Genomic DNA, 144179 nt, shown 5'->3' with positions numbered 1-144179 from the left:
CTCTCTCTCTCTCTCTCTTTCAAATCCCTTACTACAAGTGTACCTCAAAATACTAATTCTGTAAGCTTCATTCAGACCAGCATAGTCAGATTATTCCAAACAAAAACAAACACAAAACCGTTTCCTTTTTCAAAAGTTTTTATTTTCTTGTTTCTCATATTCCAACAAACTCCTGATTTCACCAAAAAAATAGATGACAATGGATTTCATACCAATGGAAATAGTTAGATACACACCCTGTCCAATATACATTTAAGTAATTATATATATATATATATATATCCGGTCTTTTATCCCACACAAAAATGTTAACACCAAAATGTTTAATGGAGAAACAAATACAATATAAAACAAAGAAATCTTTGTTAAAAATGTTGAGTGCAAGTAACCATCAAATGCAAACCCCTCAAGATAAACCCATACTGTTTTGTTCACCACAGCAATGAACACAGAACACAGCAAAGCTAAAAATCAATTCAACAGTGTAAGACCCTTCTTTGTATGCTGTAACATTATTATTCTGAAAACTTAATAATAAGTAAATGCAATGAAATTAATACTGTATTTACATTCACCTCCCCCCCCTCCCCCACCCAAAGCCCCACACTGTCTTGCCTCTTCTAACACACACACACACACACACACACACACACACACACATTAACACACCGAGACTGACATGGACAGAAAGATGAACAAAAAAATAAATATAATTTTTTTTTGGTGCTATATTCTTGAATCTAATGCACTTCACTTCACTCTAAATGTTTCTTTTTGCTTCTTTCCTAAAGCCATCACATAGCTAGCTAACATGTTCAAAATTAATACGAACAACGCTTAAAATGAAACACATTCAGATGAATAGATTCGAGGGAAGGGTGACAAAATGTCACATGTTGTTCGTAACCAATACAAATAGTGAAGCACACACACACACACACACACACACAGAGTGAGTGACAGACAGACAGAGACGACAGAGTAATCAAATGAATAAAAGATGAGGGGACACATATGTCACTTCCTAACATTATGACCATTTTAAAACAAACTTTGCCTGAATGTGTTCAGAAAATATAGGTGTTGTTTGTTTGGTGGGGGGTTTTTTGTTGTTGTTTTTTAAACCTCTTAAAGATCTCTCAATCCAGACCAAACATGAAGAACAGATGCTAAAAAAAACCCAAACAAACAAACAAAAAACCCCCAAATACTCCAGACAAGACTCCGTACACTCTGGACGTGACTAGACCAAACAAGAATTCAAGATGCCATCCATCACACCACAGCCCATCCAATCTTAGACTCTTTTCATGCTCACCAGACTCCAATGGGTCCAGGTAAATGACTTCCACAGTTTAATGCCCTAGCACATTACCACAATCATAGTGCATATTCAAGAGCAAACATGAGCAGTGCCAATTTGCACAGTTGTGCACACTCGTTTTGTTGCTGTAAACAACTAGTTTTGTTGTAGACAATAACACAACGAATTATGTCACAGAGTATTCCTTATCAAAGAAATCACAAACATTACCTGTTGACTGTCGATTGTGTCTAAGAGTATTCCTTACCAAAGAAATAACATACATTACCTACTGACTGCCAATCAATAGGCAAACACGCCGGTTTTCATTTGACTGTGATAGGTTGCTGGTCTGTCCAATGACCAACACATGACCAGAAGTAGAACCATCATACATACTGCACAGACTGCCATGCAAACAGTGTCAGATATTTTCAATTCCATTCATATTTTACACATAGGCATTTTAGACATGTCAACAAGTTCATGGATATAAGCAATCAAAACAGAAAATGCTCCTATTACATTGAATAACATGCTAACCATCAAGTTTTGCATAACAGTTGCATGGTAAAAAGAACATGCACACAGATTGTCACGGTGCATTCTGTATGAGTGTAGTGAATGATGTCACAACACACCGCCAAAAACAGATAGGGCTCCAAGTGTACGTACGTACTTGAGAGAGAGAGAGAGAGAGACAGAGAGAGAGAGAGTTTGCACATGTGCACATGCATACACATGAATGTCTACTGCAAGTACATTTGCCTTGCATTTGCTTTTGTCAATATTTTTTATTCACCCTAAACACAAATAATTAAACACTTGTGGCTCAAACAAAATAACATCAAATACAAATGAAAGGACAAAGTAAGGTAGTGATAGCCAACGCAAACAAACTCATTGGACACACACACACACACACACACACACACACACCAGAGTAAACCAAAGAAAACTCAATCCATGTTTCTTAATCACAAACAAATGAATGTGGAACCATGCACAACATTAATTACATTAATTATCACAAGTCACCCGATACCAAAAATCTATCACCTTCAGGAGATCGTGTGGCTGGTAAAGAAACAAATAACAGTAATCAAAGTAACTGCAGTATTATGCAAATTTTTTGGGGGGGGAGGGTGTGTGTGTGTGCGGAGCAGGGCGGGGGCGGAGGGAGGGAGGGTTAAACTGACAACATTTTTTCTAGATAGCAATAAGTATCAAGATATCTTCAATCCAGCACACATGCCTTGACTCCCATTCTGTACAAACTGATACATTGCTATTTTTCTTTTCTTGTTTTTTTTCTTTCTTTCTTTCTTCTGTCTCCTCTGACTGCTCCTCTTTTCTATGTGGTGGACAACGACTGACAACTTCAGTGATGAGATTACCCACATCTTGGTGTTCTGACAATAGGGATTATCCACAACTGCTTTATCATGCCAAGTCTGCTGTTCCTGAGACTTATGAAACAGGAGAACCTTTGCAGGAATGAAAACAAAACAAAACCAACAATAGTATCAGTATCAGTTTCTCAAGGAGGCGTCACAGCGTTCGGTCAAATCCATATACGCTACACCACATCTGCCAAGCAGATGCCTGACCAGCAGCGTAACCCAACGCGCTTAATCAGGCCTCAAGAAAAAAAATAATAATAAATTTAAAAAAATAAAATAAAATAAAATGAAATAAATAATAATAATAATGTAATAAAATATATATATATAAATAAATAAATAAAATAACAAAAAAATAAAATAAAATAAATACATGAAAAATAATAGATAAATACATAAAAATACTACTACCACTACTACTAATAATAATAATAAAATAATTTTTTTTTAAACTATGATACAGAAAACCAAAATTCACACTGACAATCATCCAATAAAATGTGCAGTGCATTGCAAAGTCACTGTTTTCGGCTTGAAATATTCATTGTTTGAATTTTGATGCAGTGGGAGGCTTCAAGATCAAATCAAATCAAAATATGGTGCTTAGAGCCTTGCTGACCACTGAGGCCATCTCAAGGCTATCGCCACACTAATACCTACAGGCTTCAAGATACTGATGCCAGAGAGAAAACTGCAGCTGCACCCAACTAATACTTATGTTTGAGATTTACTATGTTTTTTGTTATTGTTTTTAAATATGAGTTTTGAATCTACGCATACTGATAATATTCAAATTCAGAGATTAAATGGTTGAGGTTGAAAATGCACTCTGGGTGCATTCTAGTAACTTTTGAAGTTAGTTATCTCCTAGGTAAAATTACGGCTGATAACATTGTGATATTTACAGATTTATTCAGAATGTTTTCCCAAAGAAGGCAGGGGGAGAAATACAGAAACAGCCTGAATGAGTGAGTGTAGTGAATGTGTGGATGGATATGTATGTGTGTGTTTGTGTGTGCATGCGCACGTGCACGAATGCATGCATGTGTTTGGGTGTATGTGTGAGTGTGTGTGTGGGCACGCATGTGTCTGTGTGTGTTTGAGAATGAGAGAGAGAGAGAGAGAGTGTGTGTGTGTGTGTGTGTGTGTGTGCATCTGAGTGTGTAAATATGGTGGTGGTGTGTGTGTGTGTGTGTGTGTGTGTGTGTGTGTGCGCGCGCGTGCGCGCGCATGTGTGTGTGTGTGTGTGCACGTGTGTATGAGAGAGAGACAGAGACAGAGTGAAAGACAAAGACAGAGTAAGAGAGAGAGAGTGAAAGTGTTCATGCATGTAGATCAGCAGTAAGGTGTGTGTGGTGTGGTGGGAGAGGTAGGAGTCGTGAACCAGACAAAATGACCTGTACTGCTGACCCATCATCCACACAGACTGCAACATACCCCCACGCCCCACCCACCTCCTTCAATGTAAAAAATGCAAGTGAAGAGAACTGTGAGCAACTGTTGACTTCACAATAGACATAGACTTAGTTAATAAATACATGTAATTTCTAACATACAAAGAGACTTCCCCCTCCCCTCCCCCCTTCCCCAGAGACAATTATCTTAAATTTACATGACTCTCAAATCACACACATATATAATACTGGATTAAAGACAGAAAAAAAGCATTTTGACACCAAGCTATTGCAATTATTTGTTATCAAAATAACACTCCAAAAGATCAAGGTGAAATGAAATAAATCAATAAATAAACAATGAAGTTTGTATATCACTGTCACAATCAAATCATGTTGTTAAAACATTATTTGATCATGACCGTGATTTAGAAAAGAACTTGACTGATGAAAAAAAAAAATCAATTTTTCATCTATTTAAAGTAACTGCCATTCACTTTATGAAAGGAATACATTTTATGCAGCATTAAAAGAATCTTGAAGGAACAAAGTTTGAGCAACAGCAAGATACCATCACAAAGAGACTGAATACTATGAACTCCATGTACCACGGCACCCATTCAACTTTAAATTGTTCAAAATTCACTCAATCAGTAAACTGCTAACTTTTCTTTTTCTCATTAGAAACTGATTTTGAAACAACGAAAATATTTCCAACAAAAATGAAATCAGTCCTACAGTTTACTTTGAAATGAATTTTCCTATGATGTGATAAAGAAAACAATGGATGCAAAACGAACTTTTGGTGAATAAAATGAAAGGTTTCATAAAGATGGTACGTATCTCTCTTTTTCAGTGTGTGCGTGGGTGTGTGGGTGTGATGTGTATTTGTGTACAAGGATATTAATTTTTTTCTCCCACATGCATGCAAAAACTCAAATATATTTTTTTCATGCATATTGAAATGGTTGAAGGGATACATTGTCAACATCTCTCTCTCTCTCTCTCTCTCTCTCTCTCTATATATATATATATATATACACACAACACAAATACCAGTGTCATATGAGGCTGACGTAATCAGAGACAAGGTACAGTAACCAGCACAACCAGCACTAAGCCAATCACTGACATGCGACAACACACACTTTTAACAGGAGAGGAGACAGAGAGCATCAAAAGCTAAGATTAATTTCAGTTTGGACAATTTCTATCCTTGTTGCATACCATGCAGGTCATACTTAAACCATCATCCTTTGGGAAACAACAGTCAATGCTGAAGAGAAGGCGTGCGCTGTCACCGTTCTCTTTATGGATTTCAAACGTATTTATGTGTACTCAAATGCAAACATTTTTATCGTCAAAAAACTGGTGGAACAAATTATGCACTGCAGCATGGACATTTTTATCGTCCAAAACTGCTGGAACAAATTATGCACTGCAGCATAAACATTTTCATGGTCCAAAACTGGAACAAATTATGCACTGCAGCATGACTGAACATTTTTACAGTCCAAAACTGGTGGAACAAATTATGCACTGCAGCACTTTGTAAGCAAGGAAATTATGGCTGTTTCAATGTTTCTAAAATAAAGCAGAAGCTGCTTTCAAGTTGGTGAAACACCTTCAGCACAAAACAGAGGAGTGTCTTAAAATTCATCTGCACAAAAAAAAAACAAAAAAAAAAAAACAACTAAAGCCTTGAGTTCTCACATTCTGACACACTAAAATCACAGTATCAACCAGAGAAGCAAGACAGCGCGATCAAGCAGTCAGAGAAAAACGACTGCAATCATATTCATGATAAATCAAGAAACATTTCAGATTATTAGAAAAAACAAAACAAAACGACGACAACGTCTTATGGATACCTGAAGGAAGGGGAGGAGAGAGTTCAGGGAGGATGGGGAAGGGGTGGGGAAAGGATGGGGAAGAGATGGGGAATGGGTGGGGAATGGGTGGGGAATGGGTGGGGAAGGGGTGGGGAATGGGTGGGGAAGGGGTGGGGAAGGGGTGGGGAAGGGGTGGGGAAGGGATGGGGAAAGGATGGGGAAGGGGTGGGGAAGGGGTGGGGAAGGGATGGGGAAAGGATGGGGAAGGGGTGGGGAATGGGTGGGGAAGGGGTGGGGAAAGGGTGGGGAAGGGATGGGGAAGGGGTGGGGAATGGGTGGGGAAGGGGTGGGGAAGGGATGGGGAGGGGTGGGGAGGGGGGTGGGGAGGGGGTGGGGAATGGGTGGGGAAGGGGTGGGGAAGGGGGGAAGGGGTGGGGAGGGGGTGGGGAGGGGAGGGGAAGGGGTGGGGAAGGGATGGGGAAGGGGTGGGGAAGGGATGGGGAAGGGGTGGGGAAGGGGAGGGGGGTGGGGAAGGGGTGGGGAAGGGGTGGGGAAGGGGTGGTAGGGTAGGGGACAAGGGGGAGGGAGGGAGGCACGTAGGGGCAGACAGGGGGAACAGAGGAATGAAGACTGGGGGGGACAGAGAAATGTCTGACGACTAATTTACAAGTTAACTAGATACCAGTCACAACTACTTTGCTTTTCTGCATACCAGTCAATCCACATGGTCACGATGGGGGCAAGCTTCCTCACTGCCTGAAGCATGAATTCACTTACAGGCCATAGACTGAGAAAAGGTTGTGAATTCCATTCATTCTTCTCCTCAGCTCTCTGGAATTAGCTAATAACTATAACACCTGTACAGATCGCAATAATTATTCTTCTCGATCTCAGCGACCAGTAAACGGGCGTCATTTTCATTTTTCATTTACTAAGCAATATAACCACAACATTTTTTAAGTACCTTTGAAGATCACAGTTCCTCATTTCAAACCCACTGATTTGATGGGAACAAACGTCTCGTGTCATGGAATAAGAAAATCAGTAACTGAAGAGAAGATGAAGCATCTGAACAGCATCTGACAAAGAAAATCAGTGTTGATGATCGTCACTAAAGTGGAGCAGGTTTGTGGTGATTGTGCAGGGTGGTGTGAAAAGTGAAGGTGGGAGACAGAGGGAGGAGGGGGCTGGGGACGGGGCGTGGGGGCTGGGGGGGGGGGGGGGTGGCAGGCTGTGGCATGATGGGAAGTGAAGGGAGAGGAGAGAGAGCGTTCAGAGCTAAAAAAAAAGGGTACCAGCTCTGGTGAGGAAAAAAAATGGAATAAAAAAAGAAAAGAAAATGTTTCCACTGCTAAATTTCATAAACTGTTGGGTTTTTTTCTCCCTCTCTCTCTCTTTTTTTTTTTTTTTTTTTTTTTTTGCATGCAGCTTCAAAGCTTAATACCTACGCTGCTTAAACTTTACTGAGTGAGAAAATAATGATGATGAGATGTCCAGTAGCATGATTTTTTTTGTGCACAATTCCGTTGATAACTAACAACTGCACAAGAATATGAAACACTATGAAAAACTGTGTTCAGTGAAAAGAGTTTTACATAAATCTGTTGATAACTATTGCACATGCATAGAACTGTAACTACTTTTATACACAATTCTATTGGTGACTATTGCACAGGCATGTGATATTCTAAAAAGAACGGCGTACTCAATGATCAGTCTGCCTTGTACAAGTTACAAGGAAGACAATGTGCCACTGTGTGACTGTCTACAATACTACATGTTTTGACTTCATTCCAAATTCCTTCCAGACACACTTCAGCTCACTCTTTGGTAAACACAGAAACAGAAGACGATGACAGTTTCAATGAAACTGAGAAAGCAGAATCATACCAACAACAGCTTAATAACAAACAAAATTTGAAGCCTAAATCTGAGAGAGAAAAAAATCTCTCTCTCTCACTCTGTGTCTCTCTAAAAACAAATAAATGGACAGAGACACAATGTGAAAGACCACCAACACCACCAACACCCCCTCCCCTCCCCTCCCCTGCCCCACCCCACTCCTCCATCATCAACAGTTACACCACCCTTCAGTCTTTCCACCACTCGTTATCAGACTCCATCCATCACAGATGACCACCACCTAACCAGTATCCCTGAGGCAGTGTACGGTTACAGCTGTGGGTTATATCTCCTTCACAATCTTTATCGCCCACCACGTATTCCCCCCCCCACACACACATCTTGATAGGTAGCACACTCACCCCACCCACCCCCACCAGCCCCATATACCCCAGGGGGCACCAGAACCCTTCATGCATGTCCTTCCCTTCTCTCCCACCACATGTCAGCTCATACTGACAGTTTCATCATCAAAGTGACAGGGCTTCCGAGGAAACGAGAGACTTGACCCTTGACTTAAGATATAGCTTGAGGCTGAGGGGGGGGGGGGGAGGGGGGGAGGGAAGAGAGAGGGAGAGGTGGTGCAGTGAAGGGAAGGGGAGACAAGAGCAGGAGCAGAGTGGGGGTGGGGGTGGGAAGGCTTGGGGTGGGGGAGGAGGGGAAAGGTGTTTCTTTGTTTTTCGCTGGGTTTTTTTTGGGGGGGACGGGGGGGTGGGGATTGGGGTGGGGGGGGGTGAGGAGTGTATGGGGTACAAGGACAGAGGGTGGGAGGATGGGGGTGAGAGATGAAAGGGAATGAAGGGTGGGGGTGGTGGTGGGAGGGGTGGGGGGCCAGGTTGGAGACAGGACAGGGAACAAACATTAAAGAAGCATGAACGCATTCACACACAAAAAAACCCAACTAAACTGACCGACTAAATGCATGTCTCAGAGCATAAGAAAGAAACAGTACTACCATAACTGCCCATTACAAAAAATAATAAAATAAAATAAAATAAAATGTGCAACCCTTTTTGCCAATGTGAAGTTAATAAACCAAACAACCCTGTATCATAATACAAGCAAACAACCCCCCCCCCCAAAAAAAAACCCAACAAAAACCCCAACCCAAAATCCCACACATGAAGATCAATCATTACTGTAAACATCCACAAACCAATCCCTGCTTATGTGTACAATATACATGAAAACTTAAGTACAAGCAATACATTTTCCTCAGCAAATGTAGGGCCTCTTTCCAGTCCCCAGGTTGTTGTTTTTACTCTCCCATGGTTTGTGTTAGTTTGTGGTTAGTGTTAGCAGGCAAACAATCATGAGGGGCAATAAAAATTGTTCCATGGATTAAGGATTCATGAAGATACAATATGTTGCTGACTTTTGAAAAACAAAACAAACAAAAACTCCTCTGTCTTTTATCCATTCCATTTCTCTCTTCTTTCCGCAGACAAAACGACATGCAATAACCCCTGAAAAATTCTCTTTTCTTCTTCTCTGTAATCCAAATATATCCATTCCATTTCTCTCTTCTTTCTGCAGACAAAACAACATGCAATAACCCTGAAAAAGTCATATTTTTTCTCTATAACCCAAATTAATTTCCTGACACACAGTTACCCATCTATTGCCTACCACTGGTCAGAAACCAAGCTGTAAGAGCTTTACAAACATGGAGTTACTTGCAAAACAGGCTGCTTAGCTGGGTAGAACTGACAGGGAGTTCACATCCATGAAATAAAACAGTTTCAGTTTCAGTAGCTCAAGGAGGCGTCACTGCGTTCGGACAAAACCATATACGCTACACCACATCTGCCAAGCAGATGCCTGACCAGCAGCGTAACCCAACGCGCTTAGTCAGGCCTTGGAGAAAGGCAGGTTCCACCGAGATTTGAACTCGGATCGCTGGATTCAGAGTCCAGAGTGCTAACCATTACACCATGGAACCACGATAAAAAGGAATGCCAACAGCACCCGGTGTTCCCAGGCGGCCACCCATCCAAGTACTAACCGGGCCCGACGTTGCTTAACTTCGGTGATCGGACGAGAACCGGTGTTTTCAACGTGGTATGGCCGTTGGCGAAATAAAACAAAGGCACTTAACACCTCAGACTGTGTCTGTGGCTCCCGTCTCCTCATTTGTGAGTCATGCCTTTCAATAATAAGTAATGGCTGGAGGAGGGAGGAGGGTTATAGCACATACACACAACAGCATTTTTTAACTCACTCCAGACGAATAGTTTTCTCCCTTGCTTTTCCCCACAGACGACCCATTTGTTTGGGTTAGGAAAAAAATCACAAACAATACAAAACATAAAGTAACTGAATGACACTCACTGTATTTGACCCACTGACCCCTCTCCTCACATCGTATGAACGCCCATCCCCCTCCCTCTTCACTGCTCTCAGAAGCTGAGTCACTATCAGTACCTTCTTGCTGGTAGCTTTCTTCACTGCAGATACTTTATTCAATGTCTTCATCATCCTTGTCGATGTCGAAACCTTCAGTCTGAAGCATTTCAATCACTTCAGCAGCAGTAAAAGCCACTGTATGATCTAGTTTGCTCCAAAAAATTCCACTTGTATTGCCTGCGACGCCATTTTCGATGCGTATGCAGATTAGCTTGTCGTATGGGGTCCTGAACTCGCTGTGGAGTGTGTTGTTACCGAATCTCATGAAGAAACTTTCCATTTGACCCTTGACACGTTCACAATGCCCGATGTAGCTGCGATTATTATGCTACCCTATGAAGAAACATTTTTAATTGTCGAAACCGCTATAGCGTTCCATCATCCAGAGTGCGTTGATCAAAGCCACATCATCTGTCAAGAGGTTTTGACTTTACAATTTGGAACTAAAGCATTATGTTTCGAAACTTCTTTGACAAGCCTTAATGATGCTGTCACACTTCAGTCAACTATGACACATTCAACATATTATTTCACTAATCATAACCCCCTCTCTAACACACCAAGACAACTATGATTAATAAAATATGTGCATTAATTGTCAACTCCCTCTGTGGCAATAAATGAATGTGGAAGATATGAGAAGCAACTGTGCAACATAACAGCTGAATAATGAACGACAATTCTGCTCAGCACAAATACTCATGTAAATGACTATCCACTAGAGACTGAAAGTAACCATTGTGCAACTCAGAACACACAAAAATACTGATGCAAATGACTGAACACTACCCACTGAACAAACCCACTGTGCATGCAAGCACAAATACTGCCATGAACGTAGGGTGAAATTGTGTTTACAAATGCAAACACTGAATTCAATACCCCCTGTCTTCTACACAATAAATAAACTTGTGCTTATGGGGCACAAATACTGAGGTAAATGGCTGTTTAGCAGTAACTTAAGGATCTACTATATCTGCAAGGGCAGCACTGATATGTGTTGTACTTTATTGTATTGTACTGTATTGTATTGTACTGTATTGTATTGTATTGTATTGTACTGTATTGTATTATATTGTACTGTATTGTTGGCCCCAACAGCCGCCACCATCCCCTGTCCACACTGCATCAGAACCTTCCGGGCGCAGATTGACCTGACCAGTCATCTGCACACCCACAGAGCCCAACCCACCCACCCCCAGGATGACTAGATGGTCCTCGTCGATCCCGACGGACGAACCACTGTATTGTACTGTATCACCCTTTCTTTCAACAGATTACTCTGTATGAAACCAGGCTGTGAGAGCATGCCACTACAGTGCAACACCACCCCTTCTTTTTTTTCTGTCTGCCAAGTGCATTAGTTTTGGTATCAAAGTGGTCTTTTTCAATTTTTTTTTTCTTTCACAGAATTTTGTCAGGGACAACTCGCTTGTTGCCTTGGGCTCCTTCATGTACACATGGGACCTCAGTTTATTGTGTCACCTGAATGACTAGTGTCCAGACCACCACTCCAGGTCCAGTGGAAGGGGGTGGCAGTTCTGGTGAGTGTGGGGGTTTTGATCACTTCACATTCACCCACTTCCTTGGCGGACGTGTTACCACAAGACCAACCATTCTAATGCCGATCAAAGATGGGGGGAAAAAAAAAGAAAAAAAAGAAAGAAAAGAATCAACCCCTTGACTGTTACAGACAAGCATGCCAAACAGTGGAATATGGTTCCCTCACTGGGACAAGCTGGGTCAACGAATTACAAGTACTTGTCGAGCACTGATCTTTATCGATGCTTCTTCCACGAAGGGTAATGACACTTACCTGACCCCCAAAAAACAATTCCACTAATTCTTCTAATAGAAAACAGGTGAAGTATAGCTATTTGTCTTTTAATGCAAAGGATAGTTGTTGTTGCCCTTTAAAGCTGACACAGTGTAGTTGTTGCCCTTTAAAGCAAGACACAGTGTAGTTGCTGCCCTTTAACTCACTCCATGCCAAGAGTTTTTGCCCTTGCCAATCCCTGAAAACCCAGGGTTTGTATAGGATGGGGAAAAAATTGTAAAAAAAACAAACACCCAGACAATTGATATTTAGTATATGTATGCAAGGAATGTTGTTCCATATGTGTGCAAAAAATCAAAGTATTTACTCACCATCTTGATGTTGATCGCGGTATACATATTTTGTGTATTTTTTAGCATTTTTGCACCCATCAGAAAGGTACACCAAGTGCCCTTGAACATGTTCCACATCACATTCTAACACTATTTGAGGAACTAAAGACCTAGTGCATGCAATGAAGTATGAACAGGTGGTGAAGAAAGTTGAAATTCACACATACAAAAAAAAATATTGTCTCTACATAATGAAAAAAAAAGGAGTTCACTGTACACAAAAGCCTGATGTAGTATCACCGACAATAGTCTTGTCTTGAGTGGAAGAGCTCATGGCAGGTGATGCTGAGTCCTGGGAGGGAAAAAGGAAAAATTGTCAGTCCAATCACTGGTGAAAACACTTGCAAAATCGTCCGTTTCCTCAGTGGTTTCGTCGTCTGTGTCTGTCTCATCTGTTGGCACATGTTCCTCACTTTCCTCTCCATTGTAAACACTCTCTTCAGCGGCCAAATCTATTTCTAGTTCATCGGGATCTGGTCCAAATTCACTGTCCGAAGAATCAACATTATCTCCTTCGACATCAGAGCCTTCAGTTTGGATCATTTCCAAAGCATCTTCGATGCTGAGTAACATTTCACCTCTCCGACCGTGTCGAACACTTTGCCGTGACGCCATCTTGTCAAACAACTTACAAAGCTGACAGGGGGCACGCTTTGTTATCAACTGCGGTTGAGCTTATCGCGACACCCACGCAGCGTGTGTGAATGAAAAGCTGACCAGAGGTGACGTAAGATATCACATCTGCTTTTGATTTTCGCATCCGACGCGTCACTCCAACAGCACGACTTTTTAAATCCAAGTCCGCATATGCGGACATTGGCATCCAACGCTTTCTCCGATGATGTCCGCATATGCGGACAATGGCAGCGAGTGAGTTAAAGCAGACAGTGCAGTTGTTGCCCTTTAAAGCAGACACAGTGCAGTTGTTGCCCTTTAAAGTGCTGCCCAGACAGACAGGACACACCAGAAGTTCAACAGTCATGTGGTTACTAGCGGCAGCTCCACCACAAAAACACTGCCACGTTGACTAGAACCAACGGGTGATCATGGTACTACAAATTGAACATGTGCAGAAACCAACGTAATAAATACACATTTTAAATGTGCACATGACAACAACAACAACGACAAAAAACAAAACAAAAAAAACACACACACAAAAAAACCCACATGTTAATGAGCAAAATACATTCAAATATGTATGCATAGATTAGATTTCAACCGTGTACACCAATGCCCCCCACAAGGTAAAAAAACTAGACACAGGCAAATAACAGTCACCCACATCTCACTCCACCCTTTCACCCTGTCTCATCTTAGCACGTGTACCCTTTGCAAAACTGCTAAACTCTGTTTACAAATTACACCAAGCATGGGAAAAAAACGAAAAAAAACAAACAAACAAAAAAACCCATTAATGATGAAAAAAATAACCTGATCCCAAACTCCATGATTATATCATTTCAAACCACACACACACACACACACACACATACACACACACGCACACACATACTGACACACAACCAGGAAGCATAATTCTAACAGATTTCTCCCACAAGGACAGAGAACGGAGGATAAAATATCACTCTGAGTTTGGGTGGCCCACATCCAAACAAAAAAAAAAAAAAAGAAAAAAAAAAACAACCCAAAAAACCAACAGAAAACAAAACGGAGGCGAGCATGTGAGGGCAAAGGGCAGAGGTGATGGGTAGGTGTCACGCCCTTTTCACTGCTTGGCAGCTTCTGAGGTGAAGCCCTGCGGGTTCCGAGACTGCCAGCGCCACGTGTCAGCACCTGGTTGACACAGGATGCAACCGTTGTGAGGCTGCTGTTCTCCACAGCACATTCACCTTCTCTGAATACACCACATGTGCATGTGGTGACGCACATGCAGGCACACACACGCAAACACAAATACATGCAGTCTCTCTCTCTGTCTTTCTCTCACACAAGCAGGCACACACAAGCGCACACGCGTGTGCGCGCACGCACACGCACACACACACACACTGTATGCAAACTCTCTCTCTCTCTCTCTCTCTCTCTCTCTCTCTCTCACACACACACACACACACAAACACACACTATATATACACACACTGTATGTAATCTCTCTCTCTCTCTCTCTCTCACACACACACACACACAAACACACACTGTATATACACACACTGTATGTAATCTCTCTCTCTCTCTCTCTCTCTCTCTCTCTCTCTCTCACACACACACACACACACACACACAGGTACACATGCACCACATACACCTCTTGTCCAGAGAAAGATGAAAGTACACATTAATTCTGCAAACATTCTGAACAAATGAAGGAGGAAGAGCTGGGATTCTTGTGCTTGTGTAGCCGAGCCCTCCGGTCACAATCATCATCATACCCTTCATGAGGAAAGGTGGCAGAATGGTTAAGATGCTTATCTACCAACACTGTGTCCATGAGGGTCTGGATTCGAACCCAGGTTTTGCCCTTTCTCCCTGGTTTGACTGGAAAATCAATCAAACTGAGTGTCTAGTCATTCAGGAACCGAGGACGGGCGCAATAGCAGAGTGGTTAAAGCGTTGGACTGTCAATCTGAGGGTCCCGGGTTCGAATCACGGTGACGGCATCTGGTGGGTAAAGGGTGGAGATTTTTACAATCTCCCAGGTCAAACATATGTGCATACCTGCTAGTGCCTGAACCCCCTTCGTGTGTATATGCAAGCAGAAGATCAAATACGCACGTTAAAGATCCTGTAATCCATGTCAGCGTTCGGTGGGTTATGGAAACAAGAACATACCCAGCATGCACACCCCCGAAAACGGAGTATGGCTGCCTACATGGCGGGGTAAAAACGGTCATACACGTAAAAGCCCACTCGTGTGCATTTGAGTGAACGCAGAAGAAGAAGAAGGAACCGAGGTCCTGCATGCAGCACACACTTGGCACACTGAAAAAATGAATCCATGGCAGCATCAAGTGCAGTGATGGCCTAGAGGTAACGCGTCCGTCTAGGAAGCGAGAGAATCTGAGCGCGCTGGTTCCAATCACGGCTCAGCCGCCGATATTTTCTCCCCTTCCACTAGACCTGGAGTGGTGGTCTGGACGCCAGTCATTCGGATGAGACGATAAACCGAGGTCCCGTGTGCAGCATGCCCTTAGCGCACGTAAAAGAACCCACGGCAACAAAAGTGTTGTTCCTGGCAAAATTATGTAGAAAAATCCACTTCGATAGGAAAAACAAATAAAACTGCACGCAGGAAAAAATACAAAAGAAAATGGGTGGCGCTGCAGTGTAGCGACGCGCTCTCCCTGGGGAGAGCAGCCCGAATTTCACACAGATAAATCTGTTGTGATAAAAAGAAATACAAACACAAATACAAATACAAATTAATGTTGATCTCAGGCAATATTCTGAGAAGAAAAAATCTACTCCGACAGGTACACAAGCACTCAGGGCCTGACATGCTCACTGAAGTACACTGCTGTCAGGCATCTGCCTAGTAGATGTTAGTGTAGCATATATGGAATTGTCTGAACGAAACTGAAAGCGAACCATCACACCCCTGCATCTCACTGACATGACATGGACATCTGCAGTAATCAGAAAGAAGGAGTGCTACATACTCAAGCAACCAGCAATCGCTTGTCCTTGGAAGTCCACTTGGTGCATCTCAAAGAGAAGCCCTTCACTAGACCTGATGGAAAAAGAGTGCGAGAAAGACCACCTTGCAAGTCCACTTGGTGCATCTCAAAGAGAAGCCCTTCCCTAGACCAGAGCGAGAGCAGGTGCAGAACGGCTGAAGAAGAACTAACGCAGAATGGCCAAACCACTTTTGGTAGGAAAACATATACACTTGCAGGCAGAAGAAAAAAAAAAAAGAAAAAAAAAAAGCCAGGTGGCGCTTTACTGTAGCAATGTGCTGACCTTGGGACAGCAGCCTGAATTTCACACAGAGAAACCTGTTGCTATGAAAGAGTAGTACAGTACAATACTGTACAATACAAATACATTACGATACAATACGATATGGTATGATACGATATGGTACAATACAATACAACCCAATATCATACAGCACAGTGCAGCACAGTACAGCACAGTACAGCACAGTACAACACAACACAATGCAGTACAGGAGCGATATAATACAATTCGATACAATACAATACAACCCAACATCATACAGCACAGTACAGTACAGTACAGTACAGTACAACACAACACAATGCAGTACAGGAGCGATATGGTACAATACAATTCGATACAATACAATACAACCCAACATCATACAGCACAGTGCAGCAAAGTACAGCACAGTACAGTACAGTACAACACAACACAATGCAGTACAGGAGCGATATGGTACAATACAATTCGATACAATACAACCCAATATCATACAGCACAGTGCAGTACAGTACAGTACAGTACAGTACAGTACAGTACAATACCACACAGCACAATGCAATACAGGAGCAACACCAATGGGTGACTTACACATCTCATCCAGGCCTTTCTTGGCGGTCCAGTTGAGCTCTCTGGAAGCCAGACTGGGATCACTGTACACTGACGCCACGTCGCCCACCCGTCTGTCAGCCATCTCATAGGGCACCTGCAAGCACAAGCATACGTGCGCACACACACACATGCACACATACACACGTGCACACACACAAACAGACACACATGCACACAGACACGCCAACATTTACTTTCAGGGAAGAAGTCCAAAAACCTTCATATGTATATGTACATCTATTATATACATGCACTGGAGAAAAAATATGCCCACTGGACACTATGAAAAAAAAAATATATATATACATATATTAAAATATCAAAAATAAAATATTTTGGGAGAAAAAAAAAACAACAAAAACATGTGCTGTTATGTGAAATAAGTCAGCACCTATCCACAACCGTGATTTTTACCTTCCCCCAAAAGCAGACCAATCTATCTAGAGTCAAAACGTGATGATGAATCTTATGACACAGCTGTATTTCTGCCACAAGTGAGAATGAAAACGTTTTCAGAATTTTCAGCATCGGGTTTGCATTGAGGTCTTTTCCGACTCTGGCACTGATGACTGGCAGAAAGGTGCTACAAATCGAATGCAGCAAAATGAAGCAGTTCAGCCACCCCGTGACCTACAGAGAGGCCAGGACCATCATCCACAACCGTTACCAGAACCAGTGGAAGAGAAGGCTGGGTGCAAACAGTGGTGTCGATCCAATCCACCAGCTCCAGAGACACCAGCAGACAGTCCTCTTCAGACTGAGAACCGGCCACTGCCGACTACTGAGTCACCTTCACCGTATGAAGATCGCCCACACTGATGAGTGTCCATGTGGCACTGGACCCCAGACCCCTGAACACATCCTCCAACACTGCCCAACCCATGAAGCTCTACGGCGTCAAACCTGGCCAGGGGGCACGGAGCTACAGGCGCAGCTTTGGGGAGACCGCCACGACCTGGAGAAGACCGTGGGCTACATCGTGGCGACGGGGGTGACCGTCTGACGCAGCCAAAACATCGAACGCAGAAGAAGAAGAAGAAGAATGCTGCGCTTTACTTTTCATCACATCCGAACTCTCACTCCTGTTCCTTTTGCCTTACTGTTTCATGTACGCTAAATCTACTTTCAATTACAGCCCATGATGGATTGGTCTGTACTGAATTTTCCCAAGAGTTCAGTACAGTCTACAATCTTAAACAGTAAATGTATTGATGTGAAAAAAAATCTTAATCTGAAAGTAAAATATGATATATAATAAGAAACAGTTATTTCACCATAATGAAGAAATATAATACTAAACTAATAAAAAAAAAATTTTTTCAAAGGGACTTATATGTTTCTTACCTTCTGCCCTGTTGCCTTCTCAAATGCTTTGACCATGTCTAACACGGAGTAGCCACGGCCAGTCCCTAGATTGTACACCTGCAAAAGTGCAACAATAAAAACTCAATAAAATCCCTTCAGTGATTGTACAGTCACAATTTCCCCCCCAAACCTCCACCTCCACACCAAGGAATGGTGTGAATACTGTTGAAAAGTAAATCAATCACAATGTCTGCCCTCGTGTTCTTACGTTCATCAACAACTGGGGACACTGACAGGTATGTGTTCTTTCTCTAATTTAATGTCTTGTCACCTGTCAATGATACTGGACGTGTATTGTGTGTGTGCTTCGGCATGTATGCGTGTGTGTGTGTGTGTGTGTATGGCTGTGTGTATGTGCGTGTGTATGTGAGTGAGTGTGTATGTGTATGTGTGTGTGTGTGTGAGTGAGTGTGTATGTGTGTGTGTGTGGAATAAAAGGGGAACATACAATACAGGATTATTTAGAACAGTGCAATAAACATCCCATATATATCAAAATACAGCAGTTGTGTGCTGTTGTAATATACACAGGTATGCGTGTATGTGTGAGCAAGAAAATAAACATGCACGTATCTTTTTGTTTTCCTTCTAACAAACTGGTGATACCTTTTTGACTTCCAGTGTTTTCTCACAAGTTCCCGCAAACCAGTATCCTTTTTCTTTCTTCTTTTTTTTTCCACCTTTGTTTTTCATCAGTGTATGTGTGCACATGTGTGCACATGTGTGTGTGTGTGTGTGTGTGTGTGCGTGTGTGCGTGTGTATGTGTGTGTGCACAGCAATAGAAAGGAATACACAGACCAGTGTATGCAGAACATCATAAAAGAATGCTGATTCTGTCCATGTGTGCTAACCACCACAACAAAACTAACTTAATAATCTTGTAGCTACTGAATGAAAATGCAGTGTGAGACCGTACTGAAGCACACACACACACACACACACACAAATGGACAGAAAAAAATTGTAGCTGCAGCCTAAACTTGGACTGAGAAAACAACAACAAAATAGCACCTCAATTTCACTGACCATGTTGATACACAAAAACACTGCAGCAGAAAAGAAAAGAAACTGGTCCTCACAAATAGAAAGAAGACAAATGTTCCAAAAACACTTCAAGGCTGGTCTGATAGTTGTATTTACAGCATTTGACTGAATCGGTTCAATCAGTGAGTTCCAATGTCTGACTTTTTTTTTTTTTTAACTTTAAATTTTTTTTAGTACAATGATGATACCTTCAGTCCGCACTGCTCAAACACTTTCCCCACAGCTGCTACATGTCCCTTTGCCAGATCCACAACATGAATGTAGTCACGAACACCTGTTAACAGCACACACACACACACACACACACAGATTATTTATTTTCCTTTGTATATAAGACACACGTCTTTGCTTTTCAGAGAAGAAAACTGACAAAGTGTTGGAAGAAAGCATAATGAAGTGTTTTTCGGGTGTGTATGTGTACTGAATTGTTTGTGCTGGTAATGATTCATAACTTTTCTATGGCACAATATCCAGTACTAATGCTGCTCAAAGTGCCTTAGATCATCGAGCCAGATATAAACATAACATAAAACATTACAACAACTCAATCCACTGCGTTCACAGAATGAATAAAAAAGCATGATCCACCAAACAATAAAAATATCAAGTAAATAATGCTTAGATTAAAAAGAAATGCATTCCTTAAAAACACATTTTTTAGACTACACATACTTAAGTGGAGTGATGGCCTAGAGGTAACGCGTCCGCCTAGGAAGCGAGAGAATCTGAGCACACTGGTTTGAATCATGGCTCAGCCGCTGATATTTTCTCCCCCTCCACTAGACCTGGAGTGGTGGTCTGGACGCTAGTCATTCGGATGAGACGATAAACCGAGGTCCCGTGTACAGCATGCACTTACCGCATGTAAAAGAACCCACGGCAACAAAAGGGTTGTTCCTGGCAAAATTCTGTAGAAAAATCCACTTTGATAGAAAAAAACAAATAAAACTACACACAGGAAAAAACACCAAAAAAATGGGTGGCGTTGTAGTGTAGTGACGCGCTCTCCCTGAGGAGAGCAGCCTGAATTTAACACAGAGAAATCTGTTGTGATAAAAAGAGAAATACAAATACATGTGTGTGTGCATTCATATCTTTGGGAGGTCTCTCTACTGATTAAAGTGAATTGAAGGAACAGATGTGAGTTGAACAGATCAGTTCAGCTTTCTCTGTCACATGCAGTCACTCAACTGTGAAGCCATTTTCCAGGCCTGTTTCTCATTATTCCATCAATCAGGTGTGTTATTCCGTTTAAAATGAACCAAAGCGGTCCATCATATAAAACACTGAAAACATCAACTTTTCAAAACACCATACTGTCTTTTATGCAAAGGAAGAGAGAAGAAAAGAAAAACAAGAGAGGCAAGGCCTTCAAGACTCACTTGCGATAAATTAAGTCCCTTAGCATTAATTACAGAATCATTTCCCTTCTTTACTATCTGCACCAAAACGTTTGCAAAATAAATAAAAATTCCATGCTTAGCAAAAGAAGTTCCTGTTTGAACAAAAAATGATAATAATGACTCCTCTTGTTGTTGTGTCAGAACAAGAGGTCAAAGTGCCAAGTTTAGAGAATACAAAAAATATAAATATAACAGTAAATGCAGTTTCCATATAATTAGGCTTCTTTTTTTATTTTTTTGTGCCTATCCCAGAGGTGCAATATTGTTTTAAACAAGATGACTGGAAAGAACTGAATTTTTCCTATTTTTATGCCAAATTTGGTGTCAACTGACAAAGTATTTGCAGAGAAAATGTCAATGTTAAAGTTTACCACGGACACACAGACACACAGACACACGGACACACACACACCACACACACACACACACACACACACAGACAACCGAACACTGGGTTAAAACACAGACTCACTTTGTTTACACAAGTGAGTCAAAAAAAAAGACTGAAAAAATAAACCACAACAAGAACTTACAAAAACACAACAACAACATCAAATTCATCATTGAAGGGAACCACTGCTGGCGGAAGGAGGCAACCTGTCATCATCTGCATCACATTTCATTGCTTACCCAATGAAAAGTATAAACACCTGATGCCAATCCCATGTGCAACATGTAATCGTATGTATATAAGACGTGATGTAACAGCTGTGTTTTCATGTTTTACATTTATTTGCTTATTTATTATCATTGCTGTCTTTTTTTCTTTTTTTTCTTTTCTTTTTTTTTTAAATTATTATTATCATTACTCCTACCTTTTTCTATATTATAATTATTATTTATTTATTTATGTAAGCTTATCTATTATTTATTCACCTTTTTTTTTTTCTCAAGGCCTGACTAAGCGCGTTGGGTTACGCAGCTGGTCAGGCATCTACTTGGCAGATGTGGTGTAGTGTATATGGATTTGTCCGAACGCAGTGCGCCTCCTTGAGCTACTGAAACTGAAACTGATGTAAAAGCTGTGTTTTCCAATAATAGCAACATATAATTCTCTTTGTCTTTCTCTATCTTTTTCTGGTCATGATTTTCAACTCTTCCACTGCCATAAGTGACTTCAGTTGACATCAAGGGGTTGAGGGGACCATTTTTCACATGGCAACAAAGCTTGACAGCTGCACCCAACTTTCCCATGCAATAGGAAATTGACTAACCTTCCCCCATTGACTGAGTGTGAAGTTAATAAGTACACTGTGTTGTTTTGACACCAGCTGAATCTCTGTGACTGAGAGCGTTGAGTCTTTAAGTGTTTGGCACTGGCGAGAGTTTTCCCGCAAAGAAACTTGGCAGCGAAAGATTTAAAAATCGTAAGACATTTCACCTGCAGAGCCTAGGGTAATGTCTCAACCATGACTCTCACCCTCCGAACAACGCAACCTTCACTGAACCAAGACCCAAGCACTGAACAACTTAAGGGCATCAGCCAATAGAACGTTAAACTCAAACTCTACTACCGCAAACAAACAAAAAAATCTTATTTTTTTCTCAAGCACCAAAACACGCCACACTGTGTAATAATAATTATAACAATGGATACTTGTTGAGCGCTTTCCTCCCTTAAAGGGAGCTCAAAGCGCTTTACAACAAACACGAAACACATGCACACACACACACGCAATAACTTACAAAAGGAAGTAGAAAGAAAAATAAAGATTTGATGCACAAAAGTATAAAACAGATTCAAAGGCTACGCCTATTACATTTCTTAATCACACACACACACACACATACTCACACACACACAAACATACACTCACACACACACACACACACTCTCTCTCTCTCTCACACATACACACACACACACACACACACACTCTTTCTCTCTCTCTCACACACATACACACTCACACACACACACACACACACACACTCTCTCTCTCTCTCTCTCTCTCTCTCACACACACACACACACACACACACACTCACACACACACAAACATACACTCACACACACTCACACACGCAGACACACACACAGAGTCTGCATGTAAACAGAAGCGAGTGTCGCACCTGTTCCATCAGGGGTGTCGTAGTCCGAGCCGTAGACCTTGAGGGAGGGCCTCCTGCCCACAGCCACCTGGCTGATGTAGGGCATCAGGTTGTTGGGCACCCCCTGAGGGTCCTCCCCGATGGTGCCCGAGGCGTGGGCACCCACAGGGTTGAAGTAGCGCAGGATCACCATGTTCCACTTCTGCACAGGCAGCAAGGCACAGTACCGGTAAATGTTTCAGTTTCAAGGAGGTGTGTACCAAGTGTGTGGACTGATCTATGTGAGCTCCACCACACCTGCTGTTATTTTATCTTATTTTGTTTTGTTTTGTTTTCTTTTTTTTTAAGATTTCATTTCATTTCAATTCATTTCTTTTTTTCTTTTCTTTTTTTTTTTTAAAGGAAATTTTCTTCCTAAAATTACGTTTAAGTAACATACTTACTGTGACCCACTAGTGCAGACTCCGGCAGGGGTCTGATTCCTGTCCTGTGCAAACTACTACCCGCCTATGTGGAGAAAACGAAAGTAGCTACGGCCGATAACCTCCCCAAAGTAGGTTACCTCCCCTCTGCATCCCTGACTAGCGCCCTCTTTTTCCAGCAGCCATCTTGACTCCTGCTCCTGTGCTCTGCATACGGATAAGTTTTTTTTTCGTATTTTCTGTCTGTCTATCGATTCTTTGGCGCTCTCGTTTTGTGTCTGATGATGAATCAAAACAGGGCACAAGATTATTTTTGATAAAAAGCAGATGCCTGATCTTTGCATAAACCAAACAGGCTGATCAGGCCTCGAGAGGCTTACTCAAGGTTTGTGTAAAACATAAACATATGATGAGTCATTCAGACTCCACACTTCAGGCTTGATTATGTCCTCGAAGGATGAGCACCCAGTGGCAGCCATCAGTCAGCTCTACCAAAGTAGGCAGCCTGTTGTGCAAATGACCCCATGTTTGTCAAGTGCCGAGAGCTTCCGACTGAGGACAGGCGCGAAATAATTATTCATATCATCATCTCATGAAATAGGGGAAACTTCCTTGCAAGCACATAAACACACACACACACACACACAAAAAGCACAAAGATATACCTCCATGTGCCCTCCTCACTCCTCCATCACCTGCCCCTCCCAGACAATTGCACACACACCACACTTGCTGGCAAATATGCACGCACACACACACATACTCCCCCCCCCCCCACCCCCCCACCCCCCCCGACCCCCTTCCACCAAACACACACACATTCTCATGCACAATGATATACTGGTATTGTGATATGTATGTTGAATATTTTTGTTGTGCCTGATATTTTTGTGTGGGCTCATATACAAATTACTGCCAGAGTGTTTGGTTTGATGCAATGTCTTTGCAGGGTTATGATTGTTAAGTTTGTTGGTTTAGTGTTAAAATGCATGCTTCACACGTAAATTGTTGCACTTAACAACGCAAATCACCATGTTTTACATGGAAAGGGGCTATATAAATTAAATCATTATCATCATAATCATATGTACCTGAACAAAGCCTGCTCAAATTTGTTTATTCTGTCATGTTTTGTTTTCAGGAGATTTTTTTTGCTTTTTAAAAAAAATTTTAATCTTTTTTTTATTATTATTTTTTGGGGGTGGTGGTGTTTTAGAAAAATAACTTTCTTGCACAATGTCCTTAAAGACATCAACAACACAGAGTTTTCTGGGGGAAAAAAAAAGAAAGAAAAAAACAACCGCTGCCTGTTAAAAATAAAAGCCTGTTTTTACCTTGTTGGCGGCACTGAGGTCCTTGAGCATCTGTTCGATCATGAACTTGCTCTTTCCGTATGGGTTGGTACAGCTCCCAACTGGGTGGTCCTCTGTCAGGGGAAGGAACTGTGGGGCGCCATACACAGTGGCGGAACTTGAGAAGACGATGTTGTACACCCCGTTTGCCTCCATCACCTGTTGACCAGTGACAAAACATCACTGTCAGTTATACCAGAAGTCAAGGGGCACTCCTGAACACCACGAATGCGACTCAGCAGTAGTGCAGGGTCTTCTCTGGTGTTTGGCCTGCTGGTGACCTAACATCGATGGTTCCCTGTGGACTGCTTTTACTTCTCCCCCCCCCCCCCCCCCCCCCCCCCCCCCCCCCCAAACTTTTGTCTTTGTTTTCTCATTTGTACAAATTTTCAGACCAGGAAACGAAAGGAAAGAAAGAAGCAGTTGTATGCACTGACGATGACGACTGGAAGAGAGGGCTTACCTCCAGCAGGTTGGTGGTGCCCCCTACATTGTTCCTGTAATACAGGAGCGGCACTTCGCACGACTCCCCCACCGCCTTCAGCCCCGCGTAGTGAATCACCGCCGATATCTGGTGCTGTCGACACAAAACCAGCAGAAAACTTTGAGCCTGTTGTGTTGTGTTGTGTTGTGTTGTGTTGTGTTTAATTGTATTGCATTGTATTGTATTGTACTGTATTGTACTGTACTGTGTTGCGTTGCGCTGCACTGTGTTTTGTTGTGTTGTGTTGTATTGTATTGTATTGTATTGTATTGTATTGTACTGTATTGTATTGTATTGTATTGCATTGTATTGTGTTGTATTGTATTGTATTGCATTGTATTTAATTGTATTGCATTGTATTGTATTGATTGTATTGTATTGTACTGTATTGTATTGTACTGTACCATGTAACACTCAGTTTATATCATAGATTGACATAAGCTTAGAGCTGGGCCAACAGCAAAGTGAGAGCTGTATGATCAATGGTTTCTCCATTGCGGTGGGAAGTTATTTACAGCTTTAGTCTTTTGTGAAGGACTATGACTCTCAAACTAGGAGGCAAGATTGCACTGGCTCTTAGTGCTGCAGCCTTGGGGGGCTAGTTGGCCTTTGGGTACCATCCCAACGCCGACTGTCCTAAAAGCCTCTTGACCGAGAGAGTGGGGATGTAACTTGGGCAAGACACTCTCCACCATACTCAAATTCTAGCCCAGACAGTTGGAACAGCAGTTGCCTCCTCTGCTGTTCTGATGGTCATAGTCAGACATGACTATCCTACATGTGGTGTGGTGTGGTGAGGTGTGGTGAGGTGTGGTGTGGTGTGGTGTGGTGTGGTGTACTGTACTGCACTGCACTGCACTACACTGCACTGCATTGCACTGCATTGCATTATGCTTTTATCACAACAGACATCTCTGAGCTGCTCTCCACAGGGAGGTCACATCACTACGTTGCACCACCACCCTTTTTCTCTGCCTGCAAGTGTATTTGTTTTCATATCAGAGCGGATTTTGCTAAAGAATTTTGCCAGGGACGACCCTTTTGTTGCCATGGGTTCTTGTACATGTGCTGAAAGCATGCTACACACAGGACCTCTGTTTATCATCTCATCCAAATGACTGGGGAGTGTGGGACTGGATTCCACGCACTCAGACTCTCTTGCCTTGTAAACAATCAAAAGGTATGAACATGTTATGATTCTACACGTCGCCTTGAAAAACAATCCAAAGAGAATTAGATACATAATGATTCTGCACATGTTTCTTTGCAAACACCAGAAGGGTTTAGACACGTAATGATTCTGCAGGAGAGCGCATCAAGTTAACACAGACGTTAAAGGACACAGAAATCAGCTGAAGTGTTGGCTCTACTTTGGTGGCTTGTGGCGATGCAAGTAAAGGGCGATTTTCCCTCCTAACTTTCTCCCTTTTCTGTGGGGTCATAAACCAGCATAGATCTTGTTTATGAAAACAACTATCCTGGTAAATCATATCTACATTTTCATGCAAGATTCTCATTATTTGTCATTATAGATTCTCATTATTTGTCATTAATACAATACATAACAGAAATGCCTTTTTCATCAAATGATACGGCATAATTCTGTGAGCAAAAGAAAATAAAACAACAATGCTATTTCAAGGTGTAAATAATACATAATCACAAGTGTCAAAACCCCTTCATTTTGAAAGGATGTGAATCAATGTCAACCATTTTAGTTAGACTAGCAAAAACATTTTTAAAAATAATTTTAAAAACCCCAAAAAATTTCAAGTATTTCAATCACATGCTATAAAGTGATACCTTTTTGAAGATGTCTTCCAAGGCTGGTTTGTTCAGGAGATCAGTGGTGTAAGATGTAATCTCCTTGCCGACAATCTTTTCCACTCTCCGGATACTCTCTGCAACACGAATGTCATGATGCTTGAGAAACCAGACTGCAGTTATCTTTTTCTTTTACATCACAGTGGTCTTTTTCTTCTTTAAATATTGTACTGCAAAATATAACTTGAATTTAAAATGTTATCCAAGTTGATTCAATCATAGACATTTGGTCCAAACAGCCATAATGTAATTCTATCAACCCCCACTTACACAACAACAATAACAGAGGTTTTTCTTTGTTTGTTTTTTTATTTTTTTGGTTTTTTTTTCAATTTAGATTTGATACCACTTCTTGAAATTTGCCCTTTTCCATTTCATACCAGTTCAGCTTCAACATCGCTGAGTATGATTAAAGTTCCTGAGGATTCCTGTACATTTTTCCAGGTCAAACTCAAAGTTTCGCCTATATCAGAGACTGACTTAAGCTTACAAAGTTTGGCCAGCAGCAACACAAAAGCTGTGTGATCAATAGTTGTATTCTTCAATAGTTTCTCCATTACAATCTTAATCTTTCCTGAAGGACAAAGACTCTCAAACTAGGAGGCAAGATTGCGCCGGTTGCTAGTGCTGCAGCCTTGGGGCCAGGGAACCATCCTAAAAACCCTCTTGGCAGAGAGAGTGGGGATATTCTTCTTCTTCTTCTGCGTTCACTCGTATGCACACGAGTTGGCTTTTACGTGTATGACCGTTTTTACCCCGCCATGTAGGCAGCCATACTCTGTTTTCGGGGGTGTGCATGCTGGGTATGTTCTTGTTTCCATAACCCACCGAACGCTGACATGGATTACAGGATCTTTAATGTGCGTATTTGATGTTCTGCTTGCATATACACACGAAGGGGGTTCAGGCACTAGCAGGTCTGCACATATGTTGACCTGGGAGATCGTAAAAATCTCCACCCTTTACCCACCAGGCGCCGTCACCGTGATTCGAACCCGGGACCCTCAGATTGACAGTCCAACGCTTTAACCACTCGGCTATTGCGCCCGTCAAGTGGGGATATAAACTGGGCAAGGCATTATCCACTACAATACTATTCGAGGCTAGATTCGTCAGGACAGCAGGTGCGTCCTTTACCATCCTGATGGTCTTAGTCGGACACCACAGACTATCATATATACATACATACATTTTTTTTTTTTTTTGATTGACTAATTCAGCTCTGCAGTTTTGATGTTAATTACAGTGCCATGAAACCATTTCTTTTCTTTTTCTTTTTTTTTTTTCATTATTCATTACACTTTATTAACTGGAGATTGTAAAAACAACTATTTTTCCAAACCATAAATACGTTTACTTGAATTGTGTGAGGTAAAAACAGGGCTAGTGCAATGCTAAAGAAACACCGATTTTTTTTCTTGATACAGATAATATGAGTTTGTCTTTTGCATTGTCTCATGCTGTGTCATATCCACTCTCATCACAAATGGCATTATTAGCATGTGCACACACGCACACACACGCACACACACACATACACACACACACACACACACACATGCACGCACACACACACACGCACACACACACACACACACACACACACACACACACACACACACATTCCACAATTCAGAATAAATAAAAGCATTTTCTTGACCAAGCATGCACACAAAAATGCAGCTGCATAATGTTTTACTATTTATAAATATCACCACTGCTGTCAACTGAACAGATTAAATGTAACACATTCTGCATGATTTCTCTCTCATTTTTTCCAACCAGGACTGGGAAACACTGCCTTTGTACTGCACAATTTCCTCATTTCTGTTACCCATGCTTGTGCAGATCATGTTTGTCAATGAAATCAATGAAAAAGCTGGCTTCGATTCGCTCTCATTATACATTTAACAGAACTGGGCAACATTTTCCTGGTTCTTTATTTTTATGCTTCTTTACTGATCTTGTTCTTACCCATGCTTGCGTTGACCAGATTGTCGATGACAACGATGTCATAGCCGGCCTCAATGAGTTCGATGACGGAGTGACTGCCAATGAAGCCGGCGCCCCCTGTCACCAGAATGGTCTTTCCCAGTGTCATCTTTCTTCTTCGTGCCTGATACCACTGCAAAAGACGAAACAACTGAATCATCAGTTGGGGGGTTTTGGAAGTGGTGTTCTGCATATGCTGAATCAGAACAAGCATGACTGAACATAACCAAAGCAGCTCTGTAGCAGTGTAGGGTCTCCTCTGGTGGGTGACCTAACACTGATAGTTTCCTGTGGACTGCCAGTGCTGCAATGGCAGCAGAAGAACCCAGTCTGTGGATATGTATGGATGGGAGACTGGGAATAAGTGGTGTAGGAGTGATGCCACTAAACAACGCAGATAATGGGGCAGTTAAAAAATATTTTTTTAAAGGATAAAAAAAATTTTTTTTAATTTTCAAGGATCTATACCAGACTCATGAATGCACTGTTTCATACCATGGACCCACAACTTTGGAAGGATCAGAATATAAATATCTCTGCCAATCAGTCACCAGATAGACGTGATGGTGGAGGTGGTCAACACAAAACAGGGGGCACTCTCTTAGTCTGGCTCTGCCACTAAGAGAGTCGATTGTCACCAGCTGGGAGATGAGAAGGTGGTGTCCCACACATGCTGAAATCTAACAACAGGCAACAACAAACTGACTCAGCGGCGTCTCCTCTGGTGAGCAACCTGACACCAGAGTGATCTGCTGGAACTGTCAGATTGGGCACAGGTGCAGCTGTGTAGTGGGGATCGAGATTGGGAAGCATGAAAATAATGCCGCAGTGAGGACAAGGGAAACAGGAGGGCATCCCCCCACCCCCAACCCCCCACTCCTCTCTAATCAGTGGTGTACACATCTTTAACTCACTCAGTACGGCCAGCCCTCTTTTCTCCTCTACACAGACCCCTCAGATGTCCAGTGGGTGTCTGAATGACCCAACCTTTAGCTTCCGTCGTCAGAATTGTGGTATTCTTTGTCAACATTCACCTCTTCAGTGTAAGAGCCTTCCGTTTGCAATATTTTGATGATGGTAATTGGGGTGAAACGCTGTTAACGTCGTCTCTTTCGCCGTTCATATGGAGAGAGTTAACTCTCAACATTATGTTATTCCTGTTTCTACTGACATCAAGACTGAAGACACATGTATCATGTTTACTTTTTCGCTACTTTTTTAAAATTTTTTATAACATTTCTTTTCAGAATACTCTTTCAGTCTTTTGTTTCTCTTAGTCTTAGCATATTTTCACATCTGTTTTAATGTGTTCTTCTTGGGGTCATGTTCATGTCCCTGATTTCCAAAGCACAGAAACATAATGCTGAAAATCTAAAGTCAGCTAGCCTTCCATTCATGTTTGGAAGTCAGTATAATAAGGTCATTGTTGTCCAGCAACTGAATGCTATTTGTTTATCCTGATCAGAAATTATCTATCAGCCTGTTTCAAAATCCGTCACCAGTTTCACAGCTGTGTGTGAAAATGCTGGTGCCAGGCTGTTTGCATTTTACAATAAAATATTTTCCTCTGATGACATGGACTGAAACATAAGAAAGGGACCACACATAGTACAATGTAAGCGTAGAACTGCAGACTGAAAGAAGGAAAAGGGACCGCACATAATACAGCCTTGTGTGTGTGTGTGTGTGTGTGTGTGTAAGTAGTAGTAGTAGTCTTCAGTTTAACGTCTTCCACTTTAAGTGATATTAGACGGGGGAAAAAAAAGGGTTGGGGAGGGGGCAGGGGGGGGGGGGTGGAGGGCGGAGCGTGGGGGTGGGAACGGTGTTGGGCAGAGGGTGATGAATGATGAGTGTGTGCGCATATGTGTGTGTGGGGGGGGGGGGGGGGGGGGAAGATACAGAGCATTGGAAAAAATAAGACATTAAAAGGGGAGACATAGGCACAACATAGAAGGAAACGCTAACATCAAACAACTGTAACAATTATAACAAATGTCCAATTGGACTATGCAGCAAACCTTCTGCAATAGCAGATAACATCTTGAAATTGTCAAAAATACATTCAAAAGAATTTTCCGAGAAGTTTGGTAAAAACGATTTCAGAATCTGACATTCAAAGAGTATGTGTGTGTGTGTGTGTGTGTGTGTGTGTGTGTGTGTGTGTGTGTGTTGAACTGCATTCCACTGTTGTTGTACAGTCACGTGATCTTGTGGCAAAGACAGCTAGACAGGCTGAGTGAGGTAAACTGATATACATCCGTATGTCTGCTAAACGCTGCATTGGGATATTGTTGTGCTTTGTGACAGTACTGGATCTGTGTACATGCTGAATCTCCTCCTGCCCCTACACTCATGGAAAAGCAGGGTTTTCCTGTACTGACCGCAAGCAGAAATCTGTACTGCGGTAGGTAGGGTTTTTTTGGGTTTTTTTTCCTCTTCTTTCAAGATTCAAGGATTTTATTGATGAAAACAAAATCTAAAATGCTTTCATTTGTCTCAATGACAAGGTCAGAAATATAAATATGCAAGTTTCTCTGTCAGATGTGTAAGTGCAAGTGTACATAAAAGCATAAAAGAGAGAGAGAGAGAGACAGAGAGAGAGAGAGAGAAAGTGTGTGTGTGTGTGTGTGTGTGTGTGTGTGTGTGTGTGTGTGTGTGTACATGTGTGACGTGTGTGTGTGTGTGTGTGTGTGTGTTTGTGTGTGTGTGTGTATGTGCTGTGTTTTCACACTGAAGATACACATTGTAACACTGGTCACAAATGCTTCTGCTAGTATCACTACTCATTTGCCTCATACGTTCTTCTGTATTTATAAGCTGGAAGCTTTACAACTAAACCAGTGATTCTGTTCGCTGTGTTTTCAACCTGTTTCCCTCTCTCTCTCTCACCTTCCTAACATCCTATGTACGTCAATCATCTTGGAAGTCAACAAAGACACTCCTTTAGGATTTTCCATCCTCCTATTTTTCTCTTATACACACATCCGCCTTCCTCCTTCCCCTGTCAGTCCCCCTCCCACACCACACCCTCTCCCCCCACCCCCCTTTTTTTTGTAGGCCTGTTTGGATGAGTTGTTTTTGTTGTTTTTTGTTTTGTTTTGTTTTAAAAAAATACTGAAGAGTTTTTTAAACACTCTTTGTTTTTCCTTTACTTCTTTTTCTGTCTTTGACGTCTTTTCACTTTGAGTGATATTAGACGTGTCATGTGTGTGTATATGTTTGTGTGTGGGAGGTGAGGGTGGGGGTGGGGGGTGGGGTGAAAGTTAAAGGATGATATACACAGAAAAAGAATAAACTAGAACAGAGGAATCAACAATCCATAAATATCGAAGTCTGACAGCAATTAACAAAAATAACAAAAATGAAAATAAACGTATGTAGATCGCATAACAGAAATACTCCTGTTGGACTGAGTAACATGGATTCAGCAATTCTGAATAAAACTAAATGGTTGGAAATGACGAACTTTACGTGACTTTGGAAGTAAAACTGACAATCATTTGAAACTGAAATGAAATATGGTTTTGTGTGATCTCCCTACCAAATACACTACTCTGTTGTTCACTTTCTGCGTTTGTGCATGTGTGTGTGTGTGTGTGTGTGTGTGTGTGTGTGTCTGTCTGTCTGTCTGTCTGTCTGTCTGTCTGTGTGAGTATGTGTATCTGATACAGATAGAATGTCATTGTGATGGTGAAGTGAGTGAGTGAGTGAGTGTGTGTGTCTGTGTGTGTGTGTGTGTGTGTGTGTGTTTCTGCATGTGCATGTTATTATCATACCACCTGTGTTCATGCGTATTCACACTCATCAGTAGAAGTATTCAACCACTAACAAGTGATCACATCCAAGAGCACATCTACATGTACACACACACACACACACACACACACACACACACACACACACAACCACAGAAATGTGCCCAGTGCCTGAGCAACAAAAATACACATACCCTTTTCACCACACGAACATAAGGTGAGAGCAAAACCACAGGCAGTATCTTCGTGCACAGGGCTGCCACCCTTATCATGATTTCTGCAACTCCCATCATGGTTAAACGATACCTTCCCACACCGACTGTCTTACACTCTGCCGTCTTGACTGACAAACAAGCTAACTCAACCACGACTGGACTGCCACGCAACCAAACGCCACTGACAAAACTTTTAAAAGATCCTGAGACTAAATTTTGCACAACCGGCTTTTATACCGGTCGGCAGGACAAAGGTAGCCAAAGCCACACCCAAACAATCCACACTCAAATACATGCATATCAACGCACCCCATTTAAAGTGACGTCAAAACCGTCAGAGCGAAAAGAGCTTTGTGCCCCCAACTGAATGAAATTTCTCAGCATTAAACGTTGCACGAACTGAAATGTAAATAGAGTGTTTATGAGTGGTAACCTTAGATGAGAAAAGAGAGTGAAAAGGAATGTGTACGTTTATGGGTGGGGCTGAATGTGTGCTGCATGCAGAAGAGTGTGCTGCATGGAGAAGAGTTGAATGTAAATGGGGGTGGTAGGGGGTGAGTGGGAGAGGGCAGTGGGACCGAGAGGGAGGGAGGGAGGGGACAGGGAGGTTGCTGGAGAGGGAAGGAGGGAGAGGGAAAAATGCGCACATACTGAACTTTACATATGTTTTGTTCTCATTTTGTTTTGGTGAGAATTTTTAGTATTAATCTTTAGTCTTTACAACTGTCATTTACTATGCTCTTAAAAACTGTCTCACATTGTAATAAGTAAACTAGGTTTGAAACACATTATTAAGAAACCATAAAGTTTTTATGATTGTAAATTGGTCTTTGGCATTTGTACAATTTTGTCAATATAATATTATTCCATTCAATACGTATTTCCCTAATATAGAATACATCCAAAATATAGAATGCATATCTCTTCAGTGTGTGACTCATGTCTGTGTTGTGAAAATTGGGAGTTCTATGCGTGACCAGAGATAAATTTAGGCTTTTTAAGGGATAAAATAGTTGACAGCGACATATATACAAAGACAGAGAGACAGAGCTAGAAAGAAAAAGAAAGAGAAATAAAACTCATTCACAATGACTGTTTCCACTTCCAGATAGCTAAAATCAATACCACAGACTTAGGTCAAACATAAGCAAAAAATGTGCAGACAGTGAAAGTGACAGCCTACCCACCTCGCATTATTTTGCCACTCACAAGAACAGTCAGAAAACTGAGCTGTAAATGTAATGGGGGAGAGATAGCACCCAACATGTCATAAAAGCAGCAGTAAATCTATAAAATAAGATAAGGGCTTTCAGCAGACAAAACACTGCTTGGACTTCTGCCTCTGCACAGGAGATAAAATATTACTTACGGCGTTCACTGAGCATACCACACAAAATACTTGAACAGCAAGGTTGATTTCAAACATAAAAATGCTATCTTTATTGTATGCTCTGTTCATATATCCTTCTGTCCAGCTGTAAATTCTGTTCTCTTGTACCAGACACAGGGTTATGAAATGCAGATAAGTGCTATCTTTCATGACAAAAAGACCTTCTATCCTCCCCACACCCAAGCCCTCCCCACATACACATACAAATGCCACACCAGTGAAGTTCCTGTAACCCTTACCTCTTTCCCCAGCCCCATTCTCCCCTTTCCCCAGCCCCATTCTCCCCTTTCCCCAGTCCCATTCTCCCTTTCCCCAGTCCCTTTCTCCAGTCCCATTCTCCCTTTCCCCAGTCCCTTTCTCCCTTTCCCCATTCTCCCTTTCCCCAGTCCCTTTCTCCCTTTCCCCAGTCCCATTCTCCCTTTCCCCAGTCCCTTTCTCCCTTTTCCCCAGTCCCATTCTCCCCTTCCCCAGTCCCATTCTCCCTTTCCCCAGTCCCATTCTCCCCTTCCCCAGTCCCATTCTCCCTTTCCCCAGTCCCTTTCTCCCTTTTCCCAGTCCCATTCTCCCTTTCCCCATTCTCCCTTTCCCCAGTCCCATTCTCCCTTTCCCCATTCTCCCTTTCCCCAGTCCCATTCTCCCTTTCCCCATTCTCCCTTTCCCCATTCTCCCTTTCCCCAGTCCCATTCTCCCTTTCCCCATTCTCCCTTTCCCCAGTCCCATTCTCCCTTTCCCCATTCTCCCTTTCCCCATTCTCCCTTTCCTCAGTCCCATTCTCAAGTCCCACTAATCAGGATCAGGATCAGGATTTGGGGCGTTGTTATATACAACTTAGCCATTTTTTGGCATCATTTTATGCCCCTTCAGATTTACTCCTTTTTCTTGTTGGTCAGGTCGTTGACTAGCTCAGTCATTTTATCCGTCAAAATAATATTTCATTTTTGTCAATAACTCATGTTTTTCTATGAGGTTCTTAAAAGTATTTATACCAGGTGCACGTTTGACATTGTTTGTTAATTTGTTCCAATAATTTGTTACTCTGTTACTAAATGTAAACTTTCTGAGATTTGTTCTGGAATACTGTTTAAATATTTTGTCTGTACTGTTTCTTGTAGTGTCTACCTTTGGAGTACAAAAAAAGCATGCTTTGTTTACATCGTCAAACCCATTAAAATATTTTGTACGTCTGTATCAAGTCCCCTCTTACTCTTGCTTTAAGTGATGGTAGTTGTAAGTACTTTAATCTTTCTTGATATGAATAATTTTTTATGCTATAGACCAGCTTTGTTGCTCTTCTTTGAGCCCATTCTATGGCTTGTGACTGCTTTAATTGCGTTGGGTACCATACAGTGTTTCCATATTCTAGGTCAGGTCTAACGAATGTTTTATATAACCGTAAGAAAGTAACCTTATCTATGAATGTAAATGCTCTTTTTATTATTCCAATCATTCTGTTCGCTTTGTTTATGCTATTTGTTATACGTTTGTCAAATGATAAATTTTTGTCAAATGTGACACCTAAGTCTTTTTTCCTCATCACATTTTGATACTTTTATTTCTTTGTCTCCGATTTTCATTATGTATTCTTTCTCTGCAGCTCCCATCTTCTTCTTCTGTGTTCACTCGTATGCACACGAGTGGGCTTTTACGTGTATGACCGTTTTTACCCCGCCATGTAGGCAGCCATACTCCGTTTTCGGGGGTTGCAGCTCCCATCAATGACATTAGGTCAAGGCCAACAACACGACTGCTGAGGACGGACACCAACTCTCCAAGTGCCCGGTGGACACAAGGATACCCTCTGTGCTGGCGACACTCTGCTGTCCACTGTCCCAGGGAAGCTACCTGCACCCTGCCCTTGGTGTAACCCAGCAGTGACCAGCGTTAACTCACTCAGTACGGCCAATCCTCTCTTCTCCTCTGCACAGACCCCTCGGATGTCCAGTGGGTGTCTCAATGACCCAATCTTTAGCTTATGGCGTCAGAACTGTGTTATTCTTTGTAAACATTCACCTCTTCAGTATAAGAGCGTTCCGCATGCAATATTTTGATGGTGGTAATTGGGATGAAACGCTGTTAACGTCGTCTCTTTCGCCGTTCGTATGGAGAGAGTTAACCTTCAACCACTGCACTCCATGACAATGCATCGCTAATGAACTGAGACCACTTAAGCCATGGAAATGTTTACTCCTGTGTCTGGCATTGTGCATTGACATATCACTCAAAAATACAATATGTCAACTACAATGAACTGAATGACAAAACAATTCTTGAAAAGCAATAAACTCTCTCACCCAAGATTTTTAGTTAGATTACCAAAGAACATACTTTCTGAAAGTGACAAAGGCCGTGAAAACAAAACTACTGGTCCACTAAGTGTTATGGCAGAACTGGCCACAGATGTGAACTGCCAACTGACCACTTCAGACCAAAAATAAAACAGCTCACTGTTACCATGTCACAGTTCACATGACAGATAACCATAAATGATCTGGACAAAGAAGGGATGAAACTACTTCAAAATATATCTTAAAACAATGTAGAATTAACTCCCTTTGACTTGCATTATACTGATTATAAGCAACTAATAACAGCACATAAATTCTTTACTACTTATGATATTAATTTAACTCTGCTAACTCTTAATTCTTATCACTGTTACTTACTTGATTTTTTTAACTCTGCTACAATCTCAGACATAAATCTGTCTCACAAAATACAGGTGAGATGAAACTGCCTTCATCTGTTTATCAATTTGCACCCCTCTTTGGTCTTTTGATTTTGTTAGTTTAAAGGTTTCATTTACTATATATTCATGCTTTTTTTTGTGTGTGCTTTTTTTTGCTTTTTTTTTTTTTTACTTTATTCACACACACACACACACACACACACACACACACACACACACACACACACACACACACACACACACGCACAGACAAACACATACAGACACATAAGCTTTTTTCATCTTGAAAGGATGATAAATATATTATTAATAATATAATAATATAATAAATAATATAAATCAAATGTAATGTAATATAATATAATACAATATAATATAATCCAAAACAATATACTTTTTTTTTTTTTTTTTTTGAATCAGTAATCTAGATCATTTACCTAAAACACTTTGCATTAAAAGCACACTCAGCACAGTTGTTCAACACCCCTACCAATGAAACCATGCACATGCAGCTGCATACCAGAAATGTCCAGAAGATTAGCCCTGATTGTGAGGTGTGGCATGTACAACCCAAAGCACTTCCTTGTCCGTGGCAAGTTCAGTGGCTGAAACGATGAACTCTCTCTCAAGCAGATTAAAGTTAAACCCTTCCCTCTTACCATGGCATCTTTTCACGACCTGCGAATCTTTGACCAAGACTGAACCTGTGTACTCAGGAGTTCTATAATGACTATAGGCCAGATTTTGGCCAACACTTGCTGTTCTGTCACTGACAGTCATCCTAAGCTCCCATTTCCACTGATATCTGTGACTGGAACTGCAGAAATTTCAAACTATTGAAGAAAAACTTGTGAAAGGTGCGCTTGCGAACAAGCACTTCCACACACACACACACAGATACAGAATTTACATTTACATACACATTTTTACACACACACACACACACACACACCTCACATACAGTTACACACACAAACACACACACACACACACACACACACACACACACACACACACACATGCACACCGTCTAAAAACACTCATAGTGAATAGACGTTAAACTGAAGAAAACATGCATGCACACACTGGATGCACACTAAACATTCAATTCAAACTTTTTCACACCACAAGGGATATGAAGGATAACAAAATGCACAGCCACAGACGACACAAGTGACATACAATGTAGAGTAAATAAAGCACAAAATGGACAGGGAGTCATGAAAAAAATGTAGAACGGTCAACTACCAAAGTAAATAAGTCAATAAATTTGCAGGCCTCCAAAAATGTTTAACACTTATAAATAACTATTCTTTTCATACAACTAATTAAACATTAAACTTTTCTCTCTTTTTTAAAAAAATCAATGCAATGAGTTTCACCAGTAAATATTTCTAAAATTATATTTTAAAAAAAAGTTTTAAATCAATGCCTTTTTATCACATGGAAAAAGTTCTATGATTTATATTCAAACAGCAAATGAAGCTGATAACCAACATTACTCATGTCACTGTCTTGACATTCTAAACACAGTTCCCTTCTGAGTTTCCTGATGCTCAACTCAACTCAACACACAATTATCACTAATAACTCAATATCTAGCAATGTTCGATAAACTAAAAATGATGTACTGCCAATTGTGAACAAATCCAGCAAATGTTTATATATACTGCAAACCTTTTCAGTCCGTTTCTTTTAGCCTTCTACTGCTTTCTGAAATTGCACTCAAGTTGCTGAAATGTTCTTGAAACACTCTGCTGATCAGCAAACGTGCATGACCTCATATGAAGTGGATGAGGATGACATTCAGATTTCAGTTTTTAATGTTTTCTGTCAAAAGCACACTAAAGCCTTCCACGCTCCTGTTCAAACGTTTGATAAAGCACATTACTGAAACAGTGTTATGCTTATGAATAATATGTACATATAAAACCACATTTAACTTGACAGCATTGGGAGTAATAAATATAGTTAAAACACTTTGATAAAGCACATTACTGAAACAGTGTTATGGTTATGAATATATATTATATAAAACATTTTAATGTGACAAGATTCAATATTTCATTAATGTTTGACCCCTTTGACCCCATGGACGATTTCAGAAAACAACAAAATCGAGAACATATCTAGATTTATCCTAACAGCTACAGGAGTAATTGATATACTCCGTGCCTTTCTTGGACTCTGACCAGGGATCTTCAATACATGTACTTTGGAAACAGGTGCTCTAAGTAGTACTGTAAACTACCTTGTAAATACTCAGTATCAAGTAGGAAATGCCTACTCCCATTCTTAGTTAAAAAAATGTGCATAGGGTTAATTACGTTGTAACCCCCGACCCCACCCCCACCCCCACCCTCTGTCTTCCCCCTCACCCTCTCCCCCCACTTGGAAAAAAAATCAATTACAAATGATAATTCAGTTTGCTATCTCTCTACGTGCTGCTTTTCAAAGCAGTGCACATAGATGTAGAGATAAAAAAGAAAGGGAACACCTGCATGAGGATGTTGGTTGATGAGTCATTGACAAAAACAAGACAGCGCATATGACTTTCCACCATGACCCAATGTCTTATTTCAGTAGCTATTGTTTTGCTCTCTCTTTCTTTCTTTTATTTTTTTTCTTTCTCTCTTTTTTTCTTCTTATATTTTCTTTGCAAAAAGGGCTGCATGTAAACATACAAGTACATTATGCTTATTCCATCACTCTCTTGAAATAAAATTTCATTCATCAGTTTGTTCTCTCAAACACACAGACCTGCAAATGAGCATGTACACCTGCCTGTTTATGCATCTGTCAGTGAGAGAGAGAAAGAGGGGGTGGAAACAGATAGAAAGAAAGGACGGAAAGAAAGAAGTAAAGAATGATGAATAAATGAAAGAGACAGAGAGGAGACTTTTGCACAGAAAACACATTTGAACAATTTCCTATTGGTATCACCAGTAAAGCGAGAGATTCCTCATGCATATTATAGTAAACGTCCAGTCATTACTGTGAAGTGAAACTAAGTAAGGGAGTGGGCTCCCACAAAGAGCAAAGTACCCAGTAAACACCCATCCCAAGCTACAGGGTAAAGTTTGTGCCCTGAGGGGGTGGATGCTTATGCGGTAGTTTACAATAATCCACAATTCTTCTCCATATAAAGCGCAGTGTCCATCCTTTGCCTCAAAGTGCATTGCACTTGCAAAAACGCTACAACAAGCATGCCTTTTTTCTCATTCTTTTTTTTTTTTTTTTTTAACAGTAGCACTGATGGTGGCCATAGATGAGTGGTTAAAGCATCTGACTTTCAATCCGTGGGACCTGGGTTCAATCCCAGAATCAGCTTCTGGTGGGTTAAGGATGGAGATTTTATATCCATCTTACAGGTCAACATACGTATATATGTATATGTATGTGTATATATATATATATATATATATATATAGAGAGAGAGAGAGAGAGAGAGAGGTGTGCAGTCTGGCAAGAGCCTTCATCTCCCTTGTGTACATACGTTTACACATGTATGCAGACCATCACATTATTAGCACATAAACTATCCTGCAGTCCATGTAAGCGTTTGGTGGGTTATGGGGGGAAAAAACAAACACATCTAACATACACATCTCTAGAATGAGTACTACTACCAGAATGGTATGGGGAAAAATGGGTATATACTTGAACGTCCACTCATCCACACAGGTGAATGTGGAAGTTGCAGCACACACAAGCGAAAGAAGAGGAAGTAGTTGTAGTCCACAGACAACAGACCAGGAACAGTGTGCACTGAACAGTACAAGTAACACATTTCACAGTTTCACGGGTCCTTCAAACCAGATCAATCTATTTCCAGAAAAAAAGTATTTTATCTCTTTCTTTGAAAGCAGTGCATGGCCAGTCAAACATTATGGATGGTTGAAGACTGAGCATTCGTGCAATGTCTACACATTGTTCTAAACACAGTTTATGTGAAGAGGGGAGAAAGGCATGTTTTCAATTTGAGGATATTCATTATTTAAAATCTTTCTGCCAACTTATTCTAAATTTTCATACTTTCATGGAAAATTCTCTCCAAATTGCAAAAGTCTATTATTTCATCATCCACTGTGTGTGTGCGCGCACACATGTGCATGCCCACATATGTGTATGTGCATATGTGTGGGTGTGGGTGTCTGTGTATACATGTTTCATAAGCAGCAAAATGAAACTTGAAACAAGTCCTGGTTTAAACTATACAGCAAGTCTTGGTTTAACCAATTCTGACATGCATAAAGTTGTTTTTTTCTGACACAATACAAAGCATTAGTTAGCCCCATCTTGAATGGGAACACCATTTGGAATTCTTATTAAAAAAAAATATCTTGTATAAAAAAACAGTCTGTATCAACATTAAAAAATACAGAGAGAAGTCAGCGAATTGCTGCCATGATGTGAGAACATAAGTTATCTTGAAAGATTAATTTATCTAAGCTTACATTCACTCAAGCAAGTCAAATGAAGACAAGTATGGGGCAATTCATTACAAACTTTAAATACCTTCAAAGATCTAGATGACACTGACCAGAGCACAATATTGTCAACTTTATCTACTGTCTACTCTATCTGCCTTACTTTTTTAATCATAAATTTTCATTAAAAGATTTTTGCAAATCATTCTAATACTCACTTTCAGAAACAAGAGTTGCACTGGTTTTGAACATAGTAGCTCCTGAGTAGAAAAATACAAAGAATAGTAAAAAGTCTCTTGGATTTAAAGAAAATGCTGATTTTGGTGATAGGTATGTAACAAACTGGGCCATACTTCAAAAGGCAATGACCATAAGTAGACATTATCCATATCCACAAAAAATTGTTTCATCATTATTTCATTCCTGTAGAATATTTTACAACTTAAACTATTTTACTACAGTGTATGCTGTACACTCGCAAAGTGATATTAATTTTGATGATCTGTAAAAAGGCTACATGGCCTTGGCTTCAAAATGGTAATCCCTGCTCCTCCAACTTCCACAATTAACTGCATGAAAATGAGTTTGATTCATTTTTGTTTTCTTTTGTATTGTGATCACAATGTTTTTATTTCATTACTTTTTTTTTAATCGCCTTCTTTTGTAAGCCATTTTACCTTCAAAGTTTCTGATAAATCTCATGACCCGTCGATTTCTCCATGGTGACCATATCTTTAAAAGTAAACACTAAAACAAAGAAATTAGACGGACTGACACGAATTATCTTCTTTTCTAATTAAATCTCAAATGTTCCTGGCGCATAATGGGAATTTATCTTCGTGAATAAACTTGTTGACACGTGCAGTTCGTGAACCGTGACATGCAACAACTGGATGCAGATACACATAAAACACAACAGATTTTCTGTGGTACTGACAGTGACACACCCTCAAAGCCGAGTCGATCGAACATGTAATGTTTTACATCATAATAATTGACGTCTGACTGTACAACTGCAAGATCTACCATTTTTCATGAAGAACATTGAGTAACAGACAGAACTGTATTAATATCTTACATGAAACTGTTAACTTTGAAGTAATGCCGGCTCTCCCCACGCGCCTCTCACCAGTCCTGCCTGCGTGTAACACAGCGAAAGTGAACGTGTCAACGGGCAGAGAACTGGGTCATGACGGCTGCACACCATAATTGGGTTTCTTTGCCGACACGTGCGTGTGCATCAACAAAAATCGTCCGTGGTGGTGGTGTAGCCGTGATCTGGGCATCATTAACGACTTATCGTTCGCAAACTAATTGATATTGATAGCAAGAGATAACAGATGTACAGATGCGTGCGTATGTGATGCATTAATGTATGCACCGGCACTGATGTAGTCTATGCCGGTACATGAGGGGATGTGCGTGTTGGAATGTATATAAGTATTAAGTCAGTTCAGTGGAAAATGTCTGTTTTCCATCTTTCGAGTCTTAAGAAGGACGTTTTATTTCCTACATTATTGGATGATCTGAAATACAACAGGTTGAACGAATGATTTAACGTCATTTTGTATGCTGAATAAACCCAATTGATTGTAATTCCTCCATTCCCCTCGTCAGACGTCTCTTACACTGATTTCTTTTAGTTCATTTCTCTCGCTTATCATGTGTTTAGAAATTTTTACTGAACAAATGAATAAGTCGTTAGTCTCCATTCATCCGTTGTGGTGGTTGTAGTAGTGGTGATGACGGCTTCAGCGTGCCGTGTGCCCGGAGTGTGTGTGTGTGTGTTTGTGTGTGTGTGTGAAGAACTCAGAACTCTGTGTGTGTGTGTGTGTGTGTGTGTGTGTGTGTGTGTGTGTGTGTGTCACGGTGTGTGTGTGTGTGTGTGTGTGTGTGTGTGTGTGGGTGTGTGTGTGTGTGTGTGTGTGTGTGTGTGTGTGTGTGTGTGTGTGTGTACCGGTGTGTGTGTGTGTGTCAGTGTCGGTGTGACGGTCACGGTCAGTGCCGTATGCGTGCGCGCGGCTGGCGAGCGCGCGCGCGTGGCCGGGGGTGTCACGGCACTGTGTGTTAAACGGGTAGTGGTCGGTGACGGTGAGCCGAGATCATGATATTCAGTACCAAAATGCAATAAGAAAAATTATTTCTTCTTCTTCTTCTTCAGTCCAGAAGCAGAAAGATGTCACTGCAATTTGTTGAAAAGCTTTTAACCAACCGAAATATGTCTCCGGCCGTTATGCAAGCTTTTCGAGGGAGCGTTTTTAGAATCGTAGGACATAAAAGTATGATAAACCTATCAGTGATCATGTCTAATCATTAGTGTTATGTCCTTTTCATCAACGCAACTCACAAAAACTCAAAAATCTATTCCTTGTGCACTCAGCTGTTACACAGATGCAATAATTCTATATAAGAAGACTCGGTGATCGAGACAGAAAGAGAAGTGGAAACAAATTTTGCGTTGCATGTCACAGTCAGTGAACTACATTTGTAGTTATTGCTGTCACTGATTTGTGTACTTTAACATGTCATCGGGTTACTGTTGTCTTGTTGTTATTCAGTGTCAATTGCTGTTGAAAAACTCAATCATCTTTTCAACACAGCTATTTTACTCCCGGACATTAAGACTGACATTGTCGAGAGTGGCCAGAAGGCAAAACTGATGCAGGAGGGAGGTTATTCAAAGACTGAAGAAAACAGCTATGGTAAAGAAGAGGACACCATCATATAAACATGCATGTGGCTCCGTCAGTGACCAAACACCAATCCGGCTGGGGATTCACTGCGAAAGAAAATGGAAAAACAATTTGGGAAGAGAATGCCGCATACAAAGTCACACTGAACCCCGCTGAGCCTCACAATGGAAGTTAAAGCTGTGACACGTGTTCTCCAGTGGCTGTCATCTGTTCATACGCCTGGAAACCAACCTGCCATGATTCTAAGGGATTCAATGAACCTCACAACAACAAAAATCGACAACAACAAAAAAAGAAAGAGAGTGGAAAGCCCATAGTGGCATGAGGCAACGCGCAACTTTCAAATTAAAAAATGTACATGGTAAAACTGCCCGGGACATGCAGGTGGACAGGGAAATGAGCGAGCTGCCTGGCTTGCTGGTAACGCAACAACAACTAGCGGTCTACATCTAGGAAAAGCGGAAATCCTTAAAAAAGTAAAAGAATACCTTAAAAAAAAATAATAATAACAAAAATAAATAATAGGTGCGAGGCCACCATACCATCGATCGCCTCACAGAAAAAAAAAACTGAGGCTGAGAGAGGGAGCGGCCGTAAGTTTAGCATGAAAGGTAGAGCACCATTCTTTGCAAATCAAACGAATATTGGCATCATTTCGAAAACAACATTGCGCAAATTTCTTCGAATCAGAACAGTGTCTCTCTGGGCTTTTCCAAATACAATAGACTGAGTAACACGCTGGACGCCACGTTCCTGGCAGAGATATTCTCCCGGCCACCCGTCTTGCGGCAAATCAGTGGCAGCATGGTGTGTGTGTGTGTGTGTGTGTGTGTGTGCGTGCGTGCGTGCGTGCGTGTGTGTGTGTGTGTGTGTGTGTGTGTGTGTGTGTGTGTGTGTGTTTCTTTGCCGGCATTTTGTTTCTCCTGTGTGTGTCAGTGCCCGCGAGTGCGAGTTTGTAAGTGTGCACATGCGTCAGGAGAGCTCTCTGCGTCAGTGTGCAAGCGTATACATGTATTTTCGTAACGTGTGTGTGAGTATGTATCGGTGTGTGTGTGTGTGTGTGTTTGTGACTCTGTGTGTGTGTCAGTGTGTGTGTGTGTGTGTGTGTGTGCCGAAGTAGAAGCTGCGATATGTAGGGATGTGCGTCAGTGGGGGGAGTGGGGAGAGGGGCCGGGGTACAGGGTAACTCGTAATGTGGCACACACACACACACACACACACACACACACACACACACACACACACACACACACACACACACACACACACACACACACACACACACACACACATTTTCATGAGGTTTGTTGACCTTTTTGTTTTCTTTGTTGGTGTGTGTGTTGCATTTTGACATAGCACTAAACGCCCTTGACGAAGACCAGTGGTCGAAACCGGTCGGGCATGTAAGAAACTGTTCTGTTGTTTTCCTCTCTCTCTCTCTCTCTCTCTCTCTCTATATATATATATATATATATATATATCTATCTATATCTCTGTGTGTGTGTGTGTGTGTGTGTGTGTGTGTGTGTGTGTGTGTGTGTGTGTGTGTGTGTGCCACGGTGTGTGTGTGTGTGTGTGTGTGTGTGTGTGTGTGTGTGTGTCTGTGGTATTTGTTTTGTGGGTTGTTGTTGTTGTTGTTGTTTTAATTCATAAGGATTGTTTGAGAGAGCTGCAGATGGATCTGCTCTCTTTTCCGCTGTTTTTTTTTTTTTTTTTTTTTTTTAATTTAACTGATCTTTCTCTCTGTCTCTCTGCTGTCTCTCTTTCTACCTCTCCCTGCTCCCCCTTCCTTCCCTTCCCTTTTACTTCTGCTACCTATAATTATATCCTCTCTCAGTCTTCCCCCATTTTTCGTTTTTCTGGTTCGAAACCGTGGGAAAAGTTTCACACACGACTCTGCTTCTGTCAAGCCCAGCAAATAATTCTACTTCCGGTAGAAATTTGGTCGACGTCTTTTCAGCTGTCACTCGTGTCAGTCTTTCAAGTCTTATCAGTGATCAGTGTTTGTTGAGAATATAACTTGAATCAAAATGGGATGCGACGGAGGAACTATTCCTAAACGGGACGAGCTTGTGAAAACAAAGAAGAAACCTGAACAGGTAAAGGAAGTGTTTAATGTTCTCCGGTGATAGATGAATCAACAAGGTTGCTGTTTTGATGTCTTTGTGCACAGCCACAAAGAAATTTTTTGTTTATATAATGTATGTGACGGAACCGGCGGGGCTTTAATCATTACCGCAGGGCTTGACATTAACTTATTTCCCCACTGGCCCAGTCGGGCAAGTCACTTGAAAATTCACTTGCAAGGACAGCATTTGCACTTGCCCAGCATTCAGAAACGTACATGCATCACCTAATGTTCACACACACACACACACACACAGAGCAGTCAGACCAATTTCTTTAACTGATGTTTGTTTTATTGGGTTTCATCAAAGATAACTGTTGTTTTGAACAGCTAAGACAAGTTTTTATCTCTGTCTCACTTGACAAAACAAGTTTTTGCAGTTGACTGTCAGCCACAGACAATGTAAATGGGGTGTGTGGGGGTTTAAGGATATGTAACCATAACACTGAGATGCGAGGGCGAGAGAGTGCAAGGTGAGAGAGAAAGAGAGACTGAATGAGACAGAAAGACAGACAAACAGATCACGGTGGAACTGGAAGCACTATAGGGTAGAGTGGTGAAAGAATAGCGCGGCAGTTACTTTGACAGCCTTGCCAGTGGAATGGCGAGGTGTAGGTGGAGGAAGAGTGGGGATGGGAGGGGCTGGGGGCAGGCGGGTTGGGTTGGGGGAGAAAGATGGGCACAGCCGTCCATGAGGGTTGCCCTCTTGGACTAACTAGACAGGCCTGGTTAGCTATTATTTAACACCGACGGGCAGGTGCCGGCAGTGAACTTTTCACTTTCCTTCAAAGAACCTAATGCCATGCTAGCAGTGTCAAAACTCTCCACTTTGCTGTTGTGGATCAGAACTCTGGTTGGCCAAAACATTTTTTTCTTTCCTTGTGAGTTGTATTGAAATCTATTTTTGCATACGGTATTGGGAGCATGATGGATATCTTTGAAAACAAAACATGCTGGTCTTGGAAAATATAACTTGCCTGGTGGGGCAAGTTTGGTAAGGACAATGCTTGCCCGACACAATGATCTACTTGCCCCAGGCAGTTGGGCAACCATTAATGTCAAGCCCTGTAATACTGCCGAAAAAGTGAAAGAAACTGGAACTTGGGTAGATAAAAAAAAAGAATAGAAAGATGAAAACTCAGTGGTCAATGTACTGCAGAAATGAACCCGAGGGAGTGTGTGTGTGTAGTAGTAGTGGTAGTGGTGGTAGTCGTGTAGGGACTGGCAGGTCATCTGCTTAGACCTCTCTGCCTTTTTTATGTCCCCATGAGGCATCGAATCTTCATCTTCACTTCTTTCTTTTTATTTTATTTATTTATTTTCTTCTTTTGTTTGTTGTTGTTGGGCAGGATACGCAAGGACGCTTCTGCAAGAACTTTGCTTTCATTCATCACAACCAAAAAATTCTTCTTTGAAGATGGTATTGGTGTCAAACAAACAACAAAAATCATTAAATGATTAATTAATGAAATAGAAACTACATTGTATCAGTTTGACTTTGGTGATTTTGTCTTTAGCAAACCAGACCAGAACATTGCTCTTGAAATAAAGAAAAAAAGAATAGGTGAAAGAGAGGAAAACTTTGCATCAAAGATTCAAACAGAATTGTTTAACTGGATGTTGCAGAAGGACAAAGTAGCTGATCTGGCCTTCAAATGGCGAAACTGCGCTATCAGTCAGGAGGCTTTAGTCAAACCAATCATGGCCTGTGAGCTTGGCAGGTGAGACATTGAACTTCACATTTTGTATGCAGCATTACTCTGTTTATCTTATTCCGTTTCCATTTCAGGGATTTTAATTTCATGATAGCATGAAAGTTGTATAAAAAAAAATTTAAATCAAAGATTTCTGTTCACAAAAAAACATCTTTCAAGTTTATTTTCATTGCATTTAATAGATATCAGATTATCAAAAATCAAAGGCAACAAGACCATGTTTCTTGAAATATTGTTCTATGTTAAGATTTTTTTTCTTTCTCTCTTATGAGCTCTTGTGTTCATTGTAATGTATTTGTGGTATTTCCAAACTACTGTAAATGTCAACGAAACTCAATATGATTATATATATTGTCATTTGTTATAATGCTTTTTCTTTCTGATTCTGACTTCTTACTATATTGATATTTACATATTAGCTGTTGCTGTTCAGTTTTGGAAGTTACCACAGTCACAAGGCTAAGCCTTTTCATAATTTTATTTATTGATTTGTTGATGTTTGATTTTGGTTCTATAATATATAAGGGATGTAGTCATGTACGCATTGGGGTCTCAGCATATTGTTTGATTTGTTTCCAGACTATACAACAAGGAATCGGTTCTGGAGTTCTTGATTGACAGAACTAAATTTGAATGTGCTGACAGCTTTAGCCACCTGAGAGGACTTAAGGTTTGTCTCTTATTTGGCTTGTCCTTTGATGTTCTGCTTATACTGTTGTGTGTGTTTGTGTGTGTGTGTGTGTGTGTGTGTGTGTGTATACTACTACTTGGTACGGATTAAAATTCTTTTTAAAATCAGTAGCACCTGAGATAAAGTGGTTATATTTTTGGTGTGTGTGTGTGTGTGTGTGTGTGTGTGTGTGTGTGTGTGTGTGTGTGTGTTTAATCTCTCTCATGCTAAAGGAACTTTTTAACTGATGACTTTGAAATGACATTGCATTTGAGCAGGACGTGAAAGAACTTCAGCTGACAGAAAACCCAGCAGCAAAAGAAGCCAACTCAGCAGAGAAGGGAGACGGCTACATTGACATGCAAGAGGCAGACTACATTTGTCCCATGTCTGCCATTGGAATGAATGGAAAATACAGGTAGAACATTTAAAAAAAAATTTTCTTTTAGATGTTTGGCAATATATTGTTCATTTCTTCTACTCGCTCAACTCTGCGAAAAGGCATTTTGTTGCTGCCAGAAGAACTGTTCATGAGATCCTTCCATGTCTGTTGTGTGTCTCTCTCGCAAATGGATTTCTTGTCCACTTTGCAGTGTTGTCAGTCCATACTTTTTTTCTGTCTCCCCCTCCGTCTCCCTCCCTCAACACTTCATTGGAGGATTGTTTTACCAAGGTCATTGGATCTTTTACGTGGTCTTACCAACATGGCGTTCTTTTCTTAACTGATGTCAGCAGATCTCCATAGGGTCCAATGTGCAGCTTGATGGTTTAGTTCACTTGTTCATTGGTGATGTGATCAGTGTGTCTGTTTAGTATCTTGCAATAACACCTTATTTACATGGCTTGAATTCTTCTTTTGAAATCAGCCGTGGGGGTCCATGTTTTGCATGCATACAAGAAGATGGAATGCACCGATGGACCCAGGAGTCTGATCTTGTGTTTCATAGAGATGTTGCGGTCCTTCCATATAGGTGTCACTCTGGACAGTGCTGATGTTGTCTTTGCTACCCTTGATAGGATTTCTCATTTGGAGTCTTCATTGCTGATGTTGGATCCCAGGTAGGTGAACTGTTGAACAGTTCCTGGTTTCTTTCCCTGGACACTTAGCAGTGATGGTGGTGTTGTGGCTGGCCATCAACTTGTTTTTTTGTTTTTTTCGGTGCTGATTTCCATGCCATATCTTGCTGATGTTTCATCCATTTTTTAACTAGCTGGGAGAGTTCTTGCTCACTACCTGCTAAGCTGTCAGTGTCATCTGCAAAGCAAAGGTCTTTATTTTTTATTTTATTATTATTTTAAAAAAATTAATTAATTAATTTTTTTATTTATTTTATTTTAGTTTTTTATTTTAGTTTTTTTCTTTTTCTCAAGGCCTGACTAAGCGCATTGGGTTACGCTGCTGGTCAGGCATCTGCTTGGCAGATGTGGTGTAGTGTATATGGATTTGTGTGAACTCAATGACGCCTCCTTGAGCTACTGATACTGATACTAATGGTTCCTCCAGTGCTGACTATGCTTATATAATCTCCAAGTGTGTCAGTCCTGATCCTTTCCAGGAATATGTTGAAGAGCATCGGAGACAGAATTAAGGCGTGATGAACTCTAACTAAACAAAAACAAAAACAAAAAAACAAAAAAAAAGCCTACTCCAAAGTATAGAAGCACTCTCCAATACTTTTCCTGTGTGAGAACCACACTGGTTGCTTTGGAGTATAGTTGCTGGATAGTTTGATAAGCTTTTGCACAATGTCAGATTTTTTCATTGTGGCTCAAAATGCTTCTTGCCAGACTTGTCAAATGCTGCCTTGAAGACTCTGAAGATGTGGTAGAATTCACTCTGGTGTTGGAGGTGTTTTTTGCAAAGGGTATGCAGGTAAAGATTTGTCAAATGGTTCTTCTGCTTCTGCAGAATCCAGCCTGTTTCTTCAGCTTGGTATTTGCTTGTGGCTGTTATCCATTTAGAATGATTTTGAGCATTACTTTACTAGCATAGCTGATCAAAGATAGTGCGGAAGTTTTGGTAAGATATACTTACCTGTAAAAGACTGAAACTTCAATTTCATTGAAGTGATATTTGAAAAAATACAAAAGCAAAAAAACAACAACTGAGGAGGCTGTTTTTGTAGTACTGACAACAAGACAAAGAATGAAATACTTTCTTTTAAACAAAATTGGCTTTCTCTTAATCCACTCAAAAGCTAAACTTTCTCAGCAGCTGTATAAATGTTTACAACTTTTAATGTTATTGACAGTTACAGTCCATTAAAAGACTCTATACATGTCCAGAAAATCTTATCTTGTAAGATTGACAAAATAAAATATATTCACATGTAACAGTTCCATTTGTTACATCAGTTAAAATGCAGCAAAGAAGACCAGTTTAGTCATGATTCTCCAAGATCGTTTTATGGTTTGATGACAGCAAATGTAAAATATTCCTGACTCAGTGTTTCCAGTTATGTTATCCTTGCTCTCAAAGTCAGTAACCCCATGACCTTTTTCTTCTTTCTTCCCTTTATCTGAAGCACTGTTATAATTAAGTTACCCCTCTACTTCCTTGAGAAATAAACTGTTTCCTCATTTTTTATGTAGAAATACTATGAACGTTGTTTATCACACTTGATAAGAAAAAATCTCCCACTGAGTTTATGTGTGTTTTATTTTGTTTCATTTCATTTTATTTAATTTTTCCAGATTCTGCTTCATATGGTCCTGCGGATGTGTGTTTTCTGAGCGGGCCCTGAAAGAAATAAAGATGCACAGTTGTCCCAAGGTTGGTGCTAAGAAGATTAGTATATATTGTTATTCCCTGCATGGTTGTGTATGGTTGATCTGCACTAGAGTTTATTTCTTTTTGTTTGTTTATCTATTGATTGCATTAACTTTTATTTTAAAGCATACATTTAAGCTAACAGTTGTGATTTTTGTTTGTTTGTTTGTTTGTTGTTTTTTGTTTGTTTGTTTGATCAAGTAACTGGATAAAGACTAGTTTGTACATGTTACATTTGTATAAATTTGATTTGTGATTTAGTGCCTTTTGTGGGTCACTTCTTTAATTTCTTACCACTTACCAGCACTTACCAGCAAGGAGGAAAGTGGCAGAATGATTAAGACGCTTGTCTGCTAATACAAAGTCTGTGAGGGTCTAGGTTTGAATCCTGCTTTGTCCTTTCTACCAAGTTTGACTGGAAATTTGAACTTAGCATCTAGTCGTTCGAATGAGACGATAAATCGAGGTGCCATGTGCAGCACACACTTTGCGCACTGAAAAAGAAACCATGGCAACAAGATTGTTGTTCTCTGGCAAAATTCTGGACAAGTACACAAATATATGCATGCACTCAAGGCCTAACTAAACATGTTGGGTTATGTTGGTCAGGCATCTGCCTAGAAGATGTAGTTTAGCGTATATGGATTTGTCTGAACGCAGTGACGCCTCCTTGAGAAACTGAAACTGAAACTTACCAGTACTTTCTAAAAGTTGCAGTCTAGAACCACAGACTCCAGCTATAACAAAGTTTACCTGTTTGTGTACTTTCAGTGTGGCCAAGCCTTCACAGACAATGACGTGGTGAACATTAATGGGAGCGAAGAGGATCTGACCCAAAACTCTTACAGAATGGACCACAGGAGATTGCAGGCTAAACTGGCAAAGGTAAGCACTAAAACAGAGTGATTTTTTTTTTTTTTTTTTTTTTTGATGGTTAAACAAACATTCATATCTGTTGACTGTTCCTGTGCCTGGAAGCCTTTTACTCCCTCAGATCTTTTTTGTTTTGTTTTCACTAATATCAGAAAAATAGGGAAGTTAAAAAAAAAGAAAAAGAAATCAAGACTGGCAGGTGTGCCAACAGGTTTCACAGTCATTTTTCAGCTCTGAACATCAGTGTTTCTTCAGTTTTGGTGAGAAATCGAAGACTGTGAAATACATTTATTTATTTAAATGTTGTAAAATTGGGACTATTAGCCACAACATTTTCCCTCAACTGCAACTAAAATAAATACTCAGCTTGTTTGTAGATTCTTATTTTTGTGATGCTTTGTCACTGAATTTGTGCTTTGCACGCAACACACAAGTTTCTGTGTCTGTCACGTTTTCTCACTTACCTTGGCTAATTTTGAGACGTTTTTGCGCTTCTTTTTTTATGTAATGTAATATTTGCAGCTCGTAAACCACTGCAGCTTATGTGTGAATAAATTCCCAATTTAATATTTTTATGAAAAAAAGGGATGCAGCTTGTATAACGATTCACTCATTAGCCCAATTTTTACAAGAGAGAGAGCAGTATGTCTGCACTTATTTTTAATGATTTTTTTTTTCCTCCTACCTTTCTGTTCACACTTTTCCCCCACAAGCTGAACGTCATTACTGTCCTGTCAATGTACTCAATCATTGAATTTTTTTGGGGTATAATTGTCAGTTTGTCAGATAACTAGATCATGTATATATTTGCAGTAATCAGTATATAATTTTGGTTATATTATTTTGATGCAGAAAGCCAAGAAATCTGGAAAACGCAGTGCACCTGCTGAAACAGTCACATCAGATGGTAAGCGTAAATTTTTAATTTTCTGAATACTTTTATGCTATACGGTCTTCTATGAACTGCTACCGTGGCAAAATGGTTAGCATCACAAACTAACGAGTGGGAGGATGAGGGTTTGATCTCAAGCAGAGGTGGGTTTTTTCAGCCCATGGCTTTTGTCCAGGATTGGATTGAGTGCGCTTTGAATTGTGCTGAAATGGGAAAACTGGGACTGTTACCCGAATTTCTTGACCAACAGTGAGGTGTTATCTCTTGAAGGTACTGGTTGTTTCCAGGATACATCATGAAGGGAAGTGCAGGGTTCAGGCTTGTCACATAGAGTCTCAAACCTAAAATGAACCTGCGTTACGGTATCATTGTCATCTCATCCACATTCATTTTCTGTGTAGGAAAAATTGTCCCAGTTCCTTTGGCTTTACTCGCATGGTGATCTCAGTTTCAACCCATGGTACTTTGGTAGGGCTGTTGTTGGAGGGACATGACAGACTCCACAGTTCACTCTTGGGAGGTTGGGTTTGGAAGGGGGATTCCCAATCATTGTGGCTTCATAACTAAACAATGATTGTCATCAGTACAGGGCTTAGTAGGTAGTGTATTGCATTTGTTGAATCAGAGCAGGCATTACTGAACACCACTGAAGTGACCTGGCAGAAGTGCAGGGGCTCCCCTGGTATGTAGTCTCCTGGCGACTTGACATCAATATTCCCTGTGGGTGCCTGTTGCTGAGCCACAGCTGAGGATGGATAGGCAGGACTCAGACTGAGCGGCATGGGAGGAAGCCACTGATATAGTCCAGATCAGGAGGAAACAAAACAAAAAACACATAAAAAAAAAAAATCTTTTGTGTTTCAGTTGCAAAATAGTCTCTCTGTATCAATCATAATATTATACTTGTACTGTGCTTTTTGTCTTGATTGCTGAAGTGTTTTGTGGACTGCATGGCACATGTGATTTGGTAATGTGCTGCCAATAAAATAGGAAAAAAAATATTATATTTGCAAAAGCACATGTATATGTAACATGGCAACAGTGGCAGCACTTGTTTGGAAATGGGTTTTGGCTAAGCTGGAAGTCACTTTTAAAGATATGCATTTGCAGTTTTATTAATTAATTCATTTATTTTAAACACAACTGTCTTTGTCTAGACGGGGCAAGCAGTTCCAAGCTTCCTCGATCTGAAGCCTCCACATCAGCCCCCACCTCCTTCGCTGGACCATCAAGCAGTTCCAAGGTGACCAATGGGACAACTCAGCACAAATCCAAGCTGACCAATGGCTGCAGTGTAGACAGCAAACTGTCCACAGGGTCAAAGGGGGGCAGCAAACTGATGAATGGAGACAGCAGGGGGACGAAAGCTGTCAAAAGCATCCAGGATGATCCTAAAGCCAGCAGCGTGTACAAGTCTTTGTTCAACACCTGTGAGCAGGCCAAGAAACAGGTCCAGGGACACTGGGTCACCTTCAACCCGCAATACTTTTGAACTGGAGGCTCAATCTTTTCACGGATAAAGCTTAAACTCATTGAATGTTTTATGGTGTGTAGGCAGCAAGTTTGCGCTGTCTGTGGGAACTCAAGTTTTCATGATTGGGCAGTCATGTCATTTCTGGTTGAAAATAATTACTTTTTGCATTAAATCAGCAACAGAATTACAGTACTGAGTTTGAATCAGGATGACAGAACAGTTCTCATGTGTACATATCTGTTAGGATAAAAGTATTACAAACCACTGTCATGGATTTAGTCTGCCACTTTGGGGATTTTTCTGTTTTAGTCCAATGCTTTTTATGGTCTGTCCAAATATAAACTACTCTGAAATACAGGCATGTGTCTGAATTGTCTCCTGAAACTTTTAAAAGTTGGACCCCAGGTACAAATTAACATCAGTTGAAATTTTTTTCAATGCATTTTGTACTTTACTTTTTGTATTTTGATGATATGGTTATATCACATAGAAAAGTGACTGAAGAATCAGAATCTATTTGGACAGTAAAGTTCATCATTGAAAAATGTGCAAGGTGACTTCAGACTCTTTTTGTAATGAGGATACTTGGGATACATTTGTCGGTAAAAAAAAAAAGTACCGGTAAATATGTAAATAAAAAAAATATAAAAAAGGATTGTTTCCTGTTTTTTTCTAAAAAAGAATTTCACAGCATTGTGTGTGTGTGTGTGTGTGTGAGGAAGAGCAACATACTCATGTGTATGGTTAATAATCTTTGTATGCAGATTCTGCCTCTGTTTGATCTGACAGATTTTTACTTTAAAAATAGACAACAGCAATGATTTTCAGCATTAAAAATTTTTTTTTTTTTAATTGCCTACATTTGGTGTCTCAGGACTTTTATTCTCACTGTTCTACAGTTCTGAAGTTCACAACCTAAGAATCTAGCGACATAGGCAAACAGCTTATACATTGGTCAGCTTTGCAGTTATGTCTGTTTCTAGTGCTCTGGCAGAGTGGTGCAATCCACATAAAACTATTCAAAGTGAAACCTCCACCTGCATCAGCCTCCTGCAACGCCCAGTACTTATCACTGTCAACTTCTCCAAGTAATGACAGGGAGGTGTGCTGAAAACGTTTCAAGTCATGGAGTAGAAAAAGGCACTGATGAAAATAGAGACCCATGTGTGAATGAAGACAGTAGTTTCCCACCTCTGAACCTCCTCACTGGAGAGTGGGATGGGGGGGTGTGTGTGTGTGTGGGGGGGGGGGGTTGTTGAGATATATGCTGATGATGTAGGAAAAACAGGAGGAGTCAATTTTTGATACTTTGGGCTTAGTCAACCCCTAAGATTCTTTTGTTATTTCAGTAATGGATTATTCCAGTGCAGATATTTAGCTTACATTGATGGCAGTGCATTGTTATTTAAGCCATTGAAATTTTCTGTAATTTAATCCACAAATACAGGCACATTATTCAAGTCTGCTTGTGGTTTTTTTAAGTGTTTCATCAAAACAAAACGGAAAAGCGGTGCCACATACATAACCAGTGAAGATTGAACTGATCTGGTTCCAGCCATCTTACCAATCTTATACCAGCAGTATATTATCTTACAAGAGATCCATTTGATTTCACGGAGTCAGTAAAACTAAAGTAAGGTTTGAAATGGCACTGTAGAAAAGATAGAATTACCCAATACTATACACAAAAAAGTTTTGACCTTGTGAATCCACATAGTAAAAAAGCAACATAACTCTCATTCTGTGTTTCAACTGAAACGAAACACAACATGACTGTGTGTGTGTGTGAACACAGGATTTCCTGGCAAAGTGAACCATAGCTGGAGTACTGTGCTGAGTTGATAATGCAAGGTCTTTGCCATACTGTTTATTATTTTTTGTTGAAAAGTCTGTTACCTCACTTTGGCAATTTGGTTCACAACTTCCAGAAAACAGTTTGTGTTTAATTAAAAACTTTGAATTAAATTCATGACCCATTTAACTTGGATTATCCTTATAGATTCATATGGGTCAATTGACCCATTTTGAGTCAACAGTTTGTGTTTGATTAGAATCTTTTCTGATTGAAATGAATTCATAATGACACATTTGATTTAGATGATCCTATTAAGTTCTTATGGGTCAATTGACCCATGCTGAATTTGCTCCTGGAAGACATCTGTACTGGCCTTCTCTTGTCCCCTTTACACCTCTGCTCATCTTTCTACAATACTCTACAGCACTACTGTCACTGGAATTGAAAAATAACATCTACCTGGCTTGAATTTATTTGTTATTATCCAAACTTGTCCCCATCAACAATTTCATTCCTCCCATTTTGGGACTCTACAAAACCATATATAGAATTGGATAATTGTCATTTCCATATTCTGAGTCTGGCCAAACAATATGATCAAACACTTCAGCTTCTCTGTTATTTCCAAAGTGTTGACAACTGCAATTCACTGCTTGCTGGTTTGCCTTCTGTTTTGATGTCACGCCTTCAGATGATTTTGAACAATGCTGAAAATCATTTTCAGAAAGTCAAAAAAGGCTCAGGTTACCCACTTGCATCAACTTCATTGGTTACCCTTCCAGAACAGAATTCAGTATAAAATTGCCATGTTGGCTTATCGCCACTTTGGAGGATCCCTCCCTTCTTATTTTTCTTTCCTTTATACTTACACCCCTTCCCGTTCTCTCAGGTCATCTGTTGAAAAGCTCCTTCGAGTCCCCAAAATCTCTTCAGACATTTGGGCAAATGTATCAAACACTGGAATTCTCTTCGTCTGGATCTCTGTCACTTACCAATGCTGCCCTCTTTCAAAACACTTTTCTTTTTGAAAACCCACCCGTTAAAACAGGCCTTGGGGTGTGAAGCACAGCCATTTGTCTGCAGTCTTCCTCCTCCACCCCACTGTATCCACTACTGAAATCATGTGCTAGTGTGTGTGTCTGTTAGTGGGTGTTTACCGTGTGTGTGTGTGCGCATGTGTAGGGCATATTTGGTGTCTTTTTTTGTGTGTGTATGTGTGTGTGTGTGTTCATATCCGCAGTTTGTTGTATTGGTGTTCATGCAGTATGCTATGCCTATACCAGCTACCAGTTGCATCAGACATCGCTTTTTCCGTCATAGTAAAAAAAAATATCCCCGCCTTCAAGGCCTTCTTCATGACTAAAAACTCACTCGATGCACCAGACATCTCTTATACTGGCCATGCTTTTCCCGTCCTCAAGTGCACCTGACTCCAGCTATACAGGACATCATGTAAACCATCATAAATCCCTCCCCCAGGAGTCTTCTGTCCGGATATAGTGTCATGTTAGACATCACTGATGGCGCCTTGTACAGTCCCCAGGAGTACCTATTCTGATATGTTGTCAGATATCACAAACAGTGAAGGTCCATCATTCTTTTACTGCAAGGTCAGAAGCTCTAAGGTCTAAAAATACTGCTTTACGAGAAGTTTGTGTATTTGAAGCTGTGCAACACTAATGGCAACCACCCTGACCGTACTGCACCATCAGTCACCATGTGCAATTGCCAGATTCCTGCACCGGTAATCATCAGTGAGGAGGACTCTATCGTTCTTGATCTCAGCCAAGGGGTGCAAATGAAGAAGAATGAGCACAGAGAAGGCGGACTTAAAAGTCTTGACCCAGAAATTGACCTCTTGCTCCATCCCATGATGTTCATGGTCAGGGCCCAGAGCCTTCTTCAATGAGTATATTGGACCTAATTTCAACTTCGCTTTGATGACTGATTTAACCAAAATGGTGTACATACCGACAGTCATCTTTACGGAATGTTTTAAACCTAATTTATATTTTGCTTACTAAATGATTCAACTAAAAATACATGTTCAGAGCCATCTTTACTGAGTTGAACATAATTCATATTCTGTTTATTTATTTAAATATAATACATGTCCAGACGTCTCTTTACTGGGTATATTAGACCTAATTTCTATTTTGTTTAATAAATGATTTAACTAAAAATACATGTCCAGAGCCATTTTTTCTGAGTATATTGGACCAAATATATTTTGTTAAATGACTGATTTAACTAAAATATATGTCCATAGCCCTCTTTACTGAGTGTATTGGACATAATTTCTGTTTCATTTAATGACTGATTTTATTGAACATTATCGCACCTAATTTCTTCATTTATTTTGTGCCAGTGACTGATTTCATTGAAAATAAGTACATGCTCAGTCATCTTCAATTAGTGTACTGCTTTGTTTCAATGACTAAGTTTATTAAACATGAAATCAATATACATGTATCATGCGTATTAATTCCATCTGAACAAACTTTGTGTTTATAGACATAGTGATGATAGCTATTACCTTATTTTTGTGTTTTTATTGTTGATATGGTTGTGTCCTTTGTTTTTTTCAACACAACAAAAATTTTGCCTGATACACACATATGCACAGTTGAGCATATCTCTCTCTCTCCTATTCAATCCCTCTTTTACTGCTTGTCTGTCTCCATCACAACCACCACTGGAAAAACAAAAACAAAAAAACAACATTGCACTGAAATTTGCACATGTCAACACATAACTTTCCAAATGCATGCTGGCCCATTGCTGAGTTGAGTATAAATATCAATTTATAGCCAGGATTCATGAGAATGTTATGCAGGCACAAAACACAAGACACAGGAAATAGTTGCTAATATCAACAATTCACAACAAGCATATGCATACTGTGCCTTCTGTCTGAGAACATCAGACAAAACAGAATATTTCTGTAATAACCGGAGACATCGGATACAGGGTCCACAAGGTTAAATGTGGCCACTATACCGGATTTGTTGTCTATAGCAGACATCGGATATATTGACACCCAAAATCGATCTCCCCAGAGTGGCCTATATAGCTGGATTTTACTGTATACATGTGTTGTTATTTTCCTGTGCAGAGGCTTGTTATTATGCACTATTGTAATATTTCATGTAGACGCTTAGAGCCATTATATTGGGAGTTTGTGCGATATAAGTTCCATCTTTTATATCATTGTTATACATCAACAACACTGTTGAAGTGGATCACACACAGCGCAACCAAGAAATTGGCAGCAGGCTGAGGTACTGTTACTATGTTTATGCAACCCCAATTGATAAACATAATACTATGTTGTGATCCATATGCGATCTGTGCATTGGAGGTATGTTGAATAGTAGAACTTAGTGACAAGTCCCTGTGGATGGCCATGATGTACTCTTTTGGCCAGTTCAGCCAAGGCTGTGAGGTTTGAGGGAAACGATATTTATTTTGTGCAGAGGGTATAAAAAAAAAATAAGGAAGAAAAAGCATTTAAAAGCATTTGTCACAAAATTGTTACTTATTTATTAATGTGAATTAAGATTTTAAAAATCATTTATTTGTATCTCAGTAACACATTCTGGATATCGAGTGCTGGCAGGACTATCACCTCTTAATCAGTTCAGTGCCTATGTCGGTTAAATCATGAAAAGTGCTTCCACAGTGCCTGAAGATGTCCACTGAATCTTGCATCAATTCTGATTTACTTTTCAGGGTCTTGTTCAATGAACATATTACTCTCTGAATGGTTGGTTTGGTGTGTCTGGATTATAAAAATGCTATTTAGAAGAGAACATGTCAAGTTGAAGACCCATTTCTTTTTCATAATGATCTGCATGAAAAGGGAAATGTGCCTTTTAAATCTAAACGGCAACTATGTTCAGCAAATGATTATGGTCCCAGTCAGTGGATCCACACAACTTTGCAGGCTGTGCAAATATTATGTATTGGTTTAACAATGGAGATCTCTCATGTCAGATGATTCATTTGAACATGAAGGTAATGACAATGACGAAAGTGACAGAAACACTGAACATTTGTTCAGTTCATTGGTCAAAGCAGACTTCAATGTTGAGGTGACAATGACAGTGCGAGGACAAAATAAATGTGCATAGAGTGGGAAGAGGGGGAGGAGAGGATTGGTTATCGATAGGATGAAGGCCAGTTAGAGGGTGTGGCTGTGGATGTCAGTAAACTGATCCTTTCACACTGATATTGCTAGGAATGGACAACAGCCAATAATCCTTGATTTTCATGAAGCCCAGGGTAGAGTGCAATGGACAGGAAGCACATTTGAATTTTTTTCACACTTTTTGTCACTGATCAGATGACTGGCTCATTTGTTGCAGAGGAAACAAACCGCAAACACTTTAGCTGGCCTAGTTTCAACTTGTAGGGAGTAATCCGAGTCGAGTGTTATTAAAGAGCTTCCCCACTTAAGGGTGAAAACTCCTTCAGTCTTACGTATAAAAACGCTTGACAGCTCAGTGTCTGAGAACATGACTGACTTTTTATGTTCATTTTTTTGTAGACAGAACCCATGTTTGTCGTTGTTGGGAGTTATTCACAAACACGTCAACAAAAGTTGTGATTGTTATCATAAAATTATAATCTGTTTTATTTTCTTCTCAGGTATAACCTGACAACAAGCATGTTATTTCCAGCTGCATTTTGTTTGTTTTCTGTTTGGATGTCATTCTATGGAGGTGGAAATAGACTTTTGTTGCACAAATAGTTTTACTATCAAAATAGCTAGAGAGAGCAATTTCTTTTTTACAAAAATCTCTGATGTTGAACAGGTTAATATTTGGAGTAACTTTTGTGTCATGTCCATCATGCCAGTCAACAGTTCATTGACAGAATGAATTTTTTTATGAATACATTTGTTTGTCAATGCCTGATAAATTTATATCTGTTGTGCATGTACTTAAATTAAGTACTGCCAGTAAGCTCCCCTGACTGTCACCAAAAGACAGCCCATTTGAATGGGAAAGAAATAAAATCACCAAATATTAGAATTCATGAACTGAAAACTTAACTGATCAGTAACATAGCGAGTTAGTTGGGGACAAAATATATAACTTTCTCCCTTCTTAATGCTATTATCCAGTGAGATGATAAAGTATCCTTTTTTGTTTTGTTTCAAATTTGCACATGCTGATGACCTATGACCAAATCCTGGAAAGCACACAGTGTTTGAAACAGATTAAATTCAGAACATTATATAGTCCTGACAGGGCCCCTTTGGTCTGCCATGTGACTGAGAAGAAACTGGGTCAGATGCCAATGTTGACAAGCACTGTTCACGTGAACCAGTCAGTCATCTAGAAAATAACTCTCCTACTAGTGAGTACAGCAACAAACTCTGCTTTAGTGGTTGCAGTAGAGAGTGGAAAGGTCAGTTAAGATATTCTAACCTTATAATGTCATTATGTAAAGTAGGTCCCACTCCAAAAATTTTCACTTTCTTAAGTCCCTATCCGGCTCCTTTGAAACAGTTCTAAACAGTAAGGCCTCAATCGGGGCCCTTTGTCCAGAGTTAGTCAAGAACAGATTTCCCCCTCTCTCTCTATATACATATGTTCGAACTCAACACTCATACACACACAAGCACTAAAAGTTGGTAGTATAACCATATATTATGTAGTAATGCAAAGTGAGTGCCATAACAGCCAGTACATGAGTATATACAATGAACAACAATCAAACTGCACATCATGAAATTTAACTATGGTTCAGTATGTTCTGCACCTTTACACATATGATCTCATTGTCTAGAAACAACAACAGCAACAACAACAAACCAATCATTCAAAATATTGTTTAAAAAAAAAAAAAGTTTGTATACACTATACAAAGCTCTGAAAACAATTTCCTATATAATTCTGTATATATACAGTGTCTTGGACTAGCCAGTGTTCTGTAAGAGTAGTAAAACAAACAAAAACAAAAAATCATCCAGGCCCATTTTTCTACATGATTTTTGTTTAACCATAAGACTCTGGAGTAGTAAGGAGAAAGAAAAATATAAAACAGAAAACCTGGCATGGTACAACATGGAGAGTACCTTATCTTGCCCTCTCTGTCCTAGTGAACACTCCATATCAACTCTCTGCTGGTCCAGCTCTCCCAGCTGGCTACAATGGGCAAAAATTATGCATCATAAATCTTGGCAGTCATCAAAGAAAAGAAAAACTATCACACGGTGCCTCTTGCATGCACACAGACATCTTTTAAAAACTTTAATTTTTCAAATAAGCTGTCAATGTAGCACTGCACAGGGATGTCACATGAAAATGGGGAGGACAGGACAGAACCCAGATGGAAAAGGTATGGCCACTACAGGGAAGTAAGAGTGGTAAAGATTAGACTGTGCTACAACAAAATGTTATGGGCCTCACTTCAAAATGATTGTGTGGTTCAACTCACTAGCACTCTCTGAGTACACAGCACAGCAAAGTTGCATGATGTAACTCAAATCTGTAATTACTTTCAATGTACATGAAGGATGAAGTGCAGCAACCTACTACACTGTGGTTGTACACTATATTGCTAGCACAAACTTGCACACACTGTTCACCCATTTGCTACAAGCTGGCAAAACATTTACAGTTTACTTTCAAGAAGTTTTCTTTCAAATTCTATCCTAAGTATTTATGGCATGTCCGTCTATCATCTACCTGTCATAACCCTTCTGATCACATTCTTATCCTCCTAAACTAACACCTTTTATTTATATTCTGTCTGAATTTGTTTTTATGCTGGATATTAAAAAGAAGTTAACTGTAAAACAATTAGTGTCAATTATTAGGTAAGCCAAATTTTATCTCTAAATCTTTTTTATGTTTGATGACGTAGCAGAAATGTAAGCACATGAAAACTTTAAATAGAGGAGACCTATATTTACAGTCTTGTATATACACATTGTATGAAAGGCGAGCAAGGCCCAAACCAGACTCATCACACATAGGCCATTGGCTCCAGAATCACATGATTTGTGTCACATTTCATCCAATCTACATATCCGAAAAAAAAAAAGAAAAAAAAAAAAAGAGGGTTGGGGGAGGGTGGGTGGTATTATCAACATGGGAAAGTAAAAGCAATTTTTTGTCTAATCAATCTTTAGAGCAACAAAAACAATACAAAGATGAAATTGTAATGAAAAGATCCAATATTTCTTAACAAACAAAAGCAACAAATCTGTATTTTCGCAGTTCAGAAAACACTATAAAACAGAGTGACCATATACAACTGTTCAGAAATTCACCTCAATCATATTACATATATCATTATCATCATTGGTACCCATCTTAAAAAAAAAAAAAATTTAAAAGCAGATTCAATCTTCACACATTATATCCACCTACACCAATGAGGAAGCAATGCTCAGGATGAAAACATGATTTTAAAATGATGTTGAACATAATGCGGCATCAATCCCACATTTATCACCACAAAAATTTACAAAATCAAAGCAAAACGAGTAGGGGCATGGGCTTCTTTCTTGTTTGTTTTGTTTTCTTTCAAAATTTAATATAGCTGCCAGCCTGCCTCCATGGCAACTTCCCTGAGCATGAGTAAGTTGATGCCAGCAACTTTCTTCCTTATTTCTTCTTCTTTTTTTTATCTTCTTAGGAGATCCATATCCATCTCCATTTTTGTGCCAAGATGTGCACTGCTGAATAATCATTTAACAAAACATTAACTTAACACAATAGCATTAAATGTATTTGACTTATCAAATGTGTTCAGTATGTCAATGCATGCGCAAGTCTATAGTATATGAATGCGTTAGGCTTATCAAGTGTGTTAATGTGAATGCATGGATGTATCGGTCATCACAAGTTCTTCCTGACTTTTTCTTGCTTCATTTACCCAACATTTAAGACACGTTTCACTATCACTTATATACAACCCTTTTTTTCTTCTTAAACAAAAATAAAACGACAAGCAGTCATTTCCTTAAAACTCTCCAACACTCAAGAGGCAGCATATGCAGTCAATGTAAGAGCCACTGTTAGTGGTATAAAATCATATTCCTTTCCCCCCCAACCAATTCTTAGATAAGCATGTGGCATACCTCCTGTCAGTGCATTTATTGTTAGGTCTACATCTATTCTAGCTGCTATTTATGTCTGAGGCACAGACCCAAAGTCTGACTGCTTTTTGGATCCTGTGGTGTGGACTGTATGAGCTCCTGCTGTGTCAGAATGGCAGGACTGACATGTCAATGGTTCAGGTCTTGTCTCATGACAGACCGAGGAACTTTTTCACCTATGCTCTTTAGCTCGCTTCCTCTTTGTCTGAGTCGACTCCCCAGCATCTGAAACAGATCCAAGCAACTCACCTTAGATAAAACACATCTTTCAGTTGACGTCCAGACAATTCAATCCCTGCAATAGCATTTTACACTAAGACTAGTAAGAGTCCTGTAAAGTGGCATCTAAAAAGAAAAATTTTAAATCATAAACGAAGCAAATACTGTTACTTATCAATCAAACAATAAAATATTTCAAAATATATTACTATTTCCCACAAAATGTTTTATCATAGACAGATGCTCACCTAATTCATCACACTGTCTAGTCTGGTCTGTGGTCAAGGCGAGTTTGATGTGGCATACCTCACCTAAACCTGCTCAAGTATACCTGTTGATCCTGATAGTTGCATGCGGATATTGCGCACTAAGTGATAAGGCGTTGACACAAATCATTCTCTGGATAAAAATCATTAAATTTAACACCAATAGCAGCCTACTTTGCCTTCTTTTAACCCTTAGGCTACCTACAAGACGAGATAACTTGTCAGCGCAAGCATGTACGCTTTGCTGCCACAATGACGAGATAACTCATCATCGACTTTTCCCTGGTTTGCATTGAGTTTGTTGACAAAAATACTGGTAACTTTTAGCTTGGGGAATCTTTCTAAATTCTATTCATAGCTAAAACCCCGTCTATGTCATGAGGCAGTCCTTTATTTGAACATTTTGGTTGGATTACTACCGCAGTGTTTTCATGCTAGGACGATTTGATAATAAAGGGAGCAATGAAAAGACTGGTCAAGATACATCTATCATTGGGTGATGCCAACTGCACAGCTGAAGTAGATGACAGAAACTTGAAAAAGTGACCGAATTGTTAGCAGGACACAGTGTGAACGATTTTCTTCGCACTTGGCCAACGCAGTCTCATGAGAATGGATGATGGGACCGTGTGAGAGGGGTGAAAAGGGGAGGGGTGGAGGTACAGACCGAGGGGGCGTGGCCTCACATCCATATTATTACTTGGAGAAGTCACAGTGCATTGTGCATCTGTCTCTTTCTTTTTTTTAATTTTTTTTTTTTATTGTGGTTGTTGGTTTAAATAATCTTTTATTGTGGTTTTCTAGTATTTGTGTGTGGGTTATTATCCATTTGTCCAGAAAATATGATATTTTAGTGCAAATTACCTAACTAACATTCGTAATGAACAAGTTGAAAATGTGACGTAAAACAAAACACTGAAAATATATAAAATGGGAAAACGTCATGTGTTTTGTATTCTTTATTCATTTACCTTTCAGAAAATATATACTTTAATGGGCCTTTCTCCAATAACAAAGAGTTTTTTTTTGAAAATATATACCCGTTTTGGGAAGAAAAACCCTGGCAAATAGATTTCACTTGTTGTTGTATCTTATTTTCCTGGCAGTGAAAGGATTTGTGTTCTTATCAACTATTGATGTGATCCACATACTGAAAATGGTATGCAAAAAAGGATGTCACTGAGGACGCTCCTTTTACCAACAAAATGACCAAATGCAGACAGTGTACAGTAAGACCTTCACAATAAGTGTAAAACACAATCAGCTTTTCTATGCCTTTGTCATATTTCAAAACTTTATTTTTCATGAGTGAGATCAGTTTTTGTTTCCTTTTTCACAAGTGAGATTTGTTATTGAAGTTTATGTCAGACATACACTTGATCCAATGATGTATGATCTACTTTCAACTGTGTATCATTATACATTCAACTTTTACATCCAGTGGTCCAAGACGCATTTAAGTTGGCCTCCCAGTTCATGTCCCTTACCTTCTTGCACACTTCATTCCAACTTTTTGATACCCTCACCTTTTGTTCTCAAGGATCGGGTGGATCGTTTAGACCCTGCAGCAGCTGTTTCTCCTGTGTCATCTTTGCCTGTCCCTCCTGACTGTGCCCCCTGGCTGGCTGATGAGACCGTGGAGGTGGTGGTTGTCACACCAGTTGAGGCTGAGGAACTCTCCTTGGTTCCTTTGGACCCTTGGCTTCTTGTTCGTCCAGATAACACAGGAGTGTCAAAGTATGCTATAAAAAATAATAAAAGAAAAAAGTATACAGCATCTTTCAGGCTGAGAAAGTTTAAGACGGATCATTCATTCTCTTTTTCTCTCTCTATTACTATTAGTATTATGGTATGTTAATGACCCTGTCCCTTCACTTTTAACAGTGTTCATGGTTTTCATGTGACCAATCACTGTACCTAGTTTAATGAAGATTGGATGAAAGACAAAATTTTAAAAAGTTCCATTACTGGTAATAATGTATTGTGCTTAGAAGACTTCTTTTGTGTTGTGTTACAAGCTTGGCCTTTGAGTTTTAGCTGCAACAACTTTATAATGGGGATGGCTAAAATGCTTATATCAAGACATGTACTTTTTTCATATGACTGACTTTTCCTCCATTTGTTGTTGATGTTTACCACAGAACTAGAGAAACACAGACGTATAACCACACACAAATACACACACTGACAGACAGCAAACATCAAAGACAAGATAATTACACAGACTCATACTGTTTACACATGTAAGTCAATGTACTTACACTGGCCTGGAGATACTTTCTCTAAAACGTAGGTGTAATGAACTCGCCGCTTGCTTCCAGCTGCTGCCATTTTCTTGGCGACTTCTTCTGGTGTGGCGTCCAGAATATTTCTGTCATGGTGGGTTGTGTTCTTTACTCCAGCTTTCTCCTCTTCCTTTTTCCCCCCCTTCTCTTCTTCTTCCTTCTTGTTAGGCCTATCCTCTGCCTTTTTGCCTCCTTTGTCATCCTCTGGTTTTTCGATTAACTGACTCTTCTTTCCTTCCTTCTGGAGTTTGGGAGGAAGATCTGATGAAGTGCCAGTTTTGCTGCTGTCTGTACTGTTCCCGCTGCTCACTGAATTCTCCACACAACTTAGCTTAGGGGCTGGTTCACTGGAGGTATCTGATTCACTGTTGGTTGATTTCCGTTTGCGAGTCAGTCGACGAGTTTTCAAGTTGCTTTCATCCAAAGACAAACTTGCAGGTGGTTCACTGGCTTCTGAGTCACCTGTGTCATTGGAGACAGCATGAGTATGGGTGGCATCTCTGGGAATGGCTTCAACGTCTTTAGGCTCCGTTTCATGCCCACTAACCATGCTTTCTGGGATCTCATTTTTCTCTGCAGCAACAGCAGGATCACATGCATGAAAAAATGCAGAGACTATGTCTGTCCTTTCCTGCACACAAGATGTTCCTTCTGCTTCTCCCACCATGTTTGATGCCGGTGGAGCCTGAATAGGACTGGAATTTGTTTCCTTCTTTGAAGTGTCCTGCAGCAACACTGGGGTCAAAGGGGGTGGAGGGGGTGTGGCAGAAGGGATCAATGCAGGAAGTGTGAGGGGAGGGGCAGGATGCAGTAGAGGTGGTTTGGAATGAGGATTCTCTGACTGCACAAACTGTGAATTAGAAGTGCTGTCCTGAAGACTGTGCTGAGTGACCGGTACATTAGCTGATCTGCTCATTTCTACATCCACCTTCTCCTCCCCACCAGCGTCCTTTAAACGAATTCTGTTGGACAAGCTCTCAGTCACACTCACTGCTTCTGGAGCACAACTGTCACTGGTGGAAGTAATGGTTTGGGACAAGGGTCTCACAGACTGGGAATCTACCATGCTGGACACAGTGGTGATTACATGACTGTCCCTCTGACTAGAAGTCACTGGGGAAGATGTCAAGGGAACAGTTCTCCCACTGCTTGTGACTTCTGTCAAATTATCTGACTGAGATGATGGAATTGTAGATGACTTGAGAGCTGAAGCAGATGTCTCTCCAGTGCACACAAACTTTTCTTCAGTAGAAGTCCTTGTTAAAACATCTGTATTAAAACTGGCTGTTCCTGTTGACAAACTGCCTGACACAGCCAATACTTGCTGACTGCTTGAAGTCACTGGGTGGCCCACACTAATAATAAGCCTAGGAGTTAAAGGAAAGTCTGCTGGTTTACTTGCTGCCGATGTTTTAGAACACACAGAACTGACTGCTGTCACATGTGGACTGAGATCAAAGGAGGAGGAAACAGATGTCACAGAAGAATTCTGAAGATGGGTGCAAGATGAACAAGCAGCTGGCATATGGTGGACATGCACACCACCAGCAGATGAGGAACTAACAACAGGAGATGACAACGAAGCAGACGACGAATGGTGTCCTGATGATAATGAAGTCAACACTGGTTTTACGCATGGGGATGAACGGATGTTTGATTTGCCTGTCACACTTTCCACAAATGAAGTATTGCACACAGAAACCGAGGAACTATGTGGATTTGGAAGCACAGCCTGGAGTTGTGGTCTGACAGCAACACGGTTACACACTGCTGAAACAGAGCTGGGCAAGGAAGACACAGCAGGACTAGATACTCTACTTGCGAAAGAATCTTCTGCTGTAGATTCCGGCTGCCGCACATCAGGCTGAGCAACACTAACCGATGAGGATTGATGCGACAGCGGATGATGGAAAATGGCTGTTGAAGGTACAGAATGTTTTGACACTGGGCCACTAACAGTGTAACTGGTGTGCTCTTGTTGCAGTCTGGATGATAGGGAGTCTTTCAAAACCGCCGAACTGTTTCCATGGGTGTGAGAAGAAACAGCAGAGTTACTTCCAGTGGAGAGTGTACTACTAAGACAAGAAGACAGGGAAGATGAAAAAGATATAGCAGATGATGAAGGTATCGCCACACTGGATGCCAAAGAGGTAGCAGACAAAGACACAGAAACAGTGGCAGGAACACCTGATCCATTCCCAGCTTTGTGGCGACTGCTTGCAGAGGACTGAAGAGTAGCCAGAGGATGTGGAGCAGCAGGGATCACAGAAGTGTTGATGCAGTTTAACCCACCACCAAATGATGGATGAGCAAGATGAGGGGTCAAGGAGTTGCTGCCACTGCTGGCACTCCCCGAGCTGTTGTGGACTGCTGTGGACAGGTTTGGTACCAGTTTATCAAACATCAAGTTCCTTGCTGGTGATGTCACAGAAAGGCTTGCAGCAAGTGACCTGGACCCTCCCTGACTGGCTCGTCCAGGAGAGCCCGACCCATTGGAGCTGTGTCGAGAGCTGGCGCTGGGAGACTTGCAGGCTCGGCCTGGCAGCAAGGAATTCTCAGGGTTCGGCAGCGGTTTGACCAGTCTTTGCACAGACTCAGTCAGGCGGCGTGGTTGTGGAAGGCCAGCAGCATAGATGTGATTGAGCATGTTCACATTGATAGGAGAAGAACGTTTGGTGTACATGCTGGTGATGTTAACACCAGCTCGTGTTTCAGAACTCACACTCATATTGCCATTTGTAGTTCCATGACGGACACCCTCATCTAAATATGCTGAAAGCCCTGGCTCTGAAATCAGTGCCAGATCCTCTGCACTGAGCACATCATCCCCATGAGGGTTAGAGTCTTCCAGCAAAGCAAAATCACCGAGTGATGTATCTGGTACCAAGTCAGAGGTCACAGTCTCAAGATCAAGACCAGAAGTTCCGCTGACACTGCTGACAGTGATGGAGTTAGAAGAGCTGGTGTTTGATGAGGGATGCTTCAGTAAGTCTCCTCCTGTAACATCAGAAATGTACAAAATTATCCACTGTGGATCTGGGTTTAAAGAAACCTCAAATTAATATTGCTCCATTGTATATTTGTAATCAACACATAGAATCGAAATAACATGACAAAAATCATACAACTGGAACAGGAGCTTCCCAAGACAGGCAAAAGTAACAATTATCGGTTCTTGAAACTATGCTTATGTGTCTTATCTGTTTGTTACGCACAGATGACTTTTTTTAAAGTATGTGGTGTAGCACATATGGATCAGTCTGCTCACTTTGACACTTTGGAAATGAAACTCACACACTTAAACAGGCAATAAAGATCAATAAACTGGACACTTGTGTTCTATTGTGTTGTTAAAAAATAATTCTACTGAGAAACAATTGCCTTTTCCACACTGTTTTTAACAGGAGTTTGTACCATGACCACAAAAACAATGTGCAAAGTACTGCAAACAAACAGGCTAAATATCACCAAAGGCACTGCTCTGATCTCTCAATAGTAATGTAAAGCCTTCGCACCAAGTCACTGTGTGAATGAGTGTAAAAGTCTTTTTAAAAAAGGGGTTTTATTGTTATAATGCAAGAAGTTGGGGTTTTTCTCTCTCTCTCTTTTCATAATGTTTTTGAATTCTTGATAAGTCACTCAACTGGTTATATACATAGACAAGCATACAGAAACACAGAAACTCATAAAACCACAAACACACATTTTAAAAAAATCTGGAATGGTATAAAAAAAAAAGAAAGAAAAAAAAGGTATGAAATAAGAATCTACATCGTTTGTGAATATGGATCAACGCATGAGTCCACGCAATGGGAAACAGACCTATCACACACACATATAGGGATATATCCCTTGATATTCTAAATGTTTGTAATGCATCTCAGGATCGACCCCTGGGGATCTCATATTTACTGATTTCTGTAAATTTACTAAAAATCTCATGTTAGGCATGTTTTCACACTTTGTTGACTTAACAGGTGAGAAAATTCCCCATCCTCATCCCACCAGATGCCAATACCACGATAAACTCTGGACACTCAACTTGAATTAAAAAACAAAAAAAAACAACAACAAAAAAACAACATGAAAGTTCAACATTTTATATTAACACATCCACAATGACGTGTGCTACAAAGTTGTATTCCATCAACACTGCGCACAGATGTAGGTCAACTCGTATTCAAATTAGCAGTTAGGGTACAAAACTTGTGTCTGCTTTAAGTGCGTACATTTTCTGCAGCAAATTAGTTACTTCCCTTGCTAGATTGCTTCCATTTCAGAAACTGAATGTTTCTAAGCACAATTATGTAAAGTTTCCATGTAAAAAATGTCTCCAAAGTGACCTTTGTTCAAGGAGGAGATTCTTCACCTGCTTGATCTTGATAATTCTAGTATTTCTGACTTTTTCACCCCAAGAAAATTAAAATGGCAGTGATTGTGACAAAGAAGATGGGTGTTGAAACTGTCTGACAGTGCCAGATTTAGAAGTCGTCACAAACTATGAATCAACAAGAGTGAATGTGGTACAGTCACAGGTGTTCGAAACTTGTCTTGTGCTCATAGTTATTATTCTTGTTTTGCAATACATCAACTAAAAACCATCTGCACACTAAACTTTCATCTTTTTTTGCTTTTAAGTACCAGGTACACCAAATTTGGTGATGACTGCACTGCATTCAGGCCTGTAGGGCAGGTTTCTCTCTTCAAGTGGTTTTCTTGCAGTTTCTTGGCAGCAAGCTTAGACTGGAAGTGGAACTTGTGGAAGGCAGACAAGACTGAGGCAGGGCTTGTCACAATAGTGTTAAGCAATCGGCTTTTGTGCCTATCCATTTTTAATAAGTGAATTATATGACAGAATACTGCTGCTCCTGGCAGATGTATGTAGCAATGTAACTTCCATTATAAGCAGTTACTATTTAAACTAAAAATGATAAAATGACTGCTATCATCAGTATTGAGTAGATTTATATCATAACAAAAATCACAACAAAAAAATAAATGTGTAAAAGAACAGAAAATCTAAAATTAACCAGTAGAGTGCCTATAAGACTACGTCAGCTGACATCCTGCAAAAAGAACTGCCATAGTTCCTACAGTATAAGACATCCACTGACGTCCTGCATATGTTCCGATTTTTCCTTCATTGGAGTTTGGTTCAATTCACATAAACAGACTCTGAACAGTTAGTTTGATGTGTCTGGATTATAAAAATACTATTTAAATGAACTTACATCAGGTAGAAGACCTCTTTCTACTCGATAATAATTTGTTAACTGACCACGTGATACGTGTGTGGAAAAGGGCGTTGCATCATGTGCATTGAAAACTGTGTCCAGTAAAGCAAATAGTCAAAAGTCAGCAGATTTGCACAATTCTGAAAGCTTTGCTTGTGATTATGGACAGCTTTCACGATGGAGAAGGATCTCTCTTGTCTGATGATTGGTCTGAAAACGAAGGGGATTGACAACAACAGTTATGAAACTGACAGCCCATTTTATGGCAATTCAGTCCGTCATCCAATCAGACAGTGTTTTTGAACAAGTGGCTGTGACTGACAGAATATGTGCAGCCCATGTTGGAAGAAGGGAAGGAGAGGGAGAGGAGTGATGTAAGACGATAGGTTGAATGCCAGCCAGAAGTCATCAAGGCGGCGTGGCTTTTGGGAAGAGTGAACTCACATTTCAAAGCAGACAGACGGCAATCGACAAGCGCCAATGCCCCACAATTTTCACGAAACGCAGTGCTGAACCTGCACTGGACATGAAACACATGCTTTTTGTTTTTACTCACTTTTGTCATTGGGACAGTGATTTACTTACATGTCTGCAAGAGCTGTGATTTGCTTTCATAAACTTATAGCCCATTTTAATTTCTTCAACAGGTATAATCTGACAATAGGCTTGCTATTTCTTGCTGTATTTTGTTTCTTTTCTTTATGGATGCCATTATGTAGAGGTGGAAATGGACTTTTTTGTTGCACAAAAATTATTATTTTGACCTTACATGCCTGAACAGTTACCTACAATCAGTCTAATTTGGGGGGGGGGGGGGGCAGAAGCAGAATCTACACTCATTTTCCTTCACAAAAACATTTATTTTCTTTCTGTATCACCCATAGCTTTTGTGCTAGAATTTTTTGTGATTTATTACCCCTGAATCCTCAAAATTCCCTGGCAACGGGAGAGCACTTTTTTTTTTCTTTTTTTTTTTTTTTAATACAAAATTCTCTGGTGCTGAACTGGTTAAAATGACAGCTGCAAATAGATTCCTTCCTGATAGTGCTTTGTCATTTGTTGAAAGATCTCTTTCGGTCTTTTCTTAACCTTCAGCCTGCCAAAGGATTTGGCAAATAACTGAATTTAATTTATTTGGGAATTTTTACACACAAAAATTTGGGCAGCTGTAGAAAAAAAAAAAAAATTGAGATTAATTTCTCAACTGATACACATTAAAGTTTTAATTTTCGGAAAATAAATGGAAAATATAGAAAGAATGTCTTGTTTAGTTCACTTATCAATGTTATGAATAAATCAATATGTGATCTATAGTAAAAGAATTTTTCAAAAATAAATATTACACATACATATGAACAAATACACACTCACGCACATCTCCAACATCCTCAACAAAGAAATAGCTGTATCAAACACATCAGCCCAAAGTCACGCCCACTGATCCGAAAATATGCAAACCACCACACCCATCCCCCCCCCCCCTCCATCCCCACCCCCTCCTCCCTCATCTCACTTGACCTCGTGTCCCCAGTTGCTCTGCATACTGTAATCTCTGATACCTTCATCATCCCTGCTACCTCTTGCGGGCCTGCCTGTCACACATAGCGTGTTCTGTTCTCAAATCATTCGATGCTGTCTGCTTCAAAAGTCTGACTCTGTTCTGCACTTTGGGTGAAGAGCAGGCTGATATTACTTACCTTTCTCTTTCAAAGAAATGTCAAATTGCAGTTTAACTGCATATTCTTGAAGCTTTCAACCTAATTTTCATAGAATAGCAGCTAAATCGTGAGTCATTGCATTTACTTTTGCTCACACTTGGCTTGGATTTATTAGGTGTCGCCATTTTGCTTGCTAGCATAGATAATGAGCTGTTGACATACTCCAGTCAGCCAATAAAATCCCTTTAAAAAAAAAGCACACATTCCTGGGTGGCGTAGACGGTAGAGTGTTCTCGTGTTATCATAAGACTAAGGGGAACCTTGGCGAAGCTAAAGGTAACAATATAATAATTCCAAAACAACATAAAAGCTCTCACAAAGCCAGATATTTAGCTGCTGTTAGGGTTTGGCTTTCATTGCAGTGGCAGGGGAGTGAATTATCCACCATTCCATAACAGCTTATGTGGCAGTCTAAAGTTTAATGATGTTAACCTTATAGTTATACCTGATTAGTTGCTGACATAGTACATTTAGAGAAAACGGCAATGCTAACATTTCAATACATACACTGATACAGAGACAACTAAAACAGTGTTCTTACATACAGGTTCACTTGAATTATAAATGTAAGCCAAAAGAACAGGAAGTGAAACCCTGGGCCAGGGCTGAGGGAAATGGATAAATAAACTGCTCAATAACTATTCTGGTAATTTTCTTCTTCTATCTGGTTTCTTGTTATCATCTTACTTATGAAATCTTCTGTAACAACATTAAACATCTTTTAAAAAATATACAATGTAGTCAACAGACACGCATCTGATCTAGTACTTTTATTGCTGTTGCAAAGCATCATTAGGGTTTTTTTCCTCTTCAAGAAAGATTCACCGGATAATCATAAGTACAATTAAGATGCTGTGGATTGGGTGCAAGCTTTTACAAACAACTGATTTTAAGCTTGGCTTGGTTTCAATTAACAATGAGTATTTTCAATGAAACATAAACCTGGTTGTAGCTTGCACGAATTTGACACGGTGCAGTATATATAACACCAGACAGTTATTTACTCACCTGAAGTATGAGAGCCAGAAAAAGATGTGCAGACCACATGACTCCTGCCTTCCACTTCACGGCTGACTGAATGCACAGCATTGCTTGTAATCACATTGTGGGTTGTCTTCACAGGATGACTGCCCTGGCTGCTGGTGAGGTGAGGCCCTGCTGCAGATATTGTGTGCATTGCAGCAGTGGTTTTCAGACCAGTAGATGTAGAAGATGAAGGCAAAGGTGTAGGGATCTTTTCCAGCTTACTCCCTGCTCCTTGCAAAGGTTGGGAAAGTGCAGCAGGGTCCTGGGACACAGGGACCAGAACTGTGGAACTCTGTGAGATAGGCGCTTGTGAAGAAGATCCCTGAAAGCTTGAGCCTTGGGCGTGGGAAGTAAGACCGGCGGTGATGCTGCTGCAGTGGGCTGGTGGGCACAAAGACCCTCCAGTGGCCGTTTGCTGGCTGTGACCAGATGTCGTAGTCACTGAATGCAATGTCAAAGTCCTGTGAGAGGCATTGGGGGTCTGGCCAGTATGTCCTTGACTGGAGACCCTCTGTGTTTGGGAGGACAGCGGGTTCCCAGAAGGATAGAGTTCCTGTGCAGTTGAACTGGTCAGATCTTTACCAGGCATATTATGTGCTTTGTTCTTGGATAACCCAGCACTACTTCCAGCTGTTTGTGAGGCATTATGAAGTGGAGGGCCACTTGTACTTTGTGAGTTACAAGCAGAAGAGAGTGGTGAGACTGAAACAGCCTCACTAGCTACGCATCTAGGCACATAAGGTGCTGACCCTTGAGGCTGTCCACTGGGAAGAGGAAGGCCTGTCCTGACAACCTGACTGTGCACGGAGGAGGGAAGAAGCCCTCCTTGACTCAGGCTGCTGGGAATGGAACTGGTCTGGTGAGGCCACCCACCAGAGCTCTGACTGTTTGGCACACTTTCAGGTTGCTGGTAGGTTACTGAGTTGTTTACGACAGAAGCAGGCTGGTGGCTGACGCTGAACTGGTTCTGATGGTGTGAGGCAGCAATGCCAGTGGAATGGTGCACACTTGTGTGCATGCTGGTGGGCAGATGTTGACCTTGTAGGTGCTGAGACTGCACGACAGGAGGCAAACTGGTTGGGCCGTTCTGGTGTATATCAGATACCTGTAGGCACAAAAAGTGCTTGATTCTAAGTGCTATCTTCATCATTAACCATCCCAACAACTTAATTTTATGTGTTTTGTTGAAATTTCTTAATTTCTCTACGCTTTCTAGTCATCTACTTAGCGTAATTTTCATAACTTCAATTTTACTCTCCATAACTGACTTTTTTCCCCTCTCACACACAAACACATCAGGATAGACATCAATGGACTAATGCTCTGAACAGGCCTTTAAAGCTGATACTACAAAAAGAACAAATCAAAATGACTCTAACGTCCATCTCTGAATAAAAGAAGTTAAAGCGGATACTACAAACAGACAAATCAAAATAACTCAAATGTCCAATCTTTTTCCAAATCTCTTTATTTCAATACTTAACATTCCTCTTTATTTTAACTTTTGAAATTCTCTCACTTCTATATTGAATAAAAATCTGTGTTGTTCTTCTTTTCTTACCTTACTATATTTAATTACCTGATGATTAGCTGTTGCTTTGTGCTTCACCACGACTTGCTGACAAGGGAGATTGTTGATCTTGGTGGCTAAGGGCAAGGACTCGCTGATGTCTTTGTGACTGGCTAAAGCCACCTGACTACTTGTGGGCATCATGCTGGGTGCTGACTTGACCAAGTTGGATACTTCTCGTAGGGTCTCATCCACGGTAGACTTGTCACCTACAAGAGATTCATTTCTGTGTCATCTCTGACATCAAAATAAAATTAAAAGTAATCAAGTATTTTAAACAAGTCCTCATTAACAACAAATTCAGAATTTAAATCTATATCCAAGTATCATTATCATCAACATTATCATAAAATCTTGTATGACCTCAAGGTCAACTCACACAATGACAGCTTTAGTAACAGTACTAATTTATACTGGAACCACAACAGACTGAAGCCTAAATGTGGCTATACACCAGAATTTCAAATTAACGGATATCACTGGAGTCAAAGTTTTGCAATGTTTTTATTTTAACTTTAAGCCTTTTAAATCAGTAATGCAACTTATAATGAAATATTTTGCAGGATTTAAGACAAGACAATACATGAGTTTCTTTATTCTGAGTTCTTATCCCAGTCACCTGTATGCTTGTAAACCTGCATAGTGATGGAATGCAACAGTTGATATACTGTTTAAACTAATTAGTTAATATGACTCAAATTAACAGCTAAAATACAGTTTCTGGTTGGTACATTGTTTGCATGCATGTTCTGTATCACTAATCTCATTTCCACTCTCTACCAAATATTGTAACATACAACTGTGTAAAGCTCAAAACCTCATTTGCAAGAAACTAGTGAAAACGGAGTTTCCCAAATTATCCTCTTGCCTTGGTCTCCACACATTTCACAAGTTGTCAGGAGCAATAAAAATGAGACATGAAACGATTATTAATACAAATAAAAATAACGGATAATGAAATCAACAATGGAGACCAACATACAATTGCCAAAAAATTTTTAACCAGCTTGACAAGGCCAGAAAATAGCAATATAGTAATAAATACAATGCTTGCAGAGCTAAAAAAAAAATCATCCTATATCACATTATCAGTATATGTACTGTGAGTAGAATGGTTTCCAGATGGAAAAATCATCAAGTCTCAACTGCTAGGGTTTGTGAATGGGCCCGCAGACAGAGTCCAGAGAATAGTGATTACCATTACGATGGCCAAAACCAAAAAAAAAAATTATATATATATATATATTTCATACTGTATAGTTATCACATATGAAATTACAATTAAAAAAGAACAGAAAGAAATAAGAAATGTTAATTACGGCATTTTCACATGTGGAAACAAGCTCTCAATCCACAAATGGCTGATTAAATGCAGGTTGCAGACTGATTTTGTAAATGCATCATATCAATTCTATGAAATGCATGCTCCTGAAGCAACTTCTGACCTACAATTTGAAAATATCAATAAAACTTAAAAAGAAAGAAAAAAGAATACTATCACACACATATACACACACAGAGAAAAAAAAGAACACAGTCTCTCTCTCCCTCTCTCTCTCTTTTTCTCACACACACACAAAAAAAGAAAGAAAAAATGATGATATACACAAAAATATCATTACTTAAAGATAAGCAAGTCCGGCACCTGGGTGGGAAAAACAACACCTCAAACTAAAGTCTCCATGACTGCAGGGTGAGTTCTGTCAATGTCGTCAGTGTCGGTGGATTCAGGGGGGAGCTGTTTGAGGGACGTGGTGGTGGTCTCCACTCTGGGAGGGACGCTCACTCAGTCTGGCTCCACGACTAAGCCATTACTGTTGTTAGTATGGGGCTTAGTAGGTCGTGTCCTAAGTACGTTAAATCAGAACAGGCACCACTGAACACCACCGAAGTGACTCAGCAGCCGTGCAGGGTCTCCTCTGGCGTATGGCCTCCTGGTGACCTAACATCAATGGTTCCCTGCTGGAACTGTGACGGATGAACCCGGGTGTGGCCGTGTATGGGGGAATCTAAATGAGCGGCATGGGAGCATTGCCACTGAAACGGTGCAGATGATGGCAAAAAAAAAAAAAAAAAAGTCTGCAAAATAGATGATATTATCCGGCACCCGGGAGGGGAAACCCCCCCCCCCCCCCCCTCAAACGAAAGTCTGCATCATAGAAGACATTGTCACAGATCATCAACTTAGCCACTGTCAACTGATATGTTTTATCCAGATCTAAGACAATGTGCTGTGCCGACTTTTCTCTTTTGTTCATGTGAAATGTTTGAAGTCAGGCATAAATGGCATTAACCTGAAATGCTAAAGAGAAAGTATGATAGATCTGGTGCAATCTTAGAATCAGTAAAAATTCTGATATTTTACTTAACATTAAATTATCATCTTACTGTTCAGTCAGGAAATAAACTCAATATTTCACAAAACAGTACTTATATTATTTTTTATTTTACTGATTATTATTATATCTTACCTATCAAAGGCGATGCATCAACCATGTGTTTCTTGGTCTCTTTGTTGTAAGGATCAGTACTGTGTTGATTCATCTGGACATACCCCACTGTAATTGTATGAGCATCAGAACTGCCAGAAGTCTCCTTACAGTTGATCATAGTCTTCTTGACGACCACAGCAGACTTACTACTGTTGTTGTCGGTGGTTGATGATTCCGATGTTGGTACACTTGTATGGAAATCTCCATCCCCAACTTCTGATGGTGTGGTGTCGTCTGAGCGCTCTGAAGAGCTGCCCATACCAGAATCATGGTTGTCCACTTTTGTACCATTTGTATCTAATAATGAGGACGGTGCAGGGGCTACAGTGCTCACAGGACTGATACCACTGTGGTTAGAGTTATTGTCTTCACCATCAGAAGGTGTTTTGATAGCTGCAGGGCTGGCGGTTGAGGCAGTGGGGATGGCAGAGTCTGTGGGTAAGCGCAGAACCACCCCCGAGGAAACAGATGAAGAATTATTGAGCAATTTTAGAGAATCACTTTGTGCCTGAGCAGCAAGTGTAGACACTGAAGCAACGCTTGTTTGCATTTCCAGAACCGGTTTGGCTTTGTGTGTTAGAGGCAGAGAGGTAGAGGCTGTCACTGGCTGATGACTACCTGCACCACCACACAACGTACTTCCTGTGTCATCCAACTTGGCTTCATGACTTACAGACACATTATCATGCACCACATCCCCATGCACTGAGGACCTTGCTTTGTGAGATGCCAAATGGTAAGGATCAACCAATCCGCTCTCTGCACTCAGTCTAGACATTGGCAGTCGGCTTTCTGTGGACAACTGGCCAGAGACAGGGTAGGAGGAAGGAGGTGTGGTCACATTTATGGGGCCATTCACGGCTGAAGTTCCTGCCTTGGAGGTATGGGTGTGAGTGGAATGCTGGGGGGCAACATGGGTTGCCCGTGACAATGGCTGACTAGGGCCAAAAGAACGCTGTGCATAGATGTGGGGAGCTGCACTACTGGGCACTGTTGAAGTTTCTGGTGTAACTCTTGCATGTCCTGCATCTGGACTCTGCCTGAAGAAACTGTCACTGACCAACTTCTGCTCTGAACTTACCACAGATGTGATCATGGAGGAAGGATAACCTCTTGGTCGTTCCTCTCGCAAACTACTAGGCACAGTGGCTCCTGGTTGTAAACTACCTAAACCTAAGCGGACAGAGTCACTGGAACTCAACTCAACTTTTGCTGCTGCCAATGACACTTGGGTATTCACACCAACCCCTGACACAGAAGTCTCATTCCTTGAACCTTCGGTTAGTGAAGATTTGCGTGGCTTATGCTGGTCCTGTTTCACAGGGCTGAGATCTGAGGCACTGTCTCTGGGCTCCATATGCCCAGTGTAAGGATTAATAATAGAGTTACTATCACTGACCTGCTCGGACTCAGGTGTTGACTTCTGGTTTTGTGCCAGAGAAACAAGAGCAGCACTGGCTGTTGAAGAGTTTCTGTCTCTAAACCCTTCACTTCCAAGGTCAGCTGGCATAGGCACAGAATTGGAGAAGCCTGCACCAAGTCTAGGTGATGGTAAGGGCACAGGTGACACTCGTCGATGCAACACAGCACTCATTTCTTCTTGAGATGGCATAGTTTGTGGAGGGACAATGTCAGGAATTGAGTCAGACTCAGGAGGCAAACTCAATATGCTCTGGGTTGTTGCTTGGCCATCAGGAACAGCTGCTGCACTTGCTGGTTTTTCTTTCCGCCTGCGGTGTTTCTTCACCTTCTTCTCTGCGCCTGGTGCTGCCATGATATTGTTTGAACCAGCCACTGGTTCTGTCTGGAGGAGATTTATCAACAGAGGACTGGAGGCTGGCGGTTTCTTTACCTGCCGTCCAACATTGTTGGCAACCCCTGTTCCATGTCCATGGGGATAGGGTGGGGGTGGAGGCAGACCCATAAGGCTTGGGTAGGCAGCAGTCTGTGGCAATGCTGTGGCTTGTGCAGAAAGCTGAGCGAGTTGCTGATGCTGTTGTTTCTGTTGACTGGTGTTACATTTTGGGGGTTGAAGTGTACTGTGTTGAGCAACACTCATTCTTGGACCACGCTGCCCTGAAACTGGGACATTTACACCCTGCTGCACAGCCATGGGTCCTGGTCCATGACCATCACCGGTGAGAAATGCAGGTCTTTCTGGAATACCTGGAAGGCTTGAAGGACCAGGCATTCCATCCAGTGCAATGTTGTTTATTTTGAAGGCAGTTCCATCTGCAGAAGTGGACGTTTTCAAAACATCATGGCTGGATCCAGACCTTGGGTGCCCTGGAGCACAAGCAGGGGTTGGGACAGAATTGAACAAAGCTCCCTGCCGTAAATACTCCTCAATGTTCTTTCGCGTCACTTCCATGTTGGGACCCGGAGAACCTTGCTCCTCTGAGGAACTAGGCATTCCTGGGTCAAAAGAAGTTCCGACAGAAACACTTTGCTGTGCCACTACAGCAGACCCCTGACCTGAACTTTCATGCGTGTTGATGATGAGCTCTGCTCGTTGGTTGTTGGATGTGGCGACAGTAAGGGACACAAGACGGTCACCCTGGATCTGTACTCCTAAGACCCCTATCTGACGGAGAATGGGGCTGCCCTGCTGTGCCATCTGCTTCAACCGCAGGGCAGCCTGTCTGGGGATGCTGAATGTGACCCGCACACTGTTCCATGGCTCCACCTTTTTCAATATTAGCTGCTTTTTCCCATCTGCAATAAAAGAAAGATATGTTATTTCAAAACCTGAAAATTCCCAAATCAGCCTTTCATTTTCAAATAACTCACATTCAACCGATACTGATATTGGTAAGAATATATAAATTTGTCAAATCATTTGATTTGCTTCCTTTTTTCTCATCGCAGGTTTTCAACATTTTCCTTGCTGGCTTTTAAGAGAATATCACCTTTAATAGATCAGTGTCTCTTGCAGCTTCTTTGAACTGTTGACTGGCTGCATTCCTAATTTCTGCGTTGAGATATTTTCTGAAAAGTTCACAATCTGGAAGACATTTCATGCGGACTTTTTATGTAGCTGGGTTCTAATATATCAGTTGTTAATGTTATGAAATGGAATGAATACCCTCCAAAGATACTACTGCAGGTGAAAGATTTTTTCTCTCATTAATATGAATGCTCTTTCGCAGTTGTTTCCAGCTACCCAGAAAAGCATGCACTATCTTGTTTTCTTGAAGAAGGAGTGGAAATTACTTAATTAGCTTCTACTTTTTCTTTTACAAAAAAAATAATATATTATTTAACATGCTGTGTTTTTTTGTGCTGTGTATCATTTTTAATGTTCAGAATTCGTGAACGTTCATATTTTCTAGTTTTTCTGCTTTTTTTGTGTGTTTTTTCATTTTATCATTTGTGATTCCCCATGACAAGAAACTGGAATGACTTTTTTGTTAGCTTCTGAATCAAGAAGCTAATGGCAGACCAATCCCAATTTTATATTCATCAGAATTTATTTCGAATCTGTTTTGAAAATTCATCATCAGTGTATCCATCAACTGTGTAAATACTTATGTTTAGAAACAGCAATCTAATAAATTAATAGTGCTGGTTTTATCTTTTATTGTTATGTATTCTGTTCATGATTGCTGCAACATTTAATGCAGTAATACTGTGACATTTGCTGTTCTGCATTTTCCCATTCTATGCCATTTAAAAGGGTATTTTGAACAGATCTTATCAGTTCAGACTGATTGACAAACATGACAAAATTCATGTCAATAGCAGAAGTAGTTCTTCAGAAAATACCAGTACTTTAAAATACCACCCAACTCAACATCACATTATAATTTCTTTCTTCTTCTTTTTTTTTTTTTTTTTCAAGCAGGAACATTACTTGGCACAATTTGATACTGATGCAACCTGTCAGAATTGTAAAAGCTCTGGACTTTTTGAGCCAGCTCTTGACCTTCAGTGAAAACAGACAACAGTGGCCATATTTTGCTTTGCTCAAGTGTACAATAATGAAGACACAAAGACAGATAAAAGCACACAGAGACAGAAAAATATCACCACCGAGTATTAATCTTGCTAAACAGCTCTAGCAAGCAGTACCATCATAATAATACATAACTTTAAAAACTATATCAGTTTCACAAAATTGTTTACCGTTTTTCCAGCTTGCATTATTGCACAAACACACAAATCCATATGCTAATTCTGTCACACAGCAGTTTGCTATCATATTAATCAAACAGTAATATAGAAGCAATTTGAAATAGTAAGTTTATGTACAATTCACTTTATGTGATTCAGTGCATGACCAGCCATTGCAATGGCAAGAATCAATAGCATACTGCTTTGCTGCGAGTTGAACAATATGCACAAACTAACTCTGAATTTTATTTAGTTTTTCCCATGTCTGGTATTAAAAAAAACAAGAACAATGTATCAAATTAGCAAGCAAATGTCTGTGGCCATTCAATTCCAGCATGTACCAATATTTTACTCTCATGTCCACCTCACCTTGATTGTTGATCTGGATGCTAGTCTTTCAGATTAGATGATAAACTGAGGTCCTGCAATCACTCAGAACATATCAAAGAACTCATGGCAACAAGATAGTTGATCCTGGCAAAAATTCGTAGAAAATCCCACTCTGACAAAGTGACAGTAGCAAATGTATAACCTTGCAGAAAGCAAAGTGTGGCAATAGAATATGGCAATGTGCTCTCCCTGTGGAAACCGTTAAAATTTTGTAGAAATCTGTTGTGGCAAGAAGTAATTCAATACAGAATAATGTAATCAAACACAATAATAAAGAGTCAGTCAGTCTTTCTGATATCAGTTGCTCTCCATGTATGTGGCACGTGGGACATTAACAATACATATATATATGTGTGTGTGTGTGTGTGTGTGTGTGTGTGTGTGTGTACTAGTGCAAGTGGACATGCATCCATGCACACGCGTGTGTGTGTGTGTGTGTGTGTGTGTGTGTGTGTGTGTGTCTGCGCCTCGTGTCTAAAACAGTGCTGGAGATTGGGTAAAAAGCCTCTTCATGATTGATGCTAAAGTACCAAAGTTTCCATCAAGATGTTAATAGTTATGTTTAATATTGCAAATTATGTGTTGTAAACAAACACTAAAAATACAGACCTCATAAAAAGACAAACTGATCAAAACCCACAAACAAGACCCACTCTCTAACACAAAACATTTGGCAAGCTCTCAAAGCCTGACCAACACAGTGGGTTTATCATAACTTTATTCTTAAGTCAGTTCACCGTGGCGTAATGGTTAGCGTTACAGACTGATGACTGGGAAGATGCTGGTTTTAATCCCAGCACAGGCTGCGTTTTTCACCCTGTGACCAGGCTCCTGCCTAAAGTTCTCCAACTGAATGTGCTGTGTACTGTATGTATCTCAGGTCTGGTCGACCCCAAAATATATTATGAAAAGGCAGCACATGGTACAGCTGTGTCATGTAGTCCCAAACCTAAACTACGACAAAGCATCGACCTCCATATCATCATATTCATAATCCTCATTTATCATAAATATAGGGGGACCAAAAAAAAAAATGTCCAAGATTCTTTGGCCTTTCATGTCTTGCCCTCATGGTGACCTCATTTTCAATTCCCCTTCACTTCCATGCTTGGGCTGAGTTACTACTATCAAACTCTTCCATGTCAGCATTCATGGAAGTAGGGGACTGTTGTTGGAAGACATAGTGGCAATCAGCAATCTGGAGGGGACATTCATTCAGTCTGGCTACACAATTAAGCAATTATTGATAGCAGGGGGCTTAGTATCTTTTGAATCAGAGCAGGCACTATTGTACACCACCAAAATGATTTGCAACAGTGCTGGGTCTCCCCAAATGTGTGATCTGGTGATCTAGGCAGGTGAATCTTGGTGAGGCGGTGTATGGGGTCTTGGGATGAGCTGTGTGGGAGCAATAATGTTGGAGCAGCAGAAAAAAAAAATCAAGAAAACATCTGTTTATCTTTTCTAGCAGAGTAGTATATGTAGACAAGTACGTACTTTCTCAGTCCCTCGTTACTGAAACTTGTATATCTGCATAATTTTCAAACAGATTTTCATAGACTTTTTCTGGGGGTATATGGGGTAAAATCAAGTTGCTGTGTTTTATCACTTGCTTCTACACTTAGCTTGAAATGGTCCAAACTCTCATGTTTGGTGTGTGCTGGATTCGGCTGGGGACTAAGGTATTCTGTAGGGTGAGACACAAGCTGCAATATTAATTTTCAGTTGGATGAATAAAGATGCACCGTGTTGCACCGTATTGTACTATCCAAGGTTTCGATTGTTCAAATTTCAAAGTTAACAGATATTCCAAAAAAAGGAAAATGAAAAATAATAAATTGATCTGCATATGGTAAACCGATTCAATAATTTTACAGCAATCAATACTTGGGTCAATAAAAAACAAAAGGTGAGTGTATCCAAACAAAATGTGCAGTTAAATAAAGCTTCAGAGCAATAAGAGAACTAATATGGGGAATATTGTTATGTTTCTCAATTTTTCTGCAACACAAAAGATCTACAATACTATGTGTGACTTCTGACTAGTGACCAAATTCTGATTCATAACAGGGTAAAAGTGATGCAGTTTTAACCAAAAGACCTTTATGGGAAAAAAATTATGTCACGAGCAGAACTAAGGCACTGAATGATTTTAACACAAAGGAAAGTACATTCAGTTCAGTTTAGCTAAAACAGTAATATTTCTGATTAGATCTCAAACTAGTCAAAGAAAAAGTGCTGTGCTTTTTTCAAATCAACTTCCATTGCTTTAAGAGAAATTTGCATGTTTACCTTCCAGAAGTAGACTTTCAAGACGCTGCTGAAAATGCTGAAGTCGATCCTGCAGCTGTGGGTCATGGAAGTCACCTTCACATGTCACCACTGTTTCGATGTAGTCCTCTTGAGGACCCATCGCACATCTCCATCCAGCTCACACCTTGCCACAAAACAATAAGAACTGTAATCAAACAAATATATGTATTTAAACATTTAAAACTCAATTAATTTAGAACCAAATTTGTCAGAGTTATCTCTTTTTCTTTTTCTCCATACATCATAACTTGACATAGCCAACTGAAAAGTCTTGTGTTTGACATAATCATCAATATGGGTGACAGACTTTTTTTTTTTGGTTATGAAAAATTGAGGTAAAATAAGCACCACAAGTCAATTCATTCTTGGTACCATTTTGGACAGAAATAAATAATAAATCAAAACAAATACAGTCACATAGTTATGACAATATTTTTGACATTTAAAAAATGTTTAGCAACTAAATAAAAAACACACCTTTAAATGCATTATCTTCTAAATGGCAAAGGGCAAACTCAAATGCTAAATAAGAAAAAAAACAATATAATAAAAGAAAAGAAAAATCCCAGCAATATCCCCTGTAATTAAATGCGAAAATATAAGGAATACTAGAAGAAGAAGTAAGAACTGTAATTCTTTTTCTAAGAAAAGAAAAGCAACAATAATCATTAATCTTCTCACAGCACACAAAAGTAATTTTGAAATAAGTTTTGTCTTATAATTCATATATCTAAACTTCCTGAATTCAAGGAGGAAGGTGGCAGAATGTCTAAGATGCTTATCTGCCAATACAGTGTCTGTGAGGGTCTGGGTTTGAACCCTGGTCTCACCATTTCTCCCAAGCTTGATTGGAAAACCAAACATCTAGTCATTTGGATGAAACAACCAACCAAGGCCCCATGTGCAGCGTCCACTTGGCGCACTGCAAAATACTCAAGACACCAGAAGCTTTGTCCTCAGGCAAAATTCTGTTGAAGAAATCCTCTTTCAGAGGTACACAGATATACGAATGCATGCGCTCAAGGCCTGACAAGTGCGCCAGGTTAGGCTGCTGGTCAGGCATCTGCCTAGCAGATCTGGTATAGCATAAATGGATTTGTCCAAACTCACCGACGCATCCTTGAGAAAATGAACTGAAAAACAAGGATCCTAAATCAGTATATGAAGCATTTCTGGGCTTCTGATAATGCATTTACATATTCATAACTGACGAACTGCAACTGGAAAGGGAACACTGCATGTTCATTGAGCAGGTTCCTGTAATGTTCTAAAGGTAAAAAGACTGAAAATCCTGAACGGGAACCTAGTCTGAAACCAGGACAGTTTACCGCAATGAGAAGTTCTTTCCCTTTATCACTTTATAACCAAGAGACCTTGACAATTATAAATAGAAGGCATTTCTGTCTTTATGTGTAAATGTGCAGACTAGTGGAATGAGCAACAGGTACTGAGTTTGTTTAGGACCCCACAGAACAATAGTAAGGAGTCCCTGGTGTCCCACCCCCCATTTTTTTTTTTTTTTTAATAACTTACCACAAGCCCTGTGTATAAATCACCATAGACTTGTAAAGCCTACGCAAAAAAAAACAACAAAAAAGCATTCACTGTTCTGCTTTGTTTTAAACTATATCAAGGAACACATGTAGGAATTATCTTCTGTGATTTCACCCAAACAATTTTTTTTTTTTCAAACGGCAGACTCAGCTCATTACCTTTGCTACTTTCTCAGACTTAAGTGTAAACTACTTCCATGGCTTTTTTGTTTCTTATAATTAAACAGCCAACACAGTACCATGGTTATAGAGCTGTCAAAATCTGTGATCAGTGCTTATATAGTTATAACATGGGCTAAGCTTGGCTGAACATTCCTTCATGCATTTCTCTATTTTAGTTTTCCAGTCTTTCCTTCTTTCTTTTTTTTAATGGCAAAACAATAATATATCATGTATCTGTGTATATCATTATATGCATTTATTCTAAGGGATATTAAATCATGCTTAGGAATCATGGTAGTTATTGTATTTAAAACAAAGTCTAAAACAGTAAAAATTAAATTATTCTTTCTATCACTATTCAATTTTGTCACTTCAACTGATTTTTTTTTTTTTTTTACCCTGCCATGTAGGCAGCCATACTCGGCTTTCAGGGGTGTGCATGTTGGGTATGTTCTTCCTTCCATAACCCACCAAAAGTGGACATGGATTACAGGACTTTTTACGTGCAAATTTCATCTTCTGCTTGCAAACACACACGAAGGAGGCTCAGGCACAAGCAGGTCTGCACATATGTTGACCTGGGAGATCATAAAATTCTCCACCCTTTTACCCACCAGGCGCCGTCAGAGTGATTTGATATTAAATCATGCTTGGGAATCATGGTAGTTATTGTATTTAAAACATAGTCTAAAACAGTAAAAGCTTAGCCCATGTTATAACTATATAAGCACTGATCACAGATTTTGACAGCTCTATAACCATGGTACTGTGTTGGCTGTTTAATTATAAGAAACAAAAAAGCCATGGAAGTAGTTTACACTTAAGTCTCAGAAAGTAAAACAGATTGAAAGCCCAAGGCTTTAACCACTCAGCTATTGCACCCGTCATGAGGCGGGTGGTTGTCACTGAACAACAACAACAAAGAAAAAAAAGGTTACCATTTTTTTCAAACTTATGCAATACACTACATGAGCCTTGTCTGTAGTCAACATGAAAAAAATTACTGAAGATCAATGAAAATTTGGTTATCAAAATCAAGGCAAGAAAATACTATGGTAAATAACGTTGATTTAGAAATCAGGAATGTTTTTTTCCACAGACTTATTTTAAACAGAATAAAGTTTACAAATGTTTTCAAACTGATTGAAAAACTATCTCTGAATACTTCTTTTTAAATGCTATCTTACTGCTTAAAAAAAAAAAAAAAAAAAAAAAAAAGTTATAAAAAACGTAAAAGTGCATATAAACTGACAATATTGGACATTCCTGACAAGAAATGCAATTTTTGTTGATGATTCTGACAATCAGATATGAAGGGGGGCGGGGGTGGGGGGTTTGGGGGGGGGGGGGTGTGTGTGAACAACACACAAATGAAAATACATAAAAGCCAATACTGACTGAGTGCAAACACCTTATTTACTTCTAAACAAAAGTGTACTTTCATTTTAAGTAAATGACTATCATTTAAACTGACAATGAAAAAAAAACTGAAATCAAAGGCAAATGCTGAAACAGTTCTGTGACAGATCATCTCTTTCTAAAGTTCTAGTCCGAGTTGTTAATATCATTTTTACCTCATTCGCTATTTCTTTCTTAGATACTTGACTTTCTTATAATGTTGCTTCTGTAGTGTAATAATGAAGCACTCATTAAACCAGCATTATACTACACTACTTTCTTAGCAGTTTTAATTTTATACACACTGTTCTCACTAGTCTCAGACAATATTCTCTAATAATTCATAATTTGAAAAAAATACAAATGTAAATCTATCCAAAAGTTGAATATCATAAATTCATGTTACTCTGTTAGGCAAGGACAAGATCTAATTATATAAACAGACAGTTTCCTGGTTCTCCCATATAAAATCAAAAATTTCAAGGGACAACTTTTAACTTTTCCACTTTATTAAAGCCTAAAACTGAAAGTTGAAGTGGGAAAGAGGAAGAAGGGTGGGTATGGGAGGGGGCTTGGAAGAAAGAGGAAGGGGCAAAGAATCTTCCTTTGATCCGTTTCTGACAAGGCAACTGTCCATATGTTAGGTCACTTGCTTACACTAATAAACTACAGAAGAGTTTTTCCAGCTTTCTGAACTTTCAAACCCTCTAAATAAATTGGTAAAAACTAAACTACCTGAAAAGTATGAAAAAAAAACACACAAAAAACACACACAAAAACCAGCAACTCTGAGAAAACTAGCAAACAAACAACAACAGAAATTAAAGTAAAATTGATGTATCAAAGTAAAATCAATGCATCAAACTTTGAATACTGAAATTCTATGACATAAGTGATACTGTATACAGTAAGCTTATGCAATATTTTGAACTAATCAATTACCTCACAAAATTGTTTAACACATCAGTACTTTGCGAGAACAACTCTAACAACTGGGATATTTACATAAGAAATATAGAAAAAATGACTGGATATTTAATGTTAGTGTTAGATTTGATCAATACAGAAAGAAACTGATAAAATGATGTTGAAATGTAAACAGAGCCGGATATTTTCAGTCCACATTCATAGTCAACATTTTCAATCTGATACTGCTTTTTGTATATATATTTAAATAATAAACTAATCATTTAAAATACAACTTGTTCTTGCCTGCTTTGAATGTTACATCATTATCCATTTGATTTTTAGTTAATCACTGGTGTTTTTCTAACTTTTTCAACTCAACACCGAACTGATTTCTGCTGGGATTGGATTAGCCAATCAGAGGACAGTAATACCTGTAGCGAGTTGGTCTTATATCGTTCACAGAGGGCAGCTAAATGCGCAAAATTAGACCAAGTGTAATATAGCATTCATATCCACCTTACTGCAGTCGAAAATGAAATGATTTGCGAGGATGCACTAACTACCGTGGCTGTCAACAGCCTTAATTAGTTTTCGCGAAAGTCTCGGGGCTGGAATACCGTTATGATTTCCACGTTCCGAACGGAAAAGGATCTTCTCTTGCACAACCGAAGTGGACTACCCCCCATCAGATTGATGAACACGTCATAAATGGCAAAACTATAACAACTAACACAAAAAGAAATCGACAGCAATACTACAAATTATGATTCGATTCACCTGCGCCTGAAAAATGGGTTCGTGCGGAGCGGAGCCTTGAATCCGACAGCCATATTCGCCGCGGAGAGCAAATGGGTCAGTCAGCGGAAGAACATGGTGGTACAAAATTATCTTCAACGACATAATTTGACAGATGGATTGTTCAAAATCATTTAAATTTTAACTTCCTAAAGAAGTCTGCCACATTATGCGAACAAGTTTTACTGCATCAGTTGTAAAATCTCCGACTGATGACCGCAAAGATTAGTCTACTGATCACCCCACAGGTTAGTCGACAGTCGCAACCAAATCGCACCTCTCAACACCGGTGATTGCGACCTCTAAAACCCAACAAAGCAAAATAACAGCAGCGCCTACATAACATATAAAATTCCTTATGCATAAACTGAAAGTGCCACATAAGTCACATTACCTGTAAAGGTGTAAAATATGCGTTAGAAAAGCCCATGTATCACAAACGCCATGGAACAATAACAAGCGCCGCCATTTGCAATAGAACCATCACGCATGCGCAATAGGCGACAGAATTCTGGGAGAGACGTTGGCCGAAGATGGCGCGTGGGCAGTAACTTGTAAACAAATCAGAGACAATTTCGCTTGATCATAGATTGAGACCTCGGTAAACGTAATCAGTTGCTGATATTTGATGCTGTCAGAACGCATGATTTTTTTGTTTTATTTTGTTTATTCGTTTGCTAGATTTTAAAGATCAACTAACTTAAATTCAATAGGTGCACACTTCGATCCAACTAAATGATCATCGCACGAAAGTGCGCTGTGTGAAAAAAGAACTTTTTTTCTTCTTCTTCTTTTTTCATCGATGCCCATGTCGATGTTTTTGTCTACATTGTGTTAAACTGTCAGCTTCTCAAGTGAAATAGCATCCGTGTTTACAAAGTCACCATGCCATGCCCATTTCGATTTCAACCAGTTTCATTCCGGCGGCGTTATAGCGGGGAAGACTGATCCCCTGTACAACGCGACACAGTGCGTCCGCTGGGAGGGTGGGGGGAGGAGGGGGCGGAGAAACGAAATGCCTAGTTAATCATGCCTTGAAAGTAAACGAATGCTACAGGAGAGAGAGGAGGAAGGTTAGATTCCAGGGGTAGGGTGGATGGGAGGGTTCCAACTGAGATACACGTCAGTCAGTTGTGGGGTCGGAATATCACTGATAAAGTCCATCCTTCAAGTTCATGGCGTCAGTTCGATGTTGACAGGTGGCAATCAAGAAAGATTCCATTGTTTACAAATTAGCCGGTATCACCTGAGACATTTCGGATATAACCGTCACTTATTTCACCTCAGTAACCTAAGTTATCACACAATTGTGTTTCAGTCGGGCCGTACTTCAGTCGAGTCGTCGGTAGTAGGAGAGAGAGAGAAAGAAGACGGTTTAAAGTTGGGTAAAATCCTGTGAATCAGCCTGTTGCGTTTGGGGCGTAACCGGCGTTAGTGCTGTCATCACTGATCACCGAGTTTCCGCTAAAACAAGTCCAACCCGCGTCAGACAACATGAATCGTAGTAAAATAAAATGTGAATGAATAGTAAGGGTGATTTGGAAGAAATCAAAAAGTCTAAGAGGGGGGAAAAAAAGTCAGCCAGTCTCAAAACGCACGCGGTTACGTTTTACTGAGCCATCCACATGGGAGATTTAGTGTTTTATTGCAACAAAAAATAGGCTACATTCCCGCCGGATTCATCCTATTGGTGACCTCGTCAGTCATCAGTAGGGCTAAGGCTGATCCCAGCTAGGTTGCCACAGAACTGTTGACTCGAGAAAAATAGGACTTCGGTAGCACTGAGACTCGAGAAAACCGGCCGGCTGTGATTCCGGCTTTTTTTTTTCTTTTTCTCATCGCACGACAATGGCGGACGTATTACAATGTTCCCCGGAGAGGCGGGAAACGGAAAAGGATTAAGAATACTACTGATGTCACTCAGTATTTCAAAATACTTCACTATTTCGTTAATTTGTATATCATAGTCATTTCAGTCTCAGTTGAATGGCATTTAACACCACATTTACTCGATCGGAGGCTCTCGACGGAAGGGTTCTCTCACTCTCTCGCGGCTCTCTCTCTCTATAACCTATACTGTTTTCGGCGCTGTTTATCAAATGAACTTGCTACAGAAGTTATAGAAAAGGGTAAGCGCGAGGCACGGTTCACTTTTGATTATTTCAAGCTTTTTATTAGTTTTTACTTTGGGCAGATGATGCTGTTTTGCTTTCATTGAGAAACAGCGATTGGTTTGAAACCGACCCAGTCAGTCAGTTGAATCGTCACCGAGTTAATTCTCGTTCTCTTGATCGGAAGTGAAAGTCGATCAGTCTGAAAAAAAAAAAAAAGTAATACCATTAATTATGTTTCGAAAAGGGGATTAGTGGCCGCAAGAGAAAGGTTCTCATATGATAATCATCTCGTGATACCTGTAGTTAATCAGTGCTTACAAATATTAGTTCGGTATATTATTTTCAACCGGCAAAACTTCACTTCAGCCTGTATCGATTTGACCAGTAAAGGTAAGAATGCAGTCACACGTATTTTGCGGAAATCAAATTTCTCCGTCTACTGAAATATGGATAGTTTAGCCTTGTCCACGTTTCTCAAGTTGTTTGGTTTACACTGGTTCAGCCTCAGTATTGTTCAGTACGGTACAAAATTTCGGGGCGTTGATTAAAGGTAAGAATGCAGTCACACGTATTTTGCGGAAATCAAATTTCTCTACTGAAATATGGATAGTTTAGCTTTGTTCACGTTTCTCAACTTATTTGTTTTACACTGGTTCAACCTATTGTTCAGTACGGTACAAAATTTCGGGGCTTTGATACGACAGTATGCCATGTTGAAAAACTGAGTACATTTAATGCTTAAAAGATTTTCAGTTTTTTAGGGATAGAAATCCGAACGTCCAATGATCGGGTGTATGGAAAAAGAAAAACCCAACATGATATATATCCCATTTAGACAAAAATCTATGATACTTTATATTCGATGTTGGTTGAAGCTAACGAGCATGGATAATCATAGACTGTCACGTAAAACTCATGAAATGTTACACTGGATGATTTCGTTGAAAATTGTAAAAGAAATTGGACGTCAAATATTCGAAGAAAATCATACTAATTTGGATTTGTGTGGATGAATCAAGATGTCCAGGACATCTAGCAGTTTATCACTGAATTTAAAGAAAAATTAATTGCATATAGGAAGTAGGAATGGAACTTTCATACGAAAACAGCGACCAGTTTGGAATGTATAGAACATTTGTACTTGACATGAAGTGAAAATTCATTTGCCGCAAATGAGCTTAGACAAATATGTAAAGCTCACAATAGCAACATTTTTATCAGGTGTATTAAAAATTGCTCAACATTGTTACCGTTGTAAGAAACATACTGAGGACGAGTTAAATTGCCCTATGTGCCTAAGTGGGGCTGAAGATGAGATGCATTTCATTTTATATGTTATCATGCTTTCCGAGGCAGTAGATTCATAGAACAGTTGGTACATTCCACAAAAGTATTAAAGTTTCCAAATCAGTTTTGGCTAAATCTGTTGATAGTATCTGATAAAGAAAGTATTATAAAAAAAAAATTGTGAATTACATAAATCGTTTAAATCATTATCAAATATGATGTCATAATTCCTTGATTAATGTTTCACCAAGTTGCCTTGTATGTTTAATACTGTTATATACTGCACCCCTTCATAAGGGGCAATGGCCTATATGAATAAATCATCCAACACCCCCCCCCTCTCTCTCTCTCTCTCACTACCCCCCCCCCCCCCCCCCCCCCACCCCCCGCCCCCCTCTCTTTCTCTTCGTTTGCTTTTCATGCGGAATTTCAGTTCAGTGGAATTTTCAAATAGGCCTAAAGGCCTCATGTTACCAAGTCTTCTGGAATTCGTTGACGGATTGCTGGAAATCGTTGAAAAGGGGTTACAGACATATGTCCTTGTCATGGACTTTGCGAAGGCCTTTGATAAGGTCAACTACAGTCTGCTCATGCACAACTGAACTCCACTATTAATGAATTCAGATGGGTTGCAGACTTCCACAGCAATAGAAGACAGGCGGTGGTCATCAACGGGGTTAGCTCCAGCTTCATGGACGTCCTCTCAGGGGTACAACAGGGTTCAGTCCTTGGTCCCTGCCTTTTTATTTTGATTTAAAAAAAAAAACACACACATACACACACACACACACACACACACACACACACACACACAAAAAAAATCAATGATCTGCATGAGAAGCTGGCTTCGGATGTACGCATATTTGCAGATGATACGGCAGTGTACCAGGTGGTAGCAGCACCCCAGGACCATTTACAGCCACAGCCAGACTTCCACAGACTCGCCGAGACGGTCAGTGGGAGAAGAGGTTGGGACATGGTGTTCCTTCCTGGAAAATGCTAAGCCCTGCCTACAGCAAGAAGCAGGCCGGAAAGCACGGGAGCAAGCGGACTCCATCAAATACCTTGGATTGACGGCAGTGTACACTGAGGTGGTAGCAGCACCCCAGGACCATTTACAGCCACAGCCAGACTTCCACAGACTCGCTGAGCCGGTCAGTGGGAGAAGAGGTGGGACATGGTGTTCCATCCTGGAAAATGCTAAGCCCTGCCTACAGCAAGAAGCAGGCCGGAAAGCACGGGAGCAAACGGACTCCATCAAATACCTTGGATTGACAGTCAGTAAAGACCATAGCTGGAATAAGCACATTGAGAACATCTGTTCCAAGGCCGGCAAACAAAACCTTAGGCTTCTTGAGGAGGAACTGATTTAAAAGTCAGCCCCCAGACGATCAGGGAATTAACATACAAGTCATTTGTCCGCCCAGTTTCTGTCTTTCTAGAGTCAATATTACAATATGTATAAAATGAGTAAGCTAAAAGCAATATTGCTTCTTTTTTATATTAACTTTTATTCATTTATTTCTTTAATATAGAGTGGGACTCAGCTCAGTGAAGAGCAAACCATGCAGTTGATTCTCTTGGTAAAAGTCGGGCCGAGAGTTCACTGATTTCCAGCTGTGTTCGACTTGGAGCTGAAGAATCGGTTAAACGTTTACTGATCTTATATATTTTTGCCGTTTATTTCAGTCGTTCTCAGTGTTTTGTCTCCATTGATTCTGGTACTGAATAGACGTGTCAATCAGTTCTAAATTCAGTTAATCCCTAAGTTTTTGACCCATTAGGTGGGGTAATTTCCGACACTGAACGACACCACACGCGTTCTCTCCCATTAGGCTTTCTCTACCAACGTGGCTTCAGTTGCCCGGCGGCTCCAAGTCAGTCTCATGACTAGAGTCAATTACGGCTGACTTCTTGCACACTAATGCGCGCTATCTCGGAGTCCGGAAAGAATGTATCGCACACGCTCCCAGGCGAAGACGGCTGGGTGCGTAAGCTGGTCACTTTTCAACGGCGACAACGCTGCTGTAGGCTCAGTACAGATTCGAACTGAACGCAGTCATCTTGTATATTCTGGTGTCAACGAGACCCTCTCAAGCGACTCTCAAAGGCTCATCCGTGACAGCCGGCGGTGCATAAATGACACTGACTATGACACTCGACGGAATGGTTGTATGTCTACCATTACTGAGTTTGACTAGTTCATGTATCGCTCACCGCGGTGGCACACTCATTTCTGGCCGCACTGAGATGGGAGCCAGCCCCTCCCCCTCCCAAAACGAAAGTCCCATAATGGTACGTGCCCCTGTCGGTCCGTGTACCAGTCGTCAATCTGTGACCACTTTCGCCACACGGCTGGTAAAGTATGCAATGTCAGTGTCATTTGCAACATAGAAAGTTGGTAATGAGGTGGTCATGCGCCAATCCCCTCAGTTTAGCGGATCATCAGTGTGATAATGGTATATAAGTTGTGCGTCGGTCAATGGGCCGGCATATCGATCAACAGCAGTATTAAGTCTCACTCTTTTGTCGCCCACTTTGACATCAGTTTCCAGTTCTACCCCGGGCCATGCAGCTCAGTATGGCCGTACGCACGATGACCCGAGTCAGTTTAGTTGTTTGCAAAACTGATGATGGCACAAGGCTGTTGACCTGTCTCCTCAGTTCTTACAAGTGACGTGCACGAAGCTAAATTCAAACAGTGAAATATTATTGCTGAGTCTATCGGAATAAAAGCTAAAAATGGAGATATTATAAAACTTAAAAAAAAGAAGAAGTTTAAAAAAGGGGTAAAGTCCTATCATGATTTTAATTAGCGTCCTACAATCAGGGAACTGTTGTACTGGCAATTTTTACGCATAGATGAAACCGGCGATATTACCAGTTAACAGATGTTGTGCCAATTTTCACTGAGTGGTTTTAGACTCTGTTTTGAACCGTTCTTCTTCTTTTATATCTTTCTTTTTCACTTTTGAACTAGACTGATTTCAAGTTGATGCGGATTTAGTCACTAAATGACTAACGTGCCGCCAGCTGAATTTGCTCTTCAAGTTTTGACCGTTTTTGGTTCGCAAACCACTGATGAAAATGTAAACAAAAATCATGATGGCTTGAGACGACAATTAAGTGTCGGTTCGGGTTCATATGATGGGTCATTTTATTTCGTATTGTGCTTTTTTTAAAATTAATTAATTTATTTTATTATTAGAAGGGTCAACGACTACAAGTACATGTAATTTCTCCTATGCTTCCATTGCAAAACACGCCAAAAATTTCGTTTGAATTGGTGCAATAATTTAAGACGCTAAAATAGGCCATTATCAAAAACTGTTGGTTGCAAAATAAGTCTCTTATCAAAAATGATTTTAATTCACAACCAATTTTATTTCTCCATTTGTGACCATGAAACGGTGCGATCTGTCTGACAAGTTCAACTACGCGCTTTGAAGACATAGTTGTGTCTATGTATGCAGTAGTCCTCCAAAATGGAGTGAGGAAACTATTATAACAAAGATGATTCCATGGGGATAGATTGCTGTCCCGCGCAAGGCCTACTCCGCGAAGCGCTTGGGGCGTCTTTTGCTGGGTTGCTGTCCTCGACAACTTGAATCACAGTCTAAAATTATCACATTTATCTTACAAAACACCCTCTGTATAATTAAAGTCAGCCATTGATAAAAGATGTAGACTAGACGAGAAAACTGCAAGGCTTATCCAGGTGTTACGTCATGTCCTTCAGGTAAATAAAACTATTTTATTTTATTACTTTTTTTCTTTTTAATAAGAAAGACGATTCCATTGGGATTGCTGTCCCGCGCAAGGCCAGCTCCGCGAAGCGCTTGGGCTATCCTTTGCTGGGTTGCTGTCCTTGACTGCTTGAATCACTGTCTAAAACGATCATATGTAGCGTAAAAAAACAACCCCCCCCCCCCCCCCAAAAAACCCAACCCCAAAACACCCGTTGTATAATGTGCTGATTAAAGTCAACCAATGATAATGATTAACACTCATAGCTGTAATGGTTGCAAATGACTGCAATATTGAAAAAAGCCTACGTTAATGACGCAGATAGATAAATTTGCAACACCGAAGAAGCAATTTAGGTAAAGTATGAAGACGATGATTGAAACACGGGTTTGTTTTCGCAATGACGTCAAGAAAGGCTCAACTTGCGCGAACTTGTCGCAAGACTGACCCAATCGAAAAGCTTCTTGCCATATTCGGCGCAAGCTTGCACTGTCGCCGGTATCATATATAAACTGGCATTCACTACCACAGGCATTAGCTACCGAACCAACCAAACATTCTGGCAGTAAGAAAAGGACATTTTTGCATCAGAGTGACAAATCTCCTGACGAAGAGGGGGTAAAGTGGCATGATATTACTTTTGCCGCCCACTCTTCCATGTTGCAGTCGGAACACAAGACGATCTGAACGCAGGTGAACTTAAGCAGTCAACAACAGAATCAGATCACAGATTAATCTTGCACCGTTGAAGGTCAGTTAAAGTGAAATAGTTTATCATGAGTCGTCGACCAAGGCGAAAAGCAGTGGACGACACAGCGCAAAGGGCCAAGAAGGCTCGTGGGGAGACGGACCTGGCTGACGGATTACGGTGGAGCGCGGAAGGGAAACCATTGAAAGGGGTGTGTCCACTCTTGGTGCTCAGTTCCGATGACCTGGAAGGCCGAAACAAAGTGGCCGGCTTTGACATCGACTTCACTGTCATCAAAACGGCCAGTGGTCGAAAATTTGCGATCGGTAGGTCAGAACAGTGACAACATTCATCATGCCTGAAGAGCAGGAATTAAAAAAAAGAAAAGAAAAAAAAAGAAAGAAAAAAGAAGAAGAAAGAAGTGTGTGTGTGTGTGTGTGTGTGATGCCTAAGGAGCTGCGGACATTGGTGTGTGTGTGTGTGTGCATCATGTCCTTAGAGCTGTGTGTGTGTGTGTGTGTGTGTGTGTGTGTGTGTGATGTCTTTAGAGGTCTGTGTGTGTGTGTGTGTGTGTGTGTGTGTGTTTATCAGGGTACTGCCATAAGGACAAATCAAGATAGGCTTGAAACTTTGATTCCAACATTTGTTAGTGTGTCTGAATTGATCTATCAATTTATTTGATATACAGCATCATTGCCTGCATGGTTGACCGATTGACACTTTAATTGACAAATACTTTCTGACTTGATTTACCCCCCACAAATTCATGTTCATTATACATATGCATGTGTTTGTGTGTGTGTGTGTGTGTGTGTGTGTGTGTGTGCATGTGTGTGTGTGTGTGTGTGTGTGTGTGTGTTCTTTCATTCTTTAATTTAACGTCTTTTCTGTTTGCACATTGAGTGATACTACACGTAAGTGTGTGTTACTGGAGTGTGTGTGTGTGTGTCTGCAGAAGGTGTTGCGTATGCATTTGTTTCTTCAAAGTGTGCAAGATTTTTTAATGTATGTTGGTTTCAGTGTCCAGAGAAGTAGCTTATTTTTTTAAAAGTTTTTTTTCGTTCTTTGTTCCCTTCGTTAAAAAAGTTTTAAAATGTGTATGATGATTCAGGCTCCAATGACTGGGAATGGTGGGAGGAGTGTGTCCCAGGCCAACTGCAGAAGCTGCACAAAGATGGCTACAGGGTGGTCTTCTTCACCAACCAGGCAGGCATTGAAAAAGACAAGGTGAAACCACAGACTGTCAAAGACAAAATTGAAGCCATCATCAAAGAACTGGGCATTCCAGTGCAAGTAAGTCTTTTAAATTGGTTTGGGGTTTCATGAAGGTCTTTAGTTCCATGTGTTTGAGAGAAAGAGAGAGGGACTGTGTGAGTGTGTGTGTGTGTGTGTGTGTGTGTGTGTGTGTGCATCAGTTTGTTTGCATGCATGCATGTGCATGTGTGTATATACATGTGCACACGTAGTCGTGTGTGTGTGTGAATGTGTGTGTGTGTGAGAGAGTAATTGTGGTCTTCTTTCCTTTTCCGTCATGGATGAAACTGTATAAAGATCATTTATGAACACAGTTGAAACATAGTACATTTGGTGCCAAACACCAGACAATAGGAAAAACAAATAAAACTGCACGCAGGAAAAAATACAAAAAAATGGGTGGCGCTGTAGTGTAGCAACTTCGCTCTCCCTGGGGAGAGCAGCCCGAATTTCACACAGAGAAATCTGTTGTGATAGAAAGAAATACAAATACAAACAAAATACAAATAGTGTGATTGAGACAATGCTGTAGTATTCTGTAACACCATACTATATATATATATCGAGATGGTTGGGATGGATTACTGGGGCTAGGGTGTTGGGGAAAGTAGACGAATTCATGAGGATTGACCTTGAACTAGAATTCAATTTCAGTGACAGTGACAGTGACGCTGAAACTGCTTTGCACAGGTGCTGATCAGTACAGGCAACAGCCATTTCCGCAAACCGTCAGCCTGCATGTGGGATTTCTTTGTGGACCAGTGCAACCAGGATGTTGTGGTGAGTGTAGAGCAGTAATTGTTCCAGGCTGTCTGAATGGAAACAGACCAAGAAAGAAACTTTCAGAGGAACAGACAGACAAAAGAAAACAAAATGAAGAGGGAAATAACTGGTATACTTAAAAACAAAACTTGGTGCAGCAGAGAAAGAAAGATCAACAGAAGTGTATGAACATACATATGCACACACTTACAGGTACAACACACACACACACACACACACACACACACACACACATATGCATGCACACGTGCGTGCGCACACACACACACACACACACACGTTTCAAGTTTTGATTATTCTTTCACTTAAAATGATGATTTCATGTCAGAACAAACATTTCCAAATACACAACTATGTCACATAAAAGTTGAGAAACACAAATATCTGTCATTCTCAAAAGAATATCTAGACAACATTTGCAAATATAATGAACTTACTCATGGCTGAAATGACTTTTATGCTTCCTTTGAGCATATTACATAAATTGAAAACATATTTTAGAGACAAATGTTTTTAAGGCTCATATCTTTTTCGCAGTGATCAAACTTGGCGCATTCCATTATAAAATGGAACTCCTCCCCAGTCACAGATATGTTACAAACCTTACATAACTGTAACTGCCTTTGCGTCTTCCTGTTTCTGTTTCCATCTTATGATCACTACTTTGAAATTTGAAGAAGCTAATTACACAGTTATCAGGCATTTGACATGTATTTTTCTCTGTGCAATTTATGCATGTATAGTTTGCTGAGTACATTGTAGTATGTAAATGTAACATTGATGTGATGTGTTATGTATAATCTTATGTGTTATGTAAAGAGCAGTTTTCTGGATAGAGATCTATATAAGCATCCATTATTATTATTTTTAATAGTATTATGATTTTGATTTGTATGTCAAAGTCAAAATGAAAATGAACCACACAGGCACACACATACTAACACACATGCACACCCATGTAAACATGAAGATTTAAGCAAAACCAGGGTATGCATCACTTCACATCCATGCTCTTACATCACATGCATCATGATTGTTGATTATCAGCTGAACACACATGTCATGAACAGTGTAACATGGACACATTCATAATGAATGTGAACGTGATTATTGTCAGGTCTGACAGAGAACATAGCAGATTGACAGACAGATCCACATGATTTTATTTATTTGCGTACACACTTCTGTGGATGAAAAAATCAGTTGCAGGTTAAAGTTTTTTGTGGAAACATTGGTGGAGCGTCATGGTATTTGCGATTCCCAGATCAGGAGGAAAGAAAAGGGAGACATTTTTTCTGTTGAAGGTGAACAAAGCAGAGAGCTTCTATGTTGGAGACGCTGCTGGTCGGGCCAAGGGCTGGGCCAAAGACAAACCCAAAGATTTCTCTTGCAGCGATCGAATGTTTGCTGCCAACGCTGGCATTGGTATGTGCAACTTCGTTTTGCTTAGAACTGAACTGTTGTTCTTGGCGTGTGTGTGTGTGTGTGCATGTGAGTGTGTGCATGTGTGGGGGTGCATGTGTGTGTGTGTGTGTGTGTGTGTGTGTGTGTGTATTTAATTGTTTTTTTTCTGTGCATTCGTTTTAGCTCCGAACTGTAAGTTATACAAATTCTTATTGCTGTCGATGTTTAAACAGGTATATGAAATGTGTGTGTGTGTTTGATGTTATTTATTGTCAGTTCATCTAACTCATAACAGCTTTTCCTATGTTATTTTAAAAGTGGAGGTTTGTGCAAAGAAATGTGTAATCACATAACGAGTGGTCACCCATGGATTTTTCCAGAATTTTACACACCAGAGGAGTTTTTTCTCAAAGAGGCACCAGCAAAATTTGACTGGGGCTCAATCAACCCAGCTGACTACCTTCCGGATCCTAAAACACCATCAGTTAAACAAGAATATCACAAAAAGGTGGATACTGTTGTTGTTTTTTTTAATTTTTTAATTACATTAGAATCTATTGATTATGAGTTTTTGTTAGCTTCTGGTTTTTTGCTTTGAATTTTGACATCAGAATTTTTGTTTTTGATAAACTGATTTTTGAAAGGTGAGATAGTGTCATAGTATGGATACACATTTGTTTGTTTGGCTTTTCTTAACCATTGAATGAGCATATGGAAATCATGGTGAAATAAGGAACTTATTTTGTATCAGAGTATATTTAATTTGCATGGAGTACAAATGGCTAATCTGACAACAAGACTGAAGAGCAACATTAGTGATGAAGTTAGATCAAACTTTCAGACTTCTTGGAAGAGAAGGAATGGGAGAAGAGAATGGTTGAGCCAAAGTTATAGCAGAATCCTCTTTATGTTTCCACATGTTAAACCCTTCTGGGACCTACTTCCACACTTTTGGCTTGAAATATCTTCCCACCAAATTTACGTAATTTCAAACAAAATATGGATGAAACATTTTCATTTTCTATTCAGTGAAAAATATATATTTACTAGCTTACAGTATTGGAAGCTGTAATGTGTGATTTCATGTATGAGTCTATTTCAGATGAAAAAAGATCACTTTGATGTAATGCTGAAAGCTTGCAGAAGTGGACAGTGGAATGTATGGGTGATGAATTTTGCAGGGAAAAGAGATGGTCTTGATGGTGGGGGTGCCAGCATCAGGGAAAAGCACAGTCAGAAGGAGATTTCTGGAACCTCATGGTTATGTTGCTGTCAACAGAGACACACTTGGAACTGCGGAGAAGTGTGCCAAGGTCTGTGAGAAAATGTGTTTCTGTTCAAAATAATCAAAATTTGTTTGAACATGACGGGCGCAATAGCCGAGTGGTTAAAGCGTTGGACTGTCAATCTGAGGGTCCCGGTGACGGCACCTGGTGGGTAAAGGGTGGAGATTTTTACGATCTCCCAGGTCAACATATGTGCAGACCTGCTAGTGCCTGAACCCCCTTCGTGTGTATATGCAAGCAGAAGATCAAATACGCACGTTAAAGATCCTGTAATCCATGTCAGAGTTCGGTGGGTTATGGAAACAAGAACATACCCAGCATGCACACCCCCGAAAAACGGAGTATGGCTGTCTACACGGCGGGGTAAAAACGGTCATACACGTAAAAGCCCACTCGTGTGCATATGAGTGAACGCAGAAGAAGAAGAAGTTTGAACATGGGCGTTTTTATGTATCTGTTTTTGTAACATGCCAACAGCTGTATTGAGAGATAAGGTGCAATGCAGGTTCACCTTATTTTTTCCCCAAATGATTCAGTTTCTAATCTGTTTTATGTGTGTATTCTTTTCTTCTTGTAAAGTCATCATATATAAGCATCTATTTTTGGTTTATGTGCACATTTTTTATGATGGGGAAAATGTCTCTGGTATCCAAGTAAACAAATTTAATTTTATGCTGAGAGCTGGTAATCTGAGATCAGTTCCAATATTTTCTGGATACTTGACCAGTCTCGGCAGTGGAAAAGAGAGGTTTTCTTGTTTCTAATTTGTGATTCTAATTCAGTAGTTGTCTTCATTTGGCCAGTTCTCTTGTACTTGAAGAAGGCATGATAAAAATGAAATGCAGTGCATGCTAAATTGGTGATTCAGGCTTTTTTTTGTTTGTTTCTCCTTACAGAAATATCTTTATTTTCAAGGTCATCATCGCAGTCGATACTTTCTTTTCTTTCTTTTGATAAGAAAAAGAAATACTTTACAGATAAAATGACTGAAAAATAAAATAGTTCTTACTGTTACGATGAGTTTTTATGTTCTCGAGCATTAAACACTGTTTTTCACTAATTTCATTTATTTTTTCTCACAGTTTTGCAGGAACATTGTAAAGAATTACACCTGATTCTGTGCAGGTTGGCAAACAATTTTTACTTTTCAAAGAAAAAGCAATACATTCCAGAATAAACAATCTTCTTCTTCTGCGTTCACTCGTATGCACACGAGTGGGCTTTTACGTGTATGACCGTTTTTACCCCGCCATGTAGGCAGCCATACTCCGTTTTCGGGGGTGTGCATGCTGGGTATGTTCTTGTTTCCATTCCACCGAACGCTGACATGGATTACAGGATCTTTAACGTGCGTATTTGACCTTCTGCTTGCATATACACACGAAGGGGGTTCAGGCACTAGCAGGTCTGCACATATGTTGACCTGGGAGATCGTAAAAATCTCCACCCTTTATCCACCAGGCGCAATAAACAATCGAAAATGAAACAGTTCTCACTATTTTGTTCAAGATTTATGACCTTGAGCATTTAACACTGCTTTTCACTAATGTTATTTTGTTGTATTTTCTTCTCACACTGTTGTTGTATTTTCTTCTCACACTATTGCAGGAAGATTGTAAAGAATTATGCCTGATTCTGTGCAGGTTGCCAAGGAGTCTCTGAAAGCAGGAAAGAGTGTTGTTGTGGACAACACCAATCCCTCTGTTACTGCCAGAGCCCCCTTCATCAGCATCGCTAAAGCTGCAGGTGTGTTGATTGAAATGGCTGTATGACTGTTGTTAAATACACATTTTTGCTGAAGGTTCTTTAGTGAGAAAGGGGACCGGATCCATGACAGGCCCCTGGCTGTGCGTGGTGCGCACTAAGTCTGGGATGGAGGAGGGCGGGGGCAGGGAGGAAAGTGGCTGTAGATGTGTTATACTGGTCATTTACATCAAATCACTGATCTGACAGGAGTCATGATGGCTGCTGGAAAAAGAGGGCGCTAGACAGCAGGACAAAGGGGAGGTTACCTACTTCCGGGAGGTTATCGGCCGTAGTACTTTCGTTTTCTCCGCATAGGCGGATAGTAGTTTGCACAGGACAGGAATGTCAGACCCCTGCCAGAGTCTGCACTAGTTGGGTCACAGTAAGTATGTTATTTAAACGTAATTTTAGATAGAAAATTTCCTTTTGCCGACTTATATCAAAGATAGGCACAAGCTTACTGTTGAGCCAGCAGCATAGTGAGAGCTGTATAATCAATGATCAATGGTTTCTCCACCGCAATTGGAAGCCATTTGCAGGTTAGATCCTCTCAGCCGAGAGAATGGGGATCTAACTTGGACAACACACTCTCCATGATAATCCTAGCCCAGATAGTTGGGACAGCAGTCGCATCGTTTGCTGTTCTGATGGCCATAGTTGGACACAGATTTCACAAACCTTTGCCATACGTTCCTGTATTAGGTATCATTCATGAACCATTGAGTATTGACATGTTTACTTTTTGTTGTTGCAGTATTCTTTTACCAGTATTGCCTTTGATTTCCATAAGGAAGGGGAAAGAGCATAAAAAATCAGTCTTGGTTTCAACTTTTAGCCTTAAAACCTCATTTGTGTGGAAGATAGGTATGGGTGGGGACATGTGTTCAAAATCTGACATAGTGTTCATGTTAGCCATTTTCATATTTCTTTATCTATTTTAGTTTATATTATGGTATACATACTATGATTGTGGTGGTACAATATTGCAGTTTAGCAGAAGATGATAAGTGTTCTGCAAGGAAGGAATTAAAAACAGTACCTTGTGCAAACATTTCTGTGCAAGTGGAATATCGTGTGTGATTTTTCACTGAGCGAATTTCCTTTCTTGAAAGGAGAAATTTTAGCCAGTGTGCAAAAGTATGTAATGGAAGTTGGAAGTACATATCAGAAGCAGTGAACTGCACACATTCACTGTCAAGTGTTTGGTTGTAACGACGACTCTCAGGATGCACGCTTCCTTCCACAGGTGTGTCCTGCCGGTGCCTGTGGATGCAGACACCAGTCTCTCTGGCTCACCACCTCAACCTGGTGCGACAGAACCAGACCAGCGGGGAGATGAGGCGCATCCCAGACGTCGGCTACAACGTGTTCAAGAAGAACTTTGAAGAGCCCACCACAGCGGAGGGCTTTGTGGAAGTAGTGAAGGTGAACTTTGTGCCCCAGTTTGACAGCACCAGGGACCGGGAGATCTTTGAACAGTGGACCACTGCTGGGCATTGACGGTCCTGGTTATGCGTTACACCTTGGGCAACATGGCTGGTTTCGGTGGTGTTGGCATGGTCCGAGTCTGGCCACCTTCCACAGGGAAGCTGATCTCTACGAAAAAAAACCCTGTACATACCTTCCACCCTTTTAGCACCCCCACCACCCAAAAAAAGAAAGAAAGAAGAAAAAAAAAAGGTTGAACACCCAAATTGGTATAGCAATCCAAAATTTTTCAACTCGGCCCGATTCTCACTGTTTAATGAGCATGTCAGTTACAGGCAGCAAACTTTGTTTTTATGCGCTCGGTGTATAATACTGTGCCATACGGTATTGGTACATTGCAACATATCATATACTAAAACATATCATGTTTCAACATATCATGGCATTGTGGTGCTGGAGTGACAAAACACACACACACACACACACACACACACACACACACACACAGGGAACATTACCACTCACAGATTTAAAACTTCACGCAATTGTAAATAAAATACTGAAATACAAATGACATTTGGCTGTGTTCAGTCACAACATCACACTTTGAAGTATGAAAACATGTTTGGGTTGTGAAGGCATGATGGAAAACGGTTGGAAAGTATAGAAATCCACCTTCTATCTGGCCATAACAAACAAAATACATATCACTGTGAAAATTAATAAGCCAGGACACACAGGAAATGTGTGAATGTAATGCTCTGCATATATCAGGTATGAACTGGATTTGGGGAATAAACTTTGTAAATAATTTTGTAATAATAACGATGATGATGATAATAACAGATAATTTGTTGATTAAGTGTGACATGTTTCAAGACTAAAACGAGAATAACCAGAAGCAAACTGTACGTAGAGTGCTGTGAAGGAGATGTGGGTACTGGTTATTCTGAATACAGAGTTTGTGTAGTATTGCTGTTTTACAAACTTTCTCTCCACATCGGTACTGCATGCCTCTGTACATCCATACTGCATGCTTCTGGCTGACTTGGGTGTGGTGACCTTGTGCCAGTCAAAACCTGAACCAAGTCGAAAATGATTGAGAAAACAGAGAGGGTTCCATGGAAGTCAGTCATGTGACCCGAATTATTAGTGTTGCTGTTACAAGATTTGTGTGTCCTGTTTGATACAGCTTGAGTGTTGTTGTTATGAGGTTTGTGTGTCCTGTTTGATACAGCTTGAGTGTTGTTATGAGGTTTGTGTGTCCTGTTTGATACAGCTTGAGTGTTGTTGTTATGAGGTTTGTGTGTCCTGTTTGATACAGCTTGAGTGTTGTTGTTATGAGGTTTGTGTGTCCTGTTTGGTACAGCTTGAGTGTTGTTATGAGGTTTGTGTGTCCTGTTTGATACAGCTTGAGTGTTGTTGTTATGAGGTTTGTGTGTCCTGGTTGATACAGCTTGAGTGTTGTTATGAGGTTTGTGTGTCCTGTTTGATACAGCTTGAGTGTTGTTATGAGGTTTGTGTGTCCTGTTTGATACAGCTTGAGTGTTGTTGTTATGAGGTTTGTGTGGTGTTTGATACAGCTTGAGTGTTATGTGGTTTGTGTGTTCTGTTTGATACAACTTGACTGTTGTTGAGGTTTGTGTGTCCTGTTTGATACAGCTTGAGTGTTGTTGTTATGAGGTTTGTGTGTTGTTTGATACAGCTTGAGTGTTGTTATGAGGTTTGTGTGTCCTGGTTGGTACAGCTTGAGTGTTGTTATGAGGTTTGTGTGTCCTGGTTGGTACAGCTTGAGTGTTGTTGTTATGAGGTTTGTGTGTCCTGTTTGATACAGTGCGAGTGTTGTTATGAGGTTTGTGTGTCCTGTTTGATACAGCTTGCGTGTTGTTATGAGGTTTGTGTGTTCTGTTTGATACAGTTTGAGTGTTGTTATGAGGTTTGTGTGTTCTGTTTGATACAGCTTGAGTGTTGTTGTTATGAGGTTTGTGTGTTGTTTGATACAGCTTGAGTGTTGTTGTTATGAGGTTTGTGTGTCCTGGTTGGTACAGCTTGAGTGTTGTTATGAGGTTTGTGTGTCCTGTTTGATACAGTGTGAGTGTTGTTGTTATGAGGTTTGTGTGTCCTGTTTGATACAGCTTGAGTGTTGTTGTTATGAAGTTTGTGTGTCCTGTTTGATACAGCTTGAGTGTTGTTACAAGGTTTGTGTGTCCTGTTTGATACAGCTTGAGTGTTGTTGTTATGAGGTTTGTGTGTCCTGTTTGATACAGCTTGAGTGTTGTTGTTATGAGGTTTGTGTGTCCTGTTTGATACAGCTTGAGTGTTGTTGTTATGAGGTTTGTGTGTCCTGTTTGATACACCTTGAGTGTTGTTACGAGGTTTGTGTGTCCTGTTTGATACAGCTTGAGTGTTGTTATGAGGTTTGTGTGTCCTGTTTGATACAGCTTGAGTGTTGTTGTTATGAGGTTTGTGTGTCCTGTTTGATACAGTGTGAGTGTTGTTGTTATGAGGTTTGTGTGTCCTGGTTGGTACAGCTTGAGTGTTGTTATGAGGTTTGTGTGTCCTGTTTGATACAGTGTGAGTGTTGTTGTTATGAGGTTTGTGTGTCCTGTTTGATACAGTGTGAGTGTTGTTGTTATGAGGTTTGTGTGTCCTGTTTGATACAGTGTGAGTGTTGTTGTTATGAGGTTTGTGTGTCCTGTTTGATACAGCTTGAGCATCTTTGTTACATTTATGCAGTCTGTTTGATGTAGCCAGGCTGTACAAAATACAATATTTTTGTTTTAGAGCCCTTCATTTGAATTTCTTTTTTAGAACCTCAATGTCAGATGAAGATTTGCAGTTCACAGTCTGATGGCTTTTTTTTTTTTTTTTAACCATGACATTATTTTTATGAAACCTCTTTCTTTTTAACCTTCAGTGTTTTTTCACCAGGAAGATGTCTTTTCCTTTCAAAATACGTAAACTGATTCAGTGTTACCACAAATTATTTGACACTAACCTCTCCTATAGCATATGGTACTACGATTACGTGGCTGTGACATGTGGCATCTGTGTATTACCACATCTTGACTGGTGACAGTAAGCAGCATCAGAAATCTGGTTAAAGACTACACCATGAAAATGGCAAGTGTGTACAGCAGTCCACTTGTGAGCTTATGAATAGTATAATGGAATGGATCAACAGACATCATGTAAATGTTCACACCTGGGTTTTCCATTCAAGCACAATGCTGTGTCAAATACAGGTGTAAATTTCATTTGGCATTCTGAAGTATGGAATGGACAAACATTTAGTTCCCCAGTTGAAATTATGCTGGTTCATGGGTGTTTTCATGCACCGTTATTTATATCGTTACATTATTCATTCATTTAATCGTTTTTGTCAGGTAGTTCAGTTGCATACATGCACACCAGTCATGAAGGTATGGAAATGCTTACATTTTGTTTCTTTCTGAGGTTACTGTTGTGTAATGTGCAGGAAAGCTAGCTGCTGAATATTTGCTTGAATAGGTTTCATAAAGCCTAGCTCAGTCAAGATGGGTGCACTATTTCTGTCTTAGATGTAGCAGATCATCTTCTTGAAAGTTTTTAATATGTTCACAGTCATAGGAAATTTTCTTCCTAAAATTACGTTTAAGTAACATACTTACTATGACCCACTAGTGCAGACTCCGGCAGGGGTCTGATTCCTGTCCTGTGCAAACCACCATCTGCCTATGCGGAGAAAACGAAAGTAGCTACGGCCAATAACTTCCGTAGTAGGTTACCTCCCCATTGCATCCCTGACTAGCGCCCTCTTTTTCCGGCAGCCATCTTGACTCCTGCTTCTGTGCTCTGCATACGGCTAAGTTTTTTTCTCTCCATAATTTCTGCCTGTCTATTGATTCTTTGTCACTGTCTTTTTGTGTCCGATCATGATTAACAACAGGCCACAAAATTACTTGGCTCGATTGGGCGATCGAGCTAAGATTAAGCCGCGATCACAATCGAACGGCGGACACTCTGGGCTCTCCACCTCGGGCTCTGTCTCCACGTCGAACCCTCCACCTCCTCCACTGCCTCCGCTCCCTCCAGTCGACTCCATTCCTCCACCACCTCCTCCGCCTACTCTCTTTACTGTAGTGGAATATCATCTTGACAGTTTTTATGTTCACAGTTTTTGCAGATTTTTGTTTATCTCTGTGATACATTCCTTTGCTCAAGATTTCTAATTTTGTTTTAAACTGTTGTTTCATATTATACCTTCATTGTTATATTGTCAATTGTTGTTCGATATTTACAGGTTGTTATCTTTCACTGTTAGATTTTTACAGGTTGACTTCAGTATTTTCAACTTTTTATTGTTGTAATACACACATTTTGAAAATACAGTTGTGAAAATAAATGTGTTATGGTGTTTTATTTTGCATTATGTCTCCCAATGTGCTCAAACAAAAATAGTAAACAATCCATTCACAACAGAAAGCTCATTGAAAACTTGGCATGGGGAGGGAGAAAATTACACCGACACACAGAAGCGCATGCAGGCATGCACATGTGCACACACACAAACAGATCATGTACATTCCATTTACTATTCCATATAATTGAAAAACTACAGAAAAAATTACTTTGTTGTCTGATGACCAATGCTTCAAATTTTGAATATCAGATTTGTGCTCGTACATCTCCAAAAATATAAAAACTGTGTACAAAGCAAACCTTCAATTGACACATCAGCCAAACATTTTCAACGGGCAGTCAACAAAATGTCTAAAATAATATTAAAGAACATCTTCTGACCAGAAACAATAATATATAAACCTTCAGTAAGAAATTCCTCTGCCCTTTTCACATTCTATCTGAAGTCAGAACTCAGCATTGAAAATGGAATTGGAACTTGTAATTAAACAAGGTATTATAGGAAAAAGTGAACTAATACTGACAAGTGAAGTAGTTTTCAATGCAATAAAAACCTACAACCTGAATATAACAATTTTATTTGAATACTTTGGTCATCTATAAGCGAAAATGCTAATCGACTAATTACATTACATCAGTTTGAGCCTTATGGTATTTGCAGACTTTTACAGATCAGTTAATAAGAAATTACACTGAAATATGCACAATCATATATGAACTGAAAGTTTGCCTCGATCCCGGAAGCTTGTGGCTTGAAACCTTGATATTTTGTGGCAGTCAGAAACCACACGTTACGTGAAATGCTTTAATTGTATATATTGAAATACTGAATAAATGAAATGACACAAACTACAAAAATTGTTGGGATGAGGGTATGGCACACTTGAGAAAACCTCCAAACCTTTGGTTTACCTATTAATTGCATTCATAAGCGTGGGTTTTTTGTTTTTTGTTTTTTTTCATGGTGATATTGTCCAAGAATGCTGCAACAATTTTGTTTCAGGTTATTTTTTTATATGCAGAGATTTTAGGAAAATATTACTGGTAATTTTTCTTTGTAAAAAGAAGAAAAATTATAGGGAACAGACATGTGCAAAAAACAAAGGAGACAGGGTAGAAGGACAAGCAAGTCATTCCACATGAATGAAAGTAAAAATGGTCAGGTCTTCTCTGAACAAACTATTCACATTATTTATATCACAGTTCAAATGTAAAGTTGGTTTTAAAGACAGAATGACAAGTTTTTGTTTTTACTAAAACCTAAAATAAGTGAAATTAAGGTGAACCTAAATGACTCCAATCTACACCCCAGCCCTCATTTGTCCCCCCTCCAAAACATGAGTTGAAATCAACTGCATGATCAATCATTCAGTAATCAACTGATGATAAATCAATCAGTCATTCAAAAATAGACGAATAAGCCTGCAAGAGGGGCTTTGCCACATGTTGGGGAATATATATGTAAATTTTTTTTTTTTTTTTTTGGCTTAACAAATTATTTCCCATCAGCAGTATATTCTCGACTGAAACCACAACTGCAACCGTTCTCAGCCATTCAAAGTTCTCTCCCTTGATGCATCTCAAGGTCCCACCAGCTTCTCCAGGAATGTTTGGACATCCTTCATTTCCTGAAAAGACAGAATGAAAATATCTCATCACTGCATCTCCATGGCTAGTGAACACAACACTGAGCAAGATACCATAGAGCAGAAAATCTCCAGTACATAAACTACTCCCTTCTGGACGTGGTGGCGGTCTCCACTCTGGGAGGGACGCTCACTCAGTCTGGCTCCACGACTAAGCCATTATTGTCGTTAGTAGGGGGCTTAGTAGGTGGTGTCCTAAGTACGTTAAAACAGAACAGGCACCACTGAACACCACCGAAATGACTCAGCAGCAGTGCAGGGTCTCCTCAGGTGTGTGGCCTGATGGTGACCTAACATCGATGGTTCCCTGTGGACTGCCGATGCTGGAACTGTGACAGACGAACCCGGGTGTGGCCGTGTATGGAGGAATCTAAATGAGCGGCGTGGGAGTAATGCCACTGAAACGGTGCAGATGATGGGGCAGCAAAAAAAAAAAACCTCCAAAAAAACTACTCCCTTGTCATTTTCAGAAATGACAGTAAAAAATGATTAATGAAATAACAAGTGAGGGAAGAATGCCTAACCTTTTTCAAGGAATTAGATCTGAGCTGTTTTTAAGAAAATATACATAATATCACATGTGTCAATTCGTCTATTTCGACCCATGATATACTGTGAATATATCAGTTAGAGAGAGCTTTTCATCTTTTTAAAAAGTGTAAAATTAGTAGTGCATGCATCCTCTCCACGTTATTATCAAAAAGTTAAAAAATAGATCAAAGCCTAACTCTTTAAAACATTCCTCTTCTTTTGTGTGAACTGTCTGCAACTCGCACATTCTCTTAGAAGCATGAATATAATTTCATGTGAGTGACCATTTAAATGCCAACATTATGGCAGCCACACTTGGGGTATAGACAGTTTGTTGACCCTCACCAGTGGTGATGATTAGTGATCCACTGTTTGGCACCATCCACACAAGAAAAAGATAAGCAATCCCTGTTGAATGTGGTTTGTGCTCACAAACATGGATATTTTATTTGTATTTGACATTTCTTTTTATCACAACAGATTTCTCTGTGTGAAGTTCGGGCTGCTCTCCCCAGGGAGAGCGCGTCGCTACACTACATCGCTACCAATTTTTTGTATTTTTTCCTGCATGCAATTTTATTTGTTTTTCCTATCGAAGTGGATTTTTCTTCAGAATTTTGCCAGGAGCAACCCTTTTGTTGCTGTGGGTTATTTTATGTGCGCTAAGTGCATGCTGCACACGGGACCTCGGTTTATCGTCTCATCTGAATGACTAGCGCCCAGACCACCACTCAAGGTCTAGTGGAGGGGAGAAAATATCGGCAGCTGAGCCGTGATTAGAACTAGCGCGCTCAGATTCTCTCGCTTCCTAGGCGGACGCGTTACCTCTAGCCCATCACTCCACATAGTGTGGCTTAAAAAAGACAAACACAACCCAGAGATATGAATATCTTCAGGGCTTCAAACACAAACAAACCCCACCCACATGTGCATGCAGACCTGTAAACACCAGGCGTGTGCCATCCCCTCGTAAGTTTTGAACTGTGCGTTGGAGTTGAAGGACTGAATGAACTGACTCGTCGCCTGGCCCCAGGAATACTTCACCAGTGAATCCTCTGTCCCATGACACAGCAGAACAGGTACATCTTTGTTGTACTTGGGAACCTTCAACAGTATGAATACATCTTCCTTTTAGTTTAATACATACTGTAATACAGATTTAGTGACATGGCATCTGCAGTATTGTTCTTGAAAAGAGAGAGGATTTTGAAAATGAATAGGTAAATGGAACTGGGTGGTAATTTAAGACAGGAATGGAAAGACCTTTCAATATTTTTGTATGTATGTATGCATGCATGCATGTGAGTGTATGCATGCCTGTATGCATTTGTGTGTGCGAGTGCGTGCACGTGTGTGTGTGTGTGTGTGTGTGTGACAGACAGACAGACAGTGAGAGAATCATGTGAAAAAGGGTTACCAATTTCCCCGTCCCATTCTAAACACACACACGACCAGGGCCAATGGGGAAAAAAAATCTTCACCCCAACTTTGCAAGGACTGCAAGCTGAGCAGACTTCCCCTTGTCTGCTTTGTAACTGAAACCTGGGGTCACCTAACAGAAGTCACAAGTTTTGCTGACTGCTGAAACATGCCCACACTTCTCAGTGCCAATGAAGGCAGCAGCCTGGATACACCTTGTAGGTTATACCTGTGCAGATGTTAGTTAGGAAGGAGTGGGGAATCACAAAACTGATGATGCTCCTACAGTACGGCAATGTGTCTACGTGATGTGTCTGGCAGGTTGGCACTTTCATTTGATTACCGCATCCCTTACCCACGCAGAAAAGAAGCCAGGATACTTCACCTTGTCGTCTGCCAGTGTTCTGTGCAGAGGAAGCCATGTGCTGAGGGCCACTATACCCCCCACTGGCTTGTCCACAGTAAAGGCTGTATAGAGAGCCACAGCGCCTCCCTGGGATATGCCCCCAATGAAGATGAGACTGCTGGGGATGCTGTTTTTCACTTCAGTCTCCACAAGTGCTTGCACTGCAAGAATGTAAATTACAAACTGTTTCCACTGACCTGCTCAAAGTATGACATTTAACTTCAAAACAACTGCATCTTTTGATCTACTGTTGCTACTGTGGAGATGAAATTTGGGCAAAAAATATAAAGACCAAAAAAACCCACACAAACACAAATGGAGATGCTTACAAATGACATGCAAGACACTATCAGTAGTACTGGTAAGTATGCAACCAAACCAGAATCCATATCAAGATCAAGCTATGCTGTATGTTTCTCTTCTACGTCTTGGCATCTGTGTGAGAGGAGGCTCAAGTCATCAGCAAAATCAAGATCTTCCAGTTGTCTGGTTAAGGATCATTAGCTGCTCATGATCCCATTTGGGTGGTCCTCTTCATGACCTAGGTGACATACAGCAGGAAAATGAATGGCGACAAGAGGCAGCCCTGCCTCAAGTCTGTCTTTACAAATAACAGTCTGTCAGCTTGCCTTTATGAATCACTTGACATGTAGAATTGTCACACAGCTGCTGAATGGTGGTAATACAATATGCAGGTAATCTGTAGTAGTGCATCAGCTTCCAGATAAATTATATGCCAATGGTTGTCAAATGCTTTCTCACAGTCTATAAACTTTATGTAGAGTGAGAACTGCCATTCAATTGATTGTTCAATGATGGTGCACATGAGGCAAGGTCTGTTTCTGCTAACCTTTCATCTACCCTGTGCATGAACATTCTTGTGTTTGAAAAGAAAGAACGGAAAAAGAAGGAAAGGCAAGAGGAACAACATGAAGCAGAAGAAGGAGATGAAGAAGTTGGTAAAGTACAAAGAAGAAATGGCTGAAGATAAACAAGCAGAAACAGAACAATCAGATGAATCACAAGTAACAGCAGAACACACATTTGGCATATAACCACACACAACAACAACACATCCCAAACCACTATTTTCTGGTAAAAATGAAAGCCAAAAAATATGAGCCATTCAAACACTAATTTTTCAAAGTTTTGCTTTTGCTATCTCTCTCATCAATTTTAAGTTGAACCTAAAAAGCAAACAGAACAGGCTGACATACATGTTTGAGAAGCTTCCTTAATGCTGACTTCGTCTTCTGTGCTGTTGGGTTCAAAGCCATGAATATCAAACCTGAAACAATGAATGGTTCCCTCCCTGATCATATGACATGGACCAGATGTCATCAGAAGGGAGGAAACTGGAAAGTCACTCTTTTTTCCTCCCCCCATCTTATTTTCAAATACTAAACTGTTTCCTTAGATCATACATACTATCAACATCAATACAGTATTTTACAAATCCTTTCTTTTTTTGTGTGAGTTATTTTCATTTGATTGGTGTGTGTGTGCATGCGCATGTGTGTGTGCGTGCATGCGTGCGTGCGTGCGTGTGTGCGTGCATATGTGTGTGATGTGTGTGTGTGTGTGTGTGTGTGTGCATGCATGCATGTGTGCAAATAAGTGAATGTGCATTTGTGAAAACACTGAACAGTAAATAACAGTAAATCCAGTTCTGTATTCAGCCAAGGTTTTCCAAACTGTTTTTTTGTTAATGTGCACCATAATGATAACTTAATGTTTATGTAAATCATGTAAAGTTCATGCATAACCATAGCAGAGAAGCAGTCTTGGTTTTAAGCAACCCACAAACACATCTTTGTTTGAATTCTGACAAGAATAGTGTCATATCATCTACACCTTGGGATCACAAACTAGCAGGGAGAGAAGAATTATGTTTTTCATTAGTTATCACAGGATATGCCCAGTACAATTTAAAAACAGATTTCTGGAAAATACAGATTACAACATGTTTCTTCAGGATGACGTGAAGATAAACTGATTATAGATTTGAAGGTCAGATTTCTGTACAGTCATAGTGAAACGATGATAACATTTTTCAGAGCTGTCGGATCAAGATAAGGAAACAATTTTGATATATTATATGCTTCATTAGTTGTCAGTATAAAAGTGAACAACTTACCACGAAGGCATTCTCATTCCTCTGTTTACTGTCACTTTTTGGGTGGGCCTGAAAGACAGAAAACAACATGATTCTACATTCCCCTACCACAATGTCTCAAAAATTGAGAACAGTGCACTGTATTGCCACTGTTTCATGGTGAACCCAGTGGTGCAATAACTTTACATCAGGAAAAAGCATACTTGATTCCAATCACCACCTGCATTATGAATGTCAGGTCAGGATACAAATTGTGGATCTCTCTCTCTCTCTCTCCCTTCTGATTGGAAAGAAGGAAAAAAATGTAATTGTCGTTTTCCTAAACTGCATGTCATATTTTTGTGTTGTCATTCACACTGCATGTCATATTTTTGTGCCATTATTCACACTGCATGTCATATTTTTGTGTTGTCATTCACACTGCATGTCATATTTTTGTGTTGTCATTCACACTGCATGTCATGTTTGTGTGTTGTCATTCACACTGCATGTCATATTTTTGTGTTGTCATTCACACTGCATGTCATGTTTTTGTGTTGTCATTCACACTGCATGTCATATTTTTGTGTTGTCATTCACACTGCATGTCATGTTTTTGTGTTGTCATTCACACTGTATGTCATATTTTTGTGTTGTCATTCACACTGTATGTCATATTTTTGTGTTGTCATTAACACTGTATGTCATGTTTCTGTGTTGTCATTCACACTGCATGTCATGTTTCTGTGTTGTCATTCACACTGCATGTCATGTTTTTGTGTTGTCATTCACACTGTATGTCATATTTTTGTGTTGTCATTCACACTGTATGTCATATTTTTGTGTTGTCATTAACACTGTATGTCATGTTTCTGTGTTGTCATTCACACTGCATGTCATGTTTTTGTGCCATTATTCACACAAAGTATACACACAGTTCTGTTTCTTTTAGTTATATTCCTTGATTTCTCAGTTGAAATTTGAGTATTCTAGGAAGAAGGAAACTATCTATTGTAATATCTGAGAGAGGTGTTGCTAGCATGAAGGGGATGCCCAGACTGCCTTGTGGCAGGAAAACAGTGGGTAGTAAAAGTTCTATCCTTAGAGGATCAGAATGTATCCTGCAGACTTGGTGGGCAGTTAAATAAATCTGGGACAACACTGGCACAAGAAAAGATTACATTTCTATACCGGCATAATTCATACATTTTTACCAGTTCATTGTCTACACAACTGTGACACCCAGTGAGAGGAATGCAGACAAGAGAAGTTGTGGTTCAAAGAAAACTTACGCATGAGGACAAACACATTTTATATGCTTGAATTTGAGTGCCTCCAGTATTTCAGCCCAGCCATGTCTGAAAACAAAAACAACAAAATCATTGACAACATCCCCCATAAAACACCAATAGTCTAGACTCCACAGAGTCTGTTACCCAGTACATATGTCCAAGTAAAACGTTATGTGGGCGAACTTCCACAGATCATTTAAGGCACAGACATGTGTGGATACACTTTTGTTTGTAAGACCATTGTTGTGCGGAAGCATGTGTTTCTGTGTTGATGAAAATGTGATCTTGAGTAGAGTAGTGTGAGTGTGTATGTGTATGCTCATGTGCATGCACATGTGTTTAGAGGCACAATGGAGTGCCTAACCATATGCTAAAAAAATGAAAAATGCCTCATGTTGATAAAACAGAAATTACTGGGGGTTTTTGGGGGAGGGGGTGGGGGGAGTGTCTCAACACCTTTTCTTCCATGCTATGAAATATGTATTCCGTAGTATATGTATACAACAAAAAAATCATTATTTGTGAATATATCCGTTGATCAAGCTTACCAGCGAATCATTGTGAATCAGAATATGATTAAAAATGCACATTAAAAAAACAGGTAGCCACAGAAATAATGACAAACACACGCAATATTTTGGATGACTAACTCAAATTTACACAAAAAGAGAGAAAGGTAGAGACTGAGAAAGAGCAAAGAGAGAGAGAGTGAGAGAGAGAGAGAGAGAGAGAGAGAGGGTGGGGGTGGGGGGATTTTTTGGGGGGATAGAAAAGCAGCATTCAGTGAGGTGCATTGCAACTATGGCAAACATGTAAAAACTGTGCTAAATACTATGACCAATGGTTACTCACCCTGTATCGCCAAGTCCATGGAAGAAGATCAGCTGTGGTGTATTGAGAGAGAGAGAGAGAGAGAGAGAGAGAGAGAGAAGGTCAATTAAAAACCTCACAATTGCTGAATTCTTTAGTCTTCACAGGCCTGAGCCATAGAATAAACCCACATTTGGACTTTATCCTTAGCATAAATGCACAATACCGGCTTTTTAATAGCAATTACCACTACTACAATATCTAAATGTGAAGCACTTCTCTGTATGAAGGCCCTGCTGACATACAATGTATGGAACATCAGTGTAAATGTGTGTGTGTGTGTGTGTGTGTGTGTGTGAGTGTGTGCTTCTGTGCGTGTGTGTGTGCATGTGCGTGTACGTGTGTGTGTGTGTGCATGTGTGTGTGTGTGCGTGTATGTGTGTGTGAGTGTGTGTGTTTGTGTGCGCGTGTGTGCATGTGTGCGTGTGTGTGTCTGGCTTTAAAGATCTTAACACTTAACACCATACCATACTACATGTCATACGTGTTGTGAAACCTGTGTCAAATCCACTCACTGTCGCTTTGTGGTCCTTCAAAGGCGGAATAACTATTGCTGGTTCGTGCATCTCTGGTGCCGAACTCGCCTCCATTTTATCTGTTTGCGATCCGGCATGTGATGACCAAGATGCAGAAAACAAACGATTGTATCACTCAGCGATTCTGGATGATCGATCTGCTGAGAATGTCAGGATAATGCGCCCCAAAGTCTTAATATCCGTGATCGCTTCCGAAAAAAGAAAATCGAGTTATCTCCCGTCACTAGTTTCAGTTTTGGCATCAATGAAGCGTCGAGGACGAGTTGTTTGATCGCATGTCTGCGTTGACGAAAAAACATCAACAAAAAACAAAGAAACAAACAAACAAAAAAAACACGAAAAAAGAGATGGAGTGGGGAAAGAGAGAGAGAGAGTGAGAGAGAGAGAGAGATGGGTTGGGAAAGAAGCGGGCAAGGTTGTGGCTTTGAGGAAAGAGCTCGAGGTGTTCTTCTTCTTCTTTCCGTTACACGACCAACATCGACTTGCCGATGTCTCTGTCGTGGTTCATGCATGCTGGGTATTTTCGTGTCTCCATAACCCACCGAACACTGACATGGGTTACATGATCTTTAAGGTGCGTATGTGATCTTCTGCGTGCATATACACACGAAGGGGGTTCAGACACTAAGCAGGTCTGCACATATGTTGACCTGGGGGATCGGAAAAATCTCCACCTTTAACCCACCAGGCGCCGTTACTGTGATTCGAACCCAGGACCCTCAGATTGAAAGTCCAACGCTTAAACCACTCGGCTATTGCGCCCGTCAATGCTTTGGTCAGTGCTTAATCTGTGTACAGCAGGCCAAACGTGTTGGTCTGGCACTGGAAGGCGCTGCAGGAACGAAAGATATGCGAAAAAAACAACAAAAAGCTCCCAAAACATGGCACTAAAATGAAATAAGATTTAAATAAAAAAAAAAAGAAGCAACTAAATCGATAAGAAAACGAATTGTTAACACTAGAATGTACATAAAAGACAAATAATTGAAAACAAATTGAAGAAAACAGGTATGGTTGAAGAAACTTGTGAAACTGAAAAAAAACACACCTTCAGACCATGCAAGTTCCACTCATATGAAATGTCCTATGAAACAGTGTGAAGTTCGCCACTGTTCTGTGGAAGCTCACAGAGAGGATGGTACTACACAGTAAACTGTGAAAGACGACTTCTGCTTCAAGTTGAGAAACCACAACCATAACCACATGCAGACTTAATATTTGCTACTTTTATTTGGAGGAACGCTGAATTTTTCCTCGGTGGTGGAACCCACTGCCCCCCCCCCTCCCAAAATACCAACAACAAAACAAACAAAACAAACAAAAAAAACAAAAACAAAACAAAACAAAAAAACAAAAAAAACACACAAGAAAACACACACACAACAGAAAATAACAAACTAATCTAGGCTAACATGTTTATTTTCTGCAAAGCTGTTTCAGGACTAGCTGCGTGTGGAGCTACTACAACACACAACCCAGAGTCAAAAGAAGGTGAATAACATTAAACACTTAAGAACAAGCCTGGCAACTTCTCAGTGAAGCCCAAGTCTAATCATGCCTTCATTTGACAGGTGTGTTTACCACAACAAAACCACAGAAGTGTGAAGACGAACAGCCATTTTATCCAAGACCAGTCAGCGCTCTGCAGCCCTCAACATGCTGCACAGATGGCACTGATGAAGCTTAAAGTGTATCATACTGTATTTTTGTTAAATGAGAACACAGGGGCACTACTGAAAACAATCAAAGTGACTCAACAGTAGTGCAGGGTCTTCTCTGGTGTGTGGCCTCCTGGTGACCTAACATTGATAATACCCTGTGAACCGCTGACACTGAGACTGCCACTGACGAGCCTGGGTGTGGTGGAGTATGGGTGATTTGGAATGAGCAGCGTGAGTGTTACTGCTTAAACAGTCGATCCAAATGATGGAGCAGCCCCCTCAACCCCACCAAATCCTAAACTATTCTGCAGAATGGTCTGTGTGAAGTTTGGACTGCTCTCCTTGGGGAGAGAATGTTGCTACACTACAAAGCCACCCTTTTTTTCTGTCTGCAATCCTTATTTGTTTTATGATCCATAAAAGTGAACAACTGGAGTGTATAATATTCTTGAGATTTTGTGTGTGTGTGTGTGTGTGTGTGTGAGGAGATTCAAAAAGATTCAAAGATTCAAGATTCAAAAACTTTATTACTCCAGGATAAAGATTTTAGGCATTGCCTAGTCTTCCAATCTGTCCTTGTGACAACAAAAACAGTAACAATAAGACACAACAATAATAACAATGGTAAATACTACTACTACCACTAGAGAGAGAGAGAGAGAGAGAGAGCGAGCTAGCTCATGGATGTTTATGCATGAAAATCAACATTCAGTAGCCTCCTTCATACAAATGAGTCAAGTTCAGACAAGGGAATAGGAATGGATGTGAGCAAGTGTATATAAATGTGCTGGCATGCACTGATACTGTGTATAGTCATTTAGAATTCTATTTCAGGAGGTACATTCAGTCCACAAATACACTTTATCAAACCACTCTTCTTATCCACCATTTCCACTTGGAAATTAGCTGTCAAAATGAAATGTGTGGTCTTCTGGAGATTGTACTATTAGCCTGCTCTGACAAGTGTGTGTGTGTGTAAATCTGTCTGTCTGAACATAAAATTTATGTTTAAGAAGACGCAGATGCAAACTAGGTTCTTTGTTTGACAGTGATTAAGAGTTTGAGGCCCCAATTTGGATGCCACTGTCCTTAGGAAAGGCTCTTTAGTCCAGTTGTCCTTACTCCACCCATGTGTGAAAGGGCACCAGACTCCTGTTTGGGAAGGTAAAAGCAGCAGAAGGTGGCTGGCCTCCTTGCAACCTATATGCTGAGCCCTTGACACAGTGAATATGAATTCACTGCTCCCATGGCCACAGGACCTTTGCCTTTATTTTGACTGAGAAGAGAGAGGCATGCAATACCGCTAAATTTTCATTATTAAATTGGAAGTCTTGAGCTTGAACAAATGAAACTGGATTTCATACAGCACTGTAATTGATACATGAGATAAAAAAAAATTAGTGGTTCTGCATTTTTATCATTTGATCAAAATGAAGCGAATGAAAATATTTCAGTAATGATTTACACAGATGTTGTACATTACATGGTGTTCTGCTTCAAAGTAGAATAGTTCATAACAAAACTGGTTGTGTGTGTGTTTAAAAAAAAAGTTTTTTTACTCATGTTTTACTGGGAGAGAAAGAACATGTAACAAATACCATTGTCAAAAGTGTGCAAAATGTCGTGACAATGCCAAGGGAGAATGTGAGAAATAAGAAAGCCCTTTATATTATTACTCCTTGTCTTTTGCTTACTGAACTGTTTCATTCGTGTGTCCATTTAAATCAATGACAGTCCACTATGCTATGTTATGCAGCGGTCTTCAGTCCAGTGTTAATGTTTTCCAAAGCATTTTAACAACTATTCTGAATCTCTGTGTGGAGTGACAAAAAATGTGTGCATGCCCACATATATGTGCCTTGAGGTACATACACCTACAGCAATTCACACACACTATTGTAAGTACAAACACAGAATGCACTCAAAAGTTCACTCACTGCAGATAAGCATATATAAATCTACCAGTTGTGAAGAAGGTTGGCTGTGAAAGAGAGAAGCAGTACTGTGTTGGTCTTTCTGACTACACTTTAAAGGGTGAAAACAGCTTTAAAAATATAAGTGAAAACACTGATGTTCAATATTCAAAGGACCTGTGGAAAACGGAAATTTCTATTTTGTAGGCACCTGCCTACTTGTGACTGCACGCATGCACATGTGTTGTGTATCTGTGTAAAATGTGAAATATCAAAATGTAATTCTATCCTAAGAATATTGTGTATCCCCATGTGCACACACGCATTTGATTGCTCAGATGCACATTTGCCATTAAATATGTAAAACACGCACACAAGATGGAAATGAAAATCCCACTTGGATTTGGATTCTGATTTGCCGACAAGCCTGAACCAGTGCTTATGAGTGACAGTTCAAATTTGAACAGCAAATCTCTCTCTGATGTGCACCTTAAGGCAGCTGTCAGTTGGCTCTGCCCAGGTAGACAGCTTGTTGTGCAAATGTCTCGTGTTTGTAAAGTACTTAGAGTTTGGTCTTTGACCGAGGATAGACGCTAAATAAGGATCAATAGTAATAATACTAATCACAAATGACACACAATCCCAATGATTTTCAATAGGTGGTAGAGAAGAAAACCTTTAATAATATCAAAGGACACTTTCTGAACAAAAACCATCAAGACTCGTACATCAGAAATAAACACACACCTAAACAACATCCCACTTAAGGCAAAACACTGTTGTCACTACAAGACTTGTAGAAATGTACATCCAAGATGCTGTTCAACATAAATCAACATACCCAGGGAAGGGAAAAAAGTTAACTAATATAAACAGCACAAAAACAGGTTCTAATGAAACAAAAATGGACCGACTCAATATAACCTGAGCCACATATTGTTTTTATTCATTCATTTATAAATCAATCCTATGTGATATCAAGCCAATGAAACATACATGTAAACCTATCACATATATTCTGTGCAGCCAAATGGATTAACACATCATCTGGATATTCCATGGCAGTGAATAATCACAAGTTGCATCCTTTCATAAAAAAGCCCAACTTACAAGTGGGAATCTGAATACATCAACAACAAAAAACAAACAACAGATAATTAAAACAAATGAACAACAACAACAACAGATTAATAAAAAAACAAAACAAAACAACAACAAAAAACAAAACAAAGATGGCTAGGCCATACACATATTTCTTCAAATGTGATGTGACTAAGTATGGATCTTGGCTAGTGATGGCTCATGTGATATACGAGAGCACACAAAAATCTATCATGGTGACAATGCTCAACACACATGATTACATGGATATGACACAACTGAATGATGATGCTACCATTGATTTTCCCTTCCAATTAAATCAATCGAGTCCAAATATTAAATCCATTTCCTTCACAGTGTTCTTTCACCAATGTCACAAAGTGTTTAAACATTTCCAGTAGAAATTCTAATCCAGTGGTACAAGAAACTGTCCGATGGTTTGTGAAAAATGAGTGTGGATAACAAACACATGGTGCAACAAGCCAACAGTTCTGCTTTTCATCCAGTATGCTTATCACATAACCTGATGTACAGAAAAGAGATCAGTTGTAATTGAGGATCTATTAAAAAAAAAAAAAGAAAAAAAAGGGGAAAAAAGCAGTAACGTACCTTCTGCCTTTCCAAAGATATGACATAACAATGAGAGACAGTTGAAAAAAACAACAACATGCTCTACTGATCAGTCATAACTGATTTCAGACATCACCTTTCAGAACAAACATGGCGCTTCAATGACTAAGTAACATCTAAACATTCAGAACCAAGGAGATGCAGACAACCATTCTCCAGAATAAATATCAAACAATAATTTTAAAAGGTTTGTTTCAAAACCCACCAAAGTTTGAAATATCAGACTGGTATACAAACAGAGACTGATGAAAAGTAATCCGTCTTGAATGACAGAAAACAAGTCAAGTTCTGATCAGCCACAGTCTACAGAGAAAAGGATATCAAATGCTGAAAAACAAAAACGTTTTTTTTAATGCCTATAACATAAATTTTGAAGAAACCAATTTATTGTAAGTGTAACACATGCATACATCCACAGTAAGCCACAATTGTAAAAAAAAAGAAAAAAAGAAAAAAAAAGTCTTGACTGATGTATGACACAGAATAAAAAAAGAAGCATGTGTGAGGATATCAGTCCACTAACAGTGTGTGGTTTGAGGCATGGGGAGGGATAGATGTTTGGAAGACTTTGAAACATCTTCACATCCACCATTCATCACAGAACAAACCACAGCTCTCAAAGCAATCCCATAACTCAACTTCAAAATGGCTAAATTCTTTTCTAAACAAGAAAATGAAGCAATATCCTTGCTTTTTAAAAGAAAGACAAAAAAAGCAGTATATTTTCTGTTTCTTTTTCACAACATATAAAACCATTGAAAAAAAAAAGGCAGTGTCTTTCATTTTATTTGTATTTCATAAGATTATTTATAAAATCCTATTGAAGATAGCTGAAATAAAGTTATCACCAATATCTTCTTCCTCTCAAAAACATCCACAGGCCAAACAAACACATATGCTTCCAAATCACACACTACAAAACTGTGAATGATGCATGATACATTATCAGGGAAAAAAAAAAAAAAAATCAAAACCGTTCAAGCCTATGGAATGAAGGGCAGCAGCCACACCCAGTCCAGTCAAAGTTGTCTCCCATGGCACTTTAAGATGCTGTGTGTTTCTCCAGAAAAGCTTTGACATCCTGCATTTCCTGCAAACGTAGAATGGAATACTTCAGCTTTCCATCTTCTTGCAAATAATTTGCCAGCCCAATAACCAAATACCTCATTACTCTGATAAAGGAAAGTCTATTACACACTGATGAAGGGAAGTCTGTTGAGAAAGCATTTTGAGATATCTGTGAAACAGAAAAGTTTACTTGTATTGAAAGTTACAGCTTTCCCAGAAAAAAACAACAACATCAAAATCCCACCTCTCAACAGGAACAATGTTACCTTCATTCACCTAGTGCAGATCAGAGAGAGAGAGAGAGAGAGAGAGAGAGAGAGAGAGGGGGAAGAGAGAGAGAGAGAGAGAGAGAGAGAGAGAGGGAGCGAGGGTGGGAGAGAGTAATTCTTTCACAGACCAGATTAACTCTTTAAACAGCTTTCACTGGTTTCAGCATTCATGGCAATACCATTAATCAAGAGCTGACTCACACTGAAGCAGCAAATAAACTAATGAAATGTAGGCAGATGCAATGTTACTGCACATGGAAAAGCTTCCACTTTTATTCAGCCTTCCACATAAAGTGAACTCATGGTTTTGGACCTATTATTGATGTAAATTCAATTTTTCAATTACTGTTGAATGCAGGAACATGTTAAATTGTATAAATCCAATGCCTGTACAAATCAACATGTTTTTCGTACCTGACTGTGCAAACAGCTGCCCCTTTCTCCACTTACCCCCCATGCCCCTCCTATTAACTTACCCCCTCAAAAATACCACACCTGCCATTCAATTCACTTAAAAAAAAAAAAAGCAAAAAAAACGCAGTTCATGAACTACTTGTTTTGTTGCCATGTAATTCAAACTAGGTCAGTGGCAGACTCTCATGAATTCATTCTGGCCCACTGGTAAAGATTTGTGACATTTTGGCAATGATCAATCACACTGACAGATGAAAAAAGTCATGTCAAGAAAACAATGTTTACATACAAAACATCACCTACAGGAGACAAAACAACAAATAAACAAAACAACAACAACTAAAACAAAAAACAAACAAACAAAAAAAAAAAACCTAACAGAAAAAAAGAGAGAAAAAAAAATTGACCACAAACCTGTGGGCAAGAACTGTGCATCATTCCTGGGTAAGTTTTGAACTCTATTTTTGGGTTGAAAGACTGGATGAAATGATTTGTCCGCTGACCCCAGGAAAACTGTACCAAGGGGTCGCTTGTCCCGTGACATTGCAAAATAGGCACATCCTTGTTGTACTTGGTTACCTGTGCATGATCGCAAAAATCATATTCAATTTACCATTGTCTTCACTGTCAGTTTGGCCTTCCTGTTCATTATACTGATGTAAAGACTTTGAAGACAAAAAGGTAAACAGACATGATCAGAAAACCTGAAATGACCACCCCCCCCCCCCCACACACACCCCACCTCCCCACAAAAAAGGAGAAGGCATGTGAGCGAGAAAGACTTAACAGGCAGAAAGATAAACATACAAGAGAGACTGGGGAATGGGAGGTGAGACTTCTGATAACTTCTGATGTGTGTTCCATCCCTGCACAATTTCTTTGGGTTCTCCACAATAGCTTTCATTCCCTCTTCAACAGAATTTCAGTTTTCTTCAAAAGATCACCTAATTTAAGCTTTTAGGTTTCAGCATAGGATCACAGTGCTGGATTGCTTCTTCACTTTGTTTTTATTTTATTAAGATTCTGTCCTGTTCCTCTTTGTTACACTTCAGTTTCCTTCTACCTCAAGCAATTTCTGTTCAAATATCTTTTTTCAGGTTCAATCCTAAGTTTCAGCCAGCTTTATATAAATCTTCTATAAAAAAAAAAGAAAGAAAGAAAAAAGAAGAATGTGAATGTTCTCAACAGACTGAAGAAAGACAGAACAACTCACTGCTGTTGGGTATCATGTCTTTAAAAATAATGACATTCATTGACCCAATGTAGGATGTACATCAGACAGTGAACGTAATGGGACAAGGCTGCCTAAATAATAGGGGTAAAAACAGTCCAACATGTAATGGTCTGTGGTGTGCAATAACTGGACACTGAAGTTTCATCTGATCAACAAACAATAAGATTGTGAGAGAACTCAAATCTGCTTCTCACACAAAAAGCCAACCGTAAAGTTCGGTCTATAAGCCGCGACTTTTTACTCCAGCTTCAACCTCTGCGGCTTATACAATGATGCGGCTTATTTGAGGATTTTAACGATCCTGGGAGTGTCACGTTCTCGTCTATTCTTAGCTGCCCTTCAACTCACCAAAATCATGATTTCTGTCCATGAATTTTTGGATGAGCTTCAGGATAGTGTGCTAACTCTTCACATTTTATAAATCAAATCCGCACACATTAAAGCCTTCAGATCAGCATTCAGTTCTACTCTGCTCAAGCGTACACCCTCATCATGCGAAAACGCGACGTTATGCCTATGATGCAGCCTTCAAATTGAAGGCGATCAACCTAGCAGACGACAGAGCAAGCGACGAACCAGCAGTGACCTCCACCTTCATGTTTATGAAGTGAAAGCGAGGCTGAAGTCCGTGACAAGATGGCGGAGGAAGCTGTGCTGGTTCTCTTCAACTCAGACACTGAAGACAAAGATTTCAGTTGATTCAATGAGCAGGATGATGTTGAATAAATGTGAGTATCCCTAAATTATGGATCTTATTTTCGTTGTGTTTATTTATTATTTCTTGTGGCACTAGCAGTATTTTCGCTTGCTTTTCTTTCTGTTGTTCCCGCTTGTGTTTATTTCATAACCTACAGTATTGACAGCTTTTCTGTAGCATCAGTATGTGTTCCGGTACAGGAAATAAGTGCGGCTTATGTATGTATGAAGTTCAATTTTTTCCAAAATTCAGTGGGTGGGGCTTATATACTGGTGCGCTCAATAGACCGAACTTTACGGTAATTTCATGATCCCACACTTTTACCACTTGAACATTTTGCCGACTCTTCTGCACCACAAAAAAAAAAAAAAAAAAAAAAAAAAAAAAAAAAAAATCTTATCACTATTCATACCAAGTAATTTAGCACAAATTAACACTCCCGGCCCAAGTAATTTTCAGTTTTAATCATGAAAAGTTGGGTTACGTAATAAAAAAAATTGCCAAAAAAAAACTATGAGTTTGTTTGCTTTGAAATTTTGCATGTGTGTGGCTGTGTGTTTGTTCTATATGTTACAACATAAAACATGACACAAAAATAAAAACTTCTGCAATTATTGTTATTTTAATTAGTTAGAAAAAACTGAAATGGGTGACGCACAATACAAACACAGCCACTGACCTGTTTTTTGTTGTTGAAATCCATGGTAATCCAAGAATATAAGTGTCACAAGAAGTGTAAAGCATTTACAAAAAGAATACCATTCAAAATACACACTGTTTTTTTCTGAACTTGTTGTTTTCCAGCTGAGGTCAAAGTCACAGTTTTCTCCGACTTGAGTAAAAATCCACTTGGCAAGAAGAATGTTCACACACACACAAAAAAAAAAGAAAGAAAGAAAGAAAAAAATATATACAATTATCAACAGCTTTCCTGAACTACTGGTCACCTCCCTCATCCACTCTGGGTTTTTTGTAGGCCACATTGGTGTGGTAGCGCTCAAAACACTCCCCCATGCAGAGTCCCTTGTTGCACTCGCGACACTCGTACCTGGACTCCTTCCTCACCTTATATCCCTTCCCACTATCTTTTCTGACAGAACACACAACACACACCCTTGTTGGGTACTGCTTGGTGGCTGTTGCAGGCACTTTGGTCAGGAAGTGCTTCTCCTTCAGTCTTGCTGGAGGGTCAGAAGGCCGGCGCTTGAAGGCTTTTGGTGGTGGTGTGTCAGCCAGCATGTCTTGGATCAGATCAGTTGTGAACTGCAACTGACTTGTTTTTTTTCCTGGGTTGTTCATTTTGTAGATGAGATATGCCTGTACTTTGGCCAGATGAAGCAGATGGAAACAGGCTCTCTTCCACCATTTCCAGGTCTTCCTGTTGAAGGAGTAGTACTGAATGTGTTGATCAAACTGATCAACACCATTCATGTTGTTGTTATACATGTGCACTACTCCTGGTATCATGATGGGCTGGTTTGTGGCCTTGGTCTTCTTGCCACTGTCTATAAGACAGCCTGTGCTGCATGTACTAAGAAGTGTTACCATCTTCTTGTCATGGTATCTCACAACATGTAGGGCAGCACTTGTGTCTCTTGGGTCTTGTTCATTGGGTGTGATGTCGCGCTTCATTTCAGCAGCTTGACCCTTCAGCAGTTTTTTTTCAGCCAGCTGTGTTGGCAGACCTCTCCTGTCTTTACGAATTGTTCCTGTGAGGGTTGTCCCCTTCTGCCTCAGTTCTGTAAACAAATCTACAGATGAAAAAAAACTGTCAATATAAATTGTGTGGCCCTTCCCGTGAAAATCCTCTGCCAGTCTTTTGACGACATTGGGGCCATGGTCCTTCTCTCTTTGCTCCCCCTTTCTCCCAGAATAGATTTCCATTCTGCAGACATAGGAGGACTGACTCTCACAGCACATGTACATTTTTATCCCATATCTTATGGGTTTGCTGGGAATAAACTGCCGAAACCCAACACGTCCGCGCCATGGCATCATTGACTCGTCAATGGCTAAATTTTGTTGTGGACTGTAGATGGCACCAAACCTGTCCTGCAGTTTCTGGATCAGTGGTCTTATTTTGAATAGCTTGTCATGGGCAGGATCCTCACGAGGTAAGTTTTTTGAGTTATCATTGAGATGGAAAGCCATGAGGATTGCCTCAAATCGATTCCTACTCATGCTTTTCCCAAAAATTGGCGTTTCAAGAAGGGGGTTTGTGCTCCAGTATGACTTGATGTCTGGTTTGTCCACAATCCCCATCAAAAATAACAGTCCCAGGAATATTTTCATGTCCTGGGTGCTGATTTCTTGCCAGTCTGCCAAGAGGTTGTGGGGCTTGATGGCTTGTCCAAGAGCCGCCTTGTACTGGGTTGTATACAGGTTTGTCTGCACCACCATCTCCTTCAGCAGGTCATCATCAACAAACAAGTTGAAGTAATCCCAAGGAGAGGCATCAGGACTGATATCTACCATGATACCAGGATTCCCTGTAACACACAAACATAATTTTTTATTCTGGAAAAAAAAAAGAAAGTGAGACTGGAATCTTTTTTTTTTTTTTTTTTTTTTTTACACACATCATATAATTTACCTTTATGTTCTCATAATTTGTTCACACCACATCTGAACTCCAACACAATCTGATCTTACTGCTGACAGAACAGATCTGCTGTAAAAAATGAATTATTGTAGGTAACAATCTGGGTACAGTAAAACCATTTTCAACTGACACACCCACCTCTAACACCAACACTCACACAAGCACACACTCACTCATACACAAGCTTAGGCTAACCTGTGAACTGTGGCGTATGAGGTGGGTCATCAGTCCCTTCTTCTGTCCATAGAAGGTTCGTCTGCACCTTTTCTCGCTGACGTGCACCCCCTCTGGTCGTTCTTGGTCGACCTCTAGCACCACGCCCCCTCCGACTTGTTCCACTGACACTCGCAGTCGATCGCGATGTTGATGGTTGTGGATCAGTGATCGGCTCAGCATGTTCTTCGCTCACTTCACTGTCATTTTCCGATGAATCGCTGGGCTGAAACTCGCCTGAACTATCATCAGACAGTTCTTCTTCCGATTCACTGTCTGAATCAAGAACAAGTTCGTTCTCGCAAACTTTGGGGGCAAAAGATCGTCGCTTCGACATTTTTCAACGCACTCGAAAACGTTCTACCGACGTTTGTGCATACTAGAGTAATGTCCCTTGAAGGGGAATCCCCTCGCAACGAGCCAGGACAGGCTATTCACACGGGAGAAGTGCAAAAACGAAAGTACTGTTCAGGAACGAGAGTCTCTCGTTTGCGGTCGGCTGTGACGTCACAGTGAAAACGAGAAACTCTCGTTTGCGGTAGGAAATGTGTTATAACGCACATTTCCCTCTGTCACTTTAGTAGCTCGAATCAAACAAGTCCAGAAGCACATAACATACAAACAAAAACTTTAACATTGATTTTTAAATCATCACACTGTGGCAGGCACATAATACTTCCAGATCTGTAAGCCATCGGTTTCTGCTTGTATAATTCGAAGAAGTTCGATCATCAGGTAAACAGCAACTTGAACAGCATTATGTTATAACTATTAGTCAAGAGAAAGTTTTAAATACCACTGGAGCATACCTTTTATCCATCATTCAAACACACACTGGATTTCCTTTGTGCTACTCCAACAAACTGACAAAAGTTAATATGGCATTTCATCTAATATCCTTACCAACACCCGAAAAAGAGCAAAAAGTTTCACCTTCTCATCTGTCAGTTTTTTGTGCAAGGGAAGCCATGTGCTGAGGGCCACTATACCCCCCACTGGCTTGTCCACAGTAAAAGCTGTATAGAGAGCCACAGCGCCTCCCTGAGAAAAACCTCCGATGAAGATCTTATTACGGGGGATGCCGCTCTTCACTTCACTTTCTATCAATGCTTGTACTGCAACAAAACCAACCAACCAAAAAAAAAAAAAAAAAAAAAAAAAAAAAAAAATCAGTGGATAGCTACCACTAACAAACTGCTGAGTTATAAGAAAACAATTAATGTTCTTTTTTCTTCTAATTTACCAGTATTTATAATTCAGAATGACTTCTATTTGTTGTAATATATTGTATAGTAAGTAGTATAAGTATGAAATCAAAGTAACAAAAATAATGCAATGAGATTACAATTGACAACAGAAATCAGTAATCACACTAAAACATGGCCAGAAGTATCATTTAACTCAAGTTACTTTCACCTGGTATAAATCTTTTCCTCCCTCCATTTAATCCTTTTTATCAATTGTTAATCACAAAGCACATTGGATTTTTCCTTTCTGATCAAAGTGATGCATTCACATGTACTCACTTCACTTCAAAACAAGCACATCAGATTTTACCTTTTCATTCAATGTAGAGCATTCACACACAATCCTTCACTTCAAAACAATCACCAACAGAATATACTTGCTATCCACAGAAAAAGTATTCTGGACCCTTGATGCAACCCCATCTTCAAAGACTTTAAAAACAGTAAAAAGGGACACGACAGTAAAGAGAAATATCAAGAGCTGCAAAAACAGAAGCAAAATTAGCAAGCAGTTAAAGACATCATACACCTAAACTCACATATGTACACACACACATGTATACAAACCTTACTCACCATGACACGCCTAAACCCACCCTTTGCTATATATATATATATATATATATATATATATAAAACAAAAAAAACCCACTTTGTGTTACTCATCAAAAAACTTGTATAAATCATACACACACTGGAAAAAAAAAAAAGAGAAAAAAAAGAGGAGAAAGATGAATATCATCTCTCTCTCTCATTTTTCTTGTTTTGTTTCGGCAGAAAAGGGTGGTTGAATGACTTACATGTCCGTGATGCTTCCTTAATGCCAGCTTCATCTTCTTGACTACTGGGGCTAAGACCCTGAATGTCAAACCTGAAACAGTTCAACGAAAGGTCAAATTACAACTGTACGATGCTTTCACTCCACGCTTGAAACATAAATGATGAGATAAAAAAACTGGAATGAAATGAGAAAAGGAAAGGTGGAAGAGGCATGTGAGAACTGAGATTACAGCAGGTGGAATGGGTGAGGTGCTTTCCCCGAGTAATTCTTGTTCATCATGTTAACAACAGAATGAAAAAAAAAGAAAAGAAAAAAAAAGATAATGCATTAATTCCATGCCACAAACAGTCTGGGTTTCTGTCCTCCTCCTCAGCCATCTCAATGAAAGTGGAACAAAGCTGACTTTGGTGGCAATATCTGAGCACCTTGTAAAAACGAACTGCACAGTATAATGTATGTACTGTAAACTACCTTGTAATCTTTCCATCTCCTCTTTGCACCAATTCAAATTTAAGTTGGGGATGGGCATTTACAGGGTACTTTACCCATTGCAGAAGCTCAACTCCTTATTTAGTTCCACCATCAAGTATAGGATGCATCAGAAGTGTCTCATTAAACTTGTGTTGTCAGTAGGATAATCTAATGATGAGAAATTAAGTTCAGCTGTATATATAAGATTTCTTCTGCAGCATACTGGTGACCAGTATCGTCTTCGATAACTGAATGTATAGGGACAGACTTTCTGTTCCCTGCTAACAGTTCAAACAAAAAAATACCAAATATACTAACAAGACACTGCATCATTGAGTGGCATCATTATCACACTTAAGCTTTTTCTCATGATGACATTCTGTTCTTTATTTCAGATCTGAATCTCCACAGCTTTGCAAAGCAACACTGTCCCAAACAGCAAACTGGATTTACACTGTTTCATGATTTTTTTCTCTCTCTTTTAAGTGAGGGGTATGAGTTGAGAAGGTATTTTTCCATATACACAATTTTTAACCCCAATTGGGGATGGCCATTTACTAGATACTGGGTGTTTTTACAAGGTAGTTTACTGTAACTGAGTGTCATCTCCACCTGGCTATGGAGAACTGGAACCTTACAGCAAAGGAAAAAGAAAAAAAAACTACATTCTGCAAAGGGGATGAGATAAATATGACTGAGGGAGGGAGAGAAGGGTGAAAGTGAAAGAGAGACAGAGAGAAAAAGACTGAGATAGAAACAGAGAGAGAGAGAGAGAGAGAGAGAGAGAGAGAGAGAGAGAGAGAGAGACAGAGAGTAACCTTGTGTTCATGCCTCACAAATAGATTACTGCTACATCTTTCATTCCAGAGTGAGAGAGAGAGAGAGAGAGAGAGAGAGAGAGAGAGAGAATGAATGAACAATTTATTTATTTATAGGCCACTGCCCAGAGAGACAGAGAGAGAGAGAGAGATACGGATACGGATAGTTTATTCAATAAACGCCATGGCCCCTCATGAAGGGGGTACAGTGAATCAACATTCAAAATCAAAATCTTACAAATTACAAAAGTAAATGATAAACTGCAAATGATAATCCACAAATTGGATAATGCACAACTAATAATAATTAACTATATAATACAATGCAAAACTTAAAAGCCTTATATAAGTAAATAGCAAACTGTTTTATAATAGTTTCATTAGTTGATGACATAAGCATGGCAAGTCGAAATAAAGTAGGGTGTCTATAATGTTTTGGGGGAATCCACTCATGTCTAAGGTCATTCAAAGCAGGGCAACACAATACAAAGTGAAGTTCGGTTTCTTCAGCACGTCTGCATAAAGGACAACTAAGATCAGAACCACTAGACTTTCGATAACGATAATGATGAAGAAATATGTCAGAAATTCCTAATCTGAACCTGGTTGTGATATGTTTCAAATGCTTATCCATTTTCATTGACAGATAAGTAGGAATAGAGTGCATAGAGAGAGAGAGAGAGAGAGAGAGAGAGAGAGAGAGAGAGAGAGAGAGAGAGAGAGAGACAGAGATTATGAGAGAGACAGAGATTAAGAGAGAGGCAACTACTGTGCCCTCTGATGAAGTACTGTCTTACAATTTTTATTATGTTTCAAGATCTCTCAGTAATAAAGTCAAGTAACACTAGTATCAGGGAGCATACAGAAGTATTATCCTAATCAGAAAAAAAATCAACATTTTAAAATATTTTTTTAAGCTCAGTAATAACTAACAATATTCAATTTGTATATCATATGATCAAGTTTTGGTGGAAAAGTGACAACTTACCAAGAAGGCATCTTCATTCCTGCATTAAGGGTCACTGATTGGACAGGCCTGTCAGACAGAACTCAACTTCATAAATATCCTATAAAAGAAAAAAAAAAGTTTTCTATTGTTTATTCAAAGCATACAAGCCTGATACTAAACAAAGTATGCCACAACTGTATGATCTCTGAGTGTGTGTGAGGAGGAAAGGGGTGGGGGGGGGGGATAGACTGGCTAAAACTAGTACAAGAGCAATCAAGTGAACAGGATGAAGAGCAGTGCTGTGACTTTACAGTACTGAATAGTTCTTGGGAGGAGGTGGATATATATGGTGCACATGCCTGTCAGCATGCTTCAGTGTGAGTATGCATACAACTGTGCTTGCATGTGTGTGTGAATTGCTGTCTGGATAGTTGACTGTTGCCAAGATGGGTTTATCCTTTGAAGTTAGAATTCGTGCACATGTATGTCAATGTAGATGTGTTCTTAGGTGTATTTTACTACTTTTCCACATACTCTTGGAAAACAAAGTTGTCTTGCCTTGCCTAAAATAACAACAACAACAAACAAAAACAAACAAACAAAAAAACAAACAAACAAAAAAAAAACAACCCAAAAACCCAAGGGTATGGATATCCTTTGAGAAAACAACCACCAACATTTGGGGAGCTTTCACAAATCCTGACATGCAGCAGGTCACAAACACTGTATTTTTCACCCTCCCCAGTTTAACACAGTGAGAGTCTAATATGACAACAGGACATATATATATATATATATATATACACATACATATATATATGACCAAGCACACTATGCTTGCTCCAAAACTGCTCACACATGAGCTACGTCAGACGACGTTTTTCCCAACTAACCCGCGCACAGATTGTGTGACATCACTCCCAGTTTGAACGCCAAGCCACTTACATCATTCTGTCCTTCTCGCCACACACTCGCTGTTCAACCAGAGTTGCGGTACGCTATTGGCTGAGCTGGAATCTGTGCTTCTGCTACACCGTAATTAATTAATATCTCTTTTGTCAGATCAGTAAACTACAAGTATTATATACTGGCAGAATCGTCTCAATTCCATCTTTAAGTCTATTCCATTTATGTTTGTCTACGTTAAACTGATTTAACACAGTTTGTAATTTTCAGCGACGGGCTCGTTAAAACTGACCCTATTCAGGTGAGTTAAATTAAGATTATAAATTCATCTTAAGTAATCAACACTTCATTTTATGCTTATTATAAAGTAGGTGTTGAGCTCTTTCTTTTGCAACTTATCCGACGTAAATCGGTTCAGGAATCATCTAGAAATCTGTCACTGAACACCTTGTAAGAAACACAACTGTTGTCAGATTTGGCCAGATTAGTTCGATCGGCTTGCAGCACACGTGACTGTCTTTGCGGTTCGCTTAACCTGCATAAATTGGCACAGTGAGTGATGAGTGGTCATTTCATACCTGGTCAGTCATCTGACCAGAGCTGCTCTCTCTCTCTCTCTTGCTGTGTTGCGAGCAGTGTGTTTGTTGTGTGTGTCTCCTACAACGGCAGACATCTCGCTACGTATCGCTGTAAGTACTATTGTGTAGAATGTGCTGATGATTTGTAAATTGTATTGTTCGACACAGTACTTGTGTTCATATGAGTATGTTAAGTTACTGCTTTGTTCAGTTATTGCTTTGACATGTTAGTCACAGCTCGGGTATGATTGATCTAAATAATTGCCATGTTGTCATATGCTTGGAGCAGTGTTCCATTTGATTCTTCTTAACTTCACAGTCAGTGACGTCTCTGGACTCTAAAAGTTTGTTTGAGAATATTCTAGTGAGTGCATATGATATGTTCTTTCTCATTTGCTGTGACTGAGGAAGGTTAGTGTTTCACTGATTCTCAGTACTCTAAGATGTGTGTAGTATTCTGTCATGATTACAAGATAGTGTTGGATTAATATCAGTTATTGGTTAAAACCACCTGATACGTATCAGTCTGTTAATTGTAATTTAGTTATCATGCTCTCTCCTATACGGCTTACTCCAGTAAAGTGCTACATGATAAACTGATTCATATGAGTCACTTTGACACTGTATAAGCTTTACCTAATCTATACTGTCAGTGTACTTTCACTAAATCAGCATAGCTTCAATCACTTTAACTGCACTATTTAAATGTATTAGAAATAGAAATGTCATTTGATGTCAGTGTTTGGTCTTCACACATATGCATTACCAAGTGGTAGTCTTTCCATGTAATATGTATACATGTGCTTTACTATTCACTTGTGCCGACGTGTTGTGTTATTGACATTTGTTTGTGTCATTCCACTGTTTCCAGGCAATGTCTTCTCTTAAGTCTTCTCTTTTTATGTCTTCTCCTTTAGTTTGTCTTCTTTTCTTGTGTTCTTATAACTATTGTAAATAAAACAATAGAAAAACCCATTTGTGACTGGCCTCTAAATGTTCCTGGCCTGTGCGCGGGAATTCTGGTATATCCTTTAATATAGTAAATCATCATATTTAGTTAAGTCTTTTGTACCGTACCCTTGAATAACCACTCGGTAACACAGCTACATATATATATATATATATATATATATATATATAAACACAACAAAACAACATGTCTATAAAAAAAAGAAAAGAAAAAAAAGGGTTGTACTTATGGTAATGTTACCTTCAGTTATATTGTTAATAAGGAACTCATATATTATCATCAATTGAAGCAGTCACTTTACATTAATTAACAAGTATAATTCTAAAAAAAAAAGTTAACAGTAATAAAACACACATCATGAAGTTGGAAATGGAAAGGAAGAGAAAGTGGGGGTGATGTTGAGAGAGAGCAAGAGAGAGGGAGGGGAGAGAGAGAGAGAGAGAGAGAGATGGGGGTGACTAAGAACACTTACGCATGAGGGCAAACACATTTTATATGCTTAAGGCTAAGCATCTGAAATCCTTCAGCCCAACCGTCCCTGAAAACAAAAGCCAGTGTTTTTAAAGTTTGTAAACAGAAAAAAAAAAAAAAAAAAAAAAATCATTTTTTTAAAAACAAAAAACCTCCAATACCAACAGACTAAACTATGTGGAACAGGTTTGTCAGATCACTTTTATCAGTTTAAATCTATGTGCTTTATAAACTCTGTACATGCATACAGACTTTCCAATTATAATAATAATAATAATGGTATTTATATAGCCCTGAATCTTGTGCAGAGACAATTCAAAGCGCTTTCGCACCAGTCATTCACATGCATGCAGAACTCTAAAACTGCAGAAACTAAAGACAAGGAAGGGCAGGCAAGGGAGGCTATTTTGGGAAGAGGTGGGTTTTAAGGCCAGACTTGAAAGAGCTGAGTGTGGAGACTTGACAAAGCGAAAGAGGAAGTTCATTCCAATCACAAGGTCCAGAGACAGAGAAAGAACGGTGGCCAACAGCCGAGTGTTTGAATCTGGATATGCGTAAACAGAGTGGATCCGAAGCCGATCGTAGTGAGCGAGATGGAGTGTAGAGGTGAAGGCAGCCGCAGAGATAGGAAGGGGCAGTTTTGTGAATACATCTATAACATAGAGTGCTGATCTTGTACATTATTCGGTGTGAGACAGGGAGCCAGTGGAGATGTATATATTTTTCAATATGCCAGTTTTATGTTAACATGCAACAGTGCATGCATTTGGTTAACCATTACAAAATATATGTTGGAACAAATTACAAAAAATATGTTGAAACAAATGACATTGCATGATTATGATATGAACAGCACTTCAACTAATAGCCCATTCAATTTTACTGCATTATTTTTATGAATAGCATTTCAAATAGTAGCCTATTCATTTCATTTATCTTTTTATTTTTTTTTTTTTTAAATAGGGGTGGATGTCTTGTTAACACCAGCAATAATCAAAAACTATAGAAGGATTTGGATTCTGCTTTATTCACAAAGTAAGACCAAGATGGCATGTATAACTGATATGCTGACAATTAATGCATTAGAAGCTCTCAATATGGACTGGAAGTGTTTCAATTCAATCTTTAAAATATAAAATGGTAAAGATGTTCCACTAACTGAACCATTTAAGTGAGACACAATAACTAAAATGTGTTTTTAAACAAATGTTCAAATACAGTGCTGCAAAATGCCCAAGAAATTGTATAACACTTAACAAACTGTGCGCCAGATTTTGATATACCCCAAGTCAACCTACTCACCTGCTGCAATTTTTCACTCACCCTGTATCACCCAACCCATGAAGAAATATCAGCTGAAAGAAAAAGAAAAAGAAAATTCACTAAGTAATAAATGAAACAGAACTCTGAGAACTGTAATCAAAATAAACACACACACACAAAGAAAAAAGAAAAAGAAGAAAAAAAATCATGCTCAGACATGAACTTACAGAACTTCATACTCAATCCAGACAAATCAAACAGTTTCTCTTCCCCATTTTTTTTTTGCTTGTTTGTTTATGTTGTTTTGAGTACAATATAATTTAAACAAAAATCATTTTCATCATCATTTGATACTCTGCATAGATCATGAACTGATGAAGCCCTTTTCCCATGTATTGAACTTTGCTGTCAAATACATGTCTGATGGTGTGTGTTTATGTTGTGCATGTGCATGTGTGTGTGTGTGTGCATGCATGTATGCACATGTTAGTTTGTCTGGATACATACATTTCCTAAATATGCGTAAATGGGTTTTAGTTGTTAAGTACACAGTTTCAGTTTCAGTTGCTCAAGGAGGCGTCACTGCGTTCGGACAAACCATATACGCTACACCACATCTGCCAAGCAGATGCCTGACCAGCAGCGTAACCCAACGCGCTTAGTCAGGCCTTGAGAAAAAAAAAAAAAAAAAAAAAAAAAAAAAAAAAAAAAGCGGGGGAATAAATAATAAGCAAGCTTACATAAATAAATTAATAATAATTATAATATAGAAAAAGGTAGTAGTAATAATAATAGTAATACTAATAAAATGATTAAAAAAAAAAAAAAAAAAAAAAAAAAAAAAAAGAAGAAAAAAGACAACAATGGTGATAAATAAGCAAATAAATGTAAAACATGAAGACACACATTCACACACACACACCCACACATGCACAACAGAAATGCACCAAACATGCAGTTTCACAGATATGAAAGCACAGTCAAATACATATAAACGTACACGAGTTCCAACACACACACACACACACACATTACCTTGCACCTCCTCTACCCCCCTCCTCCACACACTCATTTCTAGTCTAAGTATCGCAGCTTCCACGGCACACACACACACACACACAAATACACACTCACAGAGATGAACACTTACTTGTACAAGCACACACACATACGCCCATATCTCCCACCCCAACAACCCCACACACATATATACAAAGATATATATATATATATATATATACATACGTTCCAATATCCTGTTGCTCCCACAGTGTAGGCATGCATATACTCACATGCCTCATCCTCTACCCCACCTCCCTCCCACCTCCTCTCTCACACACACACACACACACACACACACGTACACAGATCTCTCCTGACACTTGTGTACACTTACACTCTCGCGCATTCACAAACGCACTCAAAAGCACAGACCCACACATCCACACAAACACACACGCACAGAGGCTGCCACTGACTGGCCGCAAGAGGGATGGGAAAAGATCTCTGATGCCAAAAACGTGGCATCTAGTGTGTTGCTCAGTCTATTGTATCTGGAAAGGCCCACAGAGACTCTGTTCCGTTTTGAAGAAATTTGCACAATGTTGGTTTGGAAATGATGCCGATATTTGTTTGATTTGCAAAGCATCGTGCTCTACCTTTCATGTTAGACTTGCGGCCGCTCCCTCTCTCTGCTTTTATTTCTTTAAGTACACAATGACAATGTACACTTCTCCACTTCCAACAACCTCTCCACCTCCCCCAATAAATACAAAAACAACAACAATAAAAAAACAACAACAACAACAACAAACAAACATAAACAACAACAACAATTATTGGAAAAAAAAGAAGGATAAATAGGCACAATAGCCCGAGTGGTTAAAGTGCTGGACTTCCTATCTGAGGGTCCCAGGTTCGAATCATGGTAACGGCACCTGTTGGGTAAAGGGTGGAGATTTTTTCCAATCTCTCAGGTCAACATATGTGCAGATCTGCTGGTGCCTGAACCCCCTTAGTGTGTATACACACGCAGAAGATCAATTACATACGTTAAAGATCCTGTAAACCATGTCAGTGTTCAGTGGGTTATGGAGACACGAAAATACCTAGAATGCATGAACCACGACAGAGTCACTGGCATGTCGATGTTGGTCGCTTAATGAAAAGAAGAAGAAAGAAGACATAAGCAGAAACATTATACTCCAAGGTTACCAACTTCAGAAGTAAAATCATTTTTTGTTTTGTTTTTGATGGTCTTGCACACATAATAATTTACAAAGTGAGGCGATTTCCTCTGCATGATTGCTGCCTCATCATTTCTTTGTCCTGTTTCTGAGCTTATCTTCTTCCTGCTGTGTCAGCTGATTTATGACTGTTTATTGTAAACATTGGGTACACAGGCCTACAATCTGCTGATTTCAATGGTAATTTTTTGTTTGTAACACGGAGTCAGAGCGAGTTTGTAAAACTTCACCAAGCATAATCTGATACATTGACATGATTTATCCAAGAACTATAATGAACATTACTAATGCGTGTAAAACTAATTATCTGATTAAAGTTGCTAATGGACCTGATTAATTATCCACTCACAGTTGCTTTGTGGTCCTTCGAAAAAGACTGAACAACTGCTGGTGTGTTCATCGTTTGGGACGAACTTGCGCCCATAAACGTTCGTTCGACTGCGATCAGGCCTGCAAAGATGTAAAGAGGTTTGATCATTGTCCCATTTCCTAACAAAAACATGGACTATTCGAAATGAAACCAGATCAGCAACAGCCTAAATAAAACCTACTTGAAAACAGTCGATTAAAAAGCTGACAAGGATTCCTTAACAGACTCATCGGTGAGGGGGAGCCTGACCTCACGTGCAAACGAGATTTGTTGCAGACGACACTCAAGGTGGATTGTGATAAAACCTGGATTCTGGAAAAAAAAATCCTCTCTTGTATAAAAAGACATATAACTGTATAAAAATCCATAATAAACAAAGAATGAAAGGTAGTGAACAAACAAATGAGAAACACATAAATGAGTATTTGAACAGACAAACAAACAACACAGCAAAACTACAAATCATGTAGCAACGGAGATTATACGAAACAAAGAACTGAAATAACACCAAAAACGCGCCACAGCGCATGAGATGCAAATAGATAGGCGAGTTGTTTACACGCACTCCGTCTTTCCCTTCACTATCATTCATAACTGTTTTGTTCAATTAAACGTACGCGCGCGCGCGCGCGCGTACGTGTGAGTTGTTTACACACACACACACACACACACACACACACACACACACACTTTTCCTTCACTTAATAGCAATTTCGTTTTCCGCAGCCGTGCCAAAGACTTGAAATAACGCCGGCAACGCGCGCGCGCGCGTCAGTGTGTGTCAGTGTGTGTGTGTGCCGTGTAAAGAGAGAAGTGAGGGTTTCAGTTGGGGAGGGTCAAGTTATAGGAGAAAGGCGGGGAAGAGACCCGGCTGTGTCACTACGGTGTGTGTGTGTGTGTGTGTGTGTGTGTGTGTGTGTGCCAGTGTGTGTGTGTGTGTGTGTGTGTGTGTGTTTCAGTTTGTGTCAGTGATTGATACTAGTAGATACTTATATAGCGCCAATCGGCTCGATCGGAGACCCGGCGGCAGCACTGAAGCCGCTCCAAGGGCTTTACAAACACAGGGCCATTTGCACAACAGGCTGCCTACCTCAATGGGTGGAGCCGACTGACGGCTGCCACTAGGCCGGCGCTCATCATTCGTTTCCTGTGTCATTCAATCACAGAGATTTCAGGCACGCACACATACACACTCACACAGACATGTAACGTGACATTTTTTACGTGTCTATTTACCCCGTCATGTAGGCAGCCACACTCCGTTTTCGGGGGTGTGCATGCTGGGTATATTGTTGTTTCCATAACCCACCGAATGCTGACATGGATTACAGCCGGGATCTTTAATGTGCTTATTCAGTTGTTCTTCTACGTGCGTATACACGTGACTGTGAGGGAGGCTCAGGCAATAAGAGGTCTGGCACATATGCTGACCTGGGAGGTCCGGCGGGAAAAATCTCCACCCTTTA

At 40.0% G+C, this 144179-nt stretch overlaps 5 protein-coding genes and 2 non-coding genes across 9 annotated transcripts; 2 read left to right on the top strand and 5 right to left on the bottom strand.

Annotated features, from left to right (window-relative positions):
• Positions 1-9704: 9704 nt before the first annotated feature.
• Trnaq-cug (transfer RNA glutamine (anticodon CUG)) lies at positions 9705-9776 on the bottom strand. The gene has a single exon. It is a non-coding gene; the product is annotated as a tRNA-Gln (tRNA).
• Positions 9777-9790: 14 nt separating this feature from the next.
• On the bottom strand, positions 9791-9909 carry LOC143280689 (5S ribosomal RNA). Its single transcript, XR_013055042.1, has one exon. It is a non-coding gene; the product is annotated as a 5S ribosomal RNA (ribosomal RNA).
• A 21227-nt stretch (positions 9910-31136) lies between these two features.
• Positions 31137-55101, top strand: LOC143280107 (replication termination factor 2-like). Of its 2 annotated transcripts, none has more exons than XM_076584653.1 (8): positions 31137-31267; positions 47787-47881; positions 48455-48545; positions 48824-48963; positions 51240-51318; positions 52087-52200; positions 53041-53095; positions 54238-55101. In XM_076584653.1, exons 2-8 carry the CDS (start codon positions 47862-47864, stop codon positions 54570-54572), a joined length of 834 nt encoding a protein of 277 aa, XP_076440768.1. In that variant the 5' UTR covers positions 31137-31267; positions 47787-47861; the 3' UTR covers positions 54573-55101. The 2 variants fall into 2 exon arrangements, with proteins under 2 accessions (XP_076440768.1, XP_076440767.1); XM_076584652.1 differs by lacking the exon at positions 31137-31267 and adding an exon at positions 45956-46131.
• Positions 55102-61962: 6861 nt separating this feature from the next.
• Positions 61963-91393, bottom strand: LOC143280106 (uncharacterized). The gene is made up of 8 exons (XM_076584651.1): positions 91303-91393; positions 86071-86215; positions 79255-81990; positions 76793-76992; positions 75196-76318; positions 67212-70232; positions 66477-66692; positions 61963-64690 (listed from the first exon to the last, which is right to left on the bottom strand). The coding sequence occupies exons 2-8, from the start codon at positions 86189-86191 to the stop codon at positions 64638-64640; spliced, it is 7470 nt and encodes a 2489-aa protein (XP_076440766.1). The 5' UTR covers positions 86192-86215; positions 91303-91393; the 3' UTR covers positions 61963-64637.
• Positions 91394-93297: 1904 nt separating this feature from the next.
• Positions 93298-111485, top strand: LOC143280104 (uncharacterized protein F21D5.5-like). Its single transcript, XM_076584647.1, has 12 exons — positions 93298-93412; positions 98468-99070; positions 99856-100037; positions 100689-100778; positions 102086-102206; positions 102566-102693; positions 103367-103498; positions 105115-105217; positions 106464-108368; positions 108411-108455; positions 108498-109194; positions 109330-111485. The coding sequence occupies exons 2-9, from the start codon at positions 98833-98835 to the stop codon at positions 106715-106717; spliced, it is 1248 nt and encodes a 415-aa protein (XP_076440762.1). The 5' UTR covers positions 93298-93412; positions 98468-98832; the 3' UTR covers positions 106718-108368; positions 108411-108455; positions 108498-109194; positions 109330-111485.
• Positions 111201-120043, bottom strand: LOC143280105 (acyl-protein thioesterase 1-like). 2 transcript variants are annotated; one of them, XM_076584650.1, is made up of 8 exons: positions 119821-120043; positions 119288-119319; positions 118436-118501; positions 117186-117233; positions 116266-116336; positions 115028-115209; positions 114149-114327; positions 111201-112674 (listed from the first exon to the last, which is right to left on the bottom strand). In XM_076584650.1, exons 1-8 carry the CDS (start codon positions 119893-119895, stop codon positions 112668-112670), a joined length of 660 nt encoding a protein of 219 aa, XP_076440765.1. In that variant the 5' UTR covers positions 119896-120043; the 3' UTR covers positions 111201-112667. The 2 variants fall into 2 exon arrangements, with proteins under 2 accessions (XP_076440765.1, XP_076440764.1); XM_076584649.1 differs by having other exon boundaries at positions 114163-114327.
• A 1978-nt stretch (positions 120044-122021) lies between these two features.
• On the bottom strand, positions 122022-142985 carry LOC143280103 (acyl-protein thioesterase 1-like). Its single transcript, XM_076584646.1, has 9 exons — positions 142895-142985; positions 142693-142793; positions 140158-140189; positions 138836-138901; positions 135949-135996; positions 133691-133761; positions 132577-132758; positions 127312-127476; positions 122022-126236 (listed from the first exon to the last, which is right to left on the bottom strand). Exons 1-9 carry the CDS (start codon positions 142941-142943, stop codon positions 126189-126191), a joined length of 762 nt encoding a protein of 253 aa, XP_076440761.1. The 5' UTR covers positions 142944-142985; the 3' UTR covers positions 122022-126188.
• Positions 142986-144179: the final 1194 nt, after the last annotated feature.

Source organism: Babylonia areolata, chromosome 3 (assembly GCF_041734735.1).
Source record: "Babylonia areolata isolate BAREFJ2019XMU chromosome 3, ASM4173473v1, whole genome shotgun sequence".
NCBI classification, from domain to species: Eukaryota; Metazoa; Mollusca; class Gastropoda; order Neogastropoda; family Buccinidae; genus Babylonia; species Babylonia areolata.
The sequence above is the reverse complement of the archived record's forward strand: the minus strand, read 5'-3'. Positions and strand labels throughout refer to the sequence as shown.

Coding starts and splice junctions, on each gene's coding strand:
- LOC143280107 (XM_076584652.1), top strand. CDS start 46,063: ATGGGATGCGACGGAGGAACTATTCCTAAACGGGACGAGCTTGTGAAA. Junction 48,546..48,823: donor GCCACCTGAGAGGACTTAAG/GTTTGTCTCTTA, acceptor GCATTTGAGCAG/GACGTGAAAGAACTTCAGCT. Junction 51,319..52,086: donor AGATGCACAGTTGTCCCAAG/GTTGGTGCTAAG, acceptor GTGTACTTTCAG/TGTGGCCAAGCCTTCACAGA.
- LOC143280103 (XM_076584646.1), bottom strand. CDS start 142,943: ATGAGTCTGTTAAGGAATCCTTGTCAGCTTTTTAATCGACTGTTTTCA. Junction 138,902..140,157: donor CATGGGTTGGGTGATACAGG/GTGAGTGAAAAA, acceptor TTTTGTTTTCAG/GGACGGTTGGGCTGAAGGAT. Junction 133,762..135,948: donor GGAATGAAGATGCCTTCTTG/GTAAGTTGTCAC, acceptor GAACTGTTTCAG/GTTTGACATTCAGGGTCTTA.
- LOC143280105 (XM_076584649.1), bottom strand. CDS start 119,895: ATGGAGGCGAGTTCGGCACCAGAGATGCACGAACCAGCAATAGTTATT. Junction 119,320..119,820: donor TGAAGGACCACAAAGCGACA/GTGAGTGGATTT, acceptor AATACACCACAG/CTGATCTTCTTCCATGGACT. Junction 112,675..114,162: donor CACACGCCTGGTGTTTACAG/GTCTGCATGCAC, acceptor CTGTCTTTTCAG/GAAATGAAGGATGTCCAAAC.
- LOC143280106 (XM_076584651.1), bottom strand. CDS start 86,191: ATGGGTCCTCAAGAGGACTACATCGAAACAGTGGTGACATGTGAAGGT. Junction 70,233..75,195: donor TTCTGGCTCTCATACTTCAG/GTGAGTAAATAA, acceptor CTGATGTTACAG/GAGGAGACTTACTGAAGCAT. Junction 66,693..67,211: donor GAAAGTATCTCCAGGCCAGT/GTAAGTACATTG, acceptor TATTTTTTATAG/CATACTTTGACACTCCTGTG.
- LOC143280104 (XM_076584647.1), top strand. CDS start 98,833: ATGAGTCGTCGACCAAGGCGAAAAGCAGTGGACGACACAGCGCAAAGG. Junction 99,071..99,855: donor TGGTCGAAAATTTGCGATCG/GTAGGTCAGAAC, acceptor ATGATGATTCAG/GCTCCAATGACTGGGAATGG. Junction 105,218..106,463: donor CAGCATCGCTAAAGCTGCAG/GTGTGTTGATTG, acceptor TTCCTTCCACAG/GTGTGTCCTGCCGGTGCCTG.